The 144179-nt window shown below is 44.6% G+C and overlaps 2 protein-coding genes across 2 annotated transcripts; one reads left to right on the forward strand and one right to left on the reverse strand.

Moving 5' to 3' along the window:
* The first annotated feature begins 21371 nt into the window (after window positions 1-21371).
* Ttr (transthyretin) lies at window positions 21372-29258 on the forward strand. Its single transcript, XM_051163428.1, has 4 exons — window positions 21372-21535; window positions 22590-22720; window positions 24620-24755; window positions 29005-29258. Exons 1-4 carry the CDS (start codon window positions 21467-21469, stop codon window positions 29110-29112), a joined length of 444 nt encoding a protein of 147 aa, XP_051019385.1. The 5' UTR covers window positions 21372-21466; the 3' UTR covers window positions 29113-29258.
* Window positions 29259-42291: 13033 nt separating this feature from the next.
* Window positions 42292-106951, reverse strand: B4galt6 (beta-1,4-galactosyltransferase 6). The gene is made up of 9 exons (XM_051163158.1): window positions 106328-106951; window positions 85964-86080; window positions 78936-79049; window positions 58600-58724; window positions 55259-55375; window positions 46541-46728; window positions 43865-43987; window positions 43467-43568; window positions 42292-42823 (listed from the first exon to the last, which is right to left on the reverse strand). Exons 1-9 carry the CDS (start codon window positions 106440-106442, stop codon window positions 42676-42678), a joined length of 1149 nt encoding a protein of 382 aa, XP_051019115.1. The 5' UTR covers window positions 106443-106951; the 3' UTR covers window positions 42292-42675.
* Window positions 106952-144179: the final 37228 nt, after the last annotated feature.

The raw sequence follows: 144179 nt of genomic DNA on the forward strand, positions 1-144179 counted from the left end.
GAAGGGTTTCCTTCTTATTTTCTTTTGGAGCAAAACAAGTTTTCTTTGTTCATTCAGTTTTTGGAACTCCTGTGATCACTGGAGGGAGACAGTGCATGGACTACAGGAGGCCCCACTAGCCCAGTCCTTGAATCTGCAATTCAGCTTCTACACCTGTTTGGGGTGCTTTTGTTGTTGTTGTTTTTTGTTGGGTTGGTTTTTTGTTTTGGTTTGGTTGGGTGGTTGGTTTTTGTTTTTTTGGTTGGTTTGGTTTGGTTTTTTTTGAGACAGGGTTTCTCTGTGTAGCCCTTGGCTGTCCTAGACTCACTTTGTAGACCAGGCTGGCCTCAAACTCACAGCGATCCACCTGCCTCTACCTCTCGAGTGCTGGGATTAAAGGCATGCGCCACCATGCCCAGCCACCTGCTTGTTTTTGAACTATACAAAAAAAAAAAAAAAAAAATCATACTAGCCCTAAATAAAGAAATGCCTGTGAAATGCTTTGAAGCTACAAAAACAAAAAACAGAAAACCAAAAAACTTTCAAGGTCACCAAGAGTTGAACCAAGCTGAGAACATGCACCAGCGAGAGTCTGTCATCAACCGTCACCCGTGGTAGGGGAAAGGACGCCTACTGTCCTTGACAACGCACCCTTCAAGCTCCCGGGTTCTGAGAGGGCAGTTCTTCTTGAAGTCTTACGGGAACCCCACTGACTTCTATTTCAATCTGATTCCTTCTTGAACTCTTCATGAAGGAGTCACATCTTGACATTTCGAGTCTTTCACGTACTTGGCATGTGTGATCAATTCACACAGACTTTCTTTTCTCTGGGTTCAGTGTTTGAATCTCTCTTGAGATGCCTGTCTGCTAAGCCTAGCATGAAGAGCCTGTGTTCTCATGGAGTGAGTCTATTTAAAGAGACAGAAGTCCCATGAGGTTCTGTGAGTCCCCACTGACTTCCACTGGTGTGTTTGTGGGGGGGGGGCGGGGTACAGCAGTAGCAGAATGGGTGTGTCAACTAGAGGGGAACAAGACCAGAAGGAACAGTGCTGCACCTTCACACCCACCTGAGACCGACCAGGAGAGTCCATCATCAGAGGAGCCAACAGTGGGAGACAGAAGAACCACCTTGTGTGTACCATCTGGATTTAGAGACCCAAGGAAATGGGGCCATCTTTAGTCAATATGCATGCTGGCTGACTTGTAATTGCTTTCGTTACGGGCACTTTGTAACCAATGGTGTCTGGCAAGGAAAGCCAAAGATGATAAAGTGTATTCTTAACAGACCACTTGACAGCACCTGAGACTTATCGTAGAATTTCTTTCTTCGTTGCATCCTGTGTACCCGTGGTTTCCAGCAGTATGTTTGGCAAATGTGTTCGTGGATGACTCTCTTTGTTCTGTAAGTAATAAAGTCCTGTACAATAACTTCCATGGCAACCTGAGTTTCATGCCGTGGGCCCTCATATTTGTCTCAACATAACCTATTCCCTTTAAGGTGAGAACTGTTTCATCAACACTGTGACAGTTCTACTCCAACAATGTGATGAGATTAGAGCTGGCACAGTTGAGGGAGATGCTGTGGAGATGGAAATTTGGGAGGGACATCCATGGATTATTGCTGTCCAGGGTCCCCCTGAGTCCCCAGCCAGGGCCTGAGCATAGCTGGCTGGGATGTGGGGAAACCCATTTAGCACCAGCCATGGAAGAAAGGCACTGTGTTAGTGACTTCTCCCATCCCTGCCACAAAATGGTTGACAGAGCACACTAAGGAAGAAAGGCTTGTTTTGGCTGCAGCCCACCTCAGCGGAGGAGGCATGGCTTTGGGGTGGTTGTGACTATAGCAATAGGAGTGTGAGGCCAGGGTGTCCACACCAAGCTGGACTTAGGTGAAGCAGAGAATTAGGTCTGACAATGGGGCTAGACTGAATCTCCAAGACTACGGCTTGCAGCAGCTGCCTAGGTCCTAGCATCACCAAAGGTCCACAACATCCCAAAACAGTGCCACCAGCGTGTTCCTATGCATGAGATGTTTCAGATAGAAACGCACAGCAATAGAGAAGCTTGCACTTATGGGTGGGAAACGGCAGGCACTTCATGTTCACAGCCAACCGTTGGCCCACAGTCTGAAGCAATAGTCAGAAGGAAGAGCTGTGCAGGGAAAAGAGGGAACAAGGCCAGCCTGGGACACCTGGAGGCATCCTTTGTCCATCCACCGCAATAAGCATCTGCAAAGAGCTCTAGGCAGAAAATGGATGCTGAGAGGCTTGTTTATAAATTGACATAGTTGATGCCAAAAGTTGAATAAAACAAAGATGTCCTTCATTCGGTGAGTGGATAAAAAAAAAAAAAAAGTTGCATCATATTTACCTTAACTGCTCACCAGCCATCTATTAGTGTTTCTTTTGAGTAGTTTTATGTCAATTTGGCGCAAGCTCCGGTCACTGGAGAAGAGGGAGCCACAACTGAGAAAATGTCTCCCTAAAATAAAGCTGTAGCCAAGCCTGTGGTGCGTTTCCTTGATTGACAGTTGATGTGGGAGGGCGCCCCCTCGCTGTTGGTGGTGCCACCCCTGGGTAGGTGATCCCGGGTGCTATAACAAAGCAGACTGCTGAGCCAGCTATGAGAAGCAAGCTGGTACTCAGTACTCCTCCGTGACCTCTGCACCAGTTCCTCCCTCTAACCTCCTACCCAGTTTGAGTTCTTGCCTTGCCTCAGTGGCTTGTGATTCAGGATGTGTAAGCCAAATAAATCCCTCTCCTCCTCCAGTTGCTTTTGGGCACAGTGTTTCATCACAGCAATAGTAACCCTAATTAAGACAGTGTTTTTAAGATAAAAAATTCTAAAGATCTCTCTACCTATAGTGGCCCTATGACTTTACCTTAAAAACAAAAGAAAACAAAAAAGAACCTTCTATTGGTAGCAAGGAAAGGGACCTGTCCCATTCACACCATAGGGAGGGTACCTTGAGTGTAAAGAAAGGGTGAACCCGGTTCCTCAGAGGTCTACGGGACTTCAAGAGGTTGATTGCCCAAGCCCGGGCTCTCTGTTTCCAAGCTGTAAAATGGGTTGCAGGGGTTCCATGAGTGACGTGTGACACATGCCAAAGCCCTGGAGCCCACCCCTGTCAGTCTACGCAAGCTAACGCAACTCTTTGACCCCTCGGTCAGTAAATTGGGAAAGGTGGCCTGATGTTTCCAGTCCAAAAATTCTGAAGTCTTCAGGACAAAGGTAAGCTAATGACAGAGGCAATAAATTGAAGTCTCGGGCCCAGCTGCTCCTGTACGAGAAGAGGAGCCACTGACAGCAGGCAAACAGCTCAAGCCAGACATACTGCCTCTGCGCCTTACCCATCCTCACTGGTGGGAAGAAAAACTGGGAAATTCTGAGAAATTGGGATTGTTCTCCCACAAACCTGAAAAGAGATAAGAGCAGGATTTGAATGCAAGACAAGGTCTCAAAATACATCCCATTCTGGCTTCTATCAGTGCAGCCGCTGAAGACCTTGAATTCATGACCTTCCTGCCTCCACCTCCTGGGGTTACAGAGAAGAACACCATGCCGGGGTTATGCAGTTCTAGGGATTGAACCTAAGACTTTCTGCGTACTAGACAAGTATTCTACCAACTGAGCTATATGACCGGCCCTTAGCCCATGATCTTATTAAGAGACTCTGGTTTGTCTTCCAATTGGAACAGACGATGATACAGAAATGTCTGAAACAACATGAGGTGGCTACTTAAAGACATTTCTCTTGCCAGGCATAGTAGCAACCTTTAATCCTGGCACTCAGGGGGCAGAGGCAGGCGGATCTTTGTGAGTTCGAGGCCAGCCTGATCTACAAAGCTAGTCCAAGACAGCCAAGACTACACACAATGAGGAGAAAAAAAAAAAAAAAGACACTTCTCTACAAGAAAAGCATGATGATTCTGCCAGTGGATGAGAGAAATCCAGAGTGAGATACAAGCACTCCCAAGACATGCACAGCTGCCGTGGTTCCCAATGAGACCATCCCCAGTGAAGGGCGTTCCTTCAAGAGCTCAGAGGGAAATAAATCATGGTGGTTCTGTTTCGGTTTCTCTGTTGCTGTTCTAAAACGCCATCAAAAAGCAACTTGGGGAAAAGATTTACTTTAGTCTTTGATTTTGAGTCCGTTCTCAAGGGAAGTTAAGGCACTGGAGGTGGGAACCCAAAAGCAGGAACAGAAGCAGAGACCAGGGAGGAGTGGTGCTTACAGGCTTGCTCTCTGTCGCTTGTTCAGGCTTCTATGACAATCCAAGATCATCTGCCAGGGATGGCACTGTCCAGTACACACTAGGTCCTCCTATCAACATTCAAACCTGGGCTTTCTTCAGACCACCAGCTCCTGAATAATGACACAGAGACTTATTATATTTCTTAAAAGCTTAGGCACTGTAGCTATTCTAACCCAACAATAGTGGCCTGATCTACTTCCTGCCATGTGGTTCTCACTTCTCCTCAGTACCTAACTCCCCACACCTGTTTCTTCCTCCATGTCTGTCTGTCGACTCTTCCAGACTCATATTCATTCCCAGAGTTCCTCTCTTTGCCTGGAAGTGCTGCCTTCCTCTCCTGCCTCAGTTATTGCCTGGTCAGCTCTTTATTAAACCAATCAGGATGTGTTGGATGCTGGGCGTGGTGGCGCACGTCTGTAATCCCAGTGCCTGGGGAGGCAGAGGCAGGTGGATCGCTGTGAGTTCAAGGCCAGCCTAGTCTACAAGTGAGTCCAGGGCAGCTTAGGCTACACAGGAAAACACTGTCTTGAAAAACCAAAAACAAAAAAAACAAAAACAAAAACAAAAAAACAAAAAGCAAAAAACAAAAACAACCCCTCAAAACAGAATGTGTTGGAGGGAGTGTTTACAAAGTATGACACAGCCATAGGACTAACAATACAAAGATGCCTTTATTGAGCTCTCTGCTGGTATGGAAATCAACATTTGAGTATACAATCTTTAGACAGTGCACAAAAAGACCACCCCAACATCCATTAATTAAGAAAATGCCAGCTGGTCATGGTGGTGCACGCCTTTAATCCCCTCATTTGGGAGGCAGTGGCAGGTGGATCCCTGTGAGTTCAAGGCTAGCCTGGTCTACAAAGCGAGTCTAGGACAGCAAAGGCTACACAGAGAAACCCTGCCTGAAAGAAAGAAAGAAAGAAAGAAAGAAAGAAAGAAAGAAAGAAAGAAAGAAAGGAAGAAAGAGTTAGCATTCTGTTTCAGTCCACCTACCTATGATGTCACTGCTTACCTGCCATGGGGGCGTGACCCTGCCCAGGGCCATATAAAAGGACAGACCTTCCACGTGGTATCTCTCTCTCTCTACACTCTCTACCAGTCTCTCTACTTCTCCCTTCCCCCCTCCTCTCGGGTACCCTTCCCCTCTTTTCTTCCCCCCCCCCCCCGCCATGCTCATTTAATAAACTCCATACAACATAATATCTGCTGCCTGGTACCTTGTGACTACTTTGTATCTATCTTCTATCTGTCATTGCTTTAATTATTAAATATAAAAGAAAGAAAGAAAGTGCCCACGCAGACTTGCCCAGGCAGTCCCTCAGTTGAGGATCTCCCTTTCCATGTGGCTAACCAGTGCAGACCAATTTCTAGTAGACAGATGCTGCCTCTCCTGCTCAGGCACATCTTGGATGCCTCCTTACTTTGTACCTTTGAGTCTGCTCTAAAAACTTCTCAGGCAATAGCGTAACATGACGCCAAGCAAAACCAGGAAGTACCTTTCAGAGGGAGGCAGAATGGGTTTCCTGAAAAACTATGTGCACCCAGGCATCTAAAGTTGAGCAGTGAATCTAAGGACATGTCCTGGGTGCTTTGAAGAGCTCTGGAGCCCTCGGTGCCATGGAGACCCATCTTCTTGGCTAAAGCAAGGGACATATCCCATCTGACTCCATGCCCTTGCTTGTGGAAGAGCTACCAGATTTAGCCTGCTTCCTACTCTCTGACCACAGGTACCAGGCAAGTCAAAAAAGTGGAATGAAAAAGAGAGGAAGCTGTGGCTGGCAGGTGGAGGGGTGGAGGCCACAAGGCTTTCAAAAGGAACCGAGCCAGGGGAATTTTTGTTTTCCTTTCATTCCTTCTCCTTTTCTTCATTTCTGTGCCTTTGGCTATGTCTCCCTTAAGCCTCGTTAACAACTCAAGATCTTTATCATTGCTTCAACCCTGCACTGACATCTCTGCTTCCCAAGAGCACTGGGCAACTTCAACCTGAGTCACTAGCCATGTGCTTTATTACATGTCAGGTTACAAGGATGTGAGCTCGGTTCCTGACCCACTCAACAGGTTTCAGTTGCTCAAGGACAGATCATTAAAAAAAAAAAAAACCTTGTAGTTAAGGCCTGATTCTGTGTTTCATCCTCAAGACAAGCTTTGACTCATTGCTTGAATTCTCTGCCCAGAACCTGCTTTCCTACATGGAGGCACCAGAGCAAGAGCCTACAAGGCATCCTCCATCAGGACCAAGATAACATTTGACTCTTGCTGAGCATCATGGGTCATCTAGAGTAAAACCATAGGGGTGGCAAAGGGCCTTCCAGTCCTCGGCCCAAACATTTAAAGGGATCTGAAAGGGCTGCTAACACAGAATTGGGTCACTCTTTTTCAAACACACAGGTGTCTGTGCACACATTTACACACTTGCACACAAACACTTGTAATTTATAAAATACAAAACCATTTCAAGTCACTGTTGACTTTAACTTCTTGTCATATTTCTACTTATTATTGGTGTGTGTTGGAGGTGAAAGGGCACCGAGTAAATGCCTTAGCACATGTGTGGAGGTCAGAGGGCAACTCTCACGAGCAGCACTCCTCATGACCTCTGCTTCAGCCCCTGCCTTGTTTGAGTTCCCGCCCTGATTTCCTTCAGTGAAGTGTTCATGAAATAAATCCTTCCCTCCACTATTTCCCTTTGGTTCCCGTGTTTCATCACTCTAATAGGATCCCTAACTAAGACAATCCTTTACCTTACTTTTGAGACAGAGCCTTTGCTGAACCTAGGGCTCACCGATTCTACTAGACCAACTGGCCAGCAAGCTCTGGGGATCCCCCTGTGGATGTCTCTGCTCCCCAACATTTTTGTAAGCACCGGAGATCTGACAAAAGTCTTTACGTTTGTGTTGGGCAAGCACTTTGCTGGGTGAACCACTTCCCCAGACTCACAGAAAACTGTTGATACTGAAAAACCACTTTTTTTTGGGGAGGGGGGAGGTTTCAAGACAGGGTTTCTCTTGTTAGTCCTGGCTATCCCAGATTCACTTTGTAGATCAGGGTGGCCTCAAGCTTACAGAGATCTCCTGCTTCTGCCTCCCGAGTGCTGGCCCTGCTGAAAAACCATTTTATCTTATCAAAAAAGTTGACATCACTGAACCATACTTCAAAAGGTAGTCTCTTCTCTGTTTATGTCATCAAATGGCTTGCTGTTCCCCACGCCCAGAGCACAGCTCCCTGTTTACAGACACTCACCTAGTCTGCCTAACTGCTTTTGAATTCATCAGCGCTCAGTGTTTGGGTCAAAGTTTAAATGTTATGATGCAACCACCATCCTCCAACAATTTGTCCAAAGGTGCTCTCAAGTCTACACTCCCAGGACTCTGGAGGCAAAGGATCATGAATGCAGTCATTCTTGGGTGCATAGTGGTTCTGAGGCCTGTCTAGGCTACATAAGATCCTGTCTCAGAAAAGAAAAAGTGCTTAAAAATTGTGCCACTGGGCTGAGGAGACAGCTTAATGAATCAAGTACTTTCTGCTCAAACATGTGCACACCACACACACACAAACTGGGCTAAGAGTCAATGTATGGAACTCCAACTGTAGATGTAAGAGCCACTGTGTACAAATATGCCCATTGTACCTATTGCTTTGTTTTGTTTTGTTTTTCGAGACAGGGTTTCTCTGTGTAGCCTTGGCTGTCCTGGACTGACTTTGTAGACCAAGTGCTGGGGTTAAAGGCATGTGCCACCATGCCCGGCGTGCACCTACTGCTCCTGAGGGCCCCAGATGCAAACTAAGAAAGTTAAGGATTTCAGGAGGTGGCATGATGCAAGAAGAGTAGCTCGCCTATTCCAGGAGCTGGCTTTGGCCCTCAGCCCTCTGGAGGGAGAGGAGTTAAAAGAGACGGTAAAGCAAGTTGGGCTTGGTGGCAACCGCCTTTGATCCCAGCACTCAGGAGGCAGAGGCAGGTGGATCTCTGAGTTCAAGGCCAGCCTGGTCTATGGCGTGAGTCCAGAACAGCAAGGGCTACACAGAGAAACCCTGGAGAGAGAGAGAGAGAGAGAGGAAGAGAGAGAGAGAGAGAGAGAGAGAGAGAGAGAGAGAGAGAGAGAGAGTACAAAGTTATGACTGTGCCTGTACCAATAGGAAAGTCAGAAATAACAGTCATGATCATCATATTGACTCCAAAGAGGTTCTCTGAACTAAAGTAAGTGCAGAAGAGGCCAAGAGGCCATGTGGGGCTATACATGACTCAAATTGAGATAAATTAATTTTGTATTTATACAAACATTGGTCTGGACTACAGTGTTGGTACAAATGTGCATTGAAAGAACAAAGGCTAGATTGTGTTCCCAAGGAATTGTGTTGACGACACAGCAGGCAATGGCTCGGCCACCCTCTTGGAAGAATGAGCAGTTGTTATCAGGCTCTTCTTGTTGTTCAAACTCTTCAGACTGACAGCTCCATCGAGTTCATCAGTAAGGAGATGCTATGGCGACAAGCTTCTTCTTGGGTGACTTCCTGCCGGTGACATCTGGGCTGACCCTTAGACTCGCTCACCAGCTTTCTTTCTTAAGATCCTGGTATCTTCAGGAAATTCCTGAGTGCAGGTCAAAGAGCATCAGGCTCACGGAGGTGGGGGGGGGCACACATGGCCGTGAATCATGTGCTTTGTCTATCTCAACTCAGAGTTCCGGCACCTCAGTTGCTGCCTCTTAGATACCTAACCTGATGCATCTGCTTCTGATGAGGGGCACAGGGAGGCTAGAGAGATGGCTCAGCAGGTAAAGGCACTTGCAGCCAAGCCTGAAGGCTTGAGTTCAAATTCCCAGAACCCACACAGTGGAAGGAGAAAATACACACACACACACACACACACACACACACACACACACACACACACACACACACTAGTAAATTTTAAAAAGAGGGGGAAAAGTCAGGCATGGTGGTGCACAGCTTTAATGCCAGCACTCAAGGAGTCAGAGTCAGATGGATTGCTGTGAGTTTGAGGCTAGCCTGTTCTACAAAGCAAGTCTAGGACAGCCAAGGCTACACAGAGAAACCTTGTCTCAACACCCTGCTGAGAGAGAGAGAGAGAGAGAGAGAGAGAGAGAGAGAGAGAGAGAGAGAGAGAGAGAGAGATTGAAGGAAACTCAAGGTAACTGTGCATGGCTATCAGTCAGTACAGCCTTTACAATGTGCCTCAGTTTCCCTGAAACACTGCCCTACTAACACTATGGAAATCCACCGCTACTGTCATTAGCACTGTTCACAGACATAGACAATTTGACTTTCTTTTGTCTGGTACAGGGTCTCACATAATGTAGGCTGGCCTCAGACTCTCTATGTGGCCTAAGACCTTGAACTCCTTAACCTGTCCCTACCTCCTAAGTTCTGGAATCACAAGCACAGGCCACTACATAATGGGTTCATTATCTTCTGGGGGGAAAACTCAGCTATAGAGAGGTTAAGAGGTTAGGTCAAAGTTACCAAGTGAGTGGGTGGAAACATTTGTAAAGAGCCTAGACTTGGAATGTTAAGGCCCAGCCTCACTCTAGAGCATAGGTTGATCCTAACGTAATGGCTGACAAACCATGATATGAAAATACCCTAGAGAGTTCATAAAAAATAAGGATTGCTGGGCTCCACTCAGAGTTTCAGATTCAACCTTTCTATGATAGAATCCTAGAATGTATATTTCTTTCTCTTTTTTTTCAGAGACAGGGTTTCTCTGTGTAGCCCTGGCTATCCTGGACTCTCTTTGTAGACCAGGCTGGCCTTGAACTCCCGAGTGCTGGAATTAAAGGCATGCACCACCACGCCCAGCCTAGAATGTATATTTCTAACAGGCTCCCAGAGAATAGAGATCTTATTGGTCTTGGAGAACTGAAGAGAATGCATGGAAATAACTCACTGGACTTCAAGACTCAAAGAGTCACATAGAATATCAGTGAGAAAAGCATTCTCTTTCAGACTCCAAAGGTGCTCTAGTACCATAAGTTTGACAAATTTACCTTCAAATGTAATTTAATGTGTGCATGTGTGTGTGCATGTGCATGTGTGCATGCATGTGTGTGTGTGTGTGTGTGTGTGTGTGTGTGTGTGTATTGGGGGAGGGGAGTCCATCCTGTTGAACCTTGTTAAAAGAAAGTCTGTAACTGAAGATACAGAAATGGATGCTCAGGTACACAGCAGGATGCACAGGGTGACTTGCACGTCCATGGGAGATGGGTGCGGGTAGTGAGGCAGGAACATATCATGAGGATGTTAGCAGAAGGAGATTGAGGAGATTAGGGACAGTGTGGCTTTGGCTGGACAACAGCAGCAGACAACACTGGAAAACGGCAGCTAGACAGTCTGTGAGGAGCAGACCAATCCAAAGCTAGGCCTGGAGGATCACCACTCACCCGTGGCATTGCTCAGTAAGCTCACAGCGCATGGCCCGTGGCTAGACCCTGTGCCGTGGAGTATGGGGGTGCAAAGGTAAGGAGAAAGTCTGAGAATGGCTCTCGTGGATGGCACAATGGCTCAGGAGAAACACAGAATGCACAGGCAGCCAGCCTCTGTCCGGGGGGAAAAGCTTTCAGACTTCTCTTGATTTTGCCAATAATTGTTAGGTTACTGAATGTCTGCCTCCTGTGAGTGTGCACCAGTGACCTCCAAAGGCTCACATCCAGGCCATGCACTCACGACTCTGACTGTGAATCCACTGCCTGGTTTCCATCAAGCCCTGTCTCCCAGGATAGCATTTCTAGCTCCTGTCTAGACGCAAATGCCTGGGGAACAAATATGTAGCATCAGCATTTCCAAAACTAGATTATTTTTTAATGTACTTCTAACTATAAGCTAACGGCTTTACAATCTGGCCGCCCTTCCCCTAAGCTAAATAAAATATTCAAGTCATCTTTCATCTTCCTTCTCAAGTTTTGGTCCTGATATCACTAGACGCATTCTTTCAATTTATTTGCATTTTGAATTATGTCTATGTGTATATGTTTGAGTGGGGGTATTTGCACATGAGTGAGTGTGTGTGTGTGTGTGTGTGTGTGTGTGTGTGTGTGTGTGTGCGCGCGCGCGCGCGCGCACAGGCCAGAAAAAGGCCTGGAGTCTCTCTGGAGCTAAAGCAGCTTTAGGCCACTTAAGATGGGTGTTGAGGACCAGTCTGTGCTCTGAACTGCTGAGACGTCTCAGCAGCCCCAATTCACTTGTTTCTACCTCAAAGCCTGTCTCTTCTCTGGTCTCTTCTCTCAGTGATCACTGCTTCTTAACACTTCCCTGCTCTTTGTTTCTTCTGGCAATTACATGGCAAGTGAACTTGAATAAGAAAGGTTACGTCCAGAGTAGCCAATCACAGCGTCTGACATAGTTCAATTGGGTCTTATTTTTATTGCATTTCATTTACTGTGTGTGAGTGTGTACTGTGCACATGTGGAGGTCAGAAGGCAAGTATGGGCGTCTGCATTCTCCTTCTGCCATCTGCATTCTCCTTCTGCCATGTGGATCTCAGGGATCAAACTCAGGTTGTCACACTTGGTGGCAAGCACTTTTCCCACTGAGTACCTCACCAGCCCTTCAGTTAGTGTTTGAAGAACCATAAGCACTAGACAAAAATGGAACACAGGGACAGGCATGGTGGCACACACCTTTAATCCCAGCACTCAGAAGGCAGAGACAGGCAGATCGCTGTGTGTTCGAGGCCAGCCTGGTCTACAAAGCTAGTCCAGGATAGCCAAGGCTGTTTACAGAGAAACCCTGTCTCAGAAAAAAAAAAAAAAATGGACACAATCAAGTCATTGCATGTCTTGTCTGAATGTCAAACAAAAGACATTGGGCTTTATTTGGCTGGCCATAGAGGAGTGGGGGGGGGGAGCCTTTGTAAAGAGATGTGATATAATCAGAGGTATGCATTAAGAAGATTAATTTGGCAACAGCTTATAGAAAAAGATTATATGGAAAATAGATTATCAATAAGAAGGTCAGTTGTGACATAATTGCAAAAGGCTGTCCAATTAGAATGAAGACTTGAACTCAGCTGGCAGCTATGGAAACAGAAGGCAAGGAATGAGAAGAATACTTTGGAGATGAAAAACATTCGAGTTTTGAGACAAAGTTGCTGCGTATGTAGTCCAGGCTCACCTTGAACTCCTGTTCTTTCTACATCTGCCTCCCAAGCGCTTGGAGTCCCAGGCATGCACTAACCTAATTTTTCACTACCTTGTAAAGTCTGGTGATAGAACAAAGGCGACTTCCAGCCTCAGTCCTGAGGTTCTAAGTCCTCACTGCCCGAGGCAACAATGGTTCCATTTGAAGAGTGAAAAGAGGAAAGATTTATGAAATGGGCAATTGCCACATTCCAACTTAGACATGTTGAGTTTGGGGACTATTGTGACAGCCCACTAGTAGAGGGAGAGTCACGGGGCAAAGCAGAGCCAGGAGGAACACAGACACTCACCCCTATGAGAGGTGACAACAGCTCTGGGGAAAATGGGCCAGGTGAGAAACTGACAGAATACGTCAAAGTTAGTGATGAGAAAAATTGGAAAGTAGACAGTCATGGGCACGAAATAGGAAAGTGGCAAGATAGACCAGTCTTTGCTGGCATCGGGATCACAGGCAAAAGCAAAAAGAAAGACTGAGAGAGATATGTCATCTTGGAATGGTGCTGGGGTTAAGTTACAGGCACAGAGGAAGGGAAGATGTGGGGAAAGGGGTAAAGATGCAATAAACAGCAAATAAGAAATAATCTCAGCTCAATGTCAACTATTAATGTGAAAGATCAGGTTTATAAGCTACTTTTCTCATAGCTGTGACAAAATACTCAAGAGAAGCATATTAGGAAAGAAAAGGTTTGCTCTGGCTCACGGTTTGAGCGACGGTCCATCGTGGCACCGTGAGCATGACAGCAGGGCCATACGACACCTGGTTGCCTTGTAGCCACAGTCAGAGATGGGGGTAGGGTGGCTGCTCAGTTTGTTTTCTCCTCTGTATTCAGTGTAGGGTGGGTGCCCAAGGATAGGAGCCACCTACAGTCGTACTGGGCCATCTCTCCTCCCTTATACTTTTCCAGAAACATACTCTGACACACTCAGGGGTGTGTTTCTATGGTCATCCTAAGTTCGGTTAAGTTGACAATGACCATTAACCTGGAAGGAATGATGGACTTGTCTTCTAAATGGAGAACAAAGCTAAAGGAAACTGCTAAGGAAGAGTCCACAAACGAAATGAAGGTTGAAAGCAGGCTGTAGGGGCAGGGGACAGGAAGCACAGTGGATCTGGCGAAGCTGAACTGAGGCTACACGATGAGCAAGGCAATTATCCTAGGGCAGGATCCCGATGGTTTTGTCAGTTTCCCCTTAGGCAAGCTTAGACATGGCCTTCTTTCAGGGATACTCTCTAATCAGAGAGTAGAACGGCCGACCAGGATAGGGAAAGAACCGAGTATAAAGAATGCCAGGGAGAGAGTCGCTCAAACGCCTGACAAACTCCCTACCAGGAGTGCTGAGAGTCCTGCTGAGGGAACCGGTATCCCCGAAGACTGCTGCAGAGAAGCACCACTTTGGTAGGGCCTCGTGTTCCAATTAAGAGGGAGGAGGAGAGGGAGGGCTCAGCGCCTCCGCTGAGGATGAAGTTTGAAGACAGTGGCCTTGAAGTCGCTGGGAATTCTTTCGAAGGAACATGGAGAGGGATGATGTGCGCGCTAATGAGCACAGCTGTGGAAGGGCCAGAAATCAGAGATGAAGGGAGGGGCATGCCTGGCTGGCAGATGGATCCCATTAGTTCCCTCTGTGAGCATTAGTGTCCAACCAGATGGAAACATCCGACGTGCTTCTCCGTGTCCAACCGATGAACCGGACCAACTGAAAAATTGCATTTTCCATGCCCATTTGTCCAAAGCTACCTCTTTCAGGACACTCAAGGCCTTTTTTTCAGGGAAGTGTGAGATCATTGCAGAGACATCTAACTAAAGTTAAATTTGCACCACACTCACTTCCACTTGCATCGCTGGGGTTAGAAGATGGCTCAGTGGCCGAGAGCACAAGATGCTCCTCCAGAGGATGTGAGCTTGATCCCAGCACCCACATGGCAGCTCCCAACCATCTGAAACTCCAGTTCCAGGGGATCTGACATCTTCCTCTGGGCTGTGAGGGCATGAAGCATACATGATGTGCACTAACATAGACGCAGGCAAAAATATCCATAAGCACAAAATAATAAAAATAAATTTAATTTTAAAAATTAAATATCTGCTGGGTGTGGTAGTGCACGCCTTTAATCCCAGCACTTGAGAGGCAGAGGCAGGCAGATCTCTGTGAATCTGAGGCCAACCTGGTCTACAAAGCAAGACCAGGACATCCAGAACTACACAGAGAAACTTTTTCTCAAAAAACAAAACTATATGTGTGTGTATGTGTGTGTGTGTGTGTGTGTGTGTGTGTGTGTAATTGCTACTGCTTTTAATAAACAGCCTCAAGGTGGCTGTTTCATGGTTTCAGTCAGGTCCTAAGTTGAGCAATTAAACTGACTCCTCCAGTTTTCTTCCTTGCTTGCTGCCTTGTCCCTTTGGCCCTTGCCCAACATTGCTGTTGGCATCTTCCTTCCCTTTTTTAGTCAAAGGCTCACCACCAGCCCAGATTACTACTGTTGACCTTACAAGAGTGAGGATGGCTGAAGGCAGTGCCTCCTCAGGCAGCCAGGCTCACCCACTGTCTAGCAAATGTTGCCTGAGTGAATTTGCTAACTCGCGTAGGTTGAGCAATGTCCAAGGTCCACTAGGCAAGCTCAGAACCAGTTTCATCAGAAACCCGAGGGATGAACTCGCAAGTTCACAAACCCTGAAGCACACATGAGAACTTCAAGATGGTAGTGTTCCCTAGGAATCCCCCAACCACACAGATCAGCATGACCAATGGACTTACTCCCTGCCATATTGGTGGGAAGTCTTTCCACCAATTTTTATTGTTCCAGAGAAGGTCCTGAGCACAAAACTAATTGACGCAATGGTTCTGGGATGGTGGTGTTTCTTGTCCTCATTGCCTCGAAGTAAGCAGGATTTTCCACATGCCCCAGAGTACATAATTGCTCCTATGTATGTATGAACTTGAAGAAGCACAGGATCCAGAAACCTCGTGTGTCTAGAGGCCATCAGGCTCCAGCCTCTAGAATCACTCTGGCTTTTCCCTTCTGCTTGTTATTACTACTCCACTGCCTCCCCCTTCTCTAAATCTCTCTTTAGCCCTCTTAAAAAAAAAAAAAAAAAAGACATCGTTGGCACCAGGGAAATAGCACAGTTGGTTAAGTGCTTGCCGTGCAAGCCCAAGGACCTGAGTTCGATACCCGGTACTCAGGTAAAGAGCTTTGGCATGGTGGGAAGCACTTGTAATTTGAGAACCAGAGAAGAGAACACAGGGGACCTCCAGGGCTCAGTAGCCAGCCAATTCAACCTAATTGATGAGGTCCAGGTCCCCAGTGATTCTGTCTTTAAAAAAACAAAAACAAAAAACACAAAAATAACCAAAAAGCAACAGCAACAAACCCAAAATGGATCGAGCCTGAGGAGCAACACCTGAGATTGACCTCTGGCCTCCATATAAGCAATAACACATATCCAAACTAACAAAAAAAGTGGGGAAAAAACAAGCAAACCCTGCTGCTTTTGTCAGAGTCTATGCTCAGTTCCGAATCCTAGATTTTGAGTTTTCCTCCACTCCATGCACTACAGGAACTATGCCATTAATTACAAACTCCCCCTCCCCCCTTCATCACCTGGAGACCCACACAATTCTCCTCTTGATTAAGAAAAAAAAATTATAAGCACAATTTATTTTTACACACTTAGAGACTGCTGTCTTTGATAGTAAAAGCAAAGTCATGTTCCTTCATGAACTCAAAGTCACGAGTTTGCCCATTCACCAATTGCTTCCAGTTTAAGAGTTAAATTATGGGCTGCCTGAAGACTGCACATTGACTTATGGCCAAAAGCACTTCTTTTTAGTTAGTTGAGCTTACAATGTCTCTTTATCAGCCATACCTCCCACGTCAGAAGAGAGTATCAGTCGCCTGAATCAAAACCTGAATCCTTGATGATGGCTTGTGACCACAGACCAATGCAGCTAATTCTAAGGAAGATGAGACTACAAGATGAAAGATCAATCAAATCTTTAATTCTAGCTGGCACTGCTGATCGAAGCCCACCGAAGTCTCCTTGGAAACCAGGCTAAGTTATGCGATGGACAATGGCATGTTTAGATTGGAAAGACATCTGGTCCCTACCACCTCTCCATGGGGCTACACCAGGCTCCTGCTAACCCTTCATGGACAAGTCTAAGTGCCAAGTGATCACAAGCCTGTTAGGCCTCACTAGCTGCCTGAAAACTGCAAGGAACAACAAAGAGAAACCAGATAAAACCCATCTATTTGACCAAAAGGCCTCGAACCTTCCCTCTGTCCACATAAAATAGGAGAATAATCTTTGGAGGATTCTAGAAGGCAAAACTCTCACCACATCTGATGTCTGTATATGCTAAAGTCATTAAAATTTTTGTGAACAGGGCAAGCAATGTAAGCCAGACTAGAGCAAGGCATGATGTCTTAGCTGTCAATCATCTGCCCTGTAGACAGCAGACCAATTAGAACCAACCTGAGAGAGACAGAGTAGGTTCCAGCCAGCAAGGAAGCTGAGGTCAGTGCTCTTCATGATGTTGTCCCCTGTTACACTATATGGCAGCATGCATGATACGACCTAGGGGACATTCTTACATAAGGGCATTCTCAATTGTTGCTCCCAGCTAGGATGGCCGCTACAGTTGACTGAAACTATCATGAACCAAAACCTAAAAGGTGATGGAATGACCATGTCCTGGATAATGTTAGTCTTCAGTTAGATCCTTAGAAGACAGAAGAAGGAAGAGGAGAAGAAAAGGGCCTATTCCTTATGTACTCAACTCCTAGGAGGAAAGGCACACTAGTCAAGACAGGTCCAAGCATGTCTAGTTAAAAAGAAATAAAATAAAAAAGTAGATTTGACAATAAAGTAAGCAGCCTGAGCCAGGCTCTCCCACGTAGAAATCATTCTCACAAAACATGCAAAGCCCTGTTGCTCCAATCCTTGATCATCAGAAGACCATCTGACTGTTAATTAAATCAGCATTACGGGTTTAAAATGAGACTTCATGATTTTCTTAGCATTAGTCAAGCCTCCAGGACTTGCCCACCTCAAGGTAAGCTAACAAAATTGAATTCTTTGACCTGCAAAGATCCAGAGACTCATACACTATTGTTTCTTTCCTTCTAATTTTCTCACCATGAGGTGCAGGGCAAGCACATGGACCTCCAACTCCCCTCTTGCTAATCAGCTTATTGCAATAGTATTAGCCACATTCCAGGGTCTGCAGGCTGCTGGCTAGGTGTCTGTTGTGGACCTTCAGGGAGCAAATGAAGAAACTGTTTAGGAGACAAAGAGATGTGCTAAACGAGTCTGTACATTCTAAGGGAAAAGGCAGAAGAATCTCAAATCCAGAGCCAGCCAGAGTTGTACATTAACTACCACACGTTTGGTAGTAGAAAGAGGGTTGCTGACACCACATCAGTCTCTTTCACCTTAGGTAAATATGTAGGCTATAGCACCACAGCCAGAATGAAGAAAAACAGTCAAAGGCAAAGAAAGACATCGCCTTCCAACTTAAACACTACACCAATAATGGTCCTTATGTTCTCTAGGTGTGGATTTTTTTTTAATTATTTTTATTTATTTTTTTTCTTTTTTTGGTTTTCAAGACAGGGTTCCTCTGTGTAGCCATGCCTATCCTCGAACTCACCACAGTCTGCCTGCCTCTGCCTCCCTGAGTGATGGGATTACAGGCATGCGCCACCACTCCCAACCCTCTAGTTGTAGCTCTTAGTCACTGTGAGTGCTACCCCAGAACAGCAAAGGAAAAGGGTAAACTTGGACATGAATTGATCCCTCTTGATGGATCCCTGTAACCATCATCTGAGAAGAGTTTTTATAAATTCAACTAAACCCGAGAAGGTGCATCCTCCTTTCTTTGGAAAAGTGAGTTTATCCATGGGACCCATTCACAAAGTGACTTTCAGGCAAAGAGCACTGGGCTTCTCCAGGGGCACAACTGCCCTTTGTCCCACAAGTGTGTCTTAGACAAAGAATGTTGGGGTTTCCTTCTGTCCTTCTCCAGCACATAAAATACTGCCTGACCTTTGACTTAGACCTGTTGATCATGCAGCCTCTGTTCAAACAGGCTCTAATAAGCCGTCTCTGTAAGGCTTATGGGAAGTTTTTTCCATCATACTTAACTGAGCATCAAAACACCTCACTTTTTCTTCACACCATGGTCTCTTTCACATTAAAGTTAAAAAAAAAAAAAAAGTATCTAGGCCAATGTTGGTCCAAAAACCAAGCAAACCAAAGCATCTGAGGGTGTTCTCATTCATTAGTTAATAGAATCAATTATCAAGTATCAGTAGGATGAGGTGAGCGGCCAGAATTGGGACCCTATATTTACATTAAATTTATAAATGGCAGAATCAGGAGATCTCTGTGAGTTCAAGGCCAACCTGGTCTGTGTAGTGAGCTCCAGGCCAGCCAAAGCTACATAATAAGATCCCATGCCTAAATATCAAACAAACAAACAAACAATAAATAAATAAATAAAATTGATAAAGAGCATAGCTCATTATAGTGAATGCTCTATAGTTGTGTTTGACATGGGGGTGGTATCACAGTGACAACAGTTATGAATGCACTCAGGTACCACACTGTCTCAGAGCACACTTGTCAAGGGAGACTAAAACCTCATCACCATGTCCTCCGGGTCGGTGTGATCTTATTCAGGGTGTGTCCAGTTCAGTTATCCAGAGTGTGTGTTTGGTTCAGTTATCTGGAGTGTGTGTCTGGTTCAGTGCATCACATTTGAAGAGAAACATTGACCAGTGGGAGGGAGCCAGAGGACAAAGTCCTGGATAGAGAGGATTCCAGGTCCTATGTCTAAAGAGGAATATCTCAAAGAGGTGGGTGTGTTTATTTTACAAAAGAAAATATGCTGTCAGAAGACCAGCAATCACAACAAACTTATTAAGAGGCTGGGCTTTATCATGATCAAGAATATAGGATCTGCATTAAAAAACAAAAACCAACAAACAAAAAACAAAAACCCTGAATGGCAGTCCCTGTACAATGTCACCTGGCCCCAGAGTTGTAGGGAACTCCAGAAACTGAGGTAGCCCTACATGGGACCCACAGATTGCTTTCCTGGTAATGTTAGCCAACTGCTCCCATCTTCTGATTTCTCAAGATGAGCCCCAGCGTCCAGGTTTTAATGCAACTGGTTCAATTTGTAATTTTTGCAAATATTTCAAAACTCTAGAGAAACGATGGTGCCTGTGGTCAGGTTGCAGCTCAGTTTGGTCAGCCTACAAGACCCTGGATAGGCAACTCTTGCTTTCAACAGCGTGTGGATCTAATAGACATTGGTGGGAGATTTTACTGGGTAGTGAAAGCCCCTTCAAGTGTTTAGGATTCTTGTACCGAGAAGGGCTTTTCCCATCACATTCTGAGCAAAGGAAAATAATGGTGTTAATCATGGGTGACAAGGCACGAGAGATTCCAGAGAAAGCCTTTTTCTCTTTAGGCACAGACTTTGAATGGAATCATACTAAATTGTGTTTTCCAGTTTATAAAATGCATTTAAATCTTGTCATATTTAAAGTTCCTATAAAAGCCCCTTCAACGAGAAATGCGGGTGTTTCTGATTTAGAGATGTGTGGGCTGATATTTGAGATATGAAATTATTACCAGAAGCCAGCAGGGCATTGAGCAGCAGATCTAGGATGGTGTGTGTGTGTGTGTGTGTGTAAGAGAGAGAGACAGAGACACAGAGACAGAGACACAGAGACAGAGAGAAAGAGAGACAAAGAGAGCCGGAGCTCCAACCCCATCATACTTAACTGCGGGGCTGTGAGTAGCCCTGCTCTCACTTTATCTACTCACTGTTAGTTTTCTACAGTTGCCTCCTCCCCAAAGACTTCTGCACATTTCCATATTCTGGGATTCCTTCCTGTCCCTCCCATGCCTCCCTGGAAGCTGCTACCCTTCATGCTTTCTTGATGACCCTCTCCTGATTTGGTTCTATCAGCCCTGGGAATGTCTCCCCAACGCTAGGTGCTTCAAGCTAGCCTTATGCTTGACATACACCCAAACTACACATTTTCTGTGTATCTCTTATGTATCATCCCTGTAAGATAAAAAGCCTGCCTCAATTTGCACGCCCACGTGCACACACACACATAGACACACACACACACACCCTCTAAGAGTCAGTGCCTCCTCAATGAATTGTCCAGTCTCTATAATTTCTACAGGGGTTAGTCAGTGAGGAAAGTACCGTCACACACAGCATCTCCTTCTCACAGCCTACTTTCTTGCAGAAATTTCAGTTCTGAGAAGGACCAGCAGTGTCCTCGTACCTGCATTCCTGGTGAGGAGCCTCCAGGCACACTTATCGCAGTCTCACGAACAGCGATCTGAAATACACCCTTATTCCTGAGGTCGGGAAGAACCTTACCTAGGAAAGGAGAAATGGCAGCACACATGCACACGGACTCAAAAACCAAAGCTTCCAGATGGCTTACTTTGACCTCAGTAGATTTGTTTTGTTTTGTTTTGTTTTGTTTTTAACCACCAAGGGAACGTCCTTGATGGCTCATACCCTACCGCAGCAGTATCTTCGAACGCACTATATTTAAATACACTTATACCAAACATGCGAAATAGTCAGATGTCAGTCAGCACCGAACAAATCATTACAATGTTTATCTGTCATCTGAAATCAAAGATAAAAATGCATAGAAACTGGAAAAGATGCAAAAAAAAAAAAAAAAAAAAAAAAACAATTGATAAGGGGAAAATCTCCAATACTCTCCTCCACTCAGCCAGCATGGGCAGGTTGCTCTTGTTTGGTTTAGATGGCTTTGTTGTGTGGACCTGGCTGGTCAAATGACCCGTTAAGACTATTTTGCAGAGCGGGTGTTCCGATGCTGTAATCTCTCCAGACAAGGTTCATATTTGTGTAGGTTACTTATTCTCCTTTTGTTGACTAAGTCAATAATCAGAATCAGCAGGTTTCCAGTCAGATTGGCAGGGATCAGCAGCCTGCCTTGGGAGGAGGGGGGATAAAAGCCCCTCCACCTGAAGCAGCCATCACAGAGGTCCACTGGCTCCTAGCAGGATGGCGTCCCTTCGTCTGTTCCTCCTTTGCCTTGCTGGACTGGTATTTGTGTCTGAGGCTGGCCCTGCGGTGAGTGATCCCATGAAAGCTTTTCCAGATGTGGCCGGTGTACATTAGATAAAGGAGAAGCGGCTCCCTCCAGCTTTAGGGACTAGCTGGTGTTGTTAGGACAAGGAAGGGTACCAAAGTCTGTCCGCCGTTAAGCTCCAAAGAGGCGAACTGGGCTTAGACCTCTGGCTCTTCCTCCGGTTGCTTTGGTGCATTGAATCTGTAATGCTCAGTACCCTGATGTCCTTAGATAATAAACATATGAAATAAACATAGAAAATAAAAATATAAGGGATGTGTAGCTTAGTGGTCCAGCGTATATCTAGTGTGTAGAAAGCCCTGTTTTTGACTGCCAGCTGTAGAAAAATAAAAAAGACACCATCACTGGGGATGTTAATATTGAATTCTCATGAAATACATTTAATATGTCTAGGAGGCTTTACACTTAGTATATCAATTGTGTAAGATTATATTTTAGACAATTGAGGTGTAATATGAATAAATTAATAAAACATATTTTTTAAAAAGATTATATTTTAGTTCTTTAGCTAATCAAAATGTATTGCTGCTCTTTTCTGCTTTTCTCTTTTGGCCAATGCTCTATCCAGTATCTGAGGAAGTCCTCTAGAAGAGTTCATCAGGACAACTAAATGGGTCAGGGAGTGTGTGGGTGTTATTTTACAACTAGAGGGAATTACTATAGCAACCGCTGACTAAAATGATCTCAAGGAAAAGCCCATTCTCTTTCTGCGCCACGCACCTTTCAGTGGTTCCGTTCAGATGGCGAGGTGAACAAAACAGTGGCTCTCAGAGGGCCGATTTTCCCTTTGAAGTTTCCTTATACATATCCCTGGGCGCACTGCAGTGTATGGGGGGGCAGGAACTGTTCTTGCTTTGGAAACAATGCTGTCTGTGTCATACTGAATAAAGAAGCTCATTAATTGTCAACACTTACACTATCGCAATGGGATCAGCATGTACTTTTGATTTTGTTCCAGACTCTAACACCAGAAAGGAGAAGCCCTTTTAATCTGATCCATCTCGCTGACGTCTCTCTTGTCTTCTCTACACCCAGGGCGCTGGAGAATCCAACTGTCCTCTGATGGTCAAAGTCCTGGACGCTGTCCGAGGCAGCCCGGCTGTCGATGTGGCCGTGCAAGTGTTCAAGAAGACTGCTGAGGCAACCTGGGAGCCATTTGCTTCTGGGTAAGCTTTCAGAGCACAGATTAGTTCTAGCTTTGCATTCACCCTTCTGCTTGTTAGAGACAGGCACACACCGCTTACCAGCCAGCAACAGGGCTGAAAGAGATGGCTCAGAGGCTAAGAGCACTTAGTGCTTTTTGCAGGAGGCATGGGTTTGCCCTCCAGCACCAAAACGGTAGCTCCCAGTCATCTGACACTCCAGTGTCTGGAGATGCAACTTCCTCTTCTGTTCACTGTGTGTGGTGCACAGATGCACATGCAGGGAAAACATTCATACATGTGGAGTAAAAGGAAATTAAAGAATCTGTTAGAAAGTTAAAGGTATGAACAGAGACCTTTCTTAAGAAAGCACCTTCTAGCCAGGCGTGGTAGCACACGCTTTTAATCCCAGCACCCAGGGAGGCAGGCAGATCTCTGAGTTCGAGGCCAGCCTCGTCTACAGGAGTGAGTTCCAGGACAGCCAAGGCTGTACAGAGAAACCCTGTCTCAAAAACAAACAAAAAACAAACAAGAAGGAAAGGAAGAAAGAAAGAAAGAAAGAAAGAAAGAAAGAAAGAAAGAAAGAAAGAAAGAAAGAAAGAAAGAACCTTCTTGGTTTGCTTAGCTGAGCATGACCAGAAACCAGAGCTCAGTGTAGGGCTAAAGCGAGGAGAAAGGAGAGTCAGTGATTCCTCTGCTCTGTAGAGTTTGCAACCCTTTACATCACAGCCTACTTGAAGGTGATAACAATATGATCCCCAGGGACTGCTCAGTTGATTAGGGACATGAATGTGGATCCTCAGACTCTGCGTAAGAAGCCCAGCATGGTAGTGAACACTTATAAAACCAGCGTAGGGGTAGGAGCTTAGAAACAGGGGGACCTTGAAGTTCATTGGCTACCAGCCTCACTGAATACACCCATTCGTGTAGGTTCATGTTCAGTGAGGGACTCTGTCTCAAAAAATGAGGTGTAGAATGGTTGAAGACATCCAGCTTTGAGCTCAGATCTTGCAAATATGCACACGTGGATATGGAAGTCACTTGATATTTCTTGATGGCAAAGAATTAGCAAACAGGTTAAAATTATAAAAGGGAAAAGTCATTTACAAGTTTTTATGTGCTTATATATTGACCTAAGCTCAAAGGTTTTCTGCTGTGATAAATGACACTACCTCCAGAAGTTACCCTTGTGCCATGGGACACTGGACTGTCAATCTGCTGTCATGGGGGACACAGAGGTAGAGCAGTTTGTGACACTTTCAGCTACTGTCAAGTACTTTCATCAAGTCATTAACCCTGAGTGCAATACTATGTGTGTGTGTGTCTGTGTGTCTGTATATGTCTGTGTGTCTGTGTATAACTGTGTATAACTCTGTGTGTGTGTGTGTGTGTGTGTGTGTGTGTGTATGAGAGATTGAATCCAGGAGTACACAAATGTTAGGAAAGAACTCTATCTCTAAGCAACACTCATAGGCCTTAAAGCTATTCTTTATTTCTTTTAAAAAGTTTAAGTAATTAAATTTTTGAGACAGTCTCTCAACAACCTAGTCCCATCTGGTCCAGAACTCACTATGAAAAACAACTTGCCCTCAAACATGCAGCAACCCTCCTGTCTCTACCCCGCAGAGTACAAGGATAACAGGTGGGCCTGCATGCCTGGACTAAGACTGTTGAGGTAAACATTTCGCTATATTTAATTCTCATAAGACAAAGCTCAACAACAGAGCTGTATGTAAAGTTTCTATGACTTTCTTGCCATTTTATCACAAGCACAAGAACTTCCTCCCCCTTGATTCAGTTGATAGAAAAATAGATACATACATGTACACACACACACACATGCACATTTGTGTGTTGCATCCTTTGCCATGCCACTGATCCCTTCTTTTCACCTAACATCCCCTGGGCTTTGGTGCCTTCCAGGAAAACTGCGGAATCTGGAGAGCTGCACGGGCTCACCACAAACGACAAGTTCGTAGAAGGGGTTTACAGAGTAGAACTGGACACCAAATCGTACTGGAAGGCCCTTGGCATTTCTCCGTTCCATGAATATGCAGAGGTGAGTGGACACACCGAGTTGTTTGGGTTTTTTGTTTGTTTGTTGTTTTTTTTTCAGTCTCAGGAAATGCACTTTGCTCTTGATGTACCACGAGCGTGAGAGAGAAAGCGGAGATCCTTTCTGTTTTACTGCCAGAATCCACGGTGCTCGAGAAGCAAACCTTCTGAGTTTGTTGGAAAGGGCATTCAGCAACGGGGCCCGAACCTGTTTATTCTTACTTACTATGTATGGTCAACTAATTGCATTTATATGAATACTCATTTCTCATGTTTGCTTTTGAGGCAGCCTCTGGATACCACTGAGGGCATCTCATAACCAAAGTGAGGATTTTCTAGGCTATTTCTCTAAATTCTGACATCTTCTTTATTTCAAAACACATCTAGTGTCTCCAGAGGTTTGGGTGAATGATTCTTGACAATGCACACAATGACAATACCTTCAGAAATCAATAACATCTCGCTATCTAAATCATCAAGTACACAGCACATGGAACAAGGGTTTCATCCTTATGGTCCAACCTCTGGTGGTCTAGCCTTGTCTTGCACCCACTTTACCAATGCAGAAGCTGAGGGAAGTTAAGTACCTCATCAAGGGTCACAAGGCTAGCCCATGTGAGCAAGTGAAGGAGCAGGAACAGGCCACACGGCTCAGGCTGGAGCTGGCCTCTCTGCTGGTTGCTGTGCCTTCCATGCCTCAGCCAATTTCTCTGTAAGAAATTGAGCCAGATCAAAACCCTCGCCCAACCAAAGCCACGTCACTAGCCTTTGCTTCATGTTGTCTCTCTGGCTCCTCTTGGTCTTTACTCCTCAGTCACTTCACACAGGTGGCTGTCGTGGAAATAGAATCCAGGCCTGCTGGTCAGAACTGGAGATAACGAATTTCATAGAAAATAGCTCGGCATGTGACCTAGCTTGCTGTCTGTTGCTATAATAAGCACCATGACTGAGGGACAGAAGGGCTCCTTTCATCTTACAGCTTACAGTCAGTCCCTCACGGAGGGAAGTCAGCTGGGAACCTGGAAGTAGAAACTGAACCAGGGACCAGAGGAATGCTGCTTGCAGGCTTGACTAGCTACCTTTCCTGTACAGCCTACCTTTAAGTGCCCAGGGGATAGCACCGCCCACAGTAGGCTGGGCCTTCCTATGCTAATCATTTAAAAAAAAAAAAAGCTCCACAGACCTGCCTACAGGCCCATCAGGTGGAGGAGATGCCCCAATGACAGATCGCTCTTCTCAGCTCACTCTAGTTTGTGTCAAGCTGACAAATTTTAACCAGCAAAGCACAAACACTGCTCCCTGTAGCTTCAGCCATGGGTGGAACTTTCAGGTGATGTGGAGCAGCTCTTTCAGTGGACTATGTTACCAAACAAGCCAGAGGGGCCTGTTAGACTCTTGGGGCTCAAAGTTATCAAAAGTCTGCCAGGTACCAAGATGGTACTGTACTCCTCACCGGGCACAACACATTAGTGGAATGGGATGTGTACAGGGGTTGGCTGGGCACCAGCACAGGGCAGCTGCTCTGTCCACTGGGTTAATTGACCTGTCTCCTTATCTGCTCCTGGTCTCAGCCTGCTGGGAGTACCTCTAAAGATTCACCCATAACATTTTACTCCTGCTAGAATGCCTGTCTGATACTCTCTTAGAACTCAATCCACAAACATTTTTATTTTGCTTTGGATTTTTGTTTTTATTTTGTTTTTGTCTTTGTTTTTCTTCAAGACAGGGTTTCTTTGTGTAGCTTTTACTGTCTTGGATTTGCTTTGTTGACCAGGCTGGCTTTGAACTCACAGAGATCTGCCTGCCTCTGTCTCCGAATGCTGGGATTACAAGTGTGTGCCACCATGCCCAGCTTGTTCTGACTTTTTTGAGACAGGATCTCTTGTAGGCCAGCCTGGTCTCAAACTAGCTGCATAGCTGAGGATAGCCTTGAACTGCTAGTCTCTGCCTTCCCAGTGCTAGGATAAAGGGCCTGAACAACCCCAGCTGTTTTGCTCCATGCTGGAGCTCTGAAACCCAGACATGACAGGAAAACACCCTAACTGAACCACATTCCCAGCCCATCATTCAACGAACATTTCAGAAATAAAGACCCTCTGTCTTGAGCATGCTGCTAAACGCTGTGATTCAGAAGTAAAAGTTTGCACCCATACCCTCAGAATAGAAAGGGAGGGATTCACTTGGCATGCTGGAGCCAGAGACTGTGAGAAGCGAGGTGCGAGTCCTTCCTTCTCCGGAGCGGGCAGACACCCCGTTCTGGCTGCCATGGTCCTTTGCACTTTCTCCTCTTCCTGTCAACCGCTCCTAAAGAGCTGCAGTCTTTTAGAGCTGGCCACTTCCTCCCAGCCAGAGTTCCAGACCATCTTATCACACATACCAAGGAAAATTAGGAAATGTTCTTTGGAACTAAGAGGTCTCCTTGCTTTGTGGTTTTTGTAATGTGTGTATGTGCATAGCCCTGTGCACATGTGTGTGTGAGGGCACACACATGTGTGTGCATGTGGAAGCTACAGGACACCTTAAATATCCTTCTCGAGGACACTGTCCACCACACCCACTGCCCAACCTCCAACCCCAATAAACATGCACTTTGAGACAGGGTCTCTCATTAGCCAGAAGCTCATCATTAGGCTAGACAGACAAGCCAGTGAGCCCCAGGCCACCTTCCCAGCTCTGGGATTACAGGCATTCTCTACCATACCCCACATTTTTTCATGGATTCTGGCATAGAATCCATGTCTCCATGCTAGCAAGGCAAGAATTTAAATGACTGAGCTCTGTTGTTTGGTGGATGTTTACAAAAATCATGTAATATCCATCTTTCACTTTTGAGGAAGAAAGAAATGAGACTGCTTGACAATGTGACAGAGGGAAAAAACTTTGAGGGGTGGGTGTGGCGGCACACACCTGTAATCTAATGCTGAAAGGCTAAATCATGAGTTAGGGGCCAGCCTAGGCTAGGCTTGACACTCAGTGCTGGAGGACGTGCTTCACAGTCACTAGATTTGAACCATAGCACTAGTAGTAGTAGTAGTAGTAGTAATAATAATAATAATAATAATAATAATAATAATAATAATAATAATAGTAATAATGCAGAGAGTCTAAGATAACTCTCCCTTGCATTTATCTGGATGTTATTTTTGTGTTAATTTCTTTTACTCTGTCACCCAAGCGTTATTTTTGTCCTATATTTGGAAATAAAAAATACTTATTCAAAGTGTGTTCAAAGCTCTATCCAAAACCTGTACACAAAATGAGTGCAATTGCATACATCTTCTCTGCTTAGCATCTCTTCTGGATTTGCCTCAAACTCCCTCACCCCCCTCCCACCCCTACACCTGGGCTAGTTAATTGCAGCTTCCACATTTTCTCCAGAGCCTTGCATAAGCTCCGAGACTCACATTTCTGCCAACTACATCTATCTTGTGAGTCTTCCCCAACATCGCAGCATTGTTACTTACCTAGCAACACACGTCTGTCTTCTCACATTAGAAAACATGAAGAGGCAGTGGGGGAAGTCCCAGGTCTTGGCCACAGAAGCCTTCTTTCTTCCTGGTGGGGCTGCCGCTGTAGAAATTCAGGCGGGCAAGCCGGGCGTGGTGGCGCACGCCTTTATTCCCAGCACTCGGGAGGCAGAGGCAGGCAGATCGCTGTGAGTTCGAGGCCAGCCTGGTCTACAAAGTGAGTCCAGGATGGCCAAGGCTACACAGAGAAACTCTGTCTCGAAAAAACCGAAAAAAAAAAAAAAAGAAAGAAAGAAAGAAAGAAAGAAATTCAGGCGGGCACCAGCGCGCAATCTGCAGAAGGAGAACAGCCCTAACCAACATTCTAGGTCTGGAAGTTTGTGGTGTGACTGACAACCACCATTCCCCACAGGTCTTTTGTTGTGGTGCCAGTGTTTTCCTTCTCCTCACTCCTTTCTCTGAACCCAAGAAAGTGGACAATAGCCTCCAAGCTCTCTGTGACTCAGCTTGGTCTGGACCAGGGGCACCCAGGCTGCAGATGCAAACTTGTAAAGAGAGACCTCCTGAAATTCTCTAGGACCTGCGCATAGCTTCAAAGACATATCTAGGCAGCATATTTTGGTTTGTTCTAATTATTCTTCCCCTCAACCCCTGCTCCAGAAAAAAAAAAAAAATCAGACAAGAACACAAAGATTATCGATTTAGCATTGAACTTCCAGCGAACGCTTTGACTATGGCGCTTACGCCTGGGCTCTGTTAGAACTACCTGTCTCTTCTTTCTTCTAGGTGGTTTTCACAGCCAATGATTCTGGCCGCCGGCACTACACCATCGCAGCCCTGCTCAGCCCCTTCTCCTACAGCACCACAGCTGTCGTCAGCAACCCCCAGAATTGAGAGACCTGGCCCAGGAGGACCAGGATTTGCCAAAGCAGTAGTATCCTATTTGTACTGAAACAGTGTTTTTGCTCTATAAACTGTTTTAGCAACTCAGAACCATGCCAGGGAACATTCTTATTAAACCGCCTGTGACGTCATTCCAACCTTGTTTCTTTTCTTATTCCCTATTCCCCTTATTCCCCTGTTCCTAAACCCCAAAATCTTACTAAAGAATTCTAGAAAATCTTTTTTGTTGTTTTGGGTTTTTTGTTTGTTTTGAGACAGGGTTTCACTGTGTATTACTTGCTGTCCTGGAATCTCTTTGTAGACCAGGCTGGCCTCTAACTCACATTGACGCAACTGCTTCTGCCTCCAAGAGTGCTGGGATTAAAAGCATGCACCACCACACCCCGCTGGAAGGAAATATCTTTTTGGCTCATGATTTAAAGGAATCCTGCCCATCTTGGGGGAGTTCCTGGATGCTCCTGGTGACTTGTTCAAGGCAGACAGGTCAAAAAGCAGAGTAGGCCAATCTTTCCATGGTTTATCAACAAATCACATACTAAGCATGGTCTGCAGCCATTGAAGCACACAATCTGAAGATGCGGAGGCACACGGTTGTGTTTTTCTGAGTATGCGCAAAGGCCCAGGCTCCATCGCAACACTGAAAAGCAAGCCAAAAGACACGTTCTGAAAATAAAATGTATCTGGGAGCGATAGCACGTACCTGAAATCCCAGCACTCATGGAGGCAGAGGCAGGCAGATCTCTGTGAGTTAGAGGCCAGTATGGTCTACAGAGTGAGTCCAGGAGAACCAAGGTTACACAAAGAAACTGTCTGGAAAAAAACAAAACAAACAAAAACAAAAAAGAAAGAAAAGAAAATGTTTTGTTTTTCTATAACCTGTGAACAGATGAAGACAATTGTAAGAGACTAGATCTTCAGGCATTTTTGTTAAGCTCTTCACTCGCCTGGGGGCTGTCACAGTTCTCTGCACGAGAATGGGCCTATTAGCACTCAGGCACGGATGGAGATGAGGTTTAGGGGCCCTATATCTTGCTGCTGACCTATTTACTACTGATGGATTCTGGGAGAAGAGGAGGCACCATCTTCAGTGGTGTGTCCTGGTGACCCCACCAGGCTCAAAGGACACTTCCAAGTCAAGGTGAATAAACAAATCACAAAAGCAAAGCAAAAGTCATGAATCTGGGAGATGGGCTGGTGGCAACATGGGGAGGATTGGATGGGGTGGGAGGGAGAAAAGAGAGGACAGGAAAGAGATCATCGAAATACATTGTACACACCTATGAAACTGGAGAAAACAAAATCAATCACTAAAACATTAAAAAAAGGATAGCAAGCCTCAAAAGGAAGAATCAATAGCAAGTCACCCCTTCTAATTTACTTTAGATCAATTCTACCTGGCAATCAGCTATGAAACACCAGCTCTCAGGTGACAGAGGCAGGAGGATGTCTGTGAGTTTAGGCCAATCTCATTTACATAGTGAGTTCCAGCCCAAGCAGGACTACATAGTGGAGCCCTGTCTAAAAACAACTTAATCAAATCCCAAATACATGTTTACCTGATACACACACACACACACACACACACACACACACACACACACACACACAGAGTAATATAAACAGAACCAAAACAAAAACACCCAGATTTGTCATCAAAGAGAGTAAGTTCAATTTCAACTACACTGACTATAATATAATTGGACCAGCTTTTAAACTCTGAAGTTGGCAGTGTATGCACACTCATAACCAGGGGATGGAGGCATCTCTTGAGAAGAATAATCATGAATATTTAAGTCCTACCTGCAACCTTTGACAGCACCTGTCAAACAAGGAAACGGAGGGTATTTCTGCCTCGAGCTGTATTTTATCCGCCAAGAGCTTGTGGCAGAGGCAGAATTATTTCTCCCCAAACCTTCATTTCACAGGCAATCCCTTCCTTTGCTCCACAGCTCATAGAACACACGCCTTCCTGAGCTCCATCAGTTTTCCTTCCTGCCTTTCAAAATGGAAATAAGCTGAGAATCAATTCCATTCTCCCTGGACTGAAACCACCCCCAGTTAATTTTAAGCCAAAGCAGATGGTAATTCATCTTTGGCAATCTCAAGTAAGTTCTGAAGGTCCGTTCTGGGACTTCTGTGAGCAAGGGGATGATGGGGTGCATGCGGGCTTCCTAAAATAGACCCTCAGGATGTGTGCCCCGCCCCCAAGTGCAGCAGTCAGCCACTTGCTGTTGCTGCCGCTTGTTCACTCCCAGGAAGCTAGAGGTAACTGACACAGTTACAGGTACAGTGGGAGACCAGGCCAAGGCCAATGCTACAAGGTGAGCACAGGACGTGTGCTGACCCGAGGGAGCAACATTGTTCACTGGTTTCCTCAGGAAAGTGCACTTGGAAAGCACATTAGATGTGTTTCCCAATTTCTGGGAACAGCACCTACCACACAGGCCATAATAAATGCTTGAGCATTGCGGAGTAGCACCCCATCCAAATATGTGGAATGAATTAATGAACCAACCAATAAATGAATAAATAAAATGAATAGTTCCAGGTAGGCAAATCTGAGCCTTCCACCTCTGGCAGCCAACCAACTGGGCTTTCTCACTAACATACAAATGGGAGACTTGGTACCAGGAAACATGAGAAAATTTCTACCTCTTCTGAGTAACTGGTTTTATGTGCCAGGGCCAGCTTCTACATTCTTGGACTGATTTCAAAAATTTTAAATAAGGGTAGAAACTGTCTATTTTAAATGTCTTTCACGGGGGTGGGGGGGGGGGTGGAAAGCCAGGCAGTGGTGGTGCATGCCTTTAATGCCATCACTGGAGAGGCAGAGGCAGGTGGATCTTTGTGAGTTCCAGGTCAACCTGGTCTAAGTCCAGGACAGTCAAGGCTACACAGAGAAACCTTGTCTCAAAAAAAAAAAAAAAAGACCATCAGACTAGGTCCAGGACCAGAAGAAAAAAAAAAAAAAAAAAAAAAGAAAGAAAGAAAGAAAGAAAGAAAAAGAAAAAAGAAAAGAAAGAGAAAAAAGAAAAGGAAAAAAAAAGGCTCTATTAACAACAACAGCAACAACAACAACAACAATCTATGGAAAGGTTTTGAGCCAGGGTCTTCAAAAGCAGAGTCCTTCTGCCTGTCATGAGATGGAAGCCCACAGAAGGAAGATGAGAACACTAATGGGGCCAGAGTCCACTGAGGTCTTTGAAACCTAATCTGGGAGTAGAGAGTCCAACAGAAGAATTCAGATGTAATTACTACACAAAGGAGGAGGTGTGTATGGGGAGTGTGTGCTCAGCTGGTCAAGTCCTTGCTATGCAAGCATGAGGACTTGAGACTGGATGCCAAGAATCCACATAAAAAGCTTTGTGGTGGTGGCCATAGTCCTGTAATCCTGGTGTTGGTGGTGTGGAGACAGGAGGATACCTGGAACTCATTAGCTAGCTAGTCTTGTCAAATCAGTGAGATCCAGCTTCATAGACCCTGTCTCAAAAAACAAAACAAAAGCCAACAAACAAAAATAAGGGGGGTAGCAAGAGAAGAAGATACTCACCATGAGCCTCTGGCACATGTGTACACGTATGAACACATACACATACATACACCACACACACGCACACTCATAGGGTCAGGGGTGAGTGGAAGAAAGGCAGAGAGATGAGAAGACAGACCAGCTGGATGGGATCAATAGTCAATATTATCATAAAAATATTTTTAAATCCTACAGTAACAAAGCAGAAAAGTGTATTCTGATCTCCTGGGGGCCAGGGACATCACAAAGATAGGTAAATTGCTGATCTGTAGAAGCTACCAGGAGTCACTAAGTAAGTATATAGCAAAGATCCAGTCATGACAAGGGCCAAGGACTTGAGATGGAGATCGACAATATTCACAGAAAGATGACGACTTGGTTATTAGAACCTGCAGCATGTCCTATGGAGGCAAAGAAGTCTGCAGAGGTTTGATAGGAAATGAAAAATCCAGGACAATGGAGAAGCCAGTGAAGGTAAGAAGAGTGGTGACTAAGCAGGGGTTCCCCAAGCTCAGCCTGTGCCTAAGGGACTGGAGTATGGGCATTGAGAGCCTGGTACCACCGCCCACTGGAAAGACAGCAATTCTCTTTATATTGAGAGGGCCTGGGGAAAGCAGGAAGACTGTGAGTTCCTGGCCAGCCTGGGACTGTATAACAAGACAAAGAAGGCAAGATGAAAGAGAGAAGAAAGAAAGAAGGGACAGAGGGAAGGAGGGAGAGAGGAAGGAAAGAAAAAGATTTTCTCTCTATTTCTTATCTAATAGATGTGGCGCCTGCGCCACCGCAGTACTGAGTCGAGGGCGAGGGAATGCGGATTTAACTCATGCACACACACAATAACACAGCGGGTCCTTCGTGCTAAGAGAGCAGCAGCCACAGCAGCAGTTTATTATTCTCGTTGTCCTTTCCAGAGTTCCAAAGAGCCTTCTTATAGGCAGCAAAACAGGAATCCTCCTCCCAGGTGAAATCCCTCAAGAGGTGATTGCACACAGGAGGACTCGAGGAAGGGAGGGGCGCGTTCTCAGAGCAGTAAACATGACTAGCTAACCAAGATAAACACAGACATGGAAGCTGCTAGAAACAGGACATGAAACAGCAAGACAAGCAGGCAGCCCAGTCGGGCCTGGTTCCTACAATAGAAAGTAAAGCAAGTGATGTGAATGGCTTGGAAATTTTCTCCCTGGCTCTACAATTCCTGTTCACTTTGTTCCTCAACGGGATTCGTAATTATAACACTTTAGCTTCAGGGCACAGAGTGAAATTACATTCACTTCCAGTAATGACTTCTAAAGGAAAAGTTTAGATAAGGGGCTGCTAAAGACTCATTATTAACAAATGCTTACTTGGTTATTTCCTCCAGTTTTTCCTAATAATCCTTCGCATTGCTCGCTCCTATTTCCTTACGTAACAAATTCTCTGTATAGACAATACCATATTCTTTTTCTTAGAAGCAATGGAATCCTTCACAGGACACAAAACACAATGCATGTGCACACTTGTGCATGTGCAAAGCCTTCATAAACTGTTGAATTTCTTTTTGCTTTGTTTTGTTTCGCGAGACAGGGTTTCTCTGGGTAGCCTTGGCTGTCTTGGACTCACTTTGTTAATCAGGCTGGCCTCGAACTCACAGCGATCCACCTGCCTCTGCATCCCAAGTGCTGGGATTAAAGGTGTGTGCCACCATGCCTGGCCAACTGTTGAATTTCTTTGGACTTAAAGTCTAAGTTATTAACCCAGCTACCGCTTCCTGAGATCAGCTGTGCCTACACTCCCAGAGTCCATCATGAGGGGGCTGTTAACACTCCATCTTACAAGGAGGCTGGGAAATGCACGAACCCTCCTCATCTTGAGCATCTGGTCATCCCTTCCAGTCATTTGTCTGAAGCTCTGCCTTAGTTGCTCACAGCTAGTATACAAGCTAGGAAAAACTAAGGGAAAGGAGTCCATTTTCTGGGGCTACAGAAGGTCACTGTCCACCTCGGGTGAACACTGTGCCGTGTGGCTGCTTTGGGGTGGCTCATGATCCTATCAGTAACGCTTCACCCTGCTCTAAGTAGCCCCAGTGGACTCATTGGCTCCCCAAGGTGGACTGAGGTGGACTCTACTCTTGTTGTTTGTGATTAGCAATTTAAAAGGAGGAGTGGATGTTGTTCACATCTTCCCCAGAAAAAAAATTTCTTGTGACAAACTGACTTCTAAAAAAGGATTTTTTGGTGCATGCCTTTAATCCTAGCACTAGGGAGGCAGAGGCAGGCAGATTGCTGTGAGTTCAAGGCCAGCCTGGCCTACAAAGTTCGTCAAGGATAGCCAAGGCTACACAGAGAAACCCTGTCTCAAAAAACCAAGGGGGAAAAAAAGAGAGATTTTCATGGGGAGGGTGTGTGGAGTTGAGACACGGTCTTTTTTTGTTTGTTTGGTTTGGTTTTTGGTTTTTGGTTTTTGGTGTGTGTGTGTGTGTGTGTGTGTGTGTGTGTGTGTGTGTGTGTAGCCTTGCTATCCTGGAACTTGCTCTGTAGGCCAGGCTAGCCTCAAGCTCACAGAGATTCACCTGCCTCTGCCTCCCTGAGCTGGGATTGCAGGCATGTGCCACGACCACCCCCTCCCCACCCCCGCCGCCTGGCTCTAAAAGGATTTTGTAAGCTGGTAAATCCTGAGGTGTATAGATTTCTACAAATCCTCAAAATTTCTTCAACTGCTAGCCCCACCCCCAAGATTTAGCACTGAACTTTCCTCTCCTTCCTCTGCCTTGCACCCTCTCTTGGAACGGTAAAATGAATCTTCTTTCGATACCAAACCTACTCTAACTTCCAAATAGATGTGCGAATCAAAAAGGAATTATTAGGTTGAGAGAGCTTAGAATGCAATAAGTGAAATAATATTTTCATTAACCGTCTTATAAACTGGTTCTGTGATCCTACAAGATATTCAAAGCACATTAAAATAAGAAAATCAGAAGCTCCAGGTGTGTTGGTGACCAAGCGGAATCAACACAAAAAAGAACTCAGGAACATTTTGTATCAGTCTTTTCACCATGATGGTGTGGTGGTGGTGGTGGTGGTGGTGGTGGTGGTGGTGGTGGTGTGGTGTGTGTGTGTGTGTGTGCGTATAAAGTTAGAGCAATGCTACTGGCTTGACATGGTTAAGATGTGAAAGGTTCCTACCTTTCTTCTACAAGGCCCTCACACTAGCTGATGATGAGGTAACTATCACGTTTATTCCTAGCACCTGTCACTTAACACATTTCTCCTATGACGGCTCCAGACACATGTCAACCATAAGCCCTTGCCAGTTTTACTAATTGTTTGTGTGATTATGCGTAACTACTGTCAAAACTTCTGAAAATCAAAGAACACCCTGTCAAATGTTTCTTAAACATAACCCAGGGCAATTGGCATGGAAGAAGGCTTTTTAGTGTAAAGCAGAGGCTGGCTTCATACAAATCAAGTTCTTGTTGGGAGTGTCAGGTGTGTCCTGAGGGTTACCTGATCTTGTCATTCCCAGAGTCCTCCAGTGGCTCACTAAACTGAGAACAACCCAGCTGCCTAGTAACAAGGGACCTCCGCATTCAAGCCTTTGTCAGTCTTGTGTGAGTCTTCCCAAAGAGCCTCCCTAAGAGTTTATCACCATTTGTCAAAGTCCGTTACAGAAGAGCAGTCACTTCAACTACCCTCTCAGAGTCTGTGTTTACAGCTGGGAGTTAGTCTACTCACAGAGAAGAGTCACATGGACAGTGACATGACTCATTGATGACTCTTGAGGTCTACCCATTCTATTGGTTTTACATTCAGAAGAAAAATATTTCTTGAGGGTCAGAGTGTCTGCTATCCCATCAAGAACCTGTGGAACCCAAGTTGAAACAGCGAAGATTAAATTAATAATATACTACAAAGACATCAAAATCTGTGTTAAGACTGTCTGAAGGCTAGGCCTGATGGTGTACACCTGCCATCCAGTAGTTGCTTACTCATCTAGTCCTCTGGAAGGGAGTGTGTGCCCTTAACTGTGGGGCCATCTCCCCAGTCAAATTCCAGCACTTGGGAGGTAGAAACAAGAGGATCAGGAGTTCTAGGCTGGCTTTGGCCACACAGTGAGCTCAAGGCCAACCTGGGATATGTGAGACCTTGTCTCAAACAAAACAAAACAAAACATGTTGAGAAAGACTTCAGTTTTATTGTTCAAACCTTTATTATCATCATTATTATTATTACTATTGCTATTATTACTATTATTATTCTATAGTATGCTATACTGGCAAATTCTTAATTCTGAAGTCATTTTAATCAAGAGTAATTTAGCTTAAGATTCCTTACAAATAGCCTTCTCTTGATAAAACCATTTTGTCCCAATATATATTTAAAGACAGGACCAAACACACCTGGCTATTAAATTCAACATCCAGGTTGGTGGCATGTGCTTGGAATCCCAGCACTGAGATGTCGAGGCAGCAGAGTAATGTAGAGGCCAGTCTGGGGCCACACAGTCAGTTCTGGAGCAGCCTGGGAGCAGCCTGGGAACTGTCTCAGAAAACCAAGATCAAAGTCTGAGGAGAGTTCAGTGGGAGAGTGCTCTTTTAGAGGTTCTGGGTTCCATGCCCACTAACACCCTGATCTAAGCAAATAATAAATTTATATATAATTATATATGATATACACGTGTGCGCACACACACACACACACACACACACATATATATTATATTCTCAGGGGGACACAGAGCTATGAACCCCTGGCATAATAACCTAATTAAATTTTATGTGATTGGTTAAATAGTGGTTACTTAATGACTGACCTCATTTGTGCTATGCAGTGATAATAATCTATAGATCACAGTTATCTAAATATTAGTAATACCCAGAATTCTTTACAGAAATAGTTAAGTCCCCAAAAGTCATGATCAAGTCCCAAGTACAAATACAAATCTGGTCCCAAGGCATTTGAGGTTTGTCTATCCTTTTCTTTCTTTATTTTTTTGACACAGGGTTTCTCTGTGTATCCCTCGCTGTCCTGGAACTTGCTCTGTAGACCAGGCTGATCTTTAACTCAGAAATCCAGCTGCCTCTGTCTCCTGAGTACTGGGATCAAAGGTGTGCTCCACCACCGCCTGGCTTGATGGTTTTTTCTTAAATATCTCGAAAACTACTTAATATCTGAAATTTTATTTAACTATAACATTCAGTTCTGCTCCCTGAAGCCATGCCTGGGAAAGTAAGTGCAGGGGAAAGGAAGTACAGGGAAAAGGAAGTACAAGGGAAAGGAAGTACAGGGGAAAGGAAGTGCAGGGGAAAGGAAGTACAGGGGAAAGGAAGTGCAGAGGAAAGGAAGTACAAGGGAAAGAAAGTACAGGGGAAAGGAAGTACAGAGGAAAGGAAGTACAAGAGAAAGGAAGTACAGGGGAAAGGAAGTACAAGGGAAAGGAAGTACAAGGGAAAGGAAGTACAGGGGAAAGGAAGTACAGGGAAAAGAAAGTACAAGGGAAAGGAAGTACAGGGGAAAGGAAGTGCAGGGGAAAGGAAGTATAGGGGAAAGGAAGTACAGAGGAAAGGAAGTACAAGGGAAAGGAAGTACAGGGGAAAGGAAGTACAAGGGAAAGGAAGTACAAAGGAAAGGAAGTACAGGGGAAAGGAAGTGCAGGGCACAGGCACAGCAAAGAAAATAAGTTTTGGTTTTTCGGTATTTTGGGTTATTTGGCGGGAGGATTGGTGCATATGCGCACACACATGAACGTGCACCAAGCCACAGCTTGCAGGCGGAGGTCAGAGGACAACCTCAACTTTAGATATTGATCTTTGTCTTCTGTTCTAAGTCAAGGTCTTCGCTCTTGTTCACTGTCGCATGCATGAGGCCAGCAGGCCCGCAAGCCTCCAGGAATTCTGTCTCCCACTTCCCAGCTCACCAAGAAATTCACAATGTGTGGCTGTGTCCAGCATTACATGGGTTCTGGGAACAAACGCAGGTCCTCACATCTGTGAGGGGAAAGGAAGTACACTCATTCATCTTAACCCTGGACTAAGTAATTCCTGACACCATGGGTTACCATGGGTACTTAGTGGGGGCAGTTAGTGTATGTAAGCTTTGATCTCCATGCCTTTCTAGTGTGCCTGGAACATCAACTAAGTCACTAATAATTCACCCAAAATTTATGGGGGGGTGGGGGGGAGGTGGTGGAATCCAGATGATTCCCAAGACATCCTGAGAGAAAACAATGATATCACCACACAAAGTCTTTAGAACATTATATTTCATAAAAGACAATGATAAAAAAAGTACAAACATTTCTATGAGAAGCAAAGCAAAACAGAACAAAAAAAAGACTGCAAGAAATCATTAGCATTTACATCAATGCACTTACATAGAAGTACTTTATATTGTAATAAATAATCTTAAGTACACTTCCACCTCCCAAAAAACAACACTATGAGAGTTTGCTTCTCAAATGACAATATGCAAACCCAAGGCAAGAAATCTAGAGTGCTATTTATCTGAAAGGTATATAAAGAAATGGGACAAGGCCAAATACAATGACACAAAGATCTACTTCCACACCCAGGGAGTCTCCAAAGGAGAATATTGTATTGGCTACACTTCCATTTTGCTTTAAAATAGTTATTAGTATCTTGGCTAGAATAGGAGCTTTTCTTGTTTGAGACAGGGTTTCTCTGTATAGTTCCGGCTGTCCTGGGACTCACTCTGTAGGCCAGACTATCCTTGAACTCAGAGATCCTCTTGCCTCTGTCTCTGGAGTGCTGGGATTAAATGCATGAGCCAACACCACCTAGCTGGAATAGTTTTTAATAGATAATTTTGTAGTTAAAGTTTACAGATAATATTTTCTTAGAGAACATCTTTTTATAAAATGCAAACAGAAGTTTAACTTTTAATTTACTTTATGTGTATATGTGTGTGCATGTGTGTGTGTGTATGCGCGCGCATGTGTGTAACACACATACGAAAGTCAGAGGACAATGTGAAAGAGTGTGGGTCCCAGGGATCACTCAGGTTGTCAGGCTTGGTGTGGCAACTTTACCCCCAAGTCTTCTCAAAGGTCTACAACAGAAAATAATTCTATAAGGGGTGGGGCAGCCACCTCACTAAAATTCTAGTTTTGGCAAAGAATTGAATGGCATTTTCACTAAGAATCAGATAGAATGTTACAACAAATGCGTGTACTTCCCCCCTTGCTTTGATAAATAGCCCATCAGTCATTTCTTTCTCTAGTTCAAAGGCACCATATGGTTTTCCCAGTGCCATGAGGGCCTCCCGGCATCTCTGTGTCCACACTGGATTTGAGACTAAGACAAGTGACAAACAAGTTATTGGAGGGTGTTCTTCCTAATTTCAGGTAAGTTTCAACTTTATTGATTTGTTTAGGAAAGAAACAAAGCAAAAGCCACTTTTAAATAGCACAGGTAACAAAGCAGCTGATGGGGACAGATACCCAGTGCAAAGCCACCGGATTGATTTGATTCTATCAGACTGTTTGCTTCTGCTAATATGTAGGGAAGAGACTTACTGTCACATGGTCATGGAAACTAAGCAAAACTGTCATTCAAGGGAACATATATAGGTCACTATTCATAACTGAAAATAATTCCAGGTCTGAAGGTGAGTCGGTTCTCACAGGCTGACATACCACATTCAACACCAAACCAGAGGAAAAATACTTACATCCAATTCCTGAAGCCACATTAGTTCCAGATTTAATGCAAGAGAGTAAGGCAAATTACCCCAAATTCTGAACTTTCCTGAAGCTGTGAACTAGACATCAGTGCAAAGTGGTGCCCTGGTGTAGGCAGGCCTGCATAATAAAGTGTGTTTCCCCCAGTAAGACTCCATGTGGTGCTGATTTCCCCACCACTGTGAGGAGGGACCAGTGCCAGGTTCATCACACACCCAGAGCCCTCTGTCACTAACCTTCCCGAAGCTAACATCACATCCTGCTGCCATTCCATCCAATGAAAGACTTCATTAGCCACAAGACAGAAAATAAACTGAGAACACACAGATGTCTTCTTCTCTAGAACTTGTGAATTTTCACTATTCTGAGGAGCAAAGAAAAAAGAAAAAAGAAAGAAAACAAAACAAAACAAAACAAAAACTGGAAGGTAAATATTTTAGTACCACTTCTAAAAAATAAACATGGAAAGACTGTTGTCACAACAGATAGGGTACCCAATCTTCTCCAGGGATAAGGATTTTAATTACTGTAGGTTTTGGTTTGTGGCCATCAGCATTACCAAAAACTATGAGAGAGGATGACAACTGCAAGCTAAGCTCTCAGCATCAGATAAGGGGAGCCAACTTCTCTCACATTCAGAATTCTCTCATTCTTTGCTCTCAAGGTTGTTTTAAATTTGTGAAAGTATGAGAGATAAAATCTTACATGAGAGACGGGGGTGGTGGCACATGCCTGTAATCCCAGCACTCAGGAGGCAGAGGCAGACTGATCTCTGTGAGTTCCAGGACACCCTGGTCTACAAGGAGAGCTCCAGGACAGCCTGGGCTACATTACGCAGAGAAACCCTGTCTTGAAACAAAACAAAATCAAACAAAGCAAAAACCCAAAAAAGATCTTATACGAGACTATGAGATATTTTTCAAGAATCCCTACAGTTGATAATTTTCAAAGTAAGAATACTGTTTGGGATTTGTTGCTTTGTGACAGAAAACCTCATCCAAATTGAGGATATAATAGACTCCGAGTTCGGTAGTAAGACCTATTTCAGAAGTCATGGTATCCACACATTCAATGAACTGATTTTAAGGTAAGTCTCTAGGCCCTAGGTTCAATCCCCAGCACCACAGAAAAAGGGGGAGGGAGTCTATTAAATTATACCTTTAGTGAAAAAAAAAATTAATAACACCAGAGATTTCTTGAAAATGGAAAAGAGTGGTTTGAATGACTGGTTGATGTGAAAGGGGAACCGTGTACGTCTAAGAATTCAAGTTGAAGTTTGTTTTAACCTAAGCATTTATCTTCATAAAAATAGAGCATCTAATCTCTCACCTAATAGTATAAGTCATCTGTATAAGCACTACTGGATTTTCTATGAGGTCATTCCTAAAAAAATGGTTTTAAAAGATTTTTTCTTTTGGTTCATATTAACTGGTAATAATGATGCTGTTCATTATGAGACTGAAACAAAATATGGAGTATAAACATAAACTTGGGAACATATTTTTTTTTTTTTTTGAGGCACAAGATCCCTGACACAGTGGAGGTACACAGAGACATTTAACATAAAGAGGTCCTGTACAGCATGTCACTTTATAACTTTGAAGATTTTCTTGGTAATACTCATGCAGTACGCATAAACGATATGGCTGTTGACTTGGCAAAATCTGATGAGATTGCAAGCAAGAAAAAAAACCAAACAAACAAAATAGGTCACCCTGGTGGGAAGAAAGCTGTGCAAGTTCCTCCGCCTTTCCTTCGGAGCCCGCAGGAGGCTGCGCCTCTTCCCACAAGGCTGGATGCTTAAAGCTGAACAGCAGTAAAACAGTCACCACATCAATGTGTCTGTCGCTGACAGTCCCTTCATTTCATACAAGGCTTAACCATTGTTTGGCGACATAGATTTATATATTATTTCCCCATGCAAATAAAAATGTCTATAAAAGTCCAATGAAGGCATTACCAATCACATGCAAACTTGTGACATCTTATTTTTCAACAATTTGAACACATTTAATTTACATCACATATGTACAAAATACATTTGAACGGAAATAAAAGCATTCTCTTGAATTAAATTATCGATTTTGGTATATTAAAAAAAAATCTTCTCTTTTAGGGAGCTCTCTTCATGTCCGATCCCAAGCTATGGGCTCTGGTCTCTACAGTGCTTGCCGTGGAGGAAGCCCCCAGCAGGGAGAAGATGGGGGGTGGGGAGTGTGACGGATGGAGTCCTGCGCTGTAAACATTAAGGACTGCTGGCTCTCTTCACAGACTGGGACACTCAGACACTTCAAGCCAAGGTCATTGTCCAGCACTGTGGTCGGTCTACCCCGCCAAGAGACTGACTTCTTCTAATAGTCTTCAATTGGAGCTAATTCTGGCATGAGGTTCACAGATATATTTGTGTACAGCCTATCAACCAGTATTTTGGGCGTGTATAATAAATTGTTCAATCCATCGATGTATTGACGCTCTTTAGAATACCGTAGTAATTTATACCTAAAAAAAACAAAAACAAAAACAAAAAAAAACCAACAACAACAGCAACAAAATGGTAAATGTGTTGAAAAGAGGAAAATGTACACTATATTCTGGGTCATTCTTATAATAAAGGCATACTTAAAAATCTCTAAGCCATTACTCTAAATTAGACTTTTACTAGTCAGAAACTGGTTGCCTCAAAAGAAGAAAAGAAAAGAAAAGGTAAACGAATTGTATCCTCTTGCAACTTAAATTATGTCTTAGGTACAAAAAATATTTTAAAAATAAGAAGTTGCCGGGCGTGGTGGTGCACGCCTTTAATCCCAGCACTCGGGAGGCAGAGGCAGGTGGATCGCTGTGAGTTCGAGGCCAGCCTGGTCTACAAAGCGAGTCCAGGACAGCCAAGGCTACAGAGAGAAACCCTGCCTCAAAAAACCAAAAAACCAAAAACCAAAAACAAACATGCCAAAGAAAAATAAGAAGTTAACTAAATATAAATATAGACATGATTATCTGTTTCTGTCTCTCCCCGTATACACACGCACACACACACACACACACACACACACACACTATAACTACAACCCAGAAGCACTTGCTTTTTTTCCATGCTGTATATTAGTTCTGGAGCCCTGAGGTCTCAAGATGACATTAGACTTACCGTCCTAAAAACTGTACTTCCCCTCGATGGTGATGAGGAATAGATGTGTATTTTCCCAAGTCCCCCTCTGGCCGGGTTACATTGTATCCGGCGTAATGAACTCTGCAAGGTAACATAAAATGGATGAAATGAAGTTCAGAACAAATATGGAGGAAAAAGAAAGAAAGAAAGAAAGAAAGAAAGAAAGAAAGAAAGAAAGAAAGAAAGAAAGAAAAGAAAGAAAGAAAGAAAACAGAAGCTGGGTGTGGTGGCGCACGCCTTTAATCCCAGCACTTGGGAGGCAGAGGCAGGTGGATCTCTGTAAGTTCAAGGCCAGCCTGATCTACAAAAGAAAAAAATTAGGGGACTTCCAAAATATCCCTGACCTGGGTTACTAATCTAAGTGTGCCTCGACATACCTGTTCCAAAGGTCATCATCTTCTCCTCCCCATCCCCAGAAGGCATTGGGAAAGCCGTTGATCTTCCTAAACTGCTCCACTGTCAGGCCACTCACCCCTCCGAAGAACTCCTTGTATGGAAGACTGGGAAAGAGAAGAGCGGTCCATCAGGACAGCCAGCCACATTGCCTCACCTCTCACATGCTATTTAAGCTTATAAAAGCAAACTGAGTGTGGGGGAGGGGAAGCATTCTGGGGAACGTGAACTGAGAAATGAAACATTTTTATAGGACATCAAAGCAAGTTATATGTTAAATGCAAAATCAGAACCTGTGTGGCAACTGAAATTGACTAGTACTTGTATTTTATGACTCAAAACCCAGTGTTCAAAAAGTGCATAATATTCTCTCATGCCCCCCTCTCTCTCTTATACACACACACACACACACACACACACACACACACACACACACACCATGACTAAACATATTAGTAACTGTCAATGCAATAGTAGATCTCGCTTAAAAAAAAAAAAAACATTTAAAAATATTAACTGGCAAGCTGGTCGTGGTGGTGCACACGCCTTTAATCCCAGCACTCTGGGAGGCAGAGGCAGGTGGATCACTGTGAGTTCGAGGCCAGCCTGGTCTACAAATCGAGTCCAGGACAGCCAAGGCTACACAGAGAAACCCTGTCTCGAAAAACAAAAACAAAACATCATCATCATCATAAGAGTTTATCTTAACACTATCCAAATAGGAGACCAACCCCACAGGTCCTGGTGACGTGAGCGAGCGTCCACCTGTGAGCGAGCGTCCACCTGTGAGCGAGTGCTGTCTGGGCACAGACTTGCTCAGACCCTGAATTGCTGCCACCATCCCTCTGGTGCCACCCTCTCCCTGCAACTTTGTGACATCTTCCCAAGCTCCCACTCTGCATCTAACCCTTCGGACTGCTCCAGAGGATGTGGCTGTGACTTACATGCCAGGAACTGCTGCATTTGAAGAGCTTTTATATTCGCTCCCACAATGGCTGCGCTAACCTACATTCCTACACCCTCACCAAAATATGCATACACAATGGGTTTTCAGTCAGCCATAAAAGGGGGCGGGGGAAAGCTGCAGTATTTAGAGGAAAATGGATACAACCAGAGATCATTATGCTAAGCGAAGTAAGGCAAACTCAGGAAGACAAATGTTCAAAGGATTCTCTCACCAGCCAACTTTGGGCCTTAAATGTTTTTTGCTTGTTTGTTTGTTTGATTGATTGGTTTTTGTTTTGTTGTTGTTTTTTCTTTTCTTTTTTTTTTTCTTTTTTCTTTTTTTTTTTTGTTCTTCGAGACAGGGTTTCTCTGTGTAGCCTTGGCTGTCCTGGACTCGAACTGTAGACCAGGCTGGCCTCGAACTCACAGGGATCCACCTGCCTCTGCCTCCCAAGTGCCGGGCTTTAGGCCTTACATGTGAAAGTGTATCTCTGTGGGAGCTTGCCTCCCGGGAGGAAGGAATGAGAAAATCAGGAAGGGAGAGGGGGAAGGAAGGTGAACAGCCTTTGTGAGATACGCTCTGTACGAGACCGTTCTCGTGGCACTGTGTGCAATGGATATTTACCAACTGAAACTGCGTTTTCAAAAAGCAGGGATTTGGTTATAGCAAGGAGGCACTATCCACGCTAAGGCCTGTAACCAAGAAGTTCCCCTCTGAGTCATCTGCTTGGGTCTTCTTCCAGCCTCCTGTCAACGCTGGATCCTCACCTTTACCTGGAGTGCTCGGATTTTATAGATTAACAATTACCTACATCATAAAGACATTTAAAAGGGGCTGGAAGCTGGGCGTGGTGGTGCACGCCTTTAATCCCAGCACTTGGGAGGCAGAGGCAGGTGGATCTCTGTGAGTTCGAGGCCAGCCTGGTCTACAAAGTGAATCCAGGACAGCCAAGGCTACACAGAGAAACCCTGTCTCAAAAAAACAAAAACAAAAACAAATCAAAATGGGGCTGGAGAGATGACTCAGTAGATAAAGTGTTTGCCAAGCAAACATGAGAAACTGCGTTTGAATCCCCAGTACCCACAAAAAAAGCTGGGCACAGGAGTGTGGTAGTGACCCCAGTGCTGTGGATGAGACTAGTCCCTGAGGCTTGTTAGCCATCCAATATAACTGACCTGGTGAACCCCAGGTTCAAAATTAACGTGGAAAATGACTAAGGGAGATAGATATCTGACAGTAAGCTCTGGCCTTCACACACACACACACACACACACACACACACACACACACACGGGGTGGGGGATATTTGCTTCACATATATCCGGTGATCTGCAGAAGGACAGTCTGGACCCTGCACCATCTCTGAGGGGAGCGGAGGCAGGAGGAGCCAGCACAGGTCACACAGGTCACACGTGACAGAAAGCAGCCCCACAGTGAGCTCTATTGCCCAAGGACAAGGAAAGCAACCTTGAGAGTACTGTGTGACCAACTAAGGCCAGAGGGTGAGAACCCAGATTTACATCTATGTGCTTACTACAGGAGTTCGGTTCTTCCCACACACCACACTAAAGCCTTGTGCAGTCCTTGTCTGGGCTCCTAGGACATGCTGGAGTGAGCGATGATGCTCTTGGGGCTCCTGAGCAGTCTCAGACTGAGGCCCAATCACAGGGCTGCAAGCACACCGTACAGCAGCCAAAGCCAACTCGCTACTCACATGTACATGTACTTGTCCAACTTTGCTGCAAAGTGACGCGGCATCTCTCCACATCCGTAATAGTTCCGATCATTTTCAGGCAAATGATCCACATCATGGAAGATCACACAGTCCCAGGCACCGTCCTTCATGGCCTCTTTGAACCCCACATTAAAGAGCATTGCGCGATTGAACGGTTGTGTGCCGGTCTCCACAGAGCAAGGAAAACAAGAAGTGTACTAAGACTTGGTCATGTGATGTTTTTCTATTAATTTTTTGTATCATGGTCAAATAATAATTATATTTGTTAATGAAACAAGCAAATTGGAAGCCTATGAAACACAGTCAGGCACCACTTACCAACGGAGGGAATGTTCTGAGATGTCATTGGGTGGTCAACACTGCACAGACATTACAGAGTTATGTACACAAATAATGGCTGCTGTATCACTGGGTGATATACCTTGGGAACCATCATTTTTACATGAACAATGCTGATGATTAATGTTGTCATTATGGGGCACATGACCGCATACTGTTTAAATTTACTTATGACATATTTTGGTGACAACCAAGAAAACTGGATAGCTGTTACTATCTACTGGTGCACTATCCATTATATGAACACGCCAACTTGCATTTCTGCTTTATTTCAAATATGCCAGATCACAGACAATGTTTGACATAATAATAATAATAATAATAACAACAACAATTAAAAAATTACACCAAAGACCATATAAAATAACTTTTAAAGTATATGCTGTATTTTCTACTGTTGCTGTCTATCATATTGAAAATAAAGACAGGAGTGGTGCTAGAGAGATGCCTCAGCAGTCAGGAGCTCCGTCTGTTCTGTTCTGACAGACGAACCAAGTGTTTCTGGCCCCGATGTCATGTAGCTCACAACTGTGACTACAGCTCCAGGAAGTCTGGTGCCTCTGAGCTACTAGGGCACCCGCGCTTATTTGCACAAACCCACTTACAGTAATAAAAACTAACAAGTTTTATTGAGACAGGAGGGATGGGGTGTGGCTCGGTGCTAAGAACATTTGCCTAGTATACTTGGGATCCTGGCTTTGATCCCTAACGTGGGCTCTGGGGAGAAGATTAAGGCAGGAAGCTGAAGGTGACTCACAAGCCGACCCTTCTTCTCTGTATGACAAAGCTCGGTGTCCTCTTGGAAGGACAGATTACTCTGAAGGACTTAGAAGTCCTTTTTGTTGTTGTTGTTTTGTTTGGTTATTTGACACAGGGTTTCTCTGTGTAGCCTTGGCTGTCCTGGACTCACTTTGTAGACCAGGCTGGCCTCGAACTCACAGCGATCCGCCTGCCTCTGCCTCCCGAGTGCTGGCATTAAAGGCGTGCGCCACCACACCCGGCGACTTAGAAGTCTTAAGGCTCACAGTACACCAAGAAGATTTCAGACAACACACCTGGCTTCCTTCCTATTGTAGCCATTCTACGTTACCGGGCACAGGCAACGGTTTCTTTTGTACCCTATTCCTGCTTAGGATAAGACAGGAACATTTCCATGGACACGATACAGGCTCTTACTCTATAAAACCCAAGTTCCTGTATTGTGACCACACTTCCTTGTTCACAGTGATAATACAAGTCTCCTGGAAACAGCACAGTTTGATTTGGCATCTAAAGAAAATTAAGACCATTCACAAATGCCTTAGCAAATGTTACAAAAATCATTCCCCAAAACACACAAAATAAGGACTTTGGCAGAAGTGAAGGAGGCGTGCAGGGCAGGCAACAGCAGTGTGGCCTTGGGAGAGATACCACTCAGAACAGGGTTGCAGAAAGCATATTGCATTTTGCAATGGAATAGAAAATATGGAAAGGAAGATAAATTGTAACATTTTTATTGATACTGTGTAAGTATTTCTCCAGTGCTGACTAAATTGAGTGTTTCTTTGTGGAGGAAATCAACTGTTTTTTTGTATAACCAGAAAGGCCAGTCAATATAGCCCATACCTTTAGTAACTGATTAATTATAGAACGTTCAAAACCTCACTCAGTTCCTTGTGTCCTCAGCTCAATTCCCACTGTTCTCACTGGGAGCCACGTGACTGTCATACAGGCTTCTGCTTCGTGCCCTTGATCACCCATGTCTTCTACGTGGCTTATGTCATTTGTTGAGGTCTATCCTTCAAAAGTTTTGTTAATGTGTGTGTATGCATGTGCATATGCGTGTGTGTTTCATCAACAAATAATGGAAAATGCCACAGTCTACCCTTGAATTGACATTCTGGGCAGAATGTTCTAGAGCAAAATACCTTTTTTTTTTTTTTAGAATCTGGAAGTCAGAAAGCAGGATAGTTCATACATACCTGATTCCTGTCATTTTTTTTCTATAATCTTTCAAAATATCTTTTATTTTTTATCTTTATTCTAAAATTAAAATAATATTATGCTTTATAATGAATGTGTGCTTTATTCACATGTGCATGGGGGGGGGTGTCTCCCATGATTTTTCTGAGACAGTGTTTCTCTGTGTGGCCCCGGCTGTCCTGGAACTCATTCTGTAGACCAGGCTGGCCTTGAACTCAGAGATCCACCTGCCTCTGCCTCCCAAGTGCTGAGATTAAAGGTGTGCGCCATCACGCCCAGCTTCGACATTGTTTTTATATTTTCCTAGCTCCTTCCTCCTACACTGCTAAACACGTTTCTGCTATGGCTCTTCCAATGAATGGGTGCATTAGTTATATGTTAATATATTAAAAACTGCAGCAACACTTGGTGACCTCCATAGACGAGCGGCGTAACTCAGTGGCAATGCTGGCTCCCCAGTATGAGAAAAAATGAACAGCAATTAAAGAGGCCAGTGAACACCCAAGACACTGACCACGTCATCTACAGAAACGGAGTTCTTCTGGGAGCAGAGCCTCACCAGGGTAGGTGATGGGCCCACTTTCTGAGTGGCTCACTCCCATGACAGGCAACATGATGCCAGAAGTCACTCCTTCTCCAGAGGCCAGCCTCAACAACCTCGAGGCATGGCAACTGGCACTCCAGAAGAGGAAGGCTAACGCAGGGATGGGTCCTCGTCTTAAGTCAGGACTGCCTCTTCTGTGTAAGTCCCCAGGCAACTTAACCAGCATACCATGGGCCTCTTGGGATAATGGGCCTCTTTTTTTCTTATATCTTGGTCCTACTTTAGGAGATTTTGCCTCCCAGCTCGTCTTTCAAAAGCTTTGAGCTATGGAATTTTCACTGGCATTGCCGTTCTGCTCTGATTGCTCTTTATGGCAAACCATTTCCATTTCAGAAATGGTCTTTCATTTTCTTCCTTAGCTTGGTGGATCTTGACTGTGAGTTTTTGTGGATGCTGTCTTGAGGGTTTCTTTGTTCTCTCTGTTGCCTTGCTTAACTGTGTCTCCTGTGTGGACATTTCCTTTAAAGCCAGGAGCTCTGTGGCTGCCTATTCATGAATGAGAATAAAGTCCTAAAATGCCAAGCAGGGCTCCCTCCTGATCACACTACACATCACTATCAGTAAATAGTCCCATCCCAACCAGTGTTCACAATGTCCTGCGTCACGAGAAGCCAAGCCATCATAATGTACTTTGTGGGTGGTTACAGAAGCTTTTTAACTGGTCTCCTCTTTCCTTCCAGTCTTACCGATGGCTCAGTCTCCACATAGAACCCTCTGGGTTTTTAAAAACCTGCGTCTGCACAACACGTGATAATTTACTATCTCTCCTTTCCAGAACGGAGGGGGCTTTAGTTGGAGTGATGAGGAATCTCAATGAGGGGTTGTCTAGAGATCAGGCTGGCCCAAGGGCATGCCTGTGCAAGATTTACCTTGATTGGATTGACTAACACGGTTAGGCCAAGCCCGCCCTGGGCAGTTTCATGCCCTGGCTTTGGGTCCTGAACTAGATGAGAGTATGGGAGATGAAAGGAGAAGCAGGCATGAGTGTATTCATCTCTCTCTCTCTCTGCTCTCCACTGTGGGTGGGATGTGACTGCTGCTGGAGATCCAGCCTGGATTTTCTTGGATGATGGACTGTACCATCTTGAGCTGTGAGCTAAAGCTTTTCTCCCCTAAGCTTCTTTCTGTCAAGGTATTTTACCATGGCAACAAACTAGGACACCTGGTCTGTTCACTACAGAACCCCTTTGTAAAGTGAAGGAAAGTGGGGTGCATACAAGTGATGAAATGACCACCTGTCCCTCCTTGCCTTTGGAGATGTCCAGCTTAGGCTCTTCCTTCTGGGGCTAAAGCATCTCTCTTATGAAGTCACCACGTGTGCCTTGCCATAACTGAAGGAATAGAGGGATCTCCTGCTATCCTTTAAAAACCAGACAAGGTAAAGACCAAGGGATTCTAGGCTCAACCTTCATGCTGACTTAGCCCTGTCTTTAGGCCCTATGACAGCCCAGAGCTTCTACAGGTTCTCTGGGTATGAAGGTCAATCAGCTGGCAGGTTAAGCAAAGTTGAAGAGCTAGGGGCAATTTTGTGATTGAACATTAAGTAGCCCAGCGCTTCGGCCTGACCCTGGGCTTTATTTCAAGGGTGAAGACTATAGGGGATTTGAAGTCTTTCTTGTCTCACCTGTGTTCTATAAACACACAGGAGCTGAACAGGACCTGCTCTCCCGGTCAGCTATCAGCTGCATCGCCTTCCCCCATCTCTCTGCTCTTGCTAATAGCCGAACAGGGCTTTAGCTCTCATTTCATCTTCAAAAAAGAGGCACCGCCATGTACACCCCTTGATACTCTGGCTTTCTGGGGTACACTTCAGTTGTCCTGTGCTTCTGGGCACCCCACCAGCAGAAATGATTCTTTTATTTCATGGAAGGGAATGGATTTCTGGTTCAAGGCCACAAGCCATCAAATGTGTGCTCCTGGTTTAGCGTTGACCAAGGCTGAGATTCAGACCTACCACAGACCTCGGCCGCTCCTGCACATGTCTTCATCACGTATGCAAAATATTCCAGAAAGAGCGCTGAACTCCAGAGACAGCATGCCTCCAAAGCACAGCCAGAGCTTGCCTCCTGCTCACTATGGGCAAGCGATACTTCAAAAAAGAAAACCAGCAGTTCCTGCTGCCGATGTAGACCTACAACTACAGCTATCATGAAAGTAGCTTAAAATTCTGACTTGAAATCATTTTTTTTAGGTCAGTTTTTATAGGATAAGTTGCTATGCTGAAAAGTCCACACCCTTGGACCAGACAGCTTAGGAAGCAGAGGTAGGTGGATCTCTGCGGATCCAAGACCAGGCTGGTCTATATAGGGAGTGCCAGCCATGCCAGGCAGGGCTATACATGAAGTCCTGCCTCAAAGGGGTGAGAAGGCAGAGTTCTAGGGGAGTAAAGCACATATAAAAATCTGAGTTCTTTTTTTTTTTTTAATTCAGAATAAACCACAAAAGAAAAACTTTTAATCGGATATTCTTCAGTGTTTAGTAAAAAGCTGAATAATTGCTTTTTTTTTTTAAAGCAGCCTTTAGTAATATAGTTATTATTATTTGCCCATTATTAATTTTGTTGCATATTCAACTGAAAATGGGGGGATTGCAAAAGGGCTTTTTATAGAAGCAGGCGTGTAAATCTAATGGAACAGGACAGAAAGAGGTGAAACAGATTTACATACATATTACATGTATATATGTATATGGGAACTTACTTCCAACAAGGGACCAATGAAGAAAAGATCAGCTGTTCTATGAATGGTAATGAAATAAGTAAAAACCCATAGGCCAAAACCAACCAAACCAAACAAAACAAAAACCTGGAAAAACGAAAAAACAAAACCCTTACCTCACACCACATATAAGGATTAACTTAGAGGGATTAGCCCAAATATGAGAGTTAAAGCCACAAGTATGTTTGGAGGGAAATACACTGAAAGTACCAGAAAACCATTGCCAACTGCAAAACAAGAAGCAGAACTATGAAAAAAAGAAATCAACAAATTGGACTTTATCAAAATTAAAAACCTTTGCTTGTCAATAAAAGCCCGGCTGGAGTGAGGATGTATTTCAGTGGCCGAGTACTTACACTGCAGGTGCACGGTCCTGGGTTTCACCCTAGCACTGAAAGGGGGGGAGGTGGGGGACAAACGCTATCAGGACAATTAAAGCGCAGACCACAGTCTGAAGATAAATTCTTGCTAAGCACGACTCACAGAAGACCTACAGCTAGCACACACAAAAAATTCTACCACCCAACAAAGACACCTCAACTAAAATATCAGGAAAAGAGTAAACAGAAACCTCCTAATCTACATGAACAGCATAAACATAAAAAAAATGATCAACACCATTAATCCGTAAGAAAAATGGAAGATGCAATGAGACTCTACAGAACCATTAACCAGGACAAGTATGTGCGTGTGTGTGTGTAGGATGCTGAGTTTTAATTGTCAACTTGGCACAAACTAAAATCACCTGAGAATAGAGTCTCAGCAAGGGACTGTCTAGATTCGGGTGGTCCATGGGGTCATAATTAAGTAAATGTATGTGGGCGAAGCCAGCTCGCTGTGAGTGGCACTGTTTCCTGCCTGTCTGGAACTGTGAGAGTAGAGACCGGAAGTGGAGCCAAGCAAGCAAGCAGGTGAGTGAGCACACAAACAGTGATTTCTCTCTGCTCTTGTCCAAGAACGTGACTCTTCTAAGTCCCTGCCACGACAGACTCTAATCTGGAATTATGAACTAAAATACATCCTTTCCCCTCAGGTGCCTTTTGTCAGGGTTTTTATCAAAGCAACAGAAATGAAACGGTCAGTACCTTCGTACAAAACACACTGCCTACTGCTGAGGTTACAAGAGGCCTGAGTCAGTAGAGAGTACTCTCTTCAAGGGTTATGGCACTATTTTAGGTTTAGGCATCACTTTATACTTAAAAAGAGTATAAATAAAATAACTAAAGTCTTTCATTACACCTGTAATCATAGTCTTTAAACAAGGGCACAGACTACAACAGTAAGGCAAGTTAACCCATATGTGCAGTGGGTGAGCTTTCACTGCATTTTGAAGGCATTCGATGTAGATTATGCCAGCTTGAATAGTGTCCTTTCAAGGCAAATGAAATGAAGGATGTCCTTTTCACTTTGACAATATTTATTTATTTATTTACTTATTTTATTCTCTTCCTGTCTATCTCTTGCTCTGAAAGGACTCTAGACTCCCCATCTGGAAGGGATCCTGGGCATTACAGATTTTATTCTCTGTGTGATTTATTTTGACCTGTGAGTCATTGGATGGGCACTTACTTACTGAGCTGGTTTCTACTGTGTTCTATCACTACAATCAGCCTAAGTGAGGCTGACAAGCTATATATGTGGGTCTACAACAGAAACAGCCAAGGCTCTGCTACCAGAAAACAATTCTGAAAATGCAAAGCTATGAAATCAGAATAGAAAATGTCCATTACATACTGCTTCTCTTTTTAGGGGTTACTACCCGGCTATACCCAGGCACCCTTAATTGCCTAATAAGGTCAATGCAATATTAACTTTCAAGGCTAGCCAGCAGTCCTCCCAGACAAAGAAATCCTCCATCCAGAATATCAATACTTCACACCGAGAAACAGTAAGAAACCTTTAGCCTTTGCTTCATGCATTGAAATTCATAGGTCAGAGCTGGGTGTGGTGGCACACGCCCTTTATCCCAGCACGATTTCAAGGACAACCTGGTCCACAAAGTGAGTCCAGGACAACCAAGGATATACGGAGAAACCCTGTCTCGAAAAACCAAAACCAAACAAAGACAAAAACAAGAACAAAAAAAACCCAAACCAGGTCAGAAATAAAAAACACTTTCAAAGTAAAACGTAGTGGATGTGTCTGAGGCCACTGGTATAACAAGTGCATCCATAATTCAGGACAGGACATGATGGCATTCCAACATGCACCATCAAGAGCCCCAGACCTGTACAGGACAAAACACTCCCAAACTGCCTGTGTTAAAAAAGAAGCAATTCCTCCAAGTAAACTGCCCTTAGTAGAACCTTTTAAGAACAAAGCAAACTCACAAGTGTTAAGAAAAGCAGAAGTGCAACAGTGCTACAAGTCCAGCGTTTAACCCTGCAAAATGAGCCGCAGCCACAGGGACTTATAAACCAGTCTGGCAAGCCAATAGGCAAGTGCGGTGGTCTGAACAGGAATGGACCTCATAGATTAATGTGTTTGAGTATTTGGTCCATAGGGATACTTAATCCCCAGGTAGTGGCACTCTTAGGAGGTGTGGTCTTGTTGGAGTAGGTGTGGCTTTGTTGGAGAAAGTGTGTCACTGGGTGGGGTGGGCTTGGAGTTCTCCTATGCTCAAGCTAAGCCTAGTATGGCACGGAGTGTCCTGCTGTTTATGAATCCAGATGTACAACTCTCAGCTCCTTCTCAAGCACCAAGTCTGCCTGCACACTGCTGGATGGCTGTAATAACTAAACCTCTGAAACTGTAAGCCAGCCCCAATTAATGAGTTACTGCAGCCATGATGTCTCTTCACAGCAATAGAAACCCCCAACTAAGACAAGTATAATGCCACAAATGTGTCAATGCTATCATCTGAAAGTCAAGTATAATCATTGCTCAAGTCATTTGACCAAATTGCAATTATTACAAGAAAAAAAAAAAGACTACAATCCCAAATATGATTTCATTCTATCTTAAATCCAAGATTGAATCAGCCAACAGACTCCTCCAGCTGAGTATCTTTAATCAAACTCCATCTAGGGTTAAAGTTCTAGAATACTTAGTGGTATTTTTGAAAACTGTCCTCACCTGTTCGATGACATAAAAGGCAAATTCCAGCCGCTGTTTCTGGAGCATTGGGATCAGATGCAGGAAAAAAATCGGGAGATGTTCATGGCGGTTACGGAACGGGATGAGAACTGCCACCTTCAAAACAGAACAGAACACTGCAGCATGGGTAAAGGCAGTGTTGGAGCAGACCATGCAAGAGCTGAGCCTGGGAAAGCTCCAGTGGCCTTCAAGTCCTTAACCTTGTGACTAGTCTCCCTCAGATGTACACTGTGTGCCCACACAGGTTTGGACCTTGCCCTCAAGCCCATGAAGGTTTTGTGAAGTTAGGAAGAACAGATGAGCTCTGAATAATTTTTAAGCATCACTTACACACACACACACACACACACGCACGCACGCATGCATGCACGCACATGCACACTCACTCACCTTTCTTAATTTCTGAGTTCAGTTGGCTTTATTGTAGCTGTTACCTTGCTAAGAAAACTTGAAATCAGCACAATGAAATTTTCTATACATAATAAATTCCAAAATCACCAACTTTTCAAACAATTTCACAAATAAAAAGGTTACTAAAAAAATGTCTGTATTACTCTATATTCTGGATTTTGAAAGAACTATAAACCTGGAGTTTATTGAAATTTTTATCTAGACCAAATACATTGACCCAAATCAAACCAACCAACCAACCAACCAAACCCTACAAATAACTGAAAATGCTGAGTTCTGAGATTCAATTTACTTGTGAAATCAGAACATGACATTGGATACAAAAATCAACAATGGATCCAGGGATGTAGTCAAAGGTGAAACACATGCTTAACATGTGTGGGTCCTGGATTCAGTCCTGAACACACACACACACACACACACACACACACACACACACACCACATACCACACACACACACACACACACACACACACACACACACACACCACATACCACACACACACACACACACACATACACATACACACACCACATACCACACAGACACACACACACACACACACACACACACATACACATACCACACACACACACCACACACACACACACACACATACACCCCAGAAATACCAAAGTACAGCACTTTATATAGTAAGTTTTCAGTGGAGCATCTAAAATACTAAGAACTGCTTTTGGTTTGGTTGTCATTGTTCGTTTTTTGTTTTGTTTTCTTTTCTTTTCTTTTACTTTAGCAAGAAACTGAGGGTGTTATAAGAGAAAATGTCCTGGCAAATAAAAGGCCATAAATGTGACATTTTAATAGCAAATGCATGTCCAAATTACAATGAGATGCTATCACATTTTTAAGTTACAGGCCTAAAGCTGTGTGTGTGTGTGTGTGTGTGTGTGTGTGTGTGTGTGTGTGTGTGTGTGTGTGTGTAATTAAAATGAGCTAGATAAGATCTCTAAAATTCTCTTAGCATTCCCCTTGCATCCATGGAACGATATTCCTAATAGTTTGTCACTTATTGTCGAAAGAGAGCACAGTGCCCCATGGGTCATCAGCATTTCTTCCACATGTGTGGACGTGCAGGAGCCCCTCTCGTGTGGATGTACCAGGGGACACGGACGACATCTGGTCACTACCTTTGAAAACAACACTTTATCTCCCCAAGTGCTTCCTCACTACTTCTTGTTCAAGAAAAAAATTACACCACTTGGTTACTTCCCATTTCAAAAGCAAGAACCTTGCTGAATTATTTGCATACTTTCCCCCTTTGTTTATTTCCTCTTAAGTACACTATGAGAGACAATTGAGCAAATGCTTGCCACATAGACTTTGTCCAGAAAGTTCCTGCCCCCCTCTGACACGCAGAATCACACCAGCACCTACACACACCAGCATGGCACAGCTTTAGATCAGGTTGGTTCAGAGCCCAGCTAGCTGTTGCCACTGAATTAGACAGAAGCAAGTGTGAGCTACTGTGCTCTCACTACTGTGTTTTAGCCTGCCCTTCCTCCTCTTCTGCATTTCCACTGCGGACGGGAACAAATTTCAGACTGATAAGGAAGGGAGGGGACAGGTCTTATCTGTACCATCTATGAGACTCATGTCTGATGAGTTTGTTCAAGAATTGGCATGTGTCAGTTAACATCTCATGTAGGCGGAAACAGGTGGCTCATCCATCCCTGAGGGACCTTGGGTGAGATGAGGACATTTAAGCCTCTAATTAGTACGGCATCATCAAGCCTCAGCCTGCAGGTTGAGACCAGCTGTTGAAGAACTCATGTGAACCCTGCATGGAAAGCCAACATCGCAGGTAATCACCTGAGAAGCAGTAATCTGTCCCTCTCCAGTTCCCCTGTGGAAGCACACCTGCCTCCCAGAGGATGCCCGACCTGTAGGAAATCTGCCTCCCACAGGATGCCCGACCTGTAGAAAACCTGCCTCCACAGGGTGGGACCTATAGGGAACCTGCCTCTCAAGCCTGCTGTATCAAGAATATCCCCAGAGTTCTGGACTCTCTAACACTGGAAGACTGCTATTCTAATAACTCAGAAGCTGAGAACAGCAAATTATAATTCTCCTCTCCACTGGAGATTTTTTTGATACTAACACACAAATATGTTAGAACACTGGTATTTTTTTAAAAGGACTACTTCCAGGATGACGTCACATCATAACCCTTGAGGACATAACACCTGATTTAATGACTCCTGGTTTTCATTTCAGGTGCACAGTGTCAGTCCCCAGAAGTTCTTTTAGGGCCAGCTTCATAGCATTGGAGGCAATGTCCAGCCAGTTTTCTCTGTCTGTTCGTTTTAGCACACAAGACGCTGACTCACAGTTTTTCAAACAAAACATTAAATAGAATGTTGAATTCTGTCAAGCACCTGTGCTCTGCATTCTGAAAACCAAGCGAAGAGCTCAAAACCTCCCTTTCAAGGGCCACCATGACCCCTGAGAAGCCTCTGGTGACTGACAAAGAAACAGCCTGACAGGCCCAGTACTGGACCCAACTGAAATAAGGACATTAGCATCCTTCCTGTGAGTTCTCAGCTCCTGGTGGGATATGTCTGCAGGAGACAGATGACTCATGGCCTCTCGTCTGAACAAGGCGGAACCCAAAAACAAACAAACAAACAAAAAATCCATTCTTCCTCATTTCTTTACCAGAAACCCTGAAGGCCTGAACACACGCACACACACTCTGGGCATGCGCACACATTCTGGGCATGTACAAGAGGATTTACAGCCTTCAAAATAGCAGCACCAGCCATACTGACACTATAGATGTCTGTGCGCTAGATGCATACATTTTAATGCTTTCACTTTGAACCAAGTACATTCTTGTCCCCAAATGCTTATGCACTGTCACACAGTCATTGAAGAAAACCACCTCACCTTCCACCTGGGCTTACAATCCTTGGGCCTCCAGTGGCCTCCTGGCCCAATCTCTGAGTCCTTGGAGAAAAGCTGGTGAACTTCATCAAAACTGATTTCGCTCACATTGACACTGAGGAATCCCCCTGCAAGTCAAAACACACGAAGAACTGTTTTATTTATTTTCAATTTCTTTATTATTTACTGATTTGCCTCAAACCGCATGAGGGATTAACATCACTCACAGACTGATGGACAGTATGGGTTATTGCTGTTGTCACCATGTAGTTAACACTCGGCAGTGCCTTTTGCTTTTAGATGTAACTTGTATGGCTACCCCCAATACATTTGGCACAATGGCTGAAGAAAATGAGATTCCTTAGCTTCTGCTTTTACGTAAACACATAGATAGATAGATAGATAGATAGATAGATAGATAGATAGATATAGATACACAATATTTGGGAAATGCTAAACCACATTCTAACCTAGCACACCTTTACAACCCCACAACTAATAAAGTATTTTCAACTGTGTGTTCCATGGATGTGTGCACATGACTGTAGCGGTCAGAGGATAACCTCCTCTGGTCTCGGTCCTTGGGTATCTTCCTCCTTTTGTTTAAGTCAGGTTCTTTCACTGGCCTAGAACACTGCCAAATAGGCTAGATCAGCAACACGCTTACAGGGACCCGCCCGCCCCTCATTTCCCCATCTCAGGGACGGCATGCATGTACCAACACATCTGGCTTTTTAGTTGAGTTCTGGTGACTTGAACTCGGGTCCTTGTGCTTGGGAGGCACGTATTCTCCAGATCATCCATCTCCCTGGCCCCTAAAAACTGTTTTAAGCCTCTATTCTTTGAACAGATGGGACACAAGTGTGAAAAGTTAAATGAGCGACCAGCAGGGACCGGGATGCTAGAACCTACTGGGGACAGTGTTCTTTCTTGGCCTTGGCTGCCTCTTCTGTAGACAGATGTGGTGATGCTGCCCTCCAAAGTGGTTGCAACCATTTGAATCAAAGTCCTACAGTAGCAGCAGGCTTCCCAGACGCAGATATAACGGACCTCAGATCAAAAAACATTTGGGGGTGGGTGCGGGTCCACGGGGTTCAAAAGATGAGGTCCTCCTCAATGCATTCTGAGGAGGATGATTATGTTCAAGAGCTACATAGAAATGTTCACCCCACCCCCACCCCCCGAGAGCGGCCTGATTGGGAGGAAACACGTAGCGCAGCAATGTATTAGAAAAACCCAAGCTGAGATCATCCAAGATGGCGTCGATCGCACACTGTGCCTGGTCCCCAGAACAACAGTGGCTGCACAGCCACCAAAGGACCATACTGAGAGCTCCAAAACACAGTGTTGGTGTTTCCCAGAAAGAAGGAAATCCTGTCATGTGGGTTGTCGCCCATGCTCTCCTGCCACAGGACCATAGGACCATGCTCTGGTGAGCTCCCAGGGACCCTGAGCTACTGCTGCTTTTTGGGTTGCAGCCTGGTACAGTGCGGGCTAAGGAGATGGCATTTGAGGAGGGGGTGCTGTTTGAGTCAAGCCTGAGGGAGGACTGCACCGCCCACACCCACAGGCCTCATGGACCTCCTCTCACTGACCAGGGCCATGCCCAGTGCCGAGACCTGGATGATGCAGAGGTGGATACAAGGGCAGCACCGAGGCAGAGGCTCATGGCAGATGGAGCACAGGATGAAACCAGAGGCTTGGGAGGCACAAATCAACTGAGCCACAAGTTCCCTGGACAAGAAGCTGAGCTGAGCCAACATCAATGGTTTCTGTGAGATACTCAATGAAGACTTTGAGGGGCCTCCACTTGCCACCTGATTGATGGCCCACAAGATCCAGTGCCCACAGGAATAGGAGGCCATCCAGGCTTTGATGGCCAGCAACAATCTGGCAAACTGAATGGGAGCAGGAGAGCTGACCCTGAGAACACAAGAATAGAAGAGCTGGCCCTGAGGATGCGGGAGCAGGTGAGACAGCCCTGGAGACATTGGATCCGGAGAGCCGGCCCTGACCTGAGGACACAGAAGCAGGAGAGCTGGCCCTGCTCCAAGGACACGGGAGCAGGAGAGCAGGCCCTGCCATGAAGACATGGTAGCGGGAGAGCAGACCCTGCCATGATGACACAGGAGCGAGAGAATGGGCCCTACCCTGAGGACAAGGAAGTGGGCCCTGATCCAGGGCTCTTACCCCAACATCTACCCCATGTATGACCTGCTGGAACACATGAAAGGGCTGGACCTGCAGATTCAAAGATTAAGAATCTCCTTGACACACAGCAACAACAGGATATCCAACAGCAGTCCCAGTGAGGATCCAGTAATGATAGTGTAGGCCTCAAACCAGACCCATGACTCTTAGCAATGAACATTTAAAAATAAACATATGTGGACAAAATGCTATACTGCATGATACACTACAACTTCTGTGACAAGTTTTTTGTTTGTTTGTTTGTTTGTCTGTTTGTTTTATTTTACATGGGCGGAAGAGAGGGATTTTGGTGCATGACATGTAAATCATAGACATTCAATAAAAGTTAAAAAAACATTTGGGAGAAAAAAGAAAGTCATGTGGACTTTTTTTCATGTCATTATTCCCTAAACAAATGACACACATGATACCTATATTTATTAGATTCTATAACAATCTAGAGGTGACAGAAACCCACGTGCGAGGCCATGCACTGGTTACATGCAAATTCGACAACATTTTATGTAAGGGACTGAGGCATCCATGGACTTGAGCACTCTGAGCAGAAAGTCCTGAAATCAATTCTCCACAGACCGTGAAAGAACCTTCACCTGTGGGAAGCACAGGGGACAAGAGCGACACTAGATATACTCAGGAATACTGGATGCCACCACTATTATTTACTGACGTTCCTCCTCACCCTCCAGCCCCCAGCAAACGAACACAGGGCCCCACATAAGGTACTGAGGTGGGAGAGAAAAAGAAAATTTAACAACACATAGAAAGGGAAATAAGACTCTTGTCCTATCTATTTTGCATTTCTTACTGGCTGACAACCCAGAATGTGCAACATAACTGATAAAAATCACACTTCTCCCAGGGGTCCCGCTCAAACTAAGGCACCAGCCAAGGACAATACAGGCGGTAAACTTTAAACCCCTACCCAGATCTAGCCAATGGACAGACCATTCTCCACAGTTGAGTGGAGAGTGGGGTATGACTTTCACACGTACTCTGGTGCCTCACATTTGACCATGTCCCCTGGAGGGGGAGACCTGGTGGCACTCAGAGGAAGGACAGCAGGTTACCAAGAAGAGACTTGATACCCTATGAGCATATACAGGGGGAGGTAATCCCCCTCAGGAACAGTCATAGGGGAGGGGAATAAGGGGAAAAGGGGAGGGAGGGAAGAATGGAAGGACACAAGGGATGGGATAACCATTGAGATGTAACAAGAATAAATTAATACTAATAATAAAAAAAAAAGAAAAAAAATCACACTTCTTACAAAGACAGTGCGTAGCTTCCCAAAGGGTGCTGAAAACAGCAAATGGGGCAGGGCGGTGGTGGCCCACACCTTTAATCCCAGCACTTGGGAGGCAGAGGCAGGTGGATCGCTGTGAGTTCAAGGCCAGCCTGGACTACAAAGCGAGTCCAGGACAGCCAAGGATACACAGAGAAACCTTGTCTCGAAAAACCAAAAAGAAAAAAAGAAAGAAAGAAAACAGCAAGTGCTGCTTGCTTGGGCTGGAGCTGGAGTCTGTGAGCATCTGCACCCCCAAACAAACAGTACGCCTCAGGAGACCACTTTACTTTTTTTTTTTAAACAACAACAACAACAACATTCCTTAAGATAAACAAACCAGCTCACGTGTTTTTAAACTTTCCTCAGCTTATCCACTCTGTTTAAACCTTACTGTAAATTACATCCTTTGAACACTGTAACTTTCAAAACCACATGATCATATACACAACCATCTAAACACACTTATGGGAGACTCTGGCTCCTGCCCACACCCCTGTCTTTGGGGTGTGATCTCCTTCTCCTGTATGCCTCTGTCTAAGCATCTTTACTTCACTCTGGCTACTCCTGAAGCACTTTTCCTCCCAACAGTCAAGGGCCGGGGCTCACCACAGATGTCTCTGTGGTGTCACCTCCCTGCTTGTGTAGGTACTGCTACGGAGCTGACCTCCATTTACCAACTTCTTTGTTATTGAAGATAGAGACGGAGTCTCAATAAGTAGAAGCCGAAGCTAGCTTTGACCTCCCACGGGTTGGGATGTTGGGTTTGGCAGGTGATTGAATCTAGGACATTACATGTTAGGCAAGTATCCTATCACTGAGCTATATCTCTGTGTGTGAGACTGTTTTCGTTGTTGATTGGTTGGTTGTTTGCTTGTTTGTTTTAATTGTGAACCAGTCTTGCCAAATTGACCAAGCTGAGTTTTAGTTGCAATCTGCGCGCGCTATCCCCCTGTTGTGAACTACGTTAACTGAGTGCTGGGAAACAAACTTGGGCTCATAGGAAGAAAAACAATAAAATTGCTAAACTATCTTTCTGGTCCCCCCACCTCCAGCAGTTCTGCTTGCTTGTTTTGTTTTTTTGAGACACGGTTTCTCTGTGTAACAGCTCTGGCCGTCCTGGAATTCGCTCTGTAGTCCAGGCTGGCCTCGAACTCACAGAGATTCGCCTGCCCCTGCCTCCCAAGTGCTGGGATTAAAGGTGTATACCAGCACTGCCTGGGCCGCCCCCCCCCCCAGCAGTTTTTAAGGAAAGGAATTTGCATATACAGCCATCAGATTTATTATGAGTGCCTGTCATGCACCGGGCCCTAAGTACACAAAGCTGAACCACCAGGGATCTCTAAGTCGTTCTTGGGGTACCAAGCCCCGACTCTCCAACATAACACTCACAGCTTCACCTCTGAAATGAGAACGAATCTCTGTTCATCTAGTCAAACTGTGCACCAAGAGCTGGCAGCTTCTCAGTCCCCACCAGAACCATAAAGCCGCCCCTCACTAAAGCCCACCCCTCAACATCTCCAGTGAAAGCCGGAATGACGGGTCACAGGTCATCTTTTAGCAGTCCCCTAACCTGACAGCTGCCAACATCCAAAATAGGTACAAATTGGTCTGCAGTGCCCTCCAGTTCAATTCTTTCTTGTAACTTCCTCATCTCAGAAAGGATAAACCAACAGGCTTTGATGGTTCTGAGTCCTTAGAGATTCGTACACAGGAAACACTTGGTTCCTCCCCAGACATCCCCTTCCCTTCTATGCCACCTCAGCTGAAGAAGGAGTCTGGGCAGACACTGTATGCCGCACTCACACACACACTACAGAGCAGTGTTTGTAGATGTAAGTGACTATGCTTCCCAGAGGGAGCTAGGGAGGAAAATCCATCTTCTGGCGCCAGCCTGTTCTACTGATGCATTTACAAACAAATACCCACCCTTTGGTGAGGCAAAATATGCAAAGCAGCTGATCTTAAAACAGTCAAATTTCTGCACATAAAACAGAATGAGGCCTATGAACTCAGAGAGGAAGGTGAGTCAAAAAGGTAAGAGAAACAGTTGATATCAGCCATAAAATACCAAGAGTTGGTCACAAAAACAAAACAAAACAAAATAACAAAAAAAAAAAAAAAAAAAAAAACCACAGAATTTAACACTCACCAAATAAAAATCGCACAAACAAATCGGGTGCATTCTAAAGCAAGCACCTTACTAAAATGATGGTAGTAATCAGGCTAAATTATAAGCAGCTTGCATAAGTAATAGAAGTTTGTGTTCTTGCACTGTTGAACAACTTTTTGTCCTCTCTCCAGCTTTCTCAGCTCAGCAGCTGTAATTACCATCGTCAGTTTGCCCAGCACCCTTTGCGGTTTAATTTCCATCTCCAATGCATGTGTTCCATTAAATCAGGAGTCAGGCCTTATGGGCTCCTGCTGGCTGGTTGGAAGATGCCTGATAGCCGAGGCACCCTTCTTCATCTTCCCTCTGGCTGCTTTCCTCATCAGCAACCCATTGCTCTTTGCTCTGCAATCCTATCACTTTGTTCTGAAGGGCAGAGATGACCCAGTGACATGAAGCCACCCTGCCAGCAGCAGCAGCAGCAGCAGCAGCAGCAGCAGCAGCAGCAGCAGCGCCATTCTGGGGTGTGGGTCCTCCGGGCCCTAAGGAAAGCCACTTCCACTTCTAGTGTGACAGCCGGCCCCTACAAAGAGTCTCAGTGCTTCACAAAAGCATTTGAAAGCCACCCACTGTAAAAGAGGCAGGAGAACATGCACATCTCAAGTATACAGTAAATCACCAGGCAGGCCAGCCAGCCCTTGAGTTTATTAGCAGGGCATGTACAGGGCTCCCCACAGACTAGCACCTTCACCTATTGGTGCTAAAACCCTTATCTTCTACTGACAATAAGTGCATTCTGCCTCCTGTTAAAGATTTAAAGGTCAATAAATAAATATATCCACTAAAATCCACTTGCCCTTATATAGAAGTGGAACCAATCAGCAAACGAATACAATGTATTTCACCCTTCGGAGGTCAGAGGTCGGGGCTAGAGTCAGAAAGCAGAGAGCACCTGTATCTGGAGGCTCTGCCAGATACCTAGAGGGCAAAGGGCAAGGGTGGATTCCTAGCCCTACCTGTCAGCCTTGCAGCCATGCCCACAAGCCCAAGGACTGCTGTTACGCATGAGAATGATGTAGCTGCACCCCTGCTGACCAAGACCCCAGCCTCCTGAACATGCGCACCCCCCCCACACACACACACACGAAACAACGCCTCCTGTCTGGGCCTAGGGTCTGTTAGGTTCTCAAGGACCAAAAAGAAAGACTGGTGAGGCAGATTATACATATCCCTGGGCGTGATTCAGGATGCGCACACATCACACACACACACACACACACACACACACACACACACACACACACACACACACGAAACAACGCCTCCTGTCTGGGCCTAGGGTCTGTTAGGTTCTCAAGGACCAAAAAGAAAGACTGGTGAGGCAGATTATACATATCCCTGGGCGTGATTCAGGACTCCCCGCCCCTTTCCGTTAAATATAATTCTCAGAATCACAAGCATTCAATCCATGTGAATTACCCAAGCTTACAACTCAAGCAAAATATAAGAATTCTAATCTGTAGGCCATGAGATCTTTCCCTATAAACCAACAGTTTGAAATGATGTCATCACTCACACAGGGGCCTCTATCAGTTTTTCGGTGTAAGAAACTTAATTCCTGAATTTTTTTTTTTTTTTTTTTTTTTTTTTTTGGTCTTTGTGGCTGTTTTGCCCCCAAGGTTTCAAATATACTCTGTCCACAGCTCTAGTGACAGTGTGAAGGACTCCCAAGAATGTTCCTTTCAGATGAGAAGTATGTCCCCGCTCCCATAACCTCACAGTCTATCTCTGTAGCCGAATGTGACTAAAGCTGCCATCGTTCGCCTACTGTCTGTTCTCTTTGAGGCCAACAGCAGCACCCCATCAAACGCCATACACAGACTCTCTGACTTCTAAAATTCCCTTAACTTCTGTTTTAACAAATGTTTTCTTACTCAGCTATTCTTGAAATGACCAAACAAGAGCTTTCTAAGCATAAAACAGTGGTTTTCAGTTACAAATCCTAATGCTAAGTGCAGTACCTTTGACATGGATAAATGGATCCTGGGTAGGTGGATGGATGGGTGGATGGATGGGTGGATGGATGTGTAGAAGAGTGGGGGTGGATGGGTAGAGGGGTGAGGGGTGGGTGAGTGGATGTGTAGATGGGTGTAGGGTCTGGATGGATAGACAGATTTGTAGTGGGCAGATGGATAGGTGGGTAGGTGGATAGATGGATGGACGCATGATGGATGGTGGCAGTAAAGCTGTTGCATCCTGTCTCCTTTCTTACTTGCTTTTGTGTTCTCTGACTCCACAAGGTGCTACAATACATCTTTTCCTTTCTTTTTGTTTGTTTTCGTTGAGTGTTTTTTGGTTGGTTGGTTGGTTGGTATTGTTTGAGACAGGGTAACCCTGGCTGTCCTGGAACTCACTCTGCGGCCTCTGCCTCCCAAGAGCTGGAAGTAAAGGCATGCACCACCACCGACTGCCTGCTACCAAAACATCTTTAAAAGACATTTGTACCAAAGATATTCCATTCGTAAATGACCCAGGCTAACAGACCTCATAACTTCCCAGGCCCTTGTCTCTTATTTTAAGCGGTACACAGTTGGTTCTTAGCACTCACCCCCCCCCCCCCCCACACACACATACACACCCCTACTTGTTGTTTTCCTTGACTTGTTCTAAACAACTAACAAGAAGCAAGGAACTGAGCCTCCTGCAACCTTTACTGCTTCTGTTCCCAACCTGGGAACTCTGGGGATTCCTAGGAGGTCCCACGTTCTTCCCCAACAATAAATAATAATAACTTAAAAAAAAAAAAACTTGACAATCCCCTTCAAAGACAAAACCTGCCAACACTGCTTCACTCTCCTTGCTTCCGGGACAGGCACTCGCCCATTCCTTTTTGTTTTGACACAGGGTACAATGTTTGCGTTAAATGCAATACTTCTTTCTTGTCCCCGCAAGCCACTAGACAAACGAAATCAAGAAATCGTCTGCTTCTGCCTTTTCAAATGTGCTTCCCGGAGACACTCACATGCCGAGAAATCCCCCATGCACTGTGCCTCGGTGATATGTATAAATTATCAGCACCATTCACTCCTTGACACACAGAAACACTTCTCTTGCTTTCAGATTACATAAACCGCAAGGTCACATTGCCAAGTCCATGACCCTGAAGCCAAGCACAAAGAAGGTATTCACACATTTCTACCTGTCCTCTCCAGATTGTCTATTTCCTTGTGCCACAAATTCAACACTTTACGGTTTACAACAGCAGCCACACATCACCTTTTCCCTCGTAGCTCCATTCCTTGTCAGGTGACTCCTGTCCCTGCACACCCTGGGGAACAGTCTGGCTCTGACTTGAATAGCACCCTCCAGGGTAACTCCTTTTTTCTCACCTGACTCTGTCCCTTTCTGGAAGTTCCTTCCATAGCCTCTTGGTGGTAGTGTCTTCTTTGTTCGGTTTTGATATCACCTCTGTAGCCTCATCAATAGGTTTGCCAGCCCAGGGGGTGTTCTTGTTTAAAATGTATGTTTTTTGACTCCACTGTCAACACTTCTGTGTCAAGTGATGTCCACAGGTCATGTCTGTGGCGACCAGCTCTCCTGTGTGTATTTTCTGCTGCTGTGTCCGACCTCCCAAAGGGAGAATTTAGAATTCAACTCTCAGCATCTCAAGCAGGAAAGGACAGTCACATGACCACAAAAGACAGGAAAATAATAAACAGTATAAAGACAGGGCATACAGCAAATGCCTTGAGGTAAATGTGATGGCTTGGGGACACCTAGCAATGGCGATTCTATCTCCAGAGCTTTGTGTGACGTGACTGAGGGGAATTGCGAACTCTGCCAAAAGGAGCCAAGAGGCACTTTGCAGCATGGGCTGGGTTTTGTTCATGTTACTCAATCTTTCAACCTGTCTACCGAGGTTTCTCAGAGACGATTTCTTCTTCTTCTTCTTCTTCTTCTTCTTCTTCTTCTTCTTCTTCTTCTTCTTCTTCTTCTTCTTCTTCTTCTTCTTCTTCTTCATCTCCTCCTTCTCCTTCTCTTTCTTTGGTTTTTTTTTTTTTTTTTGAGACAGGCTTCTCTGTGTAGCCCTGGCTGGCTGTCCTGGAACTCTCTTTGTAAGGCAGGCTGGCCTCGAACTCACAGAGACTCAGCTGCCTCTGCCTCCCGAGTGCTGACTCTGTCTTCCTAAACCACATACAAGATGATTTGCAACAAAGAACCCAGACCTTTGCTTAGAGATCTGAGCTGTTTAGGCTGTTGGAAGTGCATGTTTGAACAAACACCCCAGCTAATTCTGGCAGCTGTCACCCCTGCACCACATTCAGGAAAACATAGTCGATGGCCTGCATCCTGTCACAGTACCCACACCCTCGCCAACACCTGTTTCTCCTCCCTTTCTGGACCGCCAACCCTGACTCAAATCTGACCTGGAAGCAATGACTGTGTGCCTGAATTCTCCACCTAACACAAACCACTGAGGAAAATCACAGGTGACAATGTTAGCATACTGGTCCCAGTCTGCCTAGCAACCTATGATGTCATTACTTGCTGCCACAAGGCAGGCCAGCTACCTAATATATAAAAGGACAAACCCACCTCTTCTCCCTCTTACCTCTTGCCCTCTTATACCTCTGCCTCTCTCTTCCCCTCTCTCTCTCTCTCTCTCTCTCCCTCTTCCCACTATAATAAACTTTCCATATCATATCTGTTGTGGCACATATTTCATATTTAGAAGACAGTACCTCATCTACTGCCTCCAACACATCCAGCTTTGGGCACAAACAAGGGTCGCCCAGCGAGGGCACTGGCAGTTTTCTTGGCTAACTGGTGAGTCACCCTTTAGTTAGTGATTAGCTGACTCTACTTCCTATTCTGCTCCTCCCTTTCAGGGCACTTGGTCCTTCTTTGTTCTCTGTTCTCTTGTACACTCCCACCCCCACCCCACCCCCACCTCTCTCTCCCTTTTTCCCTCCCTCCTCCTCTCTCCAACCTTCCCCTCTTGCCTCCTCTTCCCACTTCTCCCCACCCACTCTGTCTCACACATATACAAACACCATGGAACCAAGGCCTTTAACTCTCCGGACTCATCCCCACAGGGGCAGTGCTCCATGTGGACTGGGGGACCAGCCTCCCTGCTCCCCACAGCTAGCTCGCCCATCTGAGACTAGTCCTGTTCCCCTTCCCTTTCTCTACAGACGCCCATTTACCACTCTCTCCAATATCTCCCCACTCTCTTCTCCCTTTTCTTTTCCTTTTTTTTTTTTTTTTTTTTGTTTGTTTGTTTGGTTTTTGTTTTGTTTGTTTGGTTTGGTGTTTTTTTGTTTGTTTGTTTGTTTTGGTTTTTCAAGACAGGGTTTCTCTGTGTAGCCTTGGCTGTCCTGGACTTGCTTTGTAGACCAGGCTGTCCTCGAACTCACAGCGACCCACCAGCCTCTGCCTCCCGAGTGCTGGGATTAAAGGCATGCACCACCATGCCCCGCTCCCTTTTCCTTTTGTAATGGTCAAAACACACCCATGGCTATCTCTCGTGGTCTTTCTAGGAGCCCACCTGTAAGATTCTGCACCGCCGCTCTCCTTCTCTACCCCACTAAACTTGTATCTTTTAAATCATCCAGGTTTGTAAACCTGACTCACTTCCCAGGCATGACTCCCTTCTGGTCGTCTGCATGGGTCTCCCACTTGTCCTCAGTGGCCTCTGCACAGTTCCTCATTCCACCTGCTCCCCCGGGGAACAATTGATCCCTGGCTGTTCCAACTTCCCTGTGTGCTTTCTAGCTTCCCCTTGCATTAGTCAACTCTTACCCGCTAATTGCAGGGCCCCTCGAGCCCCACCCTAAGCCTTTTTCTTTCTGTCTCACCTCCTCTCACAAAATTCAGACTTCAACTTAATTCTTTCTCCTGCACGTCCAATAAAATATGCCCAGCTAGCCCATGAATGTCCCCATTTCTACTGGTGATGTCTATCTGAGTTGTTTGCTTCAGTAAAGGGTCACCAAGTCAGACATCCTTTAGGCAAATGTGACATCTGGTCAAGGGTGTTACATCCGTCACTAGTGACTCTGACTTGGCCTCTCCTGAATCTCTCTGAAATTCTCATCTGAGCAACCTTTGTGAAGAAGGCACCAAGTCCGACGTTCATCTGCCCACCTCCAATGGCCTCACTCCCCAACAGCAATGGTCAACTCCCTCTACTCCGATTCCGTCACCCTTTGAAATTAGCTTTTCTTTTCTCTTCTTTTTTTTCTTTTTGGTTTTCCGAGACAGAGTTTCTCTGTGTAGCTTTGACTGTCCTGGACTCCCTTTGTAAACCAGGCTGGCCTTGAACTCACAGCCATCCACCTGCCTCTGCCACCCAAGTACTGGGATTAAAGGCGTGCACCACCAACCGCCCAGATACCCTTTGAAATTTGTGTTCTGACTTAAAAGAAACCCGCAGACTCATGCTCAACCCGTTGCATGTGAGCACGGGACCCAGCACCCACTCCCAAAGCTGTCTCACAGATGTCTGAGGGAGCCCTATACACAGACCCTCCTCCAGGCTCACCTTCAGTGTGTCTCACTTGCAGTCCCCCTCCAGCTGGAGCTGCCCGCCCCACTGCACGAACGCATAAGCTGCCCCTCAGCCCCACGGTGCTTCTCTTTTAGCTTTGTGCTGAACTGCTTGGAGAGCCAGCTCCGCAGCTGCCCCAGTACCTCTCCGCTCTGCCTCATACCTCACCTTGAGAGCAGAAGACTGCATATTTCTGGGTGCCGCCTGCTCCTGGCCACTTCTGCAGGCTCACACTAGCTGCGCCCTTTCTCTGAGAACCCCTGTACACACCTGGGCTTGCAGGCCGGCTGCGGACTCCTCTTGTTCACTCTGAAAGGCTCCCCCGCCTGTCTTTACAGCAGACATTCACATAACATGACAGTTGGTCATGCTAAGCAGTGTGCAGGCTCTTCTCAAGTTTATTTACTTTTCCCTCTTTGCTGAATTTCAATTCACTTATTAAAATTCACCTTGAAAACATTCCTGCATTCATAAGGTTTGTAACTATGGGGACTATCAGGGCAAGGACAGGATAAGGAAAAGTCACTGCAAGTGTATCCTATTTGGATGTCAAGAAGACCACCGGGCAGAAAGTTAGTCTGTCTTCATTGTTATGCATCGTGCACAACTGGCATTTTCCGTCTCTACCTCATCCAGAAAAATCCAAACCAAAATGCCCATGCTCGGCACTCATGTTTACGCTCTGGATGAGAACACATTTCTGTTTCGCTTGGCTATCGCATAGACTCAACAAGACTGGCAGTGCATGTGCCCTCTAGAGAGCCTATAAATATTATCAGCAATGAAAGAGTCACTCGCCCCCTTCATACACGCAACATGCGCTAAGACAGACTCTAGTGTGACTGGCCACTATTGAATACCAAATGCTGCTGAAATTCAGACTCTACATTATGGAAATGTGGAGCTGGCCATGCCACAGCTACACTAGGGAAGAATCCAGAAAAACTAATACTCCCACAACCAAGCACACCCACGTTACTTCACATTACCTGTCTTTGGGTGGCATCCAACTACACCTTGGGAAAGCATCGTAGCCAGTGGTGTTGAATACTGAGAGCATTTACACTCACTCATCACATAATGCTGCTCTCTGTTGTCACAGGGAATTGTTTTAAGCTTCAGGATGGCACCCACTTCTCATCTCCTCAATCATTAGAAAGTCTGGTTCCAGTCGGGTGTGGTGGCACACGCCTTTAATCCCAGCACTCGAGAGGCAGAGGCAGGCAGATCATTGTGAGTTGAAGGCAAGGCCAGCCTGGTCTACAAAGCGAGTCCAGGACAGCCAAGGCTACACAGAGAAACCCTGTCTCAAAAAAACAACAAAAAAAATAAATAAATAAAAATAAAAATATAAAGAATAAAAAGAAAAAAGAAAGAAAGTCTGGCTCCGTCCAAGAACTAGGAGAAAGAAGGAAGGACTCCAATTAATATCCATTGAGTGTCACACTCTGTACTGCTCTTTCATAGTGAGGGTGGCACTGCACTCGTAGGTATTATAGATGGCGATGCCCTGTGCAGAGTCACATGATCAGCAAAGGCCTCTCTCCCTCTCGCTCTCCCTCTCCCTCTCTCTCTCTCCCTCCCTCCCCCCTTTCTTGGTTCACTCAGAACCCTCTCTGCAGGAGCCCCACTATATTGGTTACCCTCATAGTCCCATTCTGAAATATCACCTGTACACAGTCACATTGCCAAAAGCCATCCTGTTAAAGGAGCTCACTAAGTGTGTGGGCTTTCTAGGAGGTGATGCGGTGTTTTGCAAGGTCTGTACTGTGATACACCTCCAGAATTGCTTCCAGCCTCTGACACGCTGGATTTGGGAAAGTCCCATAGGTATGAGAGATCTCTGGAAGGGATCTGGTATTTTGAAAGGTCTGTACCGTGATGTGCCCCAGAACTGCTTCCAACCTCTGATTACTCAGTCAATTGTGCACTGCTGCATCTCTCTAAAATCTGGCATTAGAGCCGGACATGGTGGCACATGCCTTTAATCCCAGTACCCAGGGAGGCAGAGGCAGGTGGATCACTGTGAGTCTAAGGCCAGCTTGGTCTACAAAGTGAGGCCAGGACAGCCAGGACTGCATTCAAGGCCAGCCTGGTCTACAAAAGGAGTCCCAGGACAGCCAAGGTTACACAGAGAAACCCTATCTTGAAGAACCAAAAAGGAAAAAACATCTGGCATTGGAGTGAACTGTTACTTTCTGGGTATTGACCAGCTCTGATTGAGCAAACTTCTACAGAATCTTGTTTGAGTATACTGTTTGTTGTTCAGATGAATTAATCCCTGATTATGGAATTTCCTGATTTGATTCAAATAGTTTTAAAAGTTAAATTGTTTTAGATCTCCTAAAACAATTTTAGAGTTTATCGCTGCAATAAATACCTTTGTGGACCTCCAGATGCCTCACTAAGGATAGCCTTGGAGCAGATTTGTGGCTGCTGATAAGCCACACTCCAGATGGCACCAGGAATCCTGGTATTTCATCATAAATATAGGCAAGTTGGTTTGAACTTCGCATGAACCCAAGTTGGGATGAAGCTACCGTGAGATGTCTGAATTTACTCTGTTTCTTAGAATGAAAGACAGATAAAATTATTGTCCTGAACTCATAATGAACTAAGAGCTAGCTGGATAATGTATAGTTAGGTCCGTCCTAATTGATAAGTCATATATTCTTGTAACCTTTAGACCTTTGTCACTCTGAACTCACTGTGAACTTATGTAATGGACACTTAGATACGAAATGATTAGATTTAAAACATGTAACCTGTTATATTTTAGCATTCATCTGTTTTCATGATTAATTGCAGTTTTTCGACTATGAGGTAATACCCTTTTCTCAGAAGTATAAGTATGGTCATCTACAATAAATGGTACTGAAATTGGGAAGCTTAACTTCAGTTGAAGTCAAGATGTCTGGCTACATCCACTTTTTCTCTTGAATATATGTGTGTGTGAGTGGTTTATTTTCCATCTCTCTCATATTTTTTTACTTCCCTGTAGATTCGCAAATAAGTTAGCAAACTCAGGGCTTTTTTTTTACCCAAGCCTCAGTTTACATTAGCTTACTGGAGATCTCCACAGAGAGGCCTATCTACAAATCAAAGAGCCTCCTTTTATGACCCTGTGCAGTTTCTGGCCAGAAGCCGCTTTTACAGCCTCAGCCATCGGAAAATTTTGGTTAGTTTAAGTATTCCTCCTCGGAGTATAGCTAGTCCCTAGAGAAGAAAACCTGGGCTCCCTTTTCTCTTTCTTCTTTTCAATCTTTATCAGTTGCCTGATTCATCAGCTCTGGCGACCCAAGAGATAAAGCGAACTGGAAGGGCATCTGCATCTAGCCCCAGAGACCCTACACTGGACCTCTTCAGAGCCGCGGCTGGGCATTAGGACATTTTCTGTCAAAATGGCCCTGGGTCCCTGAATATAAGATTGGCACTCAGCCTGAAGCTAGGGCCTGTGGAGAAGCCTGCTGTGAAAAGATAGCTTCAATGCAGGGTTTTCCTGTTTTCCAACACAATGCAACACTCTGGGGTGGGGGGGGGGGGGGAGCAGGCTGAATAAATGAGGCAGCAGCTTTAAGACCCCAGTGGAGAGGCAGCCGCAGAGCCATAGTGGCCAGGCTGCCCTCTCTCAAGCACCAGGCAGGAGAAGCTGGCTCACAAGACACTGTAGGATTGTAGGAGAGGGCCTGGCAGGCAGACACTTTCAAACTGTTTAATTAGTATCCATAAACCACTAATGAAGAAAACGGTCACTAAACCAAGGACAAAGATACCCTACAAGCATGATTCTCTGCATATGCTAATTATGAAGATGAAATTACTGTAATCAATACTCCAGTGGAACATTTCCCAGTGCCTTCCGTATTGCACAGGCAAAAACACTTATTTTTGGAAAAACAAAGCTGCCCTAACACATGACAGATGAAGCCACAGGAGTCACTTCTCATCATTTCTCGTTGTACAGCAACATGCAGAGCTGAAAGCGAATTATTTCAGGTCACTTTTTACCATGGGACACAGAGCTAGCACGATCAGGATCACGTGCTCCCTTGTTTGCTTTGCGTCTCCAGGGCACAGTTTAGATCAATAAAATCAGAACCTTCTGGTTTGTTCTCAAACAAAATAAAGGCTGCCCTGGCAGTTATAATTGTATAGCCAGTGGTGTGAGGTCCAAGACTCTCAGGTCAGGATCTCAAGGGCTGTCAGCAACGCCAAATGGGCCCTGGAACTCTAAGGAGGAAATTCCCAGCGACACTTTAGCGCTATGGAGACTGAGACGGAGACAGAGTGGAGAGGGGCACGGTGCCCTGGGGAAACTTCAGTGTGACTCTAACGTGCCCTCCACGGAGAAAACTACACCTTAAGGCCATGCAGCAAAGTGCCCCTTTGTATTACACACTTGCAACATCTATCAACAGTGAGCTAAAAACCAACCCACAACTCTGGTAGGCAGAGAGAAACTTCCTCAACAAAGACATAAACAGCACACTTAGGTGCTAAGGAGCGCAGGGTTAATGGGCAGTCAATAAGAGATTCACTTAAATCTTCTTCAAGTACATAAAATCAAGGTGCAAACTAATGGAAAGCTATTCCAACAATTGTGGAGTGGAGCGCAGTGGCAAGCTAATAGTAGTTTCTGATGGAGTGTTTTATCTTCACAAGTTGGGGGAAAAAAATAAGATGTTTGAAAAGATGTATTTAAATTATAGTACCTGAGTCACTACTATACATTGGACGCAAAATACAAGAACAACAACAAAAAAAAAAAAAAAAAAAAAAAAAACTAGTAGGAAACAAAGATGTGTATGTTGTCAAGGTAAGGAAAGTTTTCTTTTCTTTTTTTTTTTTTTTAAATATTTAGTTATTTATTATGTATACAGTGCTCTGCCTGCATGTACACCTGCATGTGAGAAGAGGACACCAGATCTCATTATAGATGGTTGTGAGCCACTATGTGGTTGCTGGGAATTGAACTCAGGACTTTGGAAGAGCAGTCAGTGAGCGCTCTTAACCTCTGAGCCATCTCTCCAGCCCCAGGAAAGATTTCTTAAAAAAAAAAAAAAAAAGAAAGAAAGAAAGAAAGAAAGAAAGAAAGCAAAGTCTTAAAGAGATTGCTGCATTTGAAAAACTGTGATTTGAACATCATAAGAGACTTCTTAAGAAGGATTAGAAAGCAAACCCGGGGACTGTGAGAAGACACTGAGAACACACACAACTGACAACTGTCACTGCAGAAATATCACCACCTGCCTCAGAGAAACACAGGCCAAACAGCCACTAAGGGCAGAGCCCCATGAGCTTCCAAGACCTGAAAAAAAAAAAAAAAAAAAAAAAAAAAAAAACTATTCATGAGATAAGGGGAAACTTAAATAATGGGACACTGTTTTTACTGTTTGATCAGCTTAAAAGAGGAGAAGTGGCTCACAGGTTAAGAATGCTCCTCACTCTGCCAGAGGGCTGGAGTTCAGTTCCCAACATCCGAATCCGGGCAAACTCCCAACCTCCTTTCCAACTCCAGCTCTGGGTGACGACACCATCTTCTGAACTCCATGGACACAGGCACTGACATGTACATAAGGCCTCCCACAAAACACAGCTAAAATACTTTTTTTAGAAAGACCACAAAGTCCATCAACCTCAAAGTGATAGAAATTAGTCCTGCTTATTACAATAACTTGAGTGAATCTGGAAAATCTAAGGCAGCTGGTACAATAGCCAATCCCAGGTTATCAACTCCTAAGGGCACTTGCACGTGGGAGCAGGAAGGGCCGGGGTGTGCTGCTCTTTAGATAAGGAAGATATGCCAGTTTGTTTGTTTATTTGGGTTTTTTTTTTTTTTCATTTTCTTTTTCTTTCTTTCTTTCTTTCTTTCTTTTTTTTTTTTCCAGTTGTGTGATAAAAGAGTAGAAACCACCTAGCAGTCCATCAGGTGAAAACTGGGAAATAAGACATGGCATGTTTATGTAAAGACATTCTGCACAGAAGATCTGAGAAACAGCACAGACCCACATGGAAGAACCCAGGTAATTCTCAAAATACAAGCTAAAAAAACTCAGGTCACAGAATGACCTGTAATTTATACAACCATCTAACTGGGGGTGAGGGGTGGGGGGGAGGGTGGGGTTCTTTCTTTACCTTTTTTTTTTTAATTGAAAACAGATTTTTCTTTATATAATATAGTCTGACCGTGGTTTCCCCTTGCCTACTCCTGACAGGTCTTCCCCACCCACCCAAATCCATACCTTTTCTTTCTCTTTTCCTTCCTTCCTTCCTTTCTCTCTCTCATTAAACAAATAAGAATCTAATTTAAAAACAAAAACTAACAACCAGAACAAGAAAAAAACAAAGAAACAAGGAAAAAAGCATAGGAAACATGCGCGCGCGCGCGCACACAAACACACACACACACACACCATAAGGAAAAAAACACACAAAATCAAAAACCATAATGTTAAAAAAAAAAGTAAGATTAAGAAAAGGAAAAAAGCCGGGCGTGGTGGCGCACGCCTTTAATCCCAGCACTCGGGAGGCAGAGGCAGGCAGATCGCTGTGAGTTCGAGGCCAGCCTGGTCTACAAAGCGAGTCCAGGACGGCCAAGGCTACATAGAGAAACTCTGTCTCGAAAAACCAAAGGAAAAAAGAAAAATCCCAGACAAACCACTATAAAATAAAGTTTAAAACCTCTGAAAATACCATTAAGTTCAGTTTTGGGTTGTCCATCTACTATTGGGCACAGGCCTGGCCTTAAGAGTTGTTTGTGTTATGACGTCGAAAATGGACAAGACTTGGACACAGGCTGAGTTGACTGCCAGGCTCTGCCATGACAGGATAAGCAAGTCCTTCATATTTCCTGCTTCACAATTAGGTCTGCCAGACATACTGGCACAGAGGCTGTAGATGATGCTCCAATGTTAGAGAGAGAGAATGGGTGACTGACAGAGCAATAAACTGTCTCTGTCATCTCTTATTTGGGAAGCTGCTTGCCTACACTTTCTACTTAAGTAATAATTTTATTCCTTCTCAAGTCTCTGATGGGGCTGAAGACTAGATAGTTCCACAGTTGGGCTTAAGTTGTTTGGGATTTAAGAAAATGTTTTAGGGTCTAGAAAGACCTTTTTTTTAGTTGATAAATACAAGATATGGCAGAATGATTTAGGTACAAAACTTTAGACTCACCTAGATAGGATAGCTAGTGTTTTCTTCAAGGTTGCCAAATACAAATGAGCTAAACATTTTGAATGTAACTTTTACATATGGCTTGCCTGATTGTTTCATAACCGTTCTTATTGTATGTAGTTTAATATAAATAAAGTCCATATGAAAATAAAATAAAATAAAAGAGTGGTCTGCGTACTCGTTGGAGAAACTCATTTTTCATCAATTGGAGATAGCTTCTTGAGTAGGAATATTCTTAAAGCCTTTGAAACTCTGTATTTTCTCTCGCCACTTATCTATGCAGAAGTAAGTTTATAAAAATCTCTCTGTACACATGTCAAACAGACCTCAGGTAATTTCTGAGGGAGGAATAGGGAACTAGCTTGCAGGCGAGGAAGAGAGACTTTGGTGTACTCTATATTGTTCTAACACATCCAGAGAAAAAACACATTAGATAGTCTCTTTAAATCTGCATTAAGAGAAATTAAAAGTTAGGTCAAATCAAAGCATTCATTTTAAAATCTGGATGAGAGAAATACAGGTATTTCTGATAATCTTTTTTTCTTTCTTTCTCTTTTCTTTTCTTTTTTTTTTTTTTTTTTTTTTTTTTTTTTTTTTTTTGAAGCGGGGTGTGGGGGAGGGGAGGGGCTCAAGACAGAGTTTCTCTATGTAGCCCTGCCTGCCCTGGACTCACTTTGTAGACCAGACTGGCACTGGCCTCGAACTCACAGAGATCCACCTGACTCTGCCTCCCAAGTACTGGGATTAAAGCCATGTTCCACCACGCCCCACCTCATAATCTTTTTTTCTTTCGTTATTTTTTTTTTCAGCTCGTCAATCATCCATCCTCAAAAACAGTGTTCACTGCTCCTCCAAAATTAAAAATAAAAAAAAGGAAAAACATGCAGTATATAAGAAATGTTATTATCTACAATAATGACACATCTGATGACATGCTCAACCCATGTTGTTTTTAATATTTTATAATGACAAGTATACAGTTCAGTTGAAAGAAATGAGTTTACACTTACGCATGTAAGGCAGCTTCTCTGGACAGGGGAGATGTGGTGAATATGTGAAGTTTTGTGGAAGATACGTTGTTGTTTGAACAAGGTAGTCACTTGAATTATTGCCTTCAGGATAATCTTGGAAAAAAAGAGAGAAGAAGAAATTTACAACCCAATATTGCCTTTTTCTTTGCCTCTAGCATGAAGTATGTCACCAGTAAGGAGCAGACTGCAATTTGCAATGCAGAGAAGCACTTACAAGCGACGTCCTGGAAAGAATAAGAGTAAAGCACATCATAGCAGAGCCAGACACTCTGCAAGATAGCCCAGGAGAAGTTCAGAAAGTAGCGGGCAGGCTCTTAGCCTTAGGCACGAACACAACAGGGCCTTCTGCAGCCAGAGGCACTTGCTCCTTCTCACCTCCATGGCTAGTCCCAACATCAAGGAAGAAGAAGTCCTTCCAGCCTTCCAGCACCACACCATCCATGCACTGCTGCTTGAGTACAGGGCAGAAGGATGCAAGCAATGACTCCTTGCCACTTTACCCAGAACCCAAAATTTACCCATTCCAATTCCTTCTGGAAGAGCCTTTAAGTCAGTCACATCTTAACCTGCAGGCTACACCCTTGGGGATCCAGGAACTGCTAAATTAGGCCCATTTTCTTTAGGGTCATCAAGTTTCACCACACAAAGAACAACTGGCCTAGTGTACTACCAAACGTTTGCCTCCACATCCCACTCCATCCAACACATGCTTGTGCTCACTTGCAGAGCGGAGCAATCAGTTTCTCGTTTTGCTAGCTGCTATCGGCAGATTTCAGAGAGATGAAGTAGATAAGAGGGCTGGAGAGATGGCCCCATGGATAAAATGCTCACTGTGCAAGCATGAGAATCTGAGTTCAGGTCCTCAGCAACCATACAAACATCTACCAAACCAGCACTGCGGATAGGCAGGTGGAACAGGCCGATTCCAGGGGGCTGACGACCAGCTAGCATAGCTGAAACACCCAGCACCAGGTTCAGTGAGAGACTCTGTCTCAAAAAATTAAGGTGAAAAGTTATACAGGTACCCGGTGTCAACCTGTGGCCTCCACATGTGCACACAAAAGAAGTGCATACATACATGCATAGAAGACAAACGTGTTCTCTCTCTCTCTCTCTCTCTCTCTCTCTCTCTCTCTCTCTCTCTCTCACACACACACACACACACACACACACACACACACACACACGAGCTTAGAGGGAATAATTTCATGAAACTACTCAATAGCTTTAGTTGTGAGAGACTGAATACAAACCCAACATGAGACAGTAAGAGGCATAGATTTTGTGGAATCCGGGATCACAATTTAGTTATTCTCCAGGGCATAGATGCAAAATGCAAATCTGAGGAACAGGATGTGCCCATTTCCTGCTGTGTGAAGGAAGCTGGCCCAAAGTTGTGAATAGAGATAAGAGACGGAAACAGCTGGCAAATTGCTGTGCCTGCTGTATCCAACCATGGACAGAGAAAAATGTCAACATGCTCCTACAGTCTTCAGCTATCAGATTCAATGCAAAGACTTTAAAAGCTAATCCCTCTGCCCCATGGGAAAACAGCATTAGGATGGTCCTAAAGTATGAGTGAAGAGCCATTTTGGGCTAAGCACCACCCTTGTGACCAGAGTTGCAGACCACTGGTGAGAGAAATCCTACCAGGGCTCCTAACAGGTTGACCAGATGGACAAAGACCCTGGGTCCAAAATCAGAGAAGAGAGAAGAGCCCAGAGAAAACAGTTCAGTCCCAGAGGCCTTCATGGAAGCCCTTACTATGAACTGAGGAGCAGCACATCAGTGAGGCATTAGCTGAACTGCCAGGGAAGCCTAATCTGAGAAATAACCAGTGATGCACAAAACTACGGCATATTGCACCATGATATAGGAAGCCCCTATGAAAGATTCCCCATGCTGCTCTCAGAAGGAGTCCTGGAAAACAGCTATTAGGGAACTGCTCCAAGTCACAGGGACAGAAAATATAGAGCAGTTATCATTTAATGTGCCCAGGGGCCAACCAAGATCCTCTTGTGGCCAAACTCTATACTTCCACATAATGTATTTGAGAGACTTATACTGTACTCAGCATAAACCAAGATGATGAATATAGTTTTATGAAAATGTATCTGGATATACCAAATGTAAAAATATCAAATACTTTTAATACAATTTCTGCTTTCATAAGGAATTCTGCTCTGTTGGTGGGAGGAATTGGTACTCTAAACATAAATTAAGAGTCTGCACATGGTGGTGCAAGCCTTTAATCCCAGCACTCGGGGAGGCAGAGGCAGATGGATCTCTGTGAGTTCGAGGCCAGCTCGGTCTACAGAGTGAGTTCCAGGACAGCCAAGGCTATGGAGAGAAACACTGTGTCAAAATAAATAAATAAATAAATAAATAAATAAATAAATAAATAAATAAATAAATAAATAAATAAATATTCTTGCCAGGAGGTGGTGACACCTTTGATCCCAACACTTGGGAGGGATAGGCAAGCAGATCTCAGACAGAGAGAGAGATTATGAATATGGGTACCTGCAGAGGCCAGAAGAGAGTATTACAAGCCCTGGAGCAGTAGTTTCAGGAGGTTGTGAGCTACCCTATATAGGTGTTGAGAACTGATCTGGGGTCCTGTACAAGAGCAGCAAGTGCTCTCTATAACCAAGTAATGATTCAGTGTTATGGATCAACTTAAATCAGAGTATTTTCTTGCTCTACACACTTGATTAATTTCTGTCACTAATACCTGGGCCTCTCCTCTTTCCATTCAATGATTCGTCAGACGTACATCTAACTCCCTTAAATTAATTCCAAGCTCTCTGGTTATTTCTATAAAACAAATTTAACCATCACTCCCTAGAAAGAGTCTGAGGACGAACAACAAGGAAGGCTAGAATGGATAATCTAGGCCTAGACTGATTACATATTTCATAAAAGAACACAACCATCACTTTCACCAGATTTAATAAAATCAAACAATAATTTTTAAGTGCCTGGAAGGCATACAATGCTGGTTAATTGCTTCAGTACCAAGTATCGGAGCTAAATGTGTGCCGTCTTCGCCCATATCGCTAGAAATGACCACAAAGGGCACAAGTCACTAAGAGACAGGCAGAAATGCTTCCACGCTGCCCAAGCCCTTCACCTGGTGCCCCTTCAGCCTAGCCTATCCACGCCTGGAGCCACTAACCTGAACATCACTTTTTTTTTTTTCCCGAGACAGGGTTTCTCTATGTAGCCTTGGCTGTCCTGGACTCACTTTTGTAGACCAGGCTGGCCTCAAACTCACAGTGATCCACCTGTCTCTGTCTCCCGAGTACTGGGATTAAAGGAGTGCACCACCACGGCCAGCTCTGCAGACCACTTTTAACCGAAGTCAAATTGTCTTTAACTTCTAGCATAAATCACCTGAGGCTTCCAAGGAACGTACTGCAAATAAACACGCCGTGACTGATAAAAACAGCCCAAGTGACTTAAGCTTCTGGAAACAATACTTCACAAACCCACACAATCATTATTCCTCTGAAGGTGGTGAGTGAGCACCGTCCACAGCACAACCACTACTTTCAAAGCCCCAAACAGTTTCCAAAGTGTGACAAACACACGCTGGATTCACCGCAGCTTCTGTGAAAGGCAGACATGATTTCATCTAATGAACGGATGGAAACAAAAGGATCTCCAGGCAGCCTGCCTGCCTCCTGCCTCCCAGAACCACACCCAGAGAAATGGAAGACTCCAAAGGACACATGCTAGGCAGGTCCCAACACCACTTTCAAATGGAGAAAACAGAGAAAAGAAGAGGACCAAAGGACACCTCTCAAGAGCTCCACTAGAAAAGCACCCTAGAAGATGCCGTGGGAAGTCCATCAGAGCTCTATCTGCTTGTCACTACATACTCGATGGTCTCACTCTAAAGTGCCCGTCAAACACGGACAAGCACAAGCACCAGGTGCATTCTAACAAACCTACCATCTGCCCTGCACAGCCCAGATCACCTATTACAGCCACCTTCAATAACTACACCTGATTTTCTCAATTCCACAGGCTACTCATAAAGGCATCATTTGCTTCTAAGGACTTAAGATTTTCTTTTCTTTTTTTTCTTCTCCTTCTCCTCCTCCTCCTCCTCCTTCTTCTTCATCCTCTTCCTCTTCCTCTTCTTCTTCTTTTGGTTTTTCAAGACAGGGTTTCTTTGTATAGTCTCGGCTGCCCTAGACTCACTTTGTAGACCAGGCTGGCAGTGTTGGGATTAAAGGCGTGAGTCACCACACCAGGCTTGGACTTAGGATTTCTACACAAAAGTGTTATAAGTCTGCTTGCACTCGATGGTGCTGAAAGTCAGACAGCACTGACAACCTTCTGGAACTGAATGTTCTCACGCACATCACAATCCATTGACTTCTCATGTCCAATTGTAAGTGTATCAATCCGTTCTCCTGTAGTTCTCACTCTCACTGCTTTATACATTTTACTAGTCTCTCTCTGTCTCTCTGTCTCTCTCTGTCTCTCTCTCTCTCTGTCTCTCTCTTTCTCTCTCTCTCTCAAATTCTGGCAAGTTATATCTAAGTCTTTGCGGAAATAATCAGATGCATTTTAGTAATCAGGTCTCCTGCCTCCCGGAAGCCTGGAAGGCTGGCTTCTCATTTCCCAGCACTGTATCCCTCATGTCTACCCATGCAGGATTTACACTAACTGCTCAGTAAACCCTGCCTAGATGAGCCCGGCGGAGCCACCGAGCTGCCAACAGACTCTATTCCCGTCACCTTTCGTGACAGGACCCCAGCTTCACTCAGAACATGGGCAAGCACGGCTCAAACTTTCAGTCCCAGCACTCTGCGGCTGCCAAGTAATTAGGTCTGGAACAGGTGGGGACAAAAAGAAAGAGAAAGAGACGCCTGCTGTGGTTTGGGTTTAGAATCCTCCACAGCAGCCACATGTCACCAGCTTGCAAGACTTCACACAGACATATTCCATCAGCAAGGGAATCCTACGGAAGACTCTAAGAGGTCACAAAAGGACACAACTCTTGTCAAAGTACACACCAGTCGTTCCCTCTTTACTAAGACTACAGCTCGGAGAAAGGAAGAAAGAATTTCCTCGTTTTCTTGCTCAAGTCACCATTGTTCTCAGCCAAGCTCGACACCCACGCACAAAACTTTTCATATCCCAGAGGGGGAAAAGATATGTGAAATTCTCAGTATTCACACAGACAGATACAGTAACTTAAACATACTTTACACTGCAACTGAATGGACCTTTCAACGAATATCCTCACAATCAATTCTTCAACTAGTATAGCTAAAGCTCTTTGAACACTTAAAACTTTTTGTTTGTTTGTTTTGTTTTGTTTTTGTTTTTTGAGACAGAGTTTCTCTGTGTAGCCTTGGCTGTCCTGGACTTGCTTTGTAGACCAGGCTGGCCTCGAACTCACAGAAATCCGCCTGCCTCTGCCTCCCGAGTGCTGGGATTAAAGGAGTGTGCGACCACCGCCCAGCTTGAACATTTAAACTTTTAACAAGACTGTCTCCACCAGTGACTGAGACTGCCCTCAGTCTAAGCGAGATTAAGGTGCTTAGATTTGGGAGAATTGTAAATAAATCAGGCAAATGAGTAGGATGAATTCTTCGCAAGTATCATCTTGAATTTTTAGGTCTAAAACTCCCACTCGCCTGACATAGATTGAGATCCCATTATGGCTGGAGATGGAGGCTTTCTAGCAAGGAGGAAGAAAGTAGAGTCACCAGGCGTGGTAGTGCACGCCTTTAATCCCAGCTCTTGGGGATGAAAGACAGAGGCAGGCGGATTGCTGTGAGTTCCAGGCCAGCCAAGATAACACAGAGAGACTCTGTCTGAAAAACAAAAACAAAAGGCAGAGTTGATGAGGACTGAGTATGTTTACAATGGCACAAGAGTTTTAATATTTTTTTAACTATTTAAAAACAAAGATCTAAAGAGGACAATCACTGATCTTGTCAATGTGACATCCCGAAGCACCCTGGGAGGCACTTTATTTCTACAAGAGGGAAATAAAGCCACTGACACCAAGTACTTTCCATCAGAAAATCTGCAGTTGAGTCAACTTGATGTTAGCCTTGTGTGAGTCTAATGGAAAGCCTACCTTCCGTTAACACTGTAAACAGGAAAGAGCAGCTACTAATTTCCAGTATCCTAAAAATGTACCCTTTGGTTTCTTTTAAAAGGCTATAAAATTATTAAGAAGTTCATCCAAAACTAAATGACAGTCCTAATAATATAGCAAGCACTCAGTAGGGTAGTACTCAGTAGATGCCCATCTAGAATAAACTTAGTAGGGGATGGTGATCTAGAATACACCAGTAGGGGGTGCCCATCTAGAATACACTCAGTAGGGGATGGAGATCTAGAATACGCTCAGTAGGGGATGGAGATCTAGAATACACCAGTAGGGGGTGCCCATCTAGAATACACTCAGTAGGGGATGGAGATCTAGAATACGCTCAGTAGGGGATGGAGATCTAGAATACACTTAGTAGGGGATGTCCATCTAGAATGCACTTAGTAGGGAATGTCCATCTAGAATGCACTTAGTAGGGAATGTCCATCTAGAATACACTCAGTAGAGGATGGAGATCTAGAATACACCAGTAGGGGATGGAGATCTAGAATACACTCAGTACGGGATGTCCAGCTAGAATACACTCAGTAGGGGTTGCCCATCTAGAATACACTCAGTAGGGCATGCCAACCAAGCAATATAATGAATAACAATGAAGTGAATACAGTAAATCTAGCTATATACTGAGTAGTGGGGCAACTGGCAACACACTGTGTAAGGGATGCCAATCTCCTGGTAGGTACACTCACAAGACAGCTACTTAGCAATACACTTATTAGGAGATGCTATTCATCTAGTGGTGTACTTCCTAGAAGGCAGCTTCCTCTTTAACAGAGAGTTACGTCCTGATAAAGGAGCTAGAATTTAAAAGGTTTGTTTGCTGGTTGGTAACTCAAATGGTAAACAAAGGAGGACACAGTCTTACCTGTCCCATTGAGCGTAGTGTTTTTATTCGTATACAGCCTGATCATGTGTCCAATGGTTTTCACATTCTCTCTCAGCATGATACCTCTGGCTTGTACCATAAAGAGGTATGTGTTGGCTATAAAAGAAAAGACAGAAGAGAGAAAAAAGGTCATGCAGGATACAATTAAGATTTTTCTAAGTAAGATAATATACAGACTTAGCAAAGTACTGTAATAGTAGACACTCAATTATCTACCATGCCAAAGGGAAAAATCAAAAACTTTAAGAACTTAGGAACATGGTGTAAGTGCTGAGCAGCTGAAGGAGTCTGCACCATGCTGGAACCTGCTGATCACCAGTAAGGAGGTGGGACCCTGGTCCCCCGACCTCCTGGCAAAAAAGAAGAGGGGTGTGTGTGTGTGTGTGTGTGTGTGTGTGTGTGTGTGTGTGAGAACAAATGGACTTTTTAAAATTAAAATGGGGCCAACAAAATGGCTCAGTAGGTAAAGATGCTTGCCATCACCAAGCCCAGTAACCTGAATTAGATCCCTGGCACTCATATAGTAAAAGAAGAAAACCAATTCCCAAAAGTTGTCTTCTGACCTCCACATGTACACTATAGCACTTGAGTGTTCACACACATACACATGCATGTACACAAATAAATAAATGCAGTTTTTAAAATAAAAATGAAAAAATTAAGTGGCAATATCCATCTAGTTAACAGAACAAGGCTAAATACACAAATTGTAATAAAACTCCTTAATTTCTACAAAATGTATAAACACAGTCATTACCAAAAAAAAGTTATTTATTTTAGGGACACAGTCTTGTAATTCAAAATTCACTTTCTACAGATCACCATAACACCAGGATAGAGTCTACAGATCACCATAACACCAGGATGGAGTCTGCACATCACCATAACACCAGGATGGAGTCTGCACATCACCATAAAACCAGGATGGAGTCTGCACATCACCATAACACCAGGATGGAGTCTGCACATCACTATAACACCAGGATGGAGTCTACAGATCACCATAACACCAGGATGGAGTCTGCACATAACCATAACACCAGGATGGAGTCTACAGATCACCATAACACCAGGATGGAGTCTGCACATCACTATAACACCAGGATGGAGTCTACACATCACCATAACACCAGGATGGAGTCTGCACATCACCATAACACCAGGATGGAGTCTGCACATCACCATAACACCAGGATGGAGTCTGCACATCACCATAACACCAGGATGGAGTCTGTACATCACCATAACACCAGGATGGAGTCTGCACATCACCATAACACCAGGATGGAGTCTGCACATCACCATAACACTAGGGTGGAGTCTACAGATCACCATAACACCAGGATGGAGTCTACAGATCACCATAAGACCAGGATGGAGTCTGCACATAACCATAACACCAGGATGGAGTCTGCACATCACCATAAGACCAGGATGGAGTCTGCACATAACCATAACACCAGGATGGAGTCTGCACATCACCATAACACCAGGATGGAGTCTGTACATCACCATAACACTAGGGTGGAGTCTACAGATCACCATAACACCAGGGTGGAGTCTACAGATCACCATAACACCAGGGTGGGGTCACCCTTCTGGAGCCCCACAAAGCCTCAACATGTCTGAAAGGAGTAGTAACTTAGAATTGATAGCTTCTTAGATCATTTCTATGAATTAGCTACTTAAAGTACTATAACACCTTTGAAACACAAAGTATGAAAATCAACCATCAATGTACAATTTAAGGTTGGTTGCTTTAATTCTTTGTGGTGTTTCAAAAGCCCCTAATTTCTAACAACTGAAGAAACCGTAAGTTGACAGGTTTCATAACGCACTGACTCAGGTGTTATACTCGAGCAGGTAGGGAACTAAGTCAGTAGATACTCTTTGGGGACCCAACTTGGGACAGCCTACAGTACCCCAATTCTGTGGTTTTAAAGAGGTATGATCGCACTAGATGTCCCTTAAGCAGTTCCATCAAAAAGCAACAGGACCTCATTCAGACAAGAGGCTGGTTCTCACAGTATAGTCAAGCACCAGCAGGACTCAGTCCACACATCTGTCCACATGATGACAAGCTGTCACTCTACCGAAATAACACTCTCACAAATGAATGCCCAGGCTGGGACGTGTCCATTGGGAGCGTACTTTCCTGGCATGCAGGAAGCCCCGGGTTCAATTCCCACACTACATTAACTTTTTTCTTCCACTTTCAAAGCACAAAGAGAGCACTGGGCCAGTGGTGCAATGGATAACGGATCAGAAGATTCAATGCACAAAGAGGAGATAAACGTAAATCTGGGTTTCACATAAGCTTTACTGTAATCATACATTTTTAATGTATGTCTAGGGCTATGAGATGGCTCAGAGGATAAATACACCCACATAGTGGGAAAAGAAAACTGATTCTTGCAAGCTGTCCTCTGACCTCCACATGCACACTGGCATGTGCATACACACACACACACACACACACACACACACACACACTAAAATGTCTTCACACCTTCTAGAAAGTGGTCCCATAATTAAACTTAACTTGTTTAGACTTGCATTTATCATGTACAGTTAGAAACACCGCAAGATTGTACTACATTTTTACACTTGTATGGGTGCTAAGAGTGCAAGGGGATTATCCTGGATCTTAGCAACATAATCTTTAAAAACCACATACTTTCAGTTACTGGTAACAAAACTGTTTAGAAAAAAAAAATAGATTGCCATGACTTAGATGAATTTTTTTAACCAAAGGAATGCATTTCATATCCATTGCATGGATGGAGAAACAGACATAAGGAAATGCTGGGGCCTATGCTCAACAGTGGGAAGAAATCTATTAGCTTGTTTTAAATCATTAGGGCTATGATTACATTCCTCAGGTGAATGGCCCTCCTGGGGTTGGTCCCTAAAGATGAGAACCCATTTGGGAATGAAGAGGTGTTTAAACTCTGAGCAGCGAACAAGGAGAGACACAGTGCTGAGTCATCAAGTCACACTAAATAAGACACCAGGACAAAATCTCCAATATCATACAGCCACTCTGACCCACATCCAGTTAAATCCTGGCTACTTATCACTAATATAAAATGCAATCCCTCTCCGGTAAGACTTAAAAAAAAAAAAAAAAAAAACCTTGTCTAAAATTTTCATTCCAATTTTCAAGAAACTATAATTCAACTACAAAACTATAAAACTATAAATAAATAAGGAAATCTTTCTCAGCTTTGCCCTGTGTCTTGAGACAACTCAGACATATACTAAAATAAAAGATGCCAGTGCTTAATTTTAAACCATGCTGTGTGTTCTTTAATTAGCTCATTTTCTACTTTCCTCTACATAATGAGACATAAATGCAACTTGTTTGCCAGTTATCCTTTCAGGAGGAAGAAAAACACCATTAAAAACACCTTGGGGAAAGGAAAGGAAAAGAGAAAAACTTCAAGAGGCAACAATTTACGAAGGCAGCCAGACATTCCTCCCAAATGCTTGTGACAGGAACTTCATGAACCCACTTCCTTCACCACGAAGAAGAAGAAAAGAAGAAGAAGAAGAAGACGACGACGACGAGGAGGAGGAGGGGGGAGGGCAGAGGGGGAGGAGGGAGGAGAGGGAGGGCAGAGGGGGAGGGGGAGAGGGAGGGCAGAAGGGGAGGAGGGAGGAGAGGGAGGGCAGAGGGGAAGGGGGAGGGGGGAGGACGGTGAGGGAGAAGGGATTTGTAAGGAGCCTGTGTAGACCATCCTTCTTTCCCACATCTACCTTGGCTCACTAGAAGTGTTGAATATTGATGGTGAGGGTTGCAACATGTACAGGGACATAGAAGTGTCACTGGACAGGGAGATCTCCAGCACTGATACCCAGCTTCCTGACTGCTGAAACATACCTTGCTGCTAAGGATCAAGGGAACAGATGCTTCCAAAAGGACCTGGTGGGTAGGCAACCTGGCAGCAGTTATAATGGTGAGATTGCAGCTAAGAGAAAACACAACTAGGACAGAAGCAAGTAACAGCACAAGCTGGAACTAGACTAGTGAGTTACCATAAAAATGACGTACAACGGATATAAGAAGGTGACGAGGCCCATGTATACAGACGACACACAGAGCCCTAAGGCTAAGTGGCCCCAAAATTAATTAACCTCAGAAAAATCTACAGACTCAAAAGAAGTTAACTAGGTTAAATGCTACAAAGGTTACAGAGAAAAAAAAAAAAAAAACAGTGAGAGCTTGAGGGCTGGAGAGATGGTTCAGCGGTTAGGAGCACTTGCTGTTCTTACACATCACTAGGGTTCAGTTCCCCTCACCCATGTTTGATGGCTTTCAATGCCTTGTAACTCCAACTCCAGGGAATCTGACACCATCTCTGGCCTCTGTGGGCACCTAAATAGAAGTAGGTCTTAAAAAAAATATATAGATAGATAGATAGATAGATAGATAAAGATAATTTAAGAGAAAATACCTAACACATGACATACAACGTGTGCTTTGCCAGGCATCCCTAGGTGTATGTCATCTTAATCAATCCTTTCAAGCAACTCCATGGGTACTAATATTATTCCCATTTACAGAGATTGCAATTGAGGTGGGGCATTGAGAAAACCACATCTTTATTGCAAGTGATGGAACAGTCACTGTCACGCCTCTCCACCTCCTGAGAATGTTAGCAGGTGGTCCCTTCCAATCTTTGAAAGAGCAGTGTCTTGTAAGTGGAAATTAAAAAAAAAAAAAAAAAGTCAATGGGTCAGTGGGCAGTGCATTTCACTAAAGGGACAGTGGGAAGCCAGCAAGGTGAGAAGATTCCTCAGAAGGAAAGGGTCTGAGCGTGCCTGTGGCCCAAGAGGAAGAGGCCAGCAGAACCATTGGCAGCACTCAGAGAATGAAAAGCAAGGAGGGAGGGGCATTTCTGCCTTGGCAGGGCTGAGCAGAGGCTCTGAGGAGGGAGGGAGCACAAACGATTCACAGGAGGAGAGCGCAGTAGCAATGGAAGACAGCTGGACAGCTCCCAAGGCCCGCCTGCCTGCCCAGATGGCTGAAACAGAAAAAAGAGCATTGAGGTGGCTCAGGTGGGATGGACCGTGAACAAAGATGCAGAAGAGCAGCGGGCCTTGGGAGCCTGGGTAGCCATGGTCTGTAGAGGATGGGGAAGCAAGGCACAGAGGAGCTGACTGACTCCAGAATTCACCAAAGCCTTGCAATGAAGAGAGACCTGTCATCTCCATCGTTTGGATTATCCAGTGGCAGTTGCTCTTGTAAGAGAAAGGGAAAGGAGGTGTGATGTGTGTGTACACACACAGCAGGCACAAAGACAGAGGCAGAAACTCTTGTGGGGCCAGACCAGGAAGCCAACAGGTACCTGCAACCTCAGGAAGCATCCTGCCGAGGCCTTCATTTCAGGCATCAAGCCTTGGGGAGAGATAATCCCTGTTATTTTAAACCATGCATGTTGGAAGGTGTGTAGATTTAGGAAATTAATACAGTTACTGAGATGGAGGGAGCTTTCTTCACTGAGATCAAAAAGAGGAGAAAAAAGAAAGAAAGAAACCTAGAGGTAACTTAGAAGTAGATTTGAAAACTCATATTTGCCAAGCGTGGTGGTGAACGCCTTTAATCCCAGCACTCAGGAGGCAAAGGCAGGCGGTTCGCTGTGAGTTTGAGGCCAGCCTGGTCTACAAAGTGAGTCCAGGACAGCCAAGGCTACACAAAGAGACCCTGTCTTGAAAAATAAAAAAATAAAAAAAGAAAGAAAGAAAATTCATATTCAAGTATAGAAGTGAAGGGCGTGAGGGACAGCAATTTAGAAGCAATGCAGCAGAGACACAGGGGGCCAAGTAAGGAAAAAGAGAAATATTCAAGACAAAAAAAAGTTCTGGAGTGTTTACTCTCTGACCTCCATGCACAGCCATGCACTCACAGACACTCACATCCATATCCTCCCACACACACACACACACATGCATGCACTCGCACGCTCACATAAATAAAAACAATTGTGAAGAAAGTAACACCATAAGCCAGGCTGCAATTAATGTCAGAAGCCAGAGGAAACACAAAATAGCAGGAAGCTGCCTCCCACATCGCCTAACAACACGCAATAGACAGCATCTCACGCCACGTAGCTGATGTTACCTCCTGAACCAGGCACCTCAGAGTTTCTACAAACTACAATCACCTTCTAAATATCTGTTTCGGGCACTGTGTATTTATCTTCTTTCCACGTTCGGTCCCTTGATCAACAAACCTCTGAAAAAATTTTCATCCACGTTCACAAAAGAAAAACATTTACTGATCATCATAGTAACACCGGGAAAGGTCACGTCACACATGAGCCATGATTCATACTTTGCAGTGGTTCTCAGCCTGTGGTTGGCTTTTGGGGGGTCAAAGGACCCTTTCACACAAGGAGCAGCTAAGACCATCAGATATTTATACTATGATTCATAGCAGTAGCAAAATTACAGTTATGAAGGAGCAATGAAAATCATTTTGTGGTTGGGGGTCATGCCACGGACCACCCCAGTAGGGTATGGGGGTCTCTGGGATGAGGGTCCTCAAAGACGTGGTGGGCAAGGATTCGGTGGTGACAAACAGAGACAAACACAGAGGCAGTTTGAACCTGAGTGTATTTTATAGGCAAGCAGTCTAGATTATTATACACATTTTGAAACAGGGAGTGTGTTGTGGTTACATTTTCCACGGAATAGATTCAAGGGGGTCAGTGAAGCAATCAGGCATATAGATTATATGGTACAAAATACATAGTAATAACATCATTGTTTCTAAGTCATTAACTTAGGCAAATATTACATTCTCAGGTAGAGCCAGGGACGGGAGACAGTCCTCAGTAAGATTAACTTTTTGCTGTTAGTCAATGTCTGACACCCTTTTCCCATTGATGACTACCCATCCATCTCCTCCCTCACACACTCCTGTATAGTGGAGAGGTGGATGAGGTGTAGCAGCCAATCTATAGGGTCCTCTATATCTAGGGGGACACCAGAGACTGCCCTCCCATACATATGTCATGCCATATGGAGTTTTGTATTGTAGGAATTAAAATTCTGCTTTTACTTTCACTCTTGTCCAAGTCACCTTTTCCTCGAATGGACTCTGCCTTTGGTAAAGACCCTTCATTTAATTGAGGGTATTTTCAACCACCTCCTTTTGCTGTAATTCATTGCAAAAGTTCTCCATTGTTTTATTATTCTTAAGAACTTTCAGGATGACTAATAACAAATCAGGCGCATTTGGAGGAGGTGTCTCATCCTGCGGTTCCTAGGCTGGCGCTTTGTCCAATTCACCTCCTGGTACCATATCCCTGGTCACCTTGTTGTTGCCTTGACTACGAGTGAGAAGAATAATAGAGCGAATAAGAAGGAATGCCAGGAAGCAGGTCGCTATCAACACCCCAAGGGAAAGAACACATGGCCTTTTCCAGGAGACTCTCCCTTTTGGGGTGTTTATCTCTGGTCCACGGAACAGCATTGTCACTCGGACTCTACTGGAGGTGGCACGGCAGCATCAGGCAGGACAAATGAGAAACTGAATCAAAGGGTCATAGCATTAGGAAGTTGAGAACCGCTGCCTAAGAGGAAGGATTAAATGTTGGTATTGTGCCAGGCTGATAAACAACTCCCACTGGGCCAAAATATTATAGAGTGTTATAGCACAAAGGTGCGATTTAGGCGTGGCCTCGAGGCAATCTACTATGAAAACCATTAGCCTGTAGTGTCAACTCCATCTTCCAAGTTAGTCATGGACTGACACACTGAGAGAGGAAGAGCTGTGCTTAGTGTTCTGCTTCGTCAAGTGATAAGCAATAGCAGAACACAGCATTTGTAATCCCACTCAACACGCTTTGCTGACATAGACACTAAAGATTAACGGGAGTGCCTTCACAACATGCCTAAAACTTCCATGTTGCCATCAACAGCTCTAATTATGCTTGGAGAGCATGTGTTACAACTCTCATAGCTTTTATTTTTAGACAAAACTGACTCTTCCAACAGCCTCATATTAAAACTAGCAGAGATAAGTCTACCCAGAAGGTATTTTCTACTAGTCACCAAAAACTGCAGGAGACTGAAGGGCTGTGTAAATCCTGGGCTTCGGGGTTCACTGTGAGGTTCACTGGCCTAACATGCACAAAGGTCTCATACCCAGCACCACATAAAACCAGAGCCTAAGCCAGGCACACCTGTAATCCCAGCACTTAGGAGGCAGAGGCAGGTGGATCTCTGTGAGTCCGAGGCCAGCCTGGTCTACAAAGTGAGTCCAGGACAGCCAAAGCTACACAGTGAAACCCTGTCTTGAAAAACAAAACAAGGGCTGGAGAGATGGCTCAGCGGTTAAGAGCACTGCCTGCTCTTCCAGAGGTCCTGAGTTCAATTCCCAGCAACCATATGGTGGCTCATGACCATCTATAATGAGATCTGGTGTTCCTCTTCTGGTGTGTAGGTGTGCATGTAGGCAAAAAGTTGTATATGTTATAAATAAATAAATCTTAAAAAAAAAAAAAAAAAACAGAGCCTACACAGGAGGCAGAGGCAGAAGGATCAGAAGTTCAAGTCTTCTTTAGCTTAGTACTGTCAAGGCCAACTGGGGCTACATGAGACTCTGGTTCAGCAATCAAGAACAGACTTAAAAAAAAAAAAAAAAAGAACAGACTTCAAGCCCAATCACCCATGTTGGATGGCCTACAACAGCCTATAAAGCCTATAACTCCAGAGCTGACGGATGCCTCTGTTCTCCAGGCAAATGCACACTCAGATGCACGTGCACACACACAGACACATAATTAAAAATAAAATAAATTGGACACAGTGGGGTTTCCTTTAATCCCAGCAGTCGTGAGGTAGAGACTGGGGGGATCTCTGTGAGTTAGTTTAAGGCCAATCTGTTCTATAGAGAGACCTTGCCTGAAAATTAATGTAACTAAATTGCATTTAGTTTAAAAATAAATCCAAAAGAAGGAAGGAAGGAATTAAGACCTCAAAGAAAGACAACTTGCCAGTCATGGTCCCATCCTTGTTTGAAGGTAACATATTTCAAAGAGTACACTCGGAACCAACCTACTGTCGTGAAAACACTACCAAAGGACAGGTCCTGCACTTGTTAACTAACTCATGGCGCTAGTTACCTGGAATACAAGGATAGTGTTATGGAGTCCCTCACAGAGCTAATGTGGCGGTGAAACCAGGAAGAAGAGAGGGAAGATGGAGAAGAAGTCTGGTGAAGGAACAGACTTGCCAAATCTAATCAGGAAGTTCAATGACGTTACAGACTAAAGGGCAAAGGCACAAGTAAACTCGCCTGAGAAGCGTCCCAGAGTCAGTGTTCTCAGTACCCACCAGATCCACGTGAACGCAACCAAAGCTCTGCCCACGTAGAAACTGTATTAAACAGAAAGGCAGAGCAAGCATGGCGTACATTATGTCTCCTGTCTCCAAACATTTGGTTTCTAATAATTAAAACTTTAGAATTTCAACATATTCACAAGAGAGTAACTCTAAAAACGAGAAGCAGAGAAGAAGACACTGGTGCGAAAATGAACTTTAACAACTTTCAACTGCAAAGGATGCTTTTGAGCAGGAAGCAAGGCACTTCGCAGTACTGTCTCTTCAGCCTGTTGCTCCGATTCCTCCTCCTGCCGGTGAGTCAAACTGGAAGGTGCACTTTTGTCTGTCCTCTGTCTTTCCTTTTCCCTCTAGTTTAAGAGATGCTGTCTTAAGGCCCCGGGCGGGTGTAGTGACGCATGCCTTAATCCTGGCACTCGGGAGGCAGAGGCAGGTGGATCAATGTGAGTTCAAGGGCAGCCTGGTCTACAAAAGGAGTCCAGGACAGCCAAGGCTACACAGAGAAACCCTGTCTTGAAAGATCACCATGGTGCGCCATCACCATGGTGCACATGAGTGGAGCATCAACAACCCCGAGAAGAAAGAGGCAAGCACGAGGTCCTCATCAGGTCGTGCTCCAAAGTCATTGTCCACTTCCTAACTGTGATGATGAAGCAAGGCTACATTGGTGAATTTGAGATTATTGATGACCACAGAGCTGGGAAAATTGTTGTGAACCTCACAGGCAGGCTGAACAAGTGTGGCGTGATCAGCCCTAGATTTGATGTGCAACTTAAGGACCTAGAAAAATGGCAGAACAGTCTGTTTCTGTTCCGTCAGCTTGGCTTCATTGTACTGACAACCTCAGCTGGCATCATGGACCATGAAGAAGCAAGACAAAAACATACAGGAGGGAAAATGCTGGGATTCTTTTTCTAAAGATGTATAACACAAATTAAAAAGCCTGTGGAAAAAACAAAAAACAAAAAAATTATGCCTATTGGGAAAACTGTAATGCTATCTGCTTTTAGGACTTTTATTAATTTGTTAATGAATTGCATGTTTCTAATAATTAAATATAATAAATAACATACTTAGGATCAATTTATGATCAAATTTCCCAGTCACTGCTAACCTTTAAATGAAAATATGACACACTCTCTTTCTCTCTCTTTTTTTCCTCAAGACAGGGTTTCTCTGTGTAATAGGCCTGACTGTTGTCCTGGACTTGTTTTGTATACCAGGGTGGCCCTGAACTCACAGAGATTCACCGGCCTCTGCCTCTGCCTCAAGAGTGCTGGGATTAAAGCTGTATGCCACAATGCCCAGTTTGACATCACTCTTTTAACTCACCATCCACTTCTCTGGATGAAAGAAATTATTCACCACAATGGTCAGCCACTTCTATCTTGTGGGCTTTTTTGTTTGGTTTGGTTGGGTTGGGTTTGGGTTTGTTTGGTTGGTTTGGTTTGGTTTGGTTGTTTGTTTTTTAAGACAAGGTTTCTCTATGTATCCCTGGCTGTCCTGAAACTCACTCTGTAGATCAGGGTGGCATAAAACTCACAGAGATCCGCCCATCTCTGCCTCTCAAGTGCTGGGACTAAAAGTCCCACTGGGCTCAGCCACTTCTATCTTAAAACAGGCTAGTTAGGTTTCCAGCAACTCGTATTAGTTCTGTGAAAGATCAAATGGCATCAGATGATCAATTCAGAAAGGTAAGCTGAAGGGTAGGAAATGCAGCTCAATTGCCAGGCCTTGAGCTTGCACCCCAACACTGCAGAAACCAACTAGATAGTGCACATCCATAACCCCAGCACACAGGAGACAGGGCAGGGGCCTTAGAAGTCCAAGGTCAGCCTCCACTCCACACAGCACAAGTAAACCTAGCCAGTGTTTAAATTCATCACCGCCGCCTAGGCATGTCAGAAGCATAGCTACCTAGTTACGGAATTACAAGGGGGTGTGTATAAAACAAAGGGGCGCTGCAAGCAGCAGCTCCACTGACAGATGTGGGTAGAAGGGAACCTTCAGTGGGAAGGGCTCCAGGAAGGTGATGCAATCAAAGTACAGAAACGTATGTAAAATACAACTGCTACAAAGGGACCCATTTTCATGTACAACAAACACAAGGTAATAAAAGCATGTAAGGTCTGGCATTGTGGCTGCACCTTTAATCCCAACACTAGGGAGGCAGAGGCAGGGGGATCTCTTTGAGTGCAAGGCTGACCTAACCGACGGAGGGAGTTCCAGAAAAGCCAAGGCTACAGGGTAAGAAGACCCTGTCTAAATAAAGAGTATGAAAGACGGGGGAAAAAAGTATATCTGGAGATATTCTTGGACTCATTAAAGCAGACCATCTTAAATAAGGCTTAAACACATTCATATTTGAAAGCCACTTTAAAGGAGCTAAGGGAAGGGCCTGCTGACCAGTGTGTTCCCAGTATACAGCTTCTGGGGCTTTCTCTTAGCTGCCGTGGACCAACCTGCCTTTTGCCCCTAAGGTCTGACATCACAGTTTGCCGGCCTTTACCTCTTCCTCACCCCTCAGATTTTTTTTTTCAAATTCCTGCCCAATATAATGACTTAATAGTTAAAACCTCTTTTGCCAGAACAGTAACAAAGAGCATAGGACAAAGACCATGTGACAGTGCGATTGGATGTGAAGATGAAGTCAATCCAGGAAGGAAGAAGATGGGTCGAGCTGCTGCAGTGCGCATGCGCATGAGCACGCCTTTGGAAAGGGCACTCTTCCTCCACTTGCCGCTCAGTGTGGTATATGTGTCCGTGGTGTGGTCAGTTTGATTTGTTGTTTTATGGTTAGACTCATGTGGGCTTATTTGCTTTTTGGTCACAGCAGTTTGGCAGCGTTTGATCTGAGCCACTGCAGAAACACTTAGTTCATACAGGAGTTAGCACAGGAGTTATTTCAGCCATCGTGATGCGGCAATATGCTGATGAAGCTACACCTTAACGTTAAACCTGAAGTTTGTGGTCGCCTTAGGCAGCATTAACTGGCAACTTGACCCAGTCTAGAGTCACCAGAAAGAGGCAAAAAGTCTCTCCGGGGTGGCTGACTATCCGATTGGCCTGTGGGCCACTTTTGGGATTTTGTCCCTGAGGCCTCTTGGGCATCACTGCATCTCTGCTCCAGGCTCTCACGGTTCCACACCCTTGCACAGAGACGGAAACACCGGACCTTGCCGACTACAGCAGCAGCCCCACCAGGAACCACCAAAACAGGAGGCCCAAGGACGGCAAAGCCATGGGGCCCGTTTACATGGGTCGAATTATGTTTTCGAAATGGTCAGAACCAAGCTCTTCAGAGATAAAATGTAGGAAATGGGTTATTACAACAGTGCACCTTGCTGGGCGTGGGGGCGCACACCTTTAATCCCAGCGCTCTAGAGGCAGAGGCAGGTGGATCCTCTGTGAGTTCGAGGCTAGCCTGGTCTACAAAGGAAGTCTAGGACAGCCAAGGCTACAGCGAGGAAAGCCTGTCTTGAAAAAACCAAAAACGAACAAACAAAAAACCAACAGTGCACCTTAGGATAGAGATGTAGTGTAGTTGACAGTGTTTGCTTACCATGCACAAAGTCCTTAGCTGAAACAAAAGCCACAGCTGAAGTCCCAGCACTTAGGAGGTGGGGCTGGAAGTCCCAGCACTCAAAAGGTGGGGCCAGAAGTTCAAAGCCATCCTTGTCTACATAGAGAATTAAAGCCAGGCTGGACTAGAAACCGTATCTTAAAAAAAAAAAAAAAAGACTACATTCAACGGGCATGGTGGCACACGCTTGTAATCCCAGCAGAGGCAGAGGCGGACAGAGAGCTGTGAATTCGAGGCCAGCCTGGTCTACTGAGCGAGTCCCAGGACAGCCAGGGTGACACAGAGAAACCCTATCTCGAAAAACAAACAAAAACAGACTACATTCAATATGGGTCGGGTGGCTTCAAAAGCTGACACCGTGTTTCTACAACTTGGAAGCATCCTGTTCACAGCAATTCTGAATACTGCTGCAGTAGCTATCATGCAGAGGCAATTACCAACCCAGGCTAGAATTTCTCTTTTCCAACTGTTCACAGACATGGCTGTTTCTATCTTCAATAAATACTAAAGGCAGAAATGAACAACATGGCGGTAGGACACGCACATCACCTGCTTACCCTGCTCTGGAGATCTACTGGCACTCAAGTTCACTCGCCACCACACAAGGTAGGAAAGAGCACTTGGCTGTGCCCAGTTTCTATGAATCAATAAATTATCTAGTTTCCTACCAGGTCATATGATGTACATTAGTTTTCACTGACACAAAGGGCAGAATTACAAATCCTACTCGGGAGTGGCCATCCCACAGCGGGAGGCCATCCTTCAGAGCTGGGCTATGTGTGCGTGAGCAAGGGATGTACTATATACTGTCAGAAAAACCCAGACTGTTGTTCGGGCCACACCAACTTGTAGTAGCTTCATAAAGGGAAAAGCCTACCTCCTACCAAGCGCACCTTAATAGACACCCCAGGTGTGCAAGTTCCAAGACAGTGACAGATGCCAGTCCCACTTCCTCAAGGAAGTTGCTGTCAACCAGAAGGCTAGTAGTGAAGGCACATTCCGCCCTCCAGAGTAGGTACACCTCAACTAGATGTGTCCCCCCTTCTCCCTCACATCTTACAGCAGTGCATGGCTTCCTGGCTGGCAATGCAAGACCCCCTGACCATCTCTTCTGCCAGCTGGAGTATTCCAGAGTGACCGCCACGTGCCTGTGTGAAACCACTCCCTCCCTCTGAGTTATAAGAAGGGATTTCCACTCTTGTCCCCTGGCCTGAACTCTCCCAAAGCCCCTGCAATGCTGCTCTCTCTGTTACGTCCATGCCAGCTTTCTTTCTTTTCTTTTCTTTTCTTTTTTGTTTTTTTGTTTTTGTTTTTGTTTTGTTTTGTTTTGAGACAGGGTTTCTCTGTGTAGCCTTGACTACCCTGGAGTCACTTTGTAGACCAGGCTGGCCTCGAACTCACAGCGATCTGCTTGCCTCTGCCTCCCAAGTGTGTCACCACCACCTAGCAAACAAATTTTGTGTGGGTTTTTTTTTTTTTTAAAGATTTATTTATTATTATGTATCCAGTGCTCTGTCTGCCTGTATACCTGCATGCCAGAAGAGGGCATCAGATCCCCGTGTAGATGGTTGTGAGCCACCATGTGGCCACCATGTGAGCCACCATTGCTGGGAATTGAACTCAGGACCTCTGCAAGAGCAGCCAGTGCTCTTAACCTCTGAGCCATCTCTCTCCAGTCCACTAAACCTTTGCAAAGATCTTACCCCAAACAACAGTCTATCACAGTATCCCCAACTTGGGTCCAAATGGGAAACCTTTCCCTGACTCCTGTCTATCAGGCCAGGACTGACAGGGTAGCAGACCCTCTGGAGCTAACAGCAAACCACACTTGAACCTTCTTGGCAGCCTCGTGCAATCCCTAGCAGGGCATGCACTCACCAACTTGGTGAGTGAAAAGCACTTGCAGAAGTGACCTGGCTCCTCCGCTGTGATGAGGAAGGGAGAGCCCAATGCAATTCTCTTACATGATGGAGACACCAGGGCTCCAAGCCCTTATTTTCACTAACTATCCACTGACAAATTCTTCCTGGATATTCGCAATTCCTGTACCCTAAAGCCATCTCTACTACCCCAATCCCAGCACCTGGACATCCCCTGTGACTGGGCACCTGGGGTCTAAGTTAGAATCGGAGCATCTTAGGGAGCCACGTCCCCTTTGCTCCCCCGCTGCTCTCATTCATCCTTCGCGCTGACCTGGATCCGATCTCCTTCTGCTGGAAGCACTTCAGTAGCTTACCTGGGCTCCTTGTCTCTAGGGCTGCCCTACATTTCCCATCCTTCAAGCTAGGATTACTCCAAAACAAAAGGCTGTCTCATTTCCCTTTGCAAAGCTCCGGCTACTCGCAGAACAAAAATAGCACTCAACAGCAACAGAGGCCCAGAGGCGAAATGTGACCAATACCCAATCAAAAGAGCGGCAGGAAAGGCCCCAGAGAAGAACAGGGAACTTGAGAGGGGGGAAAAAAAAAAAAAAAAAAAAGGACCTTTGCAAGACAAAGTGGGTTAAATCGTCGCAAAAGGCCCCCAAAGGAAGGCAAGGCATGAACGCCACTAGGCAAGTCGCTGGCTGCTGAGGTAGCCCAGAGCAAACCAAAGGAAGACTTTGAGGCTAGGCTTTAAGCAAAGAAAGACCCGAGGTCCCACAAACACGTTTATCTTCTTCTTCTTCTTTTTTTTTTTTTTTTTTTTTTTTTGGTTTTTCGAGACAGGGTTTCTCTGTGTAGCCTTGGCCATCCTAGACTCACTTTGTAAACCAGGCTGGCCTCGAACTCACAGTGATCCGCCTGCCTCTGCCTCCCAAGTGCTGGGATTAAAGGCGTGCGCCACCACCGTCCGGCTATGTTTATCTTCTTATACATTCTTCACCACCCATTCCACATTTCCAACAGGCCACAAACAATCCCCTGGAGGCCCAGGTAACCAAGAGGCCCCCCAGGATTTCAGACAGAGTGGCCCAACCAGAGTCCACCCCGCCAAAGACTCAAGAGAGCCTCTCCAGGAAAAAAGGTCAGGGACTTGGGTGTGTCAAAAGGACAGTAAACTCCCTACTCCCAAGGAAGTTATGCAGTCTCCCTGAGATAGCGTCCTACTGGTGGCAGGCACGACTATTTCTTTCTTATCATTTAGATAAAGCTGTGTGGGCCAGACCAGGCTCATTCTGCTGTGAACTGTAGTGACCCCGCGCAGTCCACAGGGCAGTATGCAGAGCTCTAAATACTTGTTGCAATCTGCCTCTCCACACCCTCAGGAAGCACCATATGCAACTACAGTACTGACATTTTCTAGAAGCTGTTGGGATTCGGACCCAGGACAAGTTGGCTGAGGTGCTTACTAACATACCAAAGCAGACCTGGCCTCCAGGTTCTCCCAGCATCCCCCAGTCCCTATCTGAACTTTTCAATCCCGTTGGCTGGGCTTCTTTTCCCCCATAGGCTCTTCACTGGATAATCCAGACACTTCTGTCCCCTCTCTCTCTCCCACCACCCTCCTCTCTGACTCCCTCCCTCCACCACCAACCACACATCCCCCCTCACACACACCCCACTTTTCTCTCTCCCCATCTGCATGGTGCCTTCCCTGTCAACCTCCTGTGAGATCAGTGAACCCTCCTGAGAGCTGCCCCCAATGAACCTTAATTTGGTTTGAATTGGCTTATTTTGCCAACAGCGAATAACTAGCAAATCCTAATTCTATCCATCTTAGGAACCTACAACCAGCCCTCACTCTCTCTATCGTACACAATGATTCACATCCACGGATGACAACTGTGTTGTCAACTGCATTGTCATCCTCTTTCAAGTCTTCCAGACTTCATTGTCTAGCTTCTCTTGGGTGCTCCAGTCAAAGCAATTGCTCCTCTGAGACAACAGGATTGCGTTGCCTGTGGAGTTATATTGGAAATGGTTTCTTAAGAGATGGAAGTTTGTTCTCAATACATCCAGCTCAAGGTCTCCGAAGGAAACCACGCTCACCTCTTGGCAGGCACAAAACAAAATGCCTGGCTCCTGCCTCTGCTGGAAGGCTAGAGAAAAGTACTCCACAGACTTCCTGTGCAATGGCTCCAAGAGACGTACCTACAACCCAGTTCCCCTCAGCACTAAAGTTCCTAACGTAAAAAGACACTATCACTTGGTCCCCAAATGACATATCAGGGGAAATGTTTCAACTTATTCTTAAAATAATGAGCTTTGAATTCTACTGAACTCACTGTAGACTAAGTCCTAAACAGCCCAGAGAATGCAGAGCAGCATCGAAGAGAGCAGACAACTACCCAGATTGGCTGTCTACAGTGTGTGACCTGTCAGCTCAGAAGGAAGAGAGGCAGGAGGAGACTGGCACAGGTAAAAAGGCCCAAGAAGAGTAAACTAAATAAGGCAACACCCATATGCAGGAACGAACGCACTTGATCAACCATGTCTGGACCCAAAAGGTAGAGAAACACAGTGACATCTAGCAAGCAAATTGATAATGATGTGGTTCATAAGGACTTAATGGAACAGACTTGCAATGTGGTGAAGCCAATGAAACAATTTAGAAACCAATGGAAAGAGGAGCTCGGGCCACAGGGTGGTGGCGCGCGCCTTTCATGCCAGCCCTTGGGAGGCAGAAGCAGGTGGATCTCTATATAGGCCAGCCTGGTCTACAGCATGACCTCTAAAATAGCCAGGGCTGCACAGAGAAACCCTGTGTTGGGGAGTAGGGGGGCTGAAGAGAAGGTTCAGCCTTTAGGAGCACTGGTTGCTCTTCCAGAAGACTGGGGTTTAATTCCCAGGACCCACATGACCAGTAACAGCTATCAGTAACTTCAGCTTCATGGCGTTCAATAGTCTCTTTTGGCTTCTGCATGCAAACAGTGGATAGACACACATGCAGACAAATACTCATACACATAAAATTTAAAAAATATTGTTATTATTGTTGTTATCTTGGTTACATTCCTAATAAGAAAAATGTACCAAGCTTTCATATCACCTGAATTTTAACAATCTACAAACAGTATATGAGCGCTAGTGAAAGCTAAGATTTGGGCTGCCTTTGCTTGACTTTTTAGGATTTTACCCAACATATGAAGAAATGGGACCCAGGATTTAACTCAGTTAACACAGTTCTTTCTTAGCACACACAAGGTCCTGAGTACCATCCACCCCCAGCATCACTGAAGAAAACAAGAAAGAAAAAAGAGAATGCTAAAAGGAAGTAAAGAAATTGTAAATTCAAAAAACCGCTTGCTGGGTATGGTAGTGTATGCCTTTAATCACAGCATTCATATCTTCATCAAGAGTTCCAAGCCATCGGGGGCTACATAAAGTGATCCACTCTAAAAGAAATCTTGTCAGGGACCAGCATGATGGTTAAACAGGTACGGCTGGGTGTGCGTGACAGTGTGCACTTGATCTCCAGAACACACATGGTAAAAGGAGAGACCACAGTTGCACTCTGACCTTCACACACGAACCATCACATCTGTGCACACACAACCTAATAAGGATAGTTTAGAACATTCCTGTGCCAAATCTCTCACAGTTAAATATCTGGTAAAATAATATTCTCCAAAGAGGACCAACTTTTAAGGAGTTACATGAAAAAGTAAGAAGTTTCTATAGAATTAATGATTTAAACAATGTCTAAAATGCAAGAAAGAATTTTTTTGTTTAAAACCATTTCCTAATTGTCCTAAATAATACCCAATCTACTAAATGATAGAAAACATAGTAACATACTTTCAACCTCTACAAAATAGCTGGTGTTTTAGAATTAATAAAGATTACCTAATAGAAAGAGATTCAACATCTAACATAGGGCCAATAAAAATCATTCTTACAGTCTACATCCCAGCTATATGAAAAATTTGCCCAATTCATGATTCAGGCTAAAATGTGAGTTGCTGTCATAAGTATCAAAAGTTTCAAGAGACTGTAGTTTTTGGTTTTTGTTTTTTTGGGTTTTTTTATGTTGTTATTGTTCTTATTTGTCTAAAGAAAAACCCACATTGAAGAACCAAATTGTTGCCTGGCTTCGTGGCACACACCTTTAATCCCAGCACTCGGGAGGCAGAGGCAGGTGGATCTCTGTGAGTTTGAGGTCAGCCTGGTCTACAAAGCAAGTCTAGGATAGCCAGGCCTGTTATACACAGAGAAACCCTGTCTTGAAATGAACAAACAAACAAACAAGAACCAAATTGTTAAAAATATCCATACTCCTTCAAATGTTACCCTAAACTTCTAGTTGGCATTGATACACCAAGGTCTTTCTGCACATCCTCATCTAAAAGTATACTTCTTAATTAAATCCAATTTTAAAAATCACATAGTATTTTTTTTTTCACGAGAAATCAAACAGTCTGGATAAGGCTACAGTCTCTCCCATGTAATTCATTACCAGTGTCTAAAACACACACACACACACACACACACACACACACACACACACACACACCCCTGCAGAGTTAAGAATTTTGCCTCAAAATTCTGCAGGTGTTTTTCCTCTCTGAAAGGCATGGCATTTTTGGATAACCCAGGGAGAAACACTGACTCAAAACAAGACAACTGAATTTGTAATAAGAAATTACAGAATATGCACTGTTAGCAAGTCACTCAGCATTAAATACCCAATGACAAGAAAACTCAGCCAAGTTTAGAGAATAGGATGTGTCTTAACAGCCATATAAATTTATAGAATTTTTCACTAACTAAAACAAGGCCATGTGGAGCCCTTGTCAACAGCAGGAGAAATGAGGAATTTGGGTTATTTCAAAAAAGAAGTCAAGATCACACCAAAGTGTATTTGGGACCAAAAGCCAACAGTAAGCAACAGAAAGTTATCCATTTAAGCCCACAAATTCCCTTGCGTAATTATTTTAATCATTGTTTTGTCTAAGCAGGCATCCTAACAGGTTAAGCATTAGCTAGCTTTGACAAGACCCAAGCAGCTACACAGAGCTGTGTTTCAACAACCCAGCCCCTAAAAGGACTCAAGCACATGTCCTTTGACCCTACAACACCAGCATACATACACTCTTGACCTTCCTCGGTTTCTACTGACCGTTTCCCCACCTTATTTTCACAACCTGTAATTTTATGTGAAAATAAAGATGTCTAAATAAAACTACAATTAAACACTGACCTTATCCGACGGATAAAGTTGTCATGATTACTTAAGAAAGTGACATGAGGCATCCCACCCTACCTCTTTTCCCTACATCCCCAGAATTCGACCTTTTAAGTTCTTCTAAACGTTTTTTGGTTTTTTTTTTTTTTTTTTTTAAACCAAGCTAATGTGGCCAGGTAATTTCTTTGGCAGTTTTGACATGGTAAATCAAATCAGATCCTTTGGTTCAGCCTCCAAACCCTTCAACACCCCAGTTATCTTTCTTCTGACCATAGGAAGTGAGGGTGTGTCCATGTGCTTACCGATGCCTGGAGCCACATAGATGAAGTAGAGACAGGACGTGGAGAGGGAGAAGAAGAAGATGAAGGCGATCAGGGAGCGATTGGAGACCCGCATCATACGCTTGAGAGCAGACATCTTCCTCTGCCCTGCCAGCAGTACCGGCTGCGCTCTCGGGCCGGACTCAGGGCCACGGTACAGGCCCTAAACTTCCATGAATGTACAGAGAACCCTAAGAGGGTAGCGGGGATTCGGCCTTGGAGGCTCTGGGGAGGAGATCTGAACAGGGAAGGGGAAACGGATGCAATGAATGGAAGGCGGTGGGGCAGCGGAAAGGATGGAGGGAGGATGCGGGAAAACGTGGAGGGATGCCGAAGGGCACCAGGCACCGTGGAGGCCAAAGCCACGGGCCAGGCTGGGAAGAGCGCTGCGACGCGGAGCGTGGCCCGCGGGCTGCAGTGTGCTGGAGTCCCCGCACCCCGGGCGGTGTCCAAGAGGCGAGTCCCCGCGATCGAGACCCCCGGCCGGTCGCGTGCGCTCTGCGGGCCTGCTCTGCGGCGAGTGCTGCCAGTGCGGGGCTCTAGCGTGGGCGCTGGGGCACGCGAGGAGCCGGCGGCCGCGGGGAGCCTGGGGGCTGCGGAGCGGGGCGCTCACCGGTGCGCGGCCTGCACCTCATTCCGCGCCGGGCCCCGGAGCGCAGCGGCGGCCTCGGGAGCTGAGCGCAGGCCAGGGCGGCGTCCCGGCCAGCGGCGAGCGCGCCGGGGCTCCGCTTGCTGCCGCCGCCCGCTGCCCAGCCGGCCACCGCAGCCGCATTCCCGCCGCGGGGCCGGAGGGAGAGGCGCCGCCGCCCCCGCACAGACCCCGGAGGATGCGCGTGGCCCGGGCCCGGAGGGCGATGGAAAGAGGTGACAGACGCTCGCGGCGATCGCGGACCGGGGACACCCACGAGGACAATCCCGACAGCCCTATGCGCCCCTAGACTCTGCAGGCTCCTCCCGCCGATGCACAACTCGCCAGGCGGCGCTGCGCCCGGAGAAGAGGAACCAAGAGCCCTAGCCCCTGAAGCACAGCCTCCTGATTGGTCCTGGTACTCCGCTCCAGCGTCTCCACCCCGCCCCACCCTCCCTTGTCACGGTCCCCGGTGGACTGGCACTAGGCAAGGACCGCGTCTCCAGCGTGGGATGCGCTCTGCATCAAGTATGATGTTCATGGGAAACAAGGATCTTTTGGAGGAGGACGGAGGAGACATGTTTCCCTCCTGGATTGATAGATAGTTGAATGTGATGTGAGCCTATGTGTATCGGTTATGCCTTGGCCAACCTTCCCATTGAAGGTGAACACACAGCCAATAGGCCCAGGAGTACCAGAGCCCAATCCTTATCCTACTGGCAAGCTGTCCACTGAATTGGTGCACCTCCTAGGCGCAAGGCTACCCTTTGTTCTAATGGTTCTTGCCGCTAGCTACATTACTGGAGCTCCTCACCTACAGCACGTATTCCAAGCATGTTGTGAGCAGGTGTTTCTTTTCAGATGACCAGCTAATCATGACTATATAATCCATACTGGCAGGACTAAAGATAGATCCCAAAGAGACACGTGTTCCTTCCTTTAGCCACCCAACTATTAAAGGCAACAGTCTTCAAGAAATTGGAATTTCTCCATAGTCTCATGGTGGAAAAGGGAAAGGCAGAAACGCGGTGCTAACCAAAAGAGAAACTAGGTCAGTGATGGAAGGGACCATACTCGGACCAGAACTGGTTAGTTAGGCATATGTCTTGTCCTGCATTTAAACCTAAATCTCATGTTAGGGCTCTGAAGATAAATTTGGGGTGGGGTCACTGGATCTCTTTATTTTCCCCTTGTGGCCACATTGAATAAATCTCCTTTGTTTGTCACCATTGGTTATCTGTTTAATTGTCCTGATGAGGACAGGTGCTTGGTCCTAGGGCTTTTTGTTTTGCTTTTGTTTGGTTTTTTGGTTGTTGTTGTGTTTTTTTTTTTTTTTTTTTTTTTGTGGGGGTTTGTTTTTGTTTTGTTTGCTTTTCAAGACAGGATTTCTCTGTATAACCTTGGCTGTTCTGGAACTCACTCTGTAGACCAGGCTGGCCTCGAACTCAGAGACCTGCCAGCTGCTGCCTCTGCCTCTGCCTCCCCAGTGCTGGGATTAAGGTATGCGCCACTACCACCCCACTTGGTCCTGGTGTTTTAAGACTGCCAGGGCCCAAGACTCTGACCTACTCAAGCAGCAGTTGCCTGTGCTCTTACCATTGATTTCTCTAATCCCATCACTGAGTGGGTCAGACACAGAGGTGGGTCCCAGGAGCTCGCTGGCAGTTCTAAGCTATTGGTGAGCTCTGGATTCAGAGAGACATCCCCAAAACCCTTCTCACACCCCAAGGTAGACTAGGAGAAGACAACCAATGCCAGTCTCGGCCCTCCACCTTCACATACACATACATATGTGAAGCTGTACACAATTACAAACATGCACATATGCACTTTACACACAACTTCTTGTTGGTCTGATGTACTTTAATGATAATTAATAAAAGGCCTTCATACCAGAGCAGGGCAAATGGGATAGGTGTGGCTAAGGTTCCCAGGCTTAAGGAGAGAGAGACAATCTTGGAAAGAAAGAAGAGCCCGGAGGAGTGTGGGAAGGACTGTAAGCTTTGTCACAGGTGAAAGCAGTCTTGGCGGACTTTACCCTTGGACACACCATGAATACCTTGAGATAGACTGGGTGGAGCCATCCTGGGCCTGGAATTCAGGAAGCCGACCTGGGGACTACACCTGGACTATTGTTTTTCTAACCGACTCAATGGGCGAAGGAGACCACCCTTCGCACGTGACACAGGCAGGTGGAGAGGAAAGAGCAGCAGCAGGTTCAGACCAGGCTTGAGCGCACGTGGATCAGCGAACAGGCTGGACCAGCACGCAGGCCAGAGACACCTAGGGCCCCGTCCCATGGAACGGATACCAGAAGGTTCACTTTTTTCCCTTTAACCTTTTTTCCCTCTTGTGTAAGCTAGTTGTGTTGTACAATAAAGTTTAATTGTTAAGAAACAGAGCCTACAGAGGAGAAAAAGTTTGCACCATCATGGATTAGCTGGAGGAGAAGCACATGGCCAGCGTGGATGGAGACTTGGCCCACATGATGATAATTAACAAGTATTTGAGGTTATGGATGGGAAGTAGCTTGATAGAAATTGTTAGAAGCAGATGGCATGGGATTGGGGCAGGGATCCCATACCTGCCCCACTATGGGAAGTAGTTTAGGGCATTAATATCTGCCCTGCCCCGGGTTAACTAAGGCTATTTTAAAATATAACTGGTGTCTGTGTCTTGATTTATTGTTAACGGGCTATACTGCCATAATAATAATTATAGGCCTAATAATAAACATTATTAGGCCATACTGGAAATAAAAATAACAAGTGGCGCTTGATGTGGGACAATTACTAGACAATACTGATATTTAACAACAAATTAGCACCAACATGGTTACCAGTATAACCTAACAATGTTTACCAGTAGGCCTAGTGCAGACACCTGTTGTATTTTAAAATAGCCTTAGTTAACCAGCGGCAGGGCAGATACTAATCCTCTAAACTACCTCCCATAGTGGGGCAGGTATGGGATCCCTGCCCCAATCCCATGCCATCTGCTTCTAATAACTTCTATCAAGCTACCTCCCACCCATAATCCCAAATACTTGCAAATGTTCTTCATCAGGGCCAAATCTCCATCCACCTAACCCATGGTGGCCTCCTGCTCCTCCTGTCTCTCTTCTTCCCAAGATTCTCTCTTCTTCCCTGTCTCTCCTCACACCTATCCCGTTTGCCCTGCCCAGGTGTAAAGGTCCTTTAATGGTCAAACAGGTTAAGCTCTAGGCAAGGTGGGTCACAGGGACAGCAAGCAGTAATTAGCACCAGAATACATCAGACCAACCCCCAACACCTTCTGCTTTAAAAAGACTGGATCTTCTAGAATAAAGCACACCTGCACAGCTTCACCAGAAAACAAGTGCATGTGGTGGCTTTATTACATGAGTCGATGCCTTTAAAGGGCACAGGAGGGAGCCTGGTACACAGTGAGCACTGGTGAGAACTTTGTTTAATTTACTCTTTAAAACAAAACAAAACAAAACCACAAAATCTCCCATTTAGCCAGGTGAGGTGATACACACCTTTCATTCCAGCATTCAGGAGGCAGAGACAGGTGGATCTCTGAGTTTGAGGCAGGCCTGGTCTACAAAACAAATTCCAGGGCAGCCAGCGCTGTTACTCAGAGAAACCATGTCTCAATAATATAAATATAAAATAAATAAATTAATTAAAATCTCTGGCCTGGAGGGATGGGTCATCGATTAAGAGCACTGCAGTTCCTAGCACCCACATAGCAGTTCACAACTGTCTAACTCTAGTTTGAGGAGATCCAACTCACACAAATGTGAGCAAAATACCAATGTACATAGAAGAAAAAAAATTAATGAAAAAAACTTGTTTTTTTAATCTCCTTTTGAAAGCTGGGCGTGGTAGCACACACCTGTAATCCCAGCACTCGGGAGACAGAGGCAGGTGGTTCTCTGTGAGTTCGAGGCCAGCCTAGTCTACCAGAGAGAGTCCAGGAAAGCCAGGGCTATAACACAGAGAAATCCTGTCTTGCGGGGGGGGGGGGGGGGGGGGGAGGAAAAGGGAAATAAAACAGGATATAGAGTCTCACTTTGGCCAGGTGCAGTGGTACACACCTGTAATCCCAGCACTTTGATGGCTGAAACAAGGAATGTTGCAGGTTTGAAACCAGCTGTGGCTACATAGCCAAGCTAACTTGCCAAGATCCTGTCTCCACAAACACAAAAATTAGCATTTTTATTGTGGCGAAGGCTGAAAACCTCCATATTGTAATCACTGGATAAATAGGAGAATTATGGAACAGGGCCCTACCATTGAGTTGTTGAAGTGTTGGCCCAAGTTTGAGGACCTGGGTTCTGAACCCCAGCACCCAAGTAAAAAGCTGATTCACCTGTAATCTTCCTTCGGGGAAAGTGAGGACAGGAGGATCCCTGCAGCTCACTGGACAGCTAGTCTAGCTGAGTCAGGGAGCTCCAGGCTCAGAGAGAGACCTCGCCTCAAAAAATAAAGTGGCAACGTCGACAGGAAGACACTTTGCCTCCACACACAAGTGCTCACACCTGCACATACATACGCCAACAGATACACTTGTGTATATGACACAAAAGTTACTTTTAATTTGGTAAACATATGAATATACAGTATTATACCTTTTTCAATACATGGTCTTCCAATCTGAGACCCAGCTCAGGAGTATTATTGGGTTGATAAATTATACTTTAGACAGCTGAATATTTTATATAATTTTTATATAATGACATGAAAGTTAGATACTAGCATACATCATAAAATTCTTTAATTATATGTTGTAGTACAGAACGTTCTCTTTTTTTAAATATATTTTGTTAATTTATTCATATTAATCTCAATTGTTATCCCATCCCTTGTATCCTCCTATTCCTCCCTCCCTCCCATTTTCCCCTTACTCCCCATCCCTATGACTGTGACTGAGGGGGACCTCCTCCCCCTGTATATGCTCATAGGGTATTAAGTCTCTTCTTGGTAGCAGAACTTTCTCTTAATTAAGACTTTCTCTTATAAATATGGTCAGAATTCTGCTGAGTTAAAAAAAGATAATTGAGCTGGGCACAGTGGCACATGCCTTTAATCCCAGCACTCCGGAGGCAGAGGCAGGCGGATCACTGTGAGTTTGAGGCCAGCTTGGTCTACAAGGTGAGTCCAGAACAGCCAAGGATAAACAGAGAAACCCTGTCATGAGAAAGAACAAAAAAATTGAGTTCTTCAATGTTTAGGTTATGTTGAAGACTTTTAAAATAAGTGTTATATTGACAAGCAAACTTGATCACATTACAGCAATACCTTAATGACCATATAGTGTGATTATTCCAATAGCCTGCTTTTAGCTTACCTAGCAACCTCTGATGTCATCACCTGCCACCATCAGGTATGTATTGAATCAAAGGACTCAGCCACAATCACACACACTTCTCCTCCCCGGCCTCCTGCCCCATTCCTCTCGGTTTCTCTCCCTCTGTCTCTGAGTGTGTGTGTGTGTGTGTGTGTGTGTGTGTGTGTACTTCTCTCTGTCGTGGGTAGCGTCCCCTTTTCTCCCCTCTTATACCAGAGCTGTCGCGTGACGTCTTTAATTATATATCCTAACATTGGTGCCATGAAATTCAGGGGGCAATCCTGTTGTCTTGGCACGCTGGGACCCTTTCCACCCAAGGCACTTGCCTCTGGTCCACTGATCACTAGGCGCTTCACCCAACACTGGCAATTGGTGAGTTCTCTGGATCCTTTCCTGGGGTGAGATTTTTCTCAGTCTACCAGCACAATTTTCCCCCTGTCTTTCTCAAGCTCGAAACTGTGCCTGCTTGGACATCTGTCCTGAGTCTCTAGTGTGCCAGTGATGACCTACTTGACCAGCGTGTAGCCTCTCGTCTTTAGGCCCTCTGTCCCGTTGGAAACACCCAAGGTTCAGGACTGCGGCTTATTTCTCGGTTCACCCATGGGAACGGTGTATCCAATTCAGACTGCCAAGCTTTTTGGAGACACCTAACTTCTAGACTGCCTCATCACACCGCCCAAGCGATGGGGGGAGGGGGGAGGCGTCCACGAAACCCCCTTTTTTTTTCTTGCTCCAACCTTGGTTTTACTCCGCCTGGTCGCACTCTCTCTCTCTCTCCCACACTATGTAACTTAAGCATGCAGTGGGGTCAGGGACAGATGGCAACGGAGACTACAGCGCACACCTACTCCCACCACCAACTACTCCAGACCAAGCCGAGAATTGACCACTCCTGAGATTTGTGCGAACCACTTGTCTGAGAATTTGATCCTAAGTTCGACTTAGTCCAATTTCTCCACATGGCTTTCTTCCCACGCTCGACACCACTTCCTCTACCCCCTCCCTCAGCTAGCCTGCAGGAGTTCCGGAAGAGCCCCCTCTTCCGCTCCTACCTCTTCAATAACTCTCTATTACAAAAACCCTGCCTCATTAAAAGCCCCCAAAGAACCACAGACAAATACTTCTCAGATATTTAAACTCTGCTCTACTCTCCCAAAGTCTCTGATCTCTAAGACTCTGCTTCCCCACTCTTAAAAATCTTTTCTCTCTGATTGCTTTTTTGTTTATTTTTTCCGTACAGGGTTTCTCTGTGTAGCCCTGGCTGTCCAGGACTTGCTTTGTAGACCAGGATGGCCTGGAACTCACAGAGATCCGCCTGACTCTGCCTCCCCAGTGCTGGGATTACAGGCATGAGCCACCACACCTGGCTATCTGATTTCGTTACACTCTGCTCTCAAAAGAAAAACATATACTTTAAGATTACACTGTGAATTTTTGGGTTGTTTGTTTGGCTGGTTGGTTGATTGGTTTTTGGTTTTTCGAGACAAGGTTTCTCTGTGTAGCTTTAGCTGTCCTGGACTCGCTTTGTAGACCAGGCTGGCCTTGAACTAACAGCAATCCACCGGCCTCTGCCTCCCAAGTGCTGGGACTAAAGGCGGGCACCACCACGCTTGGCTTATTTTTAATTTCTTTTGGTTTGTCTTTAAGTATAGACTTAAAAGTTGTTTCTCATTGTCTATAGATGTCTATAGACTTACATACATCCAGTCTTCTGAACAGAGGGAAGAGCACCCTCCTTCACCATGTGTAGTCATACTGAAAATTAAGCTCAAGTGAGCTTTTACCACTTAGACTTCACAGACGGCTTCTGCCTCCCCTGAGCTCACCTCAAAGAGTGTCCATGCTGTTAGCCTGAAATAATTTCCCAAGTCTCCTCTGTGCTGTGACACAAAGATGTGTGTCTACGGCCTTTTTCTACAGTGTGTATTTCAGTAGCAATGCTAACAATTCTAAAGTTTATCTCCTTTGTGAACTTAAAAAGGATCCTTGTCAGCTACAGGAAATCCTCCCCATCCACCTCTCAGATCAATGGACTCCAGATAAGTACAGCCTAAGTTCCCCCACCTACTGTCTATTTCAGAGGGTGGGATTCCTCCCCCCCCCCACTTCCTCTAGCTTTGGGACTCCCCTCCCCCAACTACCAAAACCATGGGTCCAAAGCTTTCAAATATGCACCTAAAAAGGAAATTTCTCCCTAACCTACTTAACTTTGTCTCCTGCCTAAATATATGTTCCAGTGTTCTGTCAGGTCCAGCAGCTACCCAAAGGTGTTCCCGTCTAACGGAGAAGACCTACAGGAAGTCAGCTGAGCCTGTAGTTCCTAGATATTCTCACAGATCCTGGACAGCAACAAAACAACAGCCCACCCCACCCCCATTCTCTTAGGATCCCCAAAGATATCGCTGTCCCCAAGTCGGCAGGAAGCAGACATTTCCAAACACAACGTCCTCAGCCCCACTACCCCTTCCTAGTTTCTCATTTTTTAACTAAACAAAAAGGGAGGCACGTTATTCCAGTAGCCTGCTTCTAGGTTGCCTAGCAGCCTCTGATGTCATTGCCTGCGACTGCTGGTGTGCACAGGATAAGGGCACCGCCCTGCCATTTTTCTCTCACACTCTTACTGCTCTTTCTCTTATGGTCTGTCTGTCTTGTTCTGTCTCTCTGGGGCACCCACCCTTTCTCTCTCCCCTTTTTCCCTTTCCCACAACAAATCTTTCATACCAGATCTGTTTCAGCATGCCATATTTCTTATATATTATAAGAAGTATTATGGAATAATAGGTGTAATAAAAATTTAGAGAGCCAGGCATGATGGCACTCAGGAGACAGAGGCAGGTGGATCACTGTGAGTTCGAGGCCAGCCTGGTCTACAAAGTGAGTCTTGGGCAGCTAAGGCTACACAGAGAAACCCTGTCTGAAAAAAAATTTTTTTTTAGAGAAAATCCATAGTTCAACATTTGACCTAAATTTTGTGCTGATCTCCACCGGCCTTCGTCTTTCCTCTTTCATGAAAACCATCCTTTGATATTGTTAGAACACCCTATTGGGCTTTTGAGGATTCAGACCATTTGCACGTCATTTTCTCAATACCCTGTTGGCAAGCATTGTAGGTCATTTGGGGGTGAGGAAAACAGGAGCCAGCTAGGTGAGCAAAAACAACCGGCCTCAGGACAAGCAGGAATGAGGCACATAACTGGCTCAGGCAGCCATTAGCAGCCAAGTCAACTTCAGGCCCCTCATCCCCAGCACCCATCTTCACATGGCATCCTTCACTTGTTGGGGTAAGCCTTTCTAGCTAGTGTACTTTTATCATCTTTGTTGAAATTGATATAGATGATCTGTGATCAAACTTTCTTTAACAATTTTTGTTTGTTTTGCTTTTGGGAACAGGGTTTCTCTGGGTAGCTTTGGCTGGTCTAGACTCACTTTGTAGACCAGCCTGGCCTCGAGCTCAGAGAGATCTGCCTGCCTCTGCCTCCCGGGTGTTGGGATTAAAGGCGTGCGCCACCACACCCAGCTTATTCAGCATTCAAATAAACTTCCATCCATCTGAGTCTGGTGTTCGAGTGATCAGTATGAGGCTATTCCTGAACCCTATCAGTCAGGGTTCTACTTAAATGGTACCACATGGAACTGATGCCGAGAGGGAGGGAAAAGTAGTGAATGAAGCCAAGGCCCCTTGTCTTGAGTTAGGTCACCTCCATCTAGGCTTGCCTTGTCATTAAATCAAAATATGAAAATTAGTACATTTGTTCACTTTGTCCATTATTTTTCTCAGTCTGATTTACGCTGGGCTTATTTAGCAGTTTGCCTTATAAGAAATCTGAACTGCCAGATAGCTCCAGCCCAGGGCCAGCAAATCCAAGGCTGACTGGAATAAGAAGTCTGCTCTTAGAACTAAGGAGTCATTCAGAGGACCCTGGGGCTGGGCAGTGAGCCAACAGACAATGAAGAGGGAAGAAGGGATTTTTGTCTTCATTTTTAGTTTTAGATTTTTGCTTTGAGACAGGATCTCAAATAGCCCAGGCTGACCTCCAGCTCACCAGGTAGCTGAAGGTGACCTTGAATCCTGACCTTCCCTTCTCTGCCTCTTAGCGATCACAGCCATTCACCACCACACTCAGCGGAAGAACGAAGGCAAAAGGATTAAGGTGCAGCCACAGTCTCACAAAAAGCAAATCCCATGGTCCTCCAGGGGAAGGTGAGATCTTAGACATCCAGGTTGAATAGAAAAGTCTGCCTGCATTTGTTTGAGGCTACAGCTACATGGGGTCTGTACAGCCACCAAAAAGCTGAGGGAAGTCACTATTGCTGACATACGTGCCCAGTGAATAAAAACATGAACATGAGAGCAGGTCATGGTGGTGCATGCCTTTAATCTCAGCACTCGAAGCAGAAGCAGGTGGATTTTTGAGTTCAAGGCCAGCCTGGTCTACAGATCAAGTCCCAGGACAGACGGGGCTACACAGAGAAAGCCTGTCTCAAAAAAACCCAAAACCAACAAACGTGTATGTGTGTGTGTGTGTGTGTGTGTGTGTGTGTGTGTGTGTGTGTGTTATGAATATATGTATGGGTGTGTATGTGTATATGTATAGCTACAGATACAACAGAGTAGCTGTTAATGAGGGATGTTTTAGGCCACCTTTTTTCCTTTGAGACAGGGTTTCTCTGTGTAGCCCTGGCTGTCCTGGACTCACTTTGTAGACCAGGCTGGCCTCGAATTCACAGAGATCCACCTGTCTCTGCCTCCCAAGTGCTGGGGTTAAAGGCGTGCGCCACCATGCCTGGCTAGGCCACTTTTTTTTTTTTTTTTTTTTTTTAATCCATCATTTAACATCATCACAGAGCTCATGGGATTTTTGCCAGGCTATTCTTTTAGTGACTTGGGGAAAAATGCTTTTGGGGCTTTAATGTATTCATAATTTATGTTAATTTTCTTTATTCTTGAGAATTTCATACATGTATACAATGAAACATGGTCATATCTAACTCCCTCCCAAACATGACTTTCTTTCTTAATTTCCTTCTTTTTCTTCTCTCTCTCTCTCTCTCTCTCTCTCTCTCTCTCTCTCTTTTTGATAGCCTAAGTCCCATTAGTGTGTCCCAGGTGTGTATGGGTGTGGGACTATCCACTGGAGCATGTGGATGGGTAGGAATGAGGGACTAGGAATTTCACATATCCCTGATAACAGTGACAAATAGGAAATAAAGAAGGCAAACATCCAGCTCTTTCCTCAGCCTCCTGCCCTGAGATAACAGCCTGGAAGCTCACATCAAATGCCAGGTGAGCCTTTTCTCCTGCCAGGAGGCATCCAGCTGGTGGGCCTGTTCAGCATGTTTAAGGCCAGATCAGGACATGCTTACCCCAAAGCTGTGGGCCTGTGAGCCTGTCCATCTTTGTCCACCTGAAGAACCCTGAATTAAAAGAAGAAGAGATCCCTCCAACACCCTAAAAAACTCCAGCTTTTAAGGAGATACTGAGTCGTATGCCCCCTGTCACATAAGCATGGACTCTCTGGAACCCTGAGCCCCAGTAAACATTTTCCTTTTATAAGTTGCCTTGCTTATGGTCTTGAAAAAGAACTGAAGCACTGTCTTTGGGGGCTTTGGGGTGCAGTGAAGCACCTGTGGGGGCGGCTTTGGTTGTTTGGCTTTCTGGCATGCAAGCAAGCATCATGAGACTGTCTAGCCTCAGGCTGCATAAACCAATCTAGCAAAGCCCTTTTGTACGGTTTGTTGTATGGGATCTATTCCTCTAGAGAATGCCAGTGCAAATTACTTAAGAGATATGGAAAACTTGGTTTTAAGGCAGAGAGAACTCAGGGCGTGTCTTTGGTGACACATTGGGTCATTAACTCCGATCGTTTATGGGTCACTAAACTATCAGGGGAAAGTTCCTTTGGCTTCTGTACGGAGCTTTTTGTATGACTCACACCAGAATTAAGAGTTTAGATGTGGTGGGGTTATGTATTAACTTGCAGATAGGCCAATAGACCTAAGTTTCAGTAGGGTTGAAAAGATGCGCTCAGAAATTATGTTGTCTTATAGTTACAAAGCACAATCCTATTCTAATACTCCTCTTAAATACCTACACGTTTGTTTCTCCAAAACACTCTTCCATTAGCTTTATCATCTTGCTGATTCGCTCACTCGTGAAGTAATTGATTGATACATGCATTCATCCCATATCAGAATGAGAATTATGTTTGGAGACTTTTATAAATTATATCCAAAAGGGTGGTGATGAGACAATGTGCTTAGGACACAGTAAATCTTCATTAAATTGTATTAAATTTCATGACCTAATGCCTTCAACATTACAGTTTTAATGGTTGTTTGTTTGCTTGTTTGTTTTCAGAGACAGGGTTTCTCTGTGTAGCCTTGGCTTTCCTGGACTTGCTTTGTAGACCAGACTGGCCTTGAACTCACAGCAATCTACCATGCCTGGCTAATTTTTTTTTTTTAAGATTTATTTATTTATTATTATGTATACGGTACTGTGCCTGCATGTGCACCTGCTGGCCAGAAGAGGGCGTCAGATCACATTATAGATGGCTATGAGGAACCATGTGGTTGCTGGGAATTGAACTCAGGACCTCTGGGAGAGCAGTCAGTGCTCTTAACCACTGAACCATCTCTCCAGCCCCACATTACAGTTTTAAAATGTAGTGCAGTTCCCAGAGAGAACACATGCATGTGTGTGTGTTCCTAGACCCACCTCTTGGTTGGGAGGCCACAGAGTGTTGTACAGACTCCCTATTTGTAGAGTTTATGCAACACACAGCCCACATGCAGGCAGAGCACTGTATACATAATAATAATAATAATAATAATAATAATAATAATAATAAATAAATAAATAAATAAATCTTTAAAACAATAAAGTCTGAGGATAATCAATGAGATGTTAGAAATGGAATTTAGAGAGTAGTAAAGAAGAAAGAACAATAAAATAAAACTTGATTAGTCAAGATATGATAGCAATAAAAGAACCAGCAAAATGAAGGTCCTTGTTCCTTTTTAGCTCAAATATATTTTTGAATTTTTCCCATTGAATCATCTTGTTTCTTCTTCAGCAATATCAAATGTGCATCTGTTTTATTGTGATATCTATCTCCATGACACACCACATTCCAAATTAGTTTGGGTAAGAAAATAAAACACCGTCTCAAAGCCGGGCATGGTGGCACACACCTGTAATCCCTGTATTCAGGAGGTAGAGGCAAGTGGATCTCTGTGAGTTCGAGGCCAGCCTGGTCTACAAAGTGAGTCCAGGACAGCCAGGGCTACACAGAGAAACCCTGTCTCAGAAAACAAAAAACAAAACAAAACAACAACAAAAAAATCAGAACAACAAAACTGTCCCCCAAAATAACTAAATAAAATCACATGGACTCTGGTGCCCATTTGTTGATCACTTCCCCATGGCCACATAAGGAGAGGATACAGGCAGTCCAGATGAGACTTCATAGACTGGGATTAGGTTATGCAGGAGGAGGGATTCCCCTTTCTGAGGACTAGATGGGGGAGGAAGGGGAGGAAGGGGAGGAAGGGGGAGGAAGGGGAGGAAGGGGGGAGGAGGAGGAAGGGGGAGGGGGAGGAAGGGGGGAGGGGAAGGTGGAACCAGGAATGGGAAGAGACAAGAGAGGGGCCTATAATCCAAATGTATAATGAATAATTAAAAAGAAAAAAGAAGACTAAAAAAAATTTAAAGTATCTTTAAAAATAATTTTTATTTATTTTCATTCTATTTTTTTTTATATTTTTAAAATATTTTTGTTTGTTTTTCGAGACAGGGTTTCTCTACGTAGTTTTGGGTGTCCTGGACTCACTTTGTAGACCTGGCTGGCCTTGAACTCACTGAGATCCACCTGCCTCTGCCTCCTGAGTGCTCGTATTAAAGGTGTGCACTACCACTGCCTGGCAAAAACATAATTTTTTTTTAAAGTTTTTCTTTTTAGGTTTTTCAAGACAGGGTTTCTCTGTGTAGCCTTGGCTGTCCTGAACTCACTTTGTAGACCAAGCTGGCCTCAAACTCACAGCGATTCCACTGCCTCTGCCTCCCGAATGCTAGGATTAAAGACGTGCGCCACCACGCCCGGCCAAAAAATAATTTTTAAATTTCGTTTTATAATACATTTAAAAGTAGAACCCTAATTACTTATTCCCACTGCTTCTTATTTAAAACTTACTCAAATGTTTATTGTTTAATAAACATTCTAAAAGGATTATAGTTAAAAAGTTTAAACTGTTTTCCAAAACTTAATTACATTAAAATCTAAGCTATTCTGCTGGACCACGTCTTCCAGTGACTTTGAAACAGGCTACAGTAGATGTTCTTTTCTTATTTATCATTGGATTTGGGCAATAGTCGTGGTTGCTACTGACCATTACACTTCTTTGTCATCTTCCATAGCGTTCCTATTATAGTATTCTGTACAAAAGTTACTTCTTTGTCTTTCTCCATAATTCTTTTTTTTTTTTTTTTTTTTTTTTTTTTTTAAGGCAAGGTTTCTCTTTGTAGCTTTGGCTGTCTTGGACTTGCTTTGTAGACCAGGCTGGCCTCGAACTCACAGCAATCTGCCTATCTCTGCCTCCTGAGTGCTGTGATTAAAGGCATAATTCTTTTTGTTAGTTTATTTACTTGCTTTGTTTTAGTTTTGAGACAGGCTTTCTCTGTGTAGCCTCAACTGTCAAGGAACACTCTATGTAGATCAGGCTGACCTCGAACTCACAGAGATCCACCTGCCTCTGAGATCCCTGGTGCCTCCATAATTCTTTTTGTTCTATTCATATTGATATTCATTGCCATATTTTTAGTGACATTATGTTCTAGCAATCAGGAGGCAGAAGCAGGTGGAACTCTGTGAGTTCGAGGCCAGCCAGGTCTACAAAGTGAGTCCAGGACAGCCAAAACTACACAGAGAAACCCTGTCTGGAAAAACCAAAACCAAAACCAAACAAAAAAAGTTCTATTCAAATTTGTTTCAAAATTTGTGGCGGTCTTAATTTTGCCCACTGAGGTTAACAATTTCTGGAGGCCCCAGTGAAGTCAGACCACCTACCCAAGTTTTTTGTTTTGTTTTGTTTTTTGTTTGGTTGGTTTGGGGTTTTTGTTTTGTCTTGTTTTGTTTGTTTTTCAAGACAGGGTTTTCTTTGTGTAATTTTGGCTGTCCTGGACTCACTTTGTAGACCAGGCTGGCCTTGAACTCACAGTAATCTGTCAGCCTCTGCCTCCCAAGTGCTGGGATTAAAGGCATGCACCACCACAACCGGCAGTTTTGGATTTTTGAGACAAGATTTCTCTATGTAGCCTTGGCTGTCCTGGACTTTTTCTGTTTGTTTTTCGAGACAGGGTTTCTCTTGTAGTCTTGGCTGTCCTGGACTTGCTTTGTAGAGCAGGCTGGCTTTGAACTCACAGAGATCTGCCTGCCTCTGCCTCCCCAAGTTCTGGGATCACAGACATGTGCCACTATGCCCAGTTCACTCAACCCAAATTTTAAAGTCTGAATTTCATTTGGGACTTCGGGGATGAAGGGCTGCCTCTCAGGATGTGTGTGCCTTGAGACATTCCAAAGCTCCAAGGCATGATTTAGGTTTTGCTGACTAAATAGGTGAATTGCCATGCTAAGAAAAACAGCAGGGGGGGAGTGCAGGGAGGGGGATGGGGGGGTGGAGAGCCGGGCGGTGGTGGCACATGCCTTTAATCCCAGCACTTGGGAGGCAGAGGCAGGTGGATCGCTGTGAGTTTGAGGCCAGCCTGGTCTACAAAGTGAGTCCAGGACAGTCAAGGCTACACAGAGAAACTCTGTCTTGAAAAACCAAAAAGAAAGAAAGAAAGAAAGAAAGAAAGAAAGAAATAAGAAAGAAAGAAAGAAAAGCAGCGGACTCTGACATGAACTCTGGTGCCCCTGACTGACCCCTTCCCCTTGGTGTGGAGGCCTGGCAGCACTCAGAAGAAAGGGAAGTAGGCTATCAGGATGAGACCTGAAAAACTATGATCATATGGTGGGGAGGCGGTCCCTTCTGTCACAGGCCTAGGGGAGGGGAATGGGGTGAAAAGAGGGAGAAGAACAGGAAGATACAAATGAGGGGATAACAATCGGGGAGTAATCTGAATAAATTGTTAAAAATAAATAATTTTTTAAGAAACAGAAAGCGTTATTGCAAAGAGAAAAAATAAGATAAAATAAAGAAAAGCAGCAAGCATCTACAGAGACCCCCTCCTGGTAAATCGTAGTAATTTTCTGTGGCATCTGGTTCTGTTAGGATGTCAGTTTGGGATGAGGAGGGGTCTGACAAGTTCAGAGCAAATAGTGAGACACTGCACCACTGACTTGAGGTTCTTTGGTTTTGTGTCTTGTTTGCCTTGTTTTTGTAAGTCTTGTCTTTGGTTCCATGTTTGCTGCATCCATCTCTTGCGCTGTCTTCTGTGTTTATTGGTTTTGTTTTTGCTGTCTTTGCCACTGTCAGTCACTGACCAGTGCCACCATTATGCACTTTGACAATCGATGGCCAGGGATCATAATTTTTTTTTTTTTTTTAATCTTTGCGCTTTCTGGCCACTGGTCTCAGTTTAGCAGGAATTCAAATGTTTTTTGGGTGTGGATAATATTAAGGTTGTTTTATGTTCTTCTACTTTATTGAAAAGCTGACTCTGGCATTAGGTTCAGGCTCTCTCTTCTCTAGACCCAAGCATGCCTGTTTAAACGTTTCCTCTATGTCCTATGCCAAATCAGCTTCCAGAATCTGTGAGAGGGAGAGGAGAGAGAGGGAGAGAGAGGTGGGGGTGGGGGGTGGGGGCTGGGGGGTGGGGGGTGGAGACTGGTTTCATTTAACTGCCTAAAATCTCAAGATTCTTTAAGACTATCATGTGAACTTCTGTACCTCAAGATTTGTAAGTTTACTGGATATGGTTTTTTTTAAAAGTCTATAAAATCTGTAACAAAAAAAAGTTAATTTAAGCCAGGCGTGGTGGCGCAAGCCTTTAATCCTAGCACTCGGGAGGCAGAGGCAGAGGCAGGTGGATCACTGTGAGTTCAAGGCCAGCCTGGTCTACAGAGTGAGCCCAGGACAGTCAAGGCTACACAGAGAAACCCCATGTCAGAAAACAAAACAACAAAAACCTTTTAACATAGCACGGTTGATAGTTTGAATAGGTAATCTCAAAGAAACCAGTAGTGTGACACCATCTTGAGATGTAGGCAACATGTGGCCTGCTGCCATATTAGCTGAAGACCCGCCTCAGGATGAAGACAATCATGTCACTGGCAGCCATCTTTACTAACGCTAGAGAGGGTAAATGCCATGTGACTTCACTGCTGTCCTGATTACAGGTAACTACCTGGTACATGCTCTTTCCCTTGAGAAGTAAAAGAGGTGCTTTTTTTTTTTTATTTGTTGTTTAATTTATTTGTTGATATTGTAGGATTCCACAATTGAGAGATTTAAAACTTTTTACAAGGAAAATTTGAAATTTTACAAATTAAATAAGTAAATAAGCTGGCAGCTGACGCCTGCACTGTTCTGTGCAGTAGCAGCAGATACAATGCTGTCCTGTGTGATGGCCACAGACTTACAACCTCTGCTCCCCAACAAAGCCCTAGAGATCACAGGGTTACCAGGGTGATCGTCCAGAGAGCTTAGACTGTCATTTTGGTCACTACAGAGGCCATTTCATTTGTCCTTCCTGCTATAATTATCTTTCTCAGATTTCTGATGGGATTGATGGCTTTATCACTTTGGCGGCAGCAGATACCCAGCCCCTTCCCCAAGGTGGAAGCTACCTTGTTAGTGCATTTCATCTGTAATAATCAGGCCTTGGTGTTTCTAGAGCTTTGTTGGGGAGCAGAGGTTATAGGTCTTTAGCTGTGTTCTCTCTCTCTCTCTCTCTCTCTCTCTCTCTCTCTCTCTGTCTTTCAGTATTCTATAGTAAAGTATAAATAATGTATACTGTTTTATTCAGGGTTCTGTAGGGTAGCAGAACTTATAGAATCTCTCTCATATATATGTGTATATACATATATAGACACACATATGTATCTTGGACCTTCCATTCATAGGCAGCCATTATTGGATTAGTTGGATTATAGTCTGTAAGTCTTTCTAATAAATCCCCATATATATGTGTATATATATATGCATATATACACACATATATGTGTCTATGCATGTATATAGAACATATATATATAGAACCCTGACTAATACAGTGTTGATCATTTACATTTTACTGTAGAATACTAAGAGAAAAGTTATGATATTATTATATTGTGTATTATTACATAAATATAATATACATGGGGATTTATATATGTGTACACATATACACACACGCATATGGTTTCATTGCTCTGACAAATTTCCTCCTTTTTAAATATTGTTAGTTTGAGGGGGAATCACAGACTGCTTTGGTGGAATCTGAGGCTACCCCTGGCTGCCACCTTCCTTACACTATTTGATAGTCACAGTAACTGTAATAAAAGAAAGTCACTGCATTTTGTCAGTGAGAAAACTGATGTGTCAAGACTTAGAGACATTTGCTGTTAGTAACTGTGTAAGTCTAGGACCCCAGCGATGGTTTTCTGCCTCTGACTTCAACTCCTATAAAAAATATTCATAGTATGTGAATTAGAGAGAGAGAGACAAAGACAGAGACAGACAGACAGACAGACAGAGACTGAGACAGAGGCAGAAAAAAAAATTATTTTTTTCTTCCACTGATGCACACCCCTGACCCATCAAGCAAATTTATAATTTAAGGTAAAGAATTAGGAGGAGAGCTTAAAGACCTGAGGTTTCCAGACATCTAGGGATCGGGGACAGAGTTCCTACTGAGAAATAAAATCAAAATAATGTATAAATCACCCTTTGGGCTGGTAACAGGAATGCAGGTTGAGCGTGCCTAAAAGAATATTTTATGCTCAGGACTGTTTTTAAACACAGTAATGGGATACTCAGCCTGTCATTTACCTCAGTCACCTGGTTTAAACCCTGGAATTTCCTCCCAGTCTGGTAATGAGTAGCCGAGGACCTGCACTGCCCCGTGAGCAGTGCCACAGTGAACAGGGTCAGAGAGAGGTTACCATGTACAGAGAGGCAGAGTAGAGAGGAGCCCTGTCAGGCTGCAGGGGAGAGATGACTAACCTGCCTCAGTTGCATGCCTGTGGGTGGTGTGAAGGCTGAGGTACTCATCTCTATCAGCTCTTTCCTCATGAGAGGGACTCCATGTCATCTGTCACACATGCACCCCTATATATGGAGCATGGCTGTGCTTCCGGAAGAAACGTATTTGACTCCGAAAATTACAACCAGCAAAGAATTAGTTGTAGCATCGTCTATTCATTGTAGCACATCTGATGTCTTTTCTATATGCTATAAATACACTGAGCCTTGAGATACTCCTGCAGAAAGGATGCTCAGTTGAAAGGTACTAAGCAGACATTCAACACATGATACCATGTGCGTCATCACGTGAGGCATGGGATGAGCACAGATATAGGACCAGGCCATAGCTCAACAGGTTCTCTGACACCTGAACAGTCTCCGTTATCCTGCAGCAAAGTGAATGACTTATTATGAATATGGACATTTGGCCCTGTTAGAGCTTACGAGCAGAATTATGTTGGGCTTTGTACTGGCTGGTTTTGTGTGTCAACTTGACACAAGCTGGAGCCATCAGAGAGGAAGGCACATCAATTGAGGAAAAGCTCCCATGAGATCCAGCTATGAAGCATTTGCTCAGTTAGTAATCAGTGGGGGCAGGGCCCAGCCCATGGTGGGTTGTGCTATCCCTAGGCTGGTGGTCCTGGGTTCTTTCTATAAGAAAGCAGACTGAGCAAGCCAGGGGGAGCAAGCCAGATGAGCAGCACCCCTCCATGGCCTCTGTATCAGCTCCTGCCTCCAGGTTCCTGCCCTGCTTGAGTTCCTGTCCTGACTTCCTTCATTGATATAAACAGCAATGTGGAAGTGTAAACAGAATAAACTCTTTCCTCCCCAACTTGCTTTTTGGTTTGGTGTTTCAGCACAGCAATAGAAACCCTAAGGCAGACTTTATTAGCCTCCAAAATACTTGACTAGTTGCCCCCAAATAACACAATATTATTGTGTGCATAGCAAAGTGCACCATAGCACCCGCTTTCCTCATTTTCTCTTTCATGACAACGTAATTGAAGTTTATTTATTTATTTATTTTTGAGTTTTGATTTTTCGAGACAGGATCTCTATGTATCCTTGGCTGTCCTGGACTCACTTTGTAGAACAGGCTGGCCTCGAACTCACAGAGATCTGCCTGCTTCACCCTCCCTAGTGCTGTGATTAAAGGCATGCACCACTATGCCCAGCCTTATTTATTTATTTTTATTCTGTACCTGTGTGTATGCACATATTATGGTACGTGTATCAGGGCATGTGCGTGGAGGTCATAGGACTTGTTAGATCTTGGATGTGCCAGGTGGCTCAGGAAGACACTGAAATGGGATATTGAGAACTAAATGGCTGATTAGAAGAGCTACCAATGCCATGGACAGACAGACAGAGAGCATCAGCATGGTGGGGCTCCAAGGAAAGCTCAGGCGATAGCAGAAACATACGGAATGGTAGGGTCTCTAAAATGAATTGGGGACCATGTGGTACAAGTGGACATCTCTCCTAACTCTCTGAGGACAGAGAGATCTCATGGGAGGAGCCTATAACCAGACTCTGCTTCCCAGACAGAAGATGCGGAAGTGGGTAGGGATGAAGTTGTGGTACCCCTCTGATATAAATTCGTTTCCCAGGTGAGATGTCATGGTACTAACGAGTCTGATAGCTAGACAATCTCCCCAGCAGGGCTGGAGCAGAGGTCAGATTCTAATAGTACATTCTTACAAGGTCCACTTGAGTGGGTGGGTTCTCGCCTTCTACGCTGCTGGTGCTGGGTCCAGCTCACCGTGGCTACGGCTGCACTGCACGGCTCAGGCTAACTGGCCCTCAAGCCTCTGGACAAATCTCCTTTATTCTAGTCCCATCTTGTAGAAGTGATGGGATTACAGATGTGTTCTGTCACAGCTGGATTTTTGTGTGGATTCCAGGATTAGACACAGGCTTGCATGGGTTTTCCAACTGAATAAAAAAAAAAGTTTAATAGAGCACACTAGTTTGAAGGATAAAAAGTTGAAACCATCATTTCCCATCTTAGACCAGCAAAGCATTGAGTTCTGGGCCTTTGGGTGCTAGGCGAGTGCCCTCCTGAGCCCGAGGGGAGCTTTTGAATGAGGCGACATCATTGGTAGAGGAGAAACCCCCAACCCTTCTTAGGGTTCTTAGTCTCACTAACAAAATAATTTAAAAGTTGACTCAAGCAGATGTTCAAGGACAATTTTATTGGAGTTACACTTGCTTAGCTGTGAATCAGAGGCGGGAGAATGGAGGAACAAAGGAGGGAAAAGCCATGTGGTCTGACACATGGTGAACAAGCCACCGGACATTGGGCAGGGAGGCTTGAGAGAGCCAGGAAACCCAAAGTATCAGTGGGGGGGGGGGGCAAGCAAGAGAAAAGAAAAAAGGGAAAGTTGGGTCTTTGTCTCAAGCCTGGAAAAGGAGGGAAGACCCAGCCAAACTTCAAACCTTGCAGCAGCTACTGGGGATTGTGCAGAGGGAAGGAGTGGTTGCTGGGAGGAAAAAGATAGTATTTTGTTACAAGAAAAATTATTCTGCCTATTTCTTTGGCATGCCTTAAAGTGAGCCTGCTTCCCAGTGGTCTCTTGGCTGGGAAATAGACTCAGCCACATGGTATGTTAGGCTCCACCCCGGCTAGAGACTCTACTCTCCTGACCAGAGAGGTTTTTCCTTAATGGTCTTTATTACCTCCGGCTCTTTATTACTACTTTAACAGAAATAGAGACCATGAGCTCACACACTCATCCTACACGAAAAGTGAAGGGCTGGGGACAGGTGACTTCATGAGTTATTTCTAGACCAGTGTTACAGAGTGAGTGAGTGCTTCCCCACATAAAACATTTAAATGGATATCTGCTCCTGCCCCAAGTCCACAAAACCTATCATCGAAGGAACTTTAAGTCTATTATCTCTTTAGAGGTAAAAGTCTCTCTTAATCTATTTTCTGTCATTTTGCCAAGACTAACAAAAAGATGAAGCATGGTCAGTTGGCTGCAGGCTTGGCAGGAGTTGCTAGGTAACAAATTGTGTGTGTAAAAGTGAGAGGTCTGCGATCAGAACCGCAGGGGCGTAGCCTGCCGTGCGAAGCAGGAACTGAAAACGAAGACATTAGAGCTATAGCTTCTGGCAGCATGTTTGCCAGGTGTGCACAGGGACCTGCACTAAGTCTCCAGCAACACACACACACACACACACACACACACACACACACACACACTGTATCACACATTCACACACATCCTCTTTCACATACACATTCTATCACACGCTCTCACACACACTCTCTCTGTTACACACGCTCACATACATATTCACACCGTCACACTACACACACACACACACACACACACACACACACACACACACACACAGAGAGAGAGAGAGAGAGGACAGGAGGGTTCTTTAGAAACCCAGTAGTTGCCAGAGATAAATGAGGGTTTTATGCCAGCGCAGCCCTGCCCTGCTGACTCTCTGCAGCTTTAGCATACACTTCTCTTTTCAGGAGAATGGCTGCCCTGGGTGATCCCACATGCTCACGTGGCTGCCCCCATGTGCTGGCCAGGGACTGTTGACTCTGTTTCTTAGCAATTAAACTTTATTATACAACCCAACTAGCTTATACAAGAAGGAAAAAGGTTAAAGGGACAAAAGAGTGAACCTTCCGGTAGCCGTTCCACGGGACGGGTCCTTAGGTGTCTCTTTGGCCTGCATGCTGGTCCAGCTGGTCCGCTGCCCCCGCACGCTCTCTCTGCAGCCGACTTTGTTATTCTCTCTTCCCCAACTGCCTGAGTCATGTGGGAAGGACCGGCTCCTTCTCCCAGTGAGGGTCCATTAGAAAGACAATAGTCCAGGTGGTGTTCCCAGGTCTGCTTTCTGAATTCCAGACCCAGGATGGCTCCACTCAGTCTGTCACAAGGTATTCATGGGTGCCCCAAGGGTAAAACCCGCTAAGACTGCTCCCACCTGTGACAAAGCTTAATCCTTCCCACAAGGAACAAGATACACAGTCAGTTTTCTGCTCTCTGAATGCCCTCTTTGGCTAAGAGTGAGAGTCCGGGTTCAGTTAGGTGGACTACCTAACCCTTCAAAACAGAGGTGAATTCATTTCATTTGAGACAAGGATGGCAGACAATTTTTTTTTAATCTCATACATTAGTCTCTGTGAGGATCCAGGGCTGTGACAGGTGATCTGACAAGGGCCAGGGAAAGGGAAGAGCCAGAATATAGGCCAGGTATTCACTGTCCCTGAGTTTAGAATGAATAGGTCAGGTGGTCTCTAGATGGGTCAGCAGATAAAGGTGCCCGATACCAACCAAGTCGGATGATCTGAGTTTCATTTCTAGGACACATATAGTGGAATGAAAGAACTATTCCCTGACTTTCAAACATATACACTGGCATGCACACGAACACACACATATATACACTGCACACACACACACACACACACACACACACACACACACACACAAATGAGTTAAGTAATAAACAAAATGTGATTAGAATATAACCTAAGTTTAGATCTCAAGCTAATAATACATTTTTTTATATCACAGTGGGCTTAATGATGAGATCCTAGGACATTCAGTTTATAATGACAATGTTATCAAACATAGAAAGAACACCATTCTTAAGATGAGGTGCTCTTTTTACAGGTTAAAGAAATTTTTAAAAATTATCACCAACAATATTAAATAATTTCTGAAAAGTCTTAGCCAAACAATAAGAATTGGGGGAATGCCGGGCATGGTGATGCATACCTTTAATCCCAACACTTGAGAAGCAGAGGCAGGCAGATCGCTGTGAGTTCGAGGCCAGCCTGGTATACAGACTGAGTCCAGGACAGCCAAGGCTAACACAGAGAGACTCTGACTCAAAAAACCAAAAAATAAAAATAAAAAAATAAAAAAGAATGGGAAGGAAATTACGTACTATAAACATTATCAAGCCAATGGCAAAATCATCCTTATTTTTGGAGGACATGGTGGCCAAACTGGCTTCAGTGAGAATGTCCCCCATAGGCTCAGATATTCGAACAATTGCTTCCCACTTACTGGTGCTGTTTGGGGCAGTTTAGGAAGAGCGGTTTTGCTGAAGAAATGTGTGCCTGGGGGTGGGCTTTGAGTGCTTATCGTCTTGGCCCACTTCATGCTCATCATCTTTATTGCCTATGTCTTGGGAAGGATGTGAGCTCTCAGCTTCCTCTGCCTGCCACCATGCCTGCTGCTCACTGCCATGTCTCCTGGCCATGTCAAACTCTGACCCTCTGCAACCATAAGCCCAAATAAACCCTTCCTTCTGTAAGCTGCCTTGGCTATGATGTTTTGTCACAGCAACAGAACAGTAGCTAATACACTGTTACCCCATGTGATGGCTACTCTTGGCTGTCAACTTGATTATATCAGGAATGAACTGCAAACCAGAAATGGAGGGCACACCTGAGAGAAGTTTTCTTCGCAGTTGAATCCAATTCTAGTTCAGACCTTTCAGCTAGGAAGACACACAACTTTGATCTGGATCTTGAGCTGGGAAGATACACCTTTAATCTGGGCCACACCTTCTGGGGGAAGTCTATATTAAAGTATAGAAGAAGGAAGCTGTTCTTGGCCTGCTTGCCCTTGCCTTGTTAGCATGTCCATGCCTTCACTGGCATTAGAGCCCACATCTTCTGGATTCCAACATCTACAGAGGAACAGCTGAGACACCCAGGCTTGTGGCACTGCACAACTAGTAGATCCTTGGATCTTCCACTCACAACCAGCCATTGTTGGAGTAGCTGGATTAAGTTCTGTGACTCTAGAGAACCCTAATTAATACACCCCAGAGGTCTTGTGTAACAGATGTGTGAGTGACTGCATATATATGTGTGGGCACATTTAGCTTACACAGGTGTGGCAAAGGTGTCAGTCTTCAGGTACCATCCTTTTTTTTTTCTTCTGAGACAGAATCTCTTATTGACTTGGACCTTGCCAATTAGCTTAGGCTAACTAGGCAGCAAGCTCCAAGGATCTGCCTGTCTCTACTTCCCCTGAGCTGGGATCACAAGCAGGAACCACCATACTCAGCTTTTCTCCATACATTCTGGTAGTCAAAGCGAGGGTTTTGTGCACGCAAGACAAGCACTGAGCTGTGTCCCAAGCCCTATGGCTCCCCCAAATTCTAAGAACTAATGGTTAGGCTGAATAGCAGCAGGTTATTGCTTTAATGCCAATAGCTAACGTGTTAGAAATCAATAGTAAGGACTTCCAGCCCCAGCATGAGTAAGTTAGGATGTTCACCTATTAATTTATGGAAATCAAAGAAAATTAGAGAGTAAAATGAGTTAAGCTATTTTTAGAAAAACTAGAAGACACACACACACACACACACACACACACACACACACACACACAGTTCGAACAATCTCAGGTCACTAGTCCAACTTCAAATTTCTTTCCTCCCTCCTTTTCTTGGACTGATTTGATTTGGCGGCAGGTTTTCAAAAGTCTGTAGAGCCAAGGGATTGCAGAGTTCATGTAACTGTGGGCAACCATCTTAGGTCCTCCGACTGGCTCCTGTCCTGGATCCTGTGTCTTCTGCAGTGTTACTGACAGGTCAGGCTGTGTTATGTTGGACTTTGTCATGACACCCACAATGATATCCTGCCATTTGTGCTTGCTCCCTCTCCATCTCAAACCTCAGATGTGCACTGCTCATCTTGGTACCTTTTTGTTCCTTCTGATGACACCCGTTAAGGTCTTGACACATGGGCATTCTGCTCAGCTGTGAGGACCCAGGGGTGGTGTTTCGGGTTCATCTGCTTAGTTTTCTTACTGTAGAAGAAACAGCTGCTTTCCTGTGACCACCACTGCCCCAGCCCTGCCAAGTGAAGGTGGCTGGTCTTTTTCTCCTTAACCCTCAGGGAGCAAAGCTGTAGGGCTGGGATGTATATCTCAAGGCCCCAGCCTTTGTGATTTATTTCCTCAACTAGACTGTACCTCCTAAATGCTTCACAGCCCCAAAACAAAAAAACAAACAAACAAACAAACAAAACAAAACACTGCCACCACCTGCTGACCAAGAGTTGAGACACAGGAGCCTTTGAGGGACATCACATATTTAACCTGTGAACAAGGTGAAGACAGTAACTAGCTACACAATGTCCTTATGTTTGTTGACACATGTCTTGTACCCTGTAGCCTGAGAATTAGACCTGAAGTAGCTTGCCAAAGGGTGAATCTTCTTTTCTTACCATCTCTTCTTATTTCCACTCCTGTTAAATGAGAAATGTCATCTTTACTCTGGGACCTCCCTTACAGCATAGCCTTAGCTCCTTGTATCTGTGGTTTATGATAGTCATCAGGCTCAGCAGGAACCTCCTTTAGCAAGGCTCTTCCCCATACACTTCCACAAGCAGTGCCACCAACCGGGGATAAAGTGTTTTAAAATGTCTGACTCTATGGGACACATTCTCCATCTTTAATTGTAGCTTTTAAAAATGTAGGATGAGGCTGGTGAGATGACTCAGCAGTTAAGAGCACTGTCTGCTCATCCAGAGGTCCTGAGTTCAATTCCCAGGGACCACACGGTGGCTCACAACCATCTATACTGAGATCTGATGCCCTCTTCTGGCCTGCAAGTGTGCATGCAGATAAGGCACTCATTTAAAAAAAAGTTTTAAAAAATGTAGGATGTAGTTCATTGGTCAAAGTTCTTCACATCAGGTACACCATACACACAGATAGTAGGAAATAACTTCTCTCCAGCAATGTGGAAACGAAATCAACAGAGCAAAATATATCTTGGTCATACTATGCTCAACATTCACAAAGAGCTCCCTTGTGTTATCAAAATGTCTGTATTTTTCTTTAGGTAATATTGGCTATAAGGGCCCATGAGAAGACTGGTGGGATGGATGAAGAACGCAGATGAGTTGGATGGAGGAGGCTGATGAGATGGGTGCAGGTTGATGAGATGATGGAGGGGGCTGATGAGATGATGGAGGGGGCTGATGAGATGGGTGGAGGTTGATGAGATGGAGGAAGCTGATGAGATGTTGGAGGAGGCTAATGAGATGATGGGGGATGCTGATGAGATGTTGGAGGAGGCTGATGAGATGGTGGAGGGGGATGATGAGATGATGGAGGGGGCTGATGAGATGATGGAGGGGGCTGATGAGACGATGGAGGGGACTGATGAGATGATGGAGGGGGCTGATGAGATGATGGAGGGGGCTGATGAGATGGAAGATAGGGCTGTTACAGTCATCTGTTAAAACAGACCCCAGGGGCTGGAGAGATGGCTCAGAGGTTAAAAGCACTGGTTGTTCTTCCCAAGGTCCCGAGTTCAATTCCCAGTAACCACATGGTGGCTCACAACCATCTATAATGAGATCTGGTGCCCTCTTCTAGTGTGCAGGTGTTACATGTGAACACAACATTGTATACATAATTAATAAATAAATCTTCAAAAAAAAAACCAGAACCCAGACACTCTTTAGTCAAGAATGAAACACCTCTATTTCTTTGTTACTCAACTATGGCCAAAAATACAAAGTTGGGGAAGGATTATTCATCCATATGAAAGAGTTAGCCCTTGGCCCACTTGTTGAATGGCTCAGTGATAGGACAGGATATAAACCCTGACATACTGTGGACTGCAAAGGACTTTGGACTCTCCAGTTCTGCATGTAGGCCACAGGTGAGTAATGAAGCAGGGTAAAGGTGAGGGAGGTTTCTTAACTATGTAAGTTCTTGAAATGTAAGTAAACACTAGAATTTAACAACAGGACCATCATATTTCCACCATTGCACATTCATTGTTAGAATTTTTCAAATTTCATCTGGGCATGGTGGAGAGGGAAAAAAAGAAATTTTTCAACCCATTTATTTATTTATTTTTTAATTAAATCAGAGCCAGGTGGTGGTGGTGGTGCACTGCTTTAATCCCAGCACTGGGGAGGCAGAGGCAGGTGGCTGTCTGTGAGTTCAAGGCCAGCCTGGTCTACAAAGTGAGTCCAGGACAGCCAAGGCTGTATAGAGAAACCCTGTCTCAAAAAATAAAATTAAATCAGAATGTACTACATGCTTATATGAAATTGTGAGGGAATAGATTGGGCATGGTGGCATAAGCCTTTAATCCCAGCACTCAGGAGGCAAAGGCAGATGGATCTCTGTGAGTTTGAGGCCAGCCTGGTCTATGAAGCAAGTCCAGGACAGCCAAGGAACTCTGTCTCAAAAAAACAAAAAAGAAAAAAAAAGAAAAAAAAAAAAAGAAAGAAAGAAATACAGTAATAAAGAAATTGTCAGAGAATACATTTGATTGTGAAAATAAATAAATAAATAAATAGTGGCTGTCCTAGAGCTTGCTCTGTAGACTAGGCTGGCCTTGAACTCACAGAGATCTGCCTGCCTCTACATCTCGAGTGCTGGGATTAAAGAAGCATACCACCATTGCCTGGCACTGTCTTTAGTTTTTCGAGACAGGGTTTCTCTGTGTAGCCTTGGCCGTCTTGGACTCACTTTGTAGACCAGGCTGGCCTTGAACTCACATGATCTACCTGCCTCTGCCACCCGAGTGCTGGGATTAAAGGCGTGCACCACCATAGTCTGGCTCTAACTGTCTTTTTTAAAAGGAAAAAGTAAAATGTTTCAGATTTTCCTGGTTAAACAATTATTACATATTACTGATAATTTAAAAACTGTGAAAAATTTAATGCTGGTGGAGTTAACAAAAATAGTACAAAATTGACTGAGATGGTTTTATTATTTTTCTTTTCTTTCTTTCCTTTGTGTGTGTGTGTGTGTGGTTTTTGAGACAAGGTTTTTCTGTGTAGCTTTGGCTGTCCTGGACTCACTTTGTAGACCAGGCTGGCCTCGATCCACCTGCCTCTGCCTCCCAAGTGCTGGGATCAAAGGCGTGCACCACTATGCCCAGCCCGGTTTTATTGTTTTTCAATAAAAAAACTTTTAAGTCAATGCAAGAATTTATAACTTTTAATTCTTCTATAAGTTGACTTAATATTATTTTAATTGATGCTAAATTCCTAGTAGACAATTATGTAAGCGCATGATCTGTATTTGTCATAAGCAGTTTTAATGATCATCACTTGGGGGAGTAGTGTGTAGATAGAAGTGGATCAATTGGCTCAGATACTTTATTATCAACTAAGTCAAGTCACATTCTGATTTCCAGGCTGCTTCCTCCTGGCTTCTTAGCTGCAGCACCTCTGTAGGTTCATGCGCAGAGGCCTCGCCCTGCCCTGGCTTTGTTTGTATCTGTGTGAAGGTAACCTCTAACTCACCCAGCTCCAGGCTTGCTGCATCTTTCCATGGGCTTGCTCCCTGCATTGCGTCACATTTGTGTGTCTAAAAGTGAGCTTGCCATTGCCCCCCAAGCTGTTCCTTTGACAAGGTTCATCATCACCTACTAGTCCCCCAGGAAGCAAGAAGCATGCTAGGCTGTTCGCTTTCTGCCCTCAGGTAAAATTTTACCACCTAAGCGGTGTAAAAGTCTCCTGTTTTATATCAGGATCTACACAGCTCGTTCCCACACTGCCTCAATCACCATTTAGTTATTCCACCTATCCTAAATCTCTCTCCCTTCTAGTTTCATACACAATGCAAACAAGACGACGGATTGAACACTCAAGTCTAAAAATAAACTAGCAATTTAGATAGTGCCACTTGAGCTATGAAAAAGCATGAAGCCAAATAACCCTGTGACATCTTCTGATGCTTTGATGCGCGCACGTGTGTGTGTGTGTGTGTGTGTGTGTGTGTGTGTGTATGTGCATGCACATACGTATACATACATTTACATAGATGAAAGGGTTTGTGATCTGTAAATAGACATTTTAGATTGACAAATGCCTGACACATGGGTGTCTCATTCGGCTCAGCTCTTCCAACATCCTACCGAATATAGAGCTCCTGAGGTATTCAATTCTGTGGGAGCAGCCACTGTCCTGAGGGAATAGAGCCCCTTAGAGTTGACAACAGGACAATGCTAGCTGAACGGGCCCTCTCTGTGCTGGTGTTGTCCCAACTGTCCTATCTCCATTTCCTTCCACAACTCAGGACAATTGGAATCTGCCCTCTCCTGACACTTAAAGGACTCTTGTATGATTGTCTCTGGCCGCTTGGGCCTTTCTCTGTGAGTGTTTAGGGATCCTCTTGATATCCCATGAGCTCTAGCGATCTCATTGCTGCTGCTGTTGCTGCTGCTACTGCTGCTGTAATACCCAGATCGCGAGAACCCCAAAAAAGACCACCAGGACTCAATACCAGTGCAACATACACAGGGTCCTGTATTACGGGCTCAAGCTCGGGTCACGATCCTTCCTGATGCAACAGGATAGGAGAGTGGCGCTGAGCTTCAAGAATAATGGGCTTATAAAGGGGAAAAGCCGCTAGCGGGGGTTGTGGGTCACAGGAATGTCGACCTTTAAGGCAGGTTGGGTGGAGGCTGAGTCACCAGGGAAATTGTTTATCTCAGAGGAACATTGGATGCTGATTGTATCTAATCGCTCTGGCAGGTGCAGTTTATAACAGAACGAGGTCACTCCAGGAATGGAGAAGTAAGGGTCACAGTTCTCACAGAAAACAGAGACCATGGAATTAGTTACAGAACACACAGAACATGGCATTAGTTTGGTCCTTACGCTGCTGCTGCTGCTGCTGCTGCTGCTGCTGCTGCTGCTGCTGCTGCTGCTACCTCAAACAGAACGTGAGAGGACAGCATAGGGTTGGAGTCCAGGGAGACGAGAGTCAGCTTCACCTCCAGAAACACAACCCTTGTCCTGGTCATGGCCTGTACTATTACTAATAGAACAATGATGTTTTGGGGGGCGCTAAATTGGATTTGGGGATCATTCTGGAAAATTAAACTGTCATACAAGCTCCAAGCCTGTTGTTGTCATTGAAAATCCCTGATCGGGGCTGGAGAGATGGCTCAGAGGTTAAGAGCACTGGCTGTTCTTCCAAAGGTCCTGAGTTCAATTCCCAGCAACCACATGGTGGCTCACAACTATCTATAATGAGATCTGATGCCCTCTTCTGGCCTGCAGGCACACATGGGGGCAGAGTACTGTATAAATAAATAAATTTAAAAAAAAAAAAAGAAAAAAAAAGAAAAAAGAAAATCCCTGATCGTTCTTTTTTGCCAATAAAGTCTCAGGAGCCAGGTGTCGTGGTGAAAACCTGCTAGCTCAGAGAAGCAGTAAAAGCACCCAGCTGAACTTCCTACTCAGCTCATACCCCGATGGAGAAGGCCCAGAGGCTCACCAGCTCAGCTGACTTCCTGAGAAGAAAAGGCCAAAAATCCAAGGCTTGCTAGCTCGAGGCTTAAAAAACCAAAGGCCAAGGAGCTGAGGAGCTCAAGAAGGAGAGCTAAAAATCCCAAGAGTAAAAGCTCCAAAGACCCCTTCTGCTTCTACCCACTGTCTTAAATACCCCTCAACTCAAAGTCACTCCTACTCTTTAATCCCTGTCAGGGGTTTCTTGCTCCGCCTCTTGACTTAGAGTTAACTTTTATTAAATACTGTGTACAGATAGGTCTTGGATTAAATGTGTGCTAGGCTGGATGAACCACACCTTAATCATCTGTTTGCAATAAACAGAAAGTTCTTGGAATAAAGGTGTGTTAGGGCTCAACCACAAGAAACAGGGATTTATAGTTCAATCTCAGGGATCAAAGACAGATTTTTACAGCTCACAATCTCAGGGATCACATTGAGATCAAATATCCCGCAACGCAAGCCTGTGGCAACATTGCAAGGGAACGTTAGGGGGCAATCAACTAAATGGTATTTGAGTCTAAATAGATGGCCTTTAGAATTACGTCAATGTTTAACTTAAGTTTCTTTTTAAAATGTCCACCGTATATACTGCCTTCATGAACTGCTATATCCATTTTTCAATTTTTAATACACTTTTTAAATTTTCTTTCTTTTCTTTCTTTTCTTTTTTTTTTTTTTTTTTTTTTTTTTTTTTTTTTTTGAGTATCCAAAATTAATGAATACTGCTTGCTATTGTGGATTAACATAGTCCACTGAAATAGAACTTTGAAAAACTGTTTTAAGATCTATTTTATTCTTACTTTTTTTTGTTTGGTTGGTTGGTTTTTGGTTTTTCTTGCTCTCTGGGTTTTTTTTTTTTTTTAAATATTTATTCATTGTATATGAGTGCTTTATCTGCAGAAGAGGGTATCAGATCTCATTATAGATGGTTATGAGCCACCATGTGGTGGCTGGGAATTGAACTCAGGACCTCTGGAAGAGCAGGCAGTGCCCTTAACCACCGAGCTATCTCTCCAGCCCTGGTTTTTGGTTTTTCAAGACAAGGTTTCTCTGCAGAGCCTTGGTTGTCCTGGACTCACTTTGTAGACCAGGCTGGCCTCGAACTTACAGAGATCCACCTGCCTCTGCCTCCCGAGTGCTGGGATTAAAGGCATGCGCCACCACACCCGGCATTTTATTTTATTCCTACTTATATGTGGATATGAGTGCCTATATGTGGGTATGCGCACATGAGTGAGACACCCATGGGAGCCAGGAGAGGGTGTCAGATCCCATGGAGCTGGAGTTACAGGTGTTCATGAGCCATCTGATGTGGGTCCTGGGAACCAAACTCAGGTTCTCTGTAAAAGCTGTCTGTGCTTTTAGATGCTGAGCCATCTTTCCAGCCTGCAAGTATTTTTGCAGTAATAATTATATATATATATATATATATATATATATATATATATATATATACATACATATATATATATTCATTTCTATTTTTTAAAAAATCTCTTGACCCTTTGAGGGTCTCTGTGGCCTTTCTGGATTTTGTTTGTTGTTGGTTTTGTTTTTTGTTTTTTTTTTTTTTTTTTCCACAGAGTTACAGGGATATTTTATTGTTCAGATTGTCTCTGTAAAATCCAAAATAAAAATAAAACAATCCCTTCCCCTGACAACAACTATTTAAAACCTTATCAACAAGTCAACCCTAGTGTAAACAAACCCACCTCACCCCCCAACCACAAACTAAGCGGCTACTGACTTGTCCTCCCAGACGGAACCAGGCCAAGAAAGCTCCAATGTCCCTTAGTTTCAGGGCTCCAAATGTGCCCCCGCTAAAGGCCTCTATAACCAAATTACTCAAGCCAGGAAAGATCCTGTTTGTCAGGAGTAAAATCCACAGGAGTCTTTGCCATTTTCAGCACAGACACCAAACTAAGACCCGGCCCCGCCCACAACTTTTCCAATCTGGCTTCAGGCTACAAACGTGAAGCCCACCCCCCACCCCCCAGTTCTGGTAACTCAGTTACAATTGTTCAGCCAAGGATTGCCTACCAGTGCCCGGGAGGGTGTACAGACACCCAGCGCGGAGAGGAGGAGGCTGGAGAAATCTTGGTTTTGGTTTTTGAGATGGTTTCTCTGTGTACCTTTGGCTGTCCTGGACTCACTTTGTACACCAGGCTGTCCTTGAACTCACAGGGATCCACTTGCCTCTGCCTCCTGAGTGCTGCTTACTGGATTTTTTTTTTTTGACAGTGCTTGAAAACACCAAAGTCAGCCAGGTGTTACTGTCAGTAGTGGCACACTCCTGTAATCCCAGCACTCAGGAGGCAGAGGCAGGCAGATCTCTCTGAATTCGAGGCCAGCCTGGTCTACAGAATGAGTTCCAAAACAACTGTGGCTACAGAGAGAGAAGAAAAGAAAAGAAAGAAAGAAGAAAAAGAAAACACAGAAGTCAGGGCTGGAGAATGGGCTCAGTTGTTAAGAGAGTGTGGTGTTGCTACGAAGGACTTGAGTTTCTTTCCCAGCACCCACACGGAGGCTCACCTCCTCCTTATGCACCAGGCACACACACATGCAGGCAAAACACTCTTACACGTAAAATAATAAAAATACAACTAGAAAAACATTTAAAAGAAAGCACCAAGATCATGACTGCATGTGTATTATAATTGTCTGTAATACATACACGTCCCAGGATCTTTCTTTGGCCCCCCAAACTACTCTGCTTGTTCTCTTCATACAAAACAAAATACAGCAGAACCCAACTTAAAAGTGTCACCCTCACTACTGCCATTACTCTCTTTGCTATGCTTTGTTTTTTCATTAGAATACCTACTTTGCTATGTATTTATGCTTGCTCTCTGCCTCTCCAACTAGAACATAAGGCTCATGAGAGCAGAGAATTTCTTCCTAAACTTCACTACCAAAACTCCTATATTGTGACACACACACAAGCACACACACACACACAGACACACACACACAGACACACACACACACACACAAAATTAAAGAATAAGCTTATGCATAACATGGATGTCTCCTCTCTTCTCTTGGTCAGATTGGTTGGGTCCCTATTGACCTCTCTAAAGCACTTGTGAAAGCCAGTACTAAGGATTGAGAAGCAGATTCCTCATTCTGGTTAGAATTCTGTCCCCAGGTCCTACCAGTTTACAACCTTGGACAGATTATATCACTTCTTGAACTCTACATTTTTCTTTTCCAACATAATACTTTTATTGATTATTTGGGAATTTCACATCATGGACCTGGATCACACTCACTTTCCAGTCTTCCCAGGTCCTCTCCTCACAACCCTGGTGACCTGTCCCTATGGGGAGAGAAGAAGGAGGAGGAGAAGGAAGAGGAGGAGGAGGAAGAAGAAGAGGAGGAGAAGGATAGAAAGAAAAAAAAAACAAGAGGAGAAAAATGGGGGAGTCCATTTCATGTTGTTGGTATCCTCACTGGAGCATGGTCAAACTCCCAGTGGCCAGCCCCTTAAAGAAAACTGAGTCCTTCCCCACCTGCACCTGCCAGAAGCCATCAGTTGTGAAGAGCTACACTTCAGCACCTTATCACTGATTTTTTTTTGGGTGAGGGAAGGCTAATTTTTGATATAGGGTTTCTCTGTGTAATTTACCTGGCTGTCCTAGAACTCATTTTGCAGACCAAGCTATCCTGGAACTCACAGGGATCCACTTGCCTCTGCCTCCTGGGTGCTGGGATTAAAGATGTGCACCAACATGCCTTATCACAAGTTCTCTTAGATTGGCTTAGTTATTTTGGACTCATGATGGGGCTAGGGTGCCCCGGCCAGTGGGGTTTTTCAAATGGAGACCCTAGGAGGGGGTGTGGGAGTGAAAAAGGACCAGAGACACGAGGAAAAGGAGGCAAGACAAGATTCTGATCAAGCCTCGTTTGTTCAAAATTTTCACAGGGTTTTTTATAGGCAATCTCAGGGGGCAGGGGTATTTGGGTAGGCAGGGTTGCTATGGACACCTAATGGCAGATGTTCTGCTATCTGGCTTGGTAGTAAAAACTTCAAGATAAGGAAGTAAGTTCTGAGGGAATGCAGCTGCAAAGGTAAGATAAGCAAGTGGTTTCCCAGGACCAGGAGGGGTGGCCTCAGGCTGACCCCAGCCTGCTATGTGCCAGGCAGAGGTGTAGAAAATTGAGATTACAGACAAGATGGAATTGCCTATGCTTTAAGCCAAGAGCCACTAAGGGAGGCTCCTCCCACTAGGGGTTGTCACAGAAGCCTTTTAATCTCTCTCTCCCTCCCTCCCCCTCCTCCTTCTTCCTCTCTCTCTCTCTCCTTTTTTCCAGCCAGGGTTTTTCTTGTAGTCCTGGCTGCTGTCCTGGACTTACTCTGTAGATGAGGCTGGCTTCAAACTCATAGAGATCCACTTGCCTCTGCCTCCCAAGTACTGGGATTAAAGGCGTGCACTTGAACGTAGTAACTTTTTGTTGTTGTTTTGGAGACAGGGTTTCTTTGTGTACCCTTCCTTGGCTGTCCTGGAATCCACTCCATAGACCAGGTTGGCCTCGAATTCAAAGATCTGCCTGCCTCTGCCTCCCAAGTGTCGGGATTAAAGATACCACTGTCAGGCCAACGTGATGACTAACAAGTGAATTACTGCATATTAAGTAACTAACATATTACCTCTGATATTATTAAATTCATGGCTTCATTAGTTGTACTATGTGTGCACTCACATGCAAGATGCATCACTTCTAGTTAATGAATTTCTACTTATCTTTGAAATATACTTTCCAGGGAATTGGGGTATTATTTTCAAGAATCTATAGCTAGTTCGTTGCAGGCCATGGCTATAATTTGCCAACTTCATCATCCTCTGGCTGATATTTTTGTGTAAATATCCCTTTATAGCCTGATATGGTGCTACCCTCCTGTAACCTGAGCACTTAGGACATGGAGATAAGAGAATCAGGAATTCAAGTTCAGCCTCCACTGCACAAGTTCAAGACTAGCCTGGGCTGTGAGATCCTTAGTCTCAAAAAACAAAACAAAACAAAAAAAAAACAAGAGCCTCAAAAAACAAAAACAACAACAACAACAACAACAACAAAAAACCAAGAGCCCCAAAGCCCATTACATCCCATGTATTGACCATTTTAATGTACACAAGTGTTTCCTCCCAGTTAGACCAGAACACTATCAGGCTATCAGGTGGTTAGTTTTAAGGGAAAAATAAATAAATAAATAAATTGAAGGCTTCACTGTTCCTTTAATCCCAGCCATTTGCCTGGCCAGAGTCCTGCTGTTTAGGACACTGTCTCCATCACTGCTGATTTGGGGACCTTCTTTGGCCCTCATGGGGGTCAAGTGGCCAGAGCTTCAGTTAGGAGGAACTCTGGGGTTCTACTAACAGCGAGAAGACTGTAGCTGGGATATCAGCACGTTATATACTGGAAATTAATAATGGAATAGAGAGTAACTACTTTTATCACCGAAATAAGTTGGCAAAGTGTTTGTTGATATGTTAATTAGCTTGACTTAATGATTTTTGTAATGTGTATACATAAACTAAAATATCCGTGAATCCATCTAACTTTTATTTCTCGACTACCTGCTTATAATATAGGAGAAGGAAAAGTGAAAAGCAAAGCAAAAGGTATACAAGGGCAACTCAACATTGATTCCTCTCAAGAGTACAGGTTAAAAAAAAATTTTTTTTTTCAGGTAGAAAATCAAATCAATACAACCAAACAGAGGGTTTGATCTAGGAATCTGAGAATACTCCAAGCACTAGAGAAAAATGATTTAATGTTTCAAGAAACTGAAAGTAATAAAACCTCAATCATAACAGGCTATTTCAGCCAGGCATGGTGGCACACACCTTTAATCCTAGCACTGGGGAAGCAGAGGCAGGCAGATCTCTATGAGTTCAGGGCCAGCCTGGTCTACAAAGTGAGTCCAGGACAGCCAGGGCTACACAGAGAAATCTGTCTCAAAACAAAACAAACCCAAAAAAACCAAACAAAAAATAATAGTTGATATCAGGCTGGAGCGATGAAAGGAAAGAGGAGACTGGGAGAGGGAACAAAGAAATCTTAAGGAAGGGAGAAAAAATACAGCAGGCATGGTGGCACACGTCTTTAATCCCAGCACTCGGGAGGCAGAGGCAGGTGGATCAATGTGAGTTCAAGGCCAGCCTGGTCTACAAAAGTGAGTCCAGGACAGGCAAGGCTACACAGAGAAACCCTGTTTTGAAAAACCAAAACAAGAGGAGAGCAGAGAGTGACTTGGGGGAGGATGGGAGTGGGAGGCCACTAGGGAGGGAGGCAGATTAGAACAAATCTAATGACACATTTGTAAGAAAATGCCATAATGAAACTCGTTGCTAGGGATGCCAAGACAGGTTGGTGGATATACAGAGTTGGCCACAAACTTCCTGACTTAGTTGTATCCCTGGAAGCCACGTGGT

The sequence above is a fragment of the Acomys russatus genome, chromosome 20 (genome assembly GCF_903995435.1).
Source record: "Acomys russatus chromosome 20, mAcoRus1.1, whole genome shotgun sequence".
Lineage (NCBI taxonomy): Eukaryota > Metazoa > Chordata > Mammalia > Rodentia > Muridae > Acomys > Acomys russatus.

Bases quoted from the DNA above. Each gene is read 5' to 3' on its own strand.
- Ttr (XM_051163428.1), top strand. From the start codon at position 21,467: ATGGCGTCCCTTCGTCTGTTCCTCCTTTGCCTTGCTGGACTGGTATTT. The intron at 22,721-24,619 runs GTAAGCTTTCAG...GGTGCCTTCCAG, and splicing joins TGGGAGCCATTTGCTTCTGG to GAAAACTGCGGAATCTGGAG. The intron at 24,756-29,004 runs GTGAGTGGACAC...TCTTTCTTCTAG, and splicing joins CGTTCCATGAATATGCAGAG to GTGGTTTTCACAGCCAATGA.
- B4galt6 (XM_051163158.1), bottom strand. From the start codon at position 106,442: ATGTCTGCTCTCAAGCGTATGATGCGGGTCTCCAATCGCTCCCTGATC. The intron at 58,725-78,935 runs GTAAGTGTAAAC...TTTGACTTGCAG, and splicing joins AGAGAAGCTGCCTTACATGC to GGGGATTCCTCAGTGTCAAT. The intron at 55,376-58,599 runs GTGAGGTGGTTT...TCTGTTTTGAAG, and splicing joins ATTGTAAGCCCAGGTGGAAG to GTGGCAGTTCTCATCCCGTT.